At 34.8% G+C, this 144,179-nt stretch overlaps 1 long non-coding RNA gene across 1 annotated transcript; it reads left to right on the top strand.

Annotated features, from left to right (window-relative positions):
• The first annotated feature begins 37,188 nt into the window (after positions 1 to 37,188).
• On the top strand, positions 37,189 to 87,694 carry LOC119702310. The gene is made up of 4 exons (XR_005257319.1): positions 37,189 to 37,464; positions 74,191 to 74,370; positions 86,535 to 86,619; positions 87,464 to 87,694. It is a non-coding gene; the product is annotated as an uncharacterized LOC119702310 (long non-coding RNA).
• The last annotated feature ends 56,485 nt before the right edge of the window (positions 87,695 to 144,179 follow it).

The raw sequence follows: 144,179 nt of genomic DNA, 5'->3' as shown, positions 1-144,179 counted from the left end.
CTGGCCTTCTTCACCACAATTACTGCTGATACTCTGTAATTTGAGGAATGTCTGCATGGCAGCAACTGCTTGTTTTAAGGCTGTACTCTGTGAGAATGGACAAAGCACTCACTTTGCAGTCATTGTAGCACCTTCCACAAAACACACTCTTTTGAAATATGTAATGTATAGAAGGCAGCTGATAAAAAAAAGCCCCAACTATTCAAAAAGGTGCAATCTTCAAATCCCACTTGAGTTGCCAGTACAGTTGCTTCTTTGTACTCACAAACACAATAGGCTTATCTTGATAATAACCTTCTGTGACAGTCCTGGTCTGTATTGAATCTTCAGGCTTCAAGATGTTTTACACACACCCACTTTGTCCTCCCAGATGGACTTACTCTATTTAACTCCTGCTATAAATATATTCTCATTCCTCATGCTGGACACTGAGATCTGCTTTTGCACCAGGAGAGATGCATTTCCATAATTTTCCATAATTTCCTTACCTGAAGATTGGAAACAGCTAAAATCTTAGGAAAAATAGTATAAAAAATAATTCAAATTAAATATTGACTTATATTTAAAAGTTCTAGCTCTCAAGATTCCTCTGTTACTTAGAATGAAGTAACTAAGAGTTCATCTTCTATGCCAAGATGAAAAAAATCAAGTTAAATACCATGTGACCTTTTTAGTGTAACATCTATCCAGAGCTTACTTTATCTGTCATTCTGTACTCACTACCACATACTATTTGGCATTCAGGGCCAGATATCCTTAAGCTGGGCTCTTGTTTGATAAATTCAAAAGAATAAACCACGTTTTTTTAATTTGAAAAATAAAATTAAATCAGACTTCTGTTTTATTCAATTAAAATCGGTGAATTAATGTTATTTACATCATATATTTATATTCATATGTCATATAATTCATATGTTTATAAATTCACAGTAAGATTAAATTTTCTTATTAACATATATATTATTTAATTTGATTTAATATTATATGATCAGCTTTTGGTTTAAATACGTTATCCAAAATTGTGAGCATTGTACTGAAATCTCTTCAGTTTATATGACCCTCTTTTTGAAGTCTTTTAAGGAATTCCTTTCTTTTATAAGGAATTCATCACATGATATTGATTTCTTTCTTGACAACTACTTCTTTTACTACAAAGAATAAAGCCAGATTCCATAAGCAGTAAGAATATTTTAAACAAAATCAGTCTATTGCCAGTGACACAAAACCAACAACTACATTAATGACAAATACATTCAGAGAAGAAAGAGAAAAAAAGCTAACCAAATATTGTCAGAGGTGAAAGGACATGCAAGGGAAGTAGCACAGCACAGGGAAAGCAGCAAAGACTATTTCTGGAAGAAAAAGAAAGGGATTTAGAAAGCAGAAAGGCATTTTCAGTCTAAGGAGAGGGAAGGAAAGACAGTGGTATGAATCTGAATGTCAAAGCAATTGTCAGATTGATGTTTTCTTGCTGTTGGGTTTTTGTGTTTGTTTTGGTTCATTAGTTTGTTTTTGGTTTTTTTTCTTTCCATAAAGGAATAAAAAATGTACTTAAGAAAGGCATTGCATTAAGAGTTTTCTTAAATTATTTCAAATTTGCTGTGTTTTAACAGTGGGTTTATGAATTGGAAGAGGAGACAAATTTCAGTCTCATTTACTTAGACAATGAAGCAGAAGAACTGCTCATGACAAGAGACTCTGAAACTGACTGACTAGTGATCAAACATGCATATAAGGTAAAGAAACTCATGGAAATGAATTACAGAGTGTGTGACAAATTAACATTCTTCAAATTCATGAGTGGAAATGCGTGTGTAGATTCCAGGCATTCTGAAAATGTACCTTTTGGAGAAAAATTTAATACCCAAAGATGCAACATGATATAGAAGGTCAGCTGCCAATCTAAAAGAAAATTAACCACATGAATAAAAATGAGTCCTCAAAGTGTAGGAGAGATTGTCTATCAAGACTGTGAAACCAAATAAAATATTGATAAGACTTTTGGCTTGCAAATTTATTTGTAAGTCCTTAATAATTGAGGGTCCTTGACAAAATAGGGTTTGCCTCCCAGACCTCCCACTTTGCTGTCATTAGCTTGAATGACCTTCTCTTCATCACGAAGACAAAAGTGGGAAAAGTGATGTAAATATTATCCATCTTGTGCAGGGTTTGTACAACCTCTTCTTTATGACTAGTAACACACAACAACCAATGGACACTTTCTACTGAAATTTCAATTGAAAGCTATGAAAGCAGTCAGCTGTAGGCCATGAATGTGTTGATAACAAAAAAGTGCCATTATAGAGTGAGAAGATCAAGCACTGTACAAATTTAGTGTGAAACCATGTTAAGTAGATCCATATGCCTGCATTTAATGTAATTCTAAGATCTACATGGGAGTACTAAAGTAAAACAAAATGTCAATTAAAGCCAGGACATACAATTTAAGTATAATCATATTAATTCAATGATATATGAAGCATATTTCTCTTCTTTTGTTTGCAATGAAATCCTACCAAGTGAAAAATACTTTTTTTTTTCCCCTCTGATTGTGGCTGCAAGTATCCAGGTTTCCATGTTATCATAAAAATAAATTTGAAATATATGCTAGTGAATATGAAATGTATTCAACACAGCTTAGATTAGAACTATAATTTTATAGTAGAAATAATTTTGAACAAAAAAGCATATTTAGACATATATTGTAAATAAATGAAACTTTTAAATTCATTTATTCCTCATATCATTTACAATAAAATTTAATAAAACTTATGGTATGGAGCTTTTGTGGTTTCATAATAAACATTTCATATTTGGAATTCAATCTGTTTTGACTGAAAGAATAAATCATCCTTTGTGATTTAGCTGCTTGTTAAGATCAACATATATTTAGTACCAGCTTCCTAGTACAAAAATATTTAAGTATTTCAAATTTAATTTTACACTAACTATTCTAATTGCCAGAAATATACTTCCATTTTATTCAAGAACCAGCATAAAATCACAATCAAAGCAGTATTATGTAGTGAGCCTAAAAATACTTGAGAAAAAATTTTAACTCAATCCCCTGTAAATAAAAAGAAAACATTCTATTATTATAGTTCATACACAAATTCTTAGGTAATGCTTTTACTTGACTAATCAAATTCATTATTTGAATAGTTAAATTTGCTATTCATGAAGTTGTGGGTAATATTCTTATGTAGAATACACTTATGAAGAGTATCATATTTGGATATAAATATAAATGCCACACATCCATAGAAGACAATTCTCTTATTATATTAATCTGGAAATATATATTTTAAAATATTTACTGAAAGCTGCTGTAGTTATAGAAAACAAATAAGACACGTAGAAGTACAATTCCAAATCCATCCGCATGGGCTTTAACTGATGTCCATCTGGTATCTATCTCTATGGTTAGTTACAGATAACAAAAGCACATAGTTATTAAAAAAAGGCCATAAGTACAAAAGGCCATAGAATTGTGCTTTGTAGAAGCTTCTTTACTTAAGAGAGCCTCGCTGGGAGTTTGAACACAAATTATTTCTGAAGTCTGTTCTGATTATTTCATACCTCTGCTCAAAAACACAAACATCAGGGAGGTTGTGTGTATTGTACATAAAAGCAGACTCAGGAAAGCCTTCACCCTTTCATTTCTCTTCCAAAAGGAAATGGTACACTGACCCCCTCAGAAGTCAAGGCAAATATCTCTGATCTTTCTTGTTTGATTTCTACACAGCAGAAAGTTATTTAACATGCCTGAAATTGAAATGCAGAGTAGAAACAACTTTGGCTTTGACAAATAAGGGAAGATATGTTCCACACACAGGCTTATTCTCTGAATTTCTGGACCAGAAATTTATCTCCAATAAATACTGAAAGCCTTTCTGAGGATATATTCTAGATACTTCACAGGTAATGCAAACAGCTTTGGAAATCACTGTGGGTGCCCTGAAGCAATTATAAAGCTCTTGGCATCATTCGGTGCAGTGCAACTTACACTAAAGAGTCATTTCATATTAGAATTCCTTTTTACTCCATAAAATTATACCCAAGACGAAAGTGATGCAAAGCTATTGTCATTTTAGCTGTAACAGGCTCTTACTTCAGCAAAAATCTTGGTGAAATGCAACTAGGAGTCTGCTCAAGATCTGCTAGAAATGCATACTATTTAACCCTATACCTATTACTGACTTAAAAAAAAAAAGTGATGACAAGAGTATAGAGAGTAGTTTATGAATTAGGACAGACTAAAACAGTCATCTAAAACCCAGTTATACATTCCAGACAGTGTTTTCCGATGATCTTTCTCATGAGATTTTTAGCTAGTATGCCACTCATATTACGTGAAAAATACCATCATAACAAAATCAAATTTTCAGGTGGCACATAAACTTCAGCATCTGAAGGGAATTATTTTGGATCCTAAACCAAATTTTGTGTCAGTACTATGCATAAAAAGATTGTGACACCTTTTGTAATGTCTATATCATCTGGACATATAGAGTGTACGTGGGGGATATAGGTTGTAGGTGACTTTAGATGGACTCTTGACTGTCACCTTCATTGACCATTGTAAATGCCAGTCCTCTTAGCTGAATTAAAATATTGCTTCCCTGGTCATTTTGAAACAACGCATTTAACAATCCTTGCTCCGTTCAACAGGAATGTATGTTAGATTTAACTTTTTCCACCTGGTCAGCCACCACAGCTGTCCCAGTCTGTAAAAATACAAAAACCCCAACTATCCCCTACTTTAAGAAGCATGTAATTCTTTTGTTCTGTTTATATTATTTCAGACATAGAAGATTCTAGAAAATGCATGTGCTGCACTTCAGAGGTGCAATCAAACAATTCAGCAATGGCAATGTAGTAAATATAGATGTCCTGGTTCAGGGCTGCTGCTGTGTAACCAGCAGATTGACTTTGTGAAATATTCATCATTGCAAGTGATGGAAAATTTAGTACATGCAAAAACATAATGAAAATGAGCAGCCACAACCCAGCTACAGAAACGAAGTTTTCTTTTAAATATCTTTAAAAATCCACTATAACCTCAAATAGAAAGTTTTCAAGAGTTACTCAACAAGAAAAGTCATGACAGTGTACAGAGCTGGACACATCAAGATGTATTCTCTGAAATGGTTGACCAAGAGTCGGAAAGAATCATACCAGGTTTAGTTGAATCTACATTCTTGTAAATAATTCTAGGAAAAAAATCCAAAGTATGTAAGTGCAGTATAGTGGAGAGTTGAAAATATTTTGTACTGTCACTTTCCAAAACAGTTAATAGACAAATAGTTTACTTGATGTTTCTTCCACAGAAGAAAGCAAATTGAATACTTCTATTTGAGCTTTAATTTCAGTAAATTAAAGCCTCCAAAAGAATCTGCAGGAATTTGTCCACTCCTAGATCTTGAAATCCTTCCAGATGGGACTCAGCATTGCTACTGGCAGGAGGAAGTTCTGTTCTTCAGTGTTTGACCTCTTTTTCCTTTGCTTTTTTGGGCATTTTGGACAATAGTCTTTCTGTCTTCTTTACTTCCACATTGATTGTTTATATACATTGATAGGAACCCTTGAGCATGCCAATTTGGACCCAACACTCCAGATATGTCCCACCAGTGCTGAGCAGCGGGGAAGGATCACCTCCCTAGACCCAACATGTTTTCTAATGCAGCCCAACACCTCTTTGTGGCAAGGGGACACTCCTTGCTCATGGACTCCATGGTCACTGGGACTTCCTGTTTTCCATGCTGGTAACCCCAGCATGGGTTTCCATGGGGTTGTTCCCCCTTAGTGCAGAACTTGCTTAGTCTTGCTGAAATTCATGAGGTTTCTCTCTTCATTTCTCCAGTGTGAATGTAATAAAATTGTCCACAGCACACAGACAAAATAGGATTATTTTGTAAATATTTGTATTCTATGAAAGGAAAAATGGAAAAACGTATTTTTTGGTACCTAATTGTTGCCTTTACTGTTTGCACTATGCACATATGAAAATTCAATAAAAAACTTTGTCCTTAATGTGAAATGTTACAATACTGTCTTCTCTCCTTCTGAGCAACATTCACCCTGTTTTTTCATTTACTTTTCTGGCAGCTACCTTGGTTGTATAAAGTTTGCACATGCATTAACAACAACTATATGTATTGCTGGTACCCATAACTTATTTATGTTTAATCAAGTATGAAATAGTTCATACCACATAAGGTATTATTTCATGTTTAGAAAAATTTTTTTTCTTCTTTTTCACTTTTTTTTTTTTAATCAGCAGCTCCTTTAGTGGTTTTGGTTGCTGCTTGAGATCTTCAATACACGTGTTCTAGATCAAACAAGAATGAGGTCTTTACAACTCTGCAGCGTGTGGGGTACTACCTGTTTCCTTCAGGAATACTTGGGCTATAATGAAAGAAAAAGTTCACATCAGTATAAAATGAGAAGTTTCTAGCGACAGGGTACATTTAATGTTGGATGCCAGATGGCAGCCACAGTGTCTGTTATTTAGAGCCACATCTAGAACACATGCAGGCATGCAAAGGAGTTATCTAGCCTGTCAGCTTCTCAGGCAGTGTTTGAATAGTAAGACTATAGTTATTCTAAAATTATATTCAACAAAATATTTCTTTCATACATGGAAACAGAGGTCTAGATCTATCTATCGATCTATCTACCTATCCATCGATCTATCCATCGATCTATCCATCGATCTATCTAATCTAATCTCTCTACTTATTCATTATCTATCTCTCGCCACAGGACCCCAGCTGGGTAATAATTAGCATTGACTCCATGATTGCAGGGGGCTAATCAATTGCTTTATTCTACTATATCATACTATACGCTACTATACTTATTAAGAAGCTCGCAACCCCCCACAGACAGTCCGATATAGCTTTGATCTAATTGGTCAATCCATCCAAACACCATCCAGTGTCCAATTAAGAAATCACCCTTTGGTAAACAAATCTCCATAACACATTCCACATGTGCACAACAACAGGTGCAGCAAGTGGAGATAAGAATTGTTTCTCATTCTTTTCTCTGATCTTCTCACAGCCTTCCCCAGGAAAATGCCTGGGGAAGTCATCTGTTTCTCTCTGTGGCCAGCAAGCTGCTGCCACATCATCTATATTTTAGTCATGGACTGATGAAATACTGGCATAGGTCCCCCAGAGAGGCTATGGTATTTTCACCATTGGAGGTAGGATGTGACTGGGCAAGGTCATGAGCTACTTGGTCTATATAAGACCTCAGAGACCACTTCAACCATACTTTATTCTAGCACTCTTGTGTACTGTACTTCTCTCCCTTGTTGGTAGTACCAGACACTGACTGCAGGAAAATCTTAAATTAGTCTTAGCAAGTATGAATTCCGCATGTCCAAAAAGGCAACTAAATGTGTTTCACAACAATTTTCAAAATCTCCTCCTCATAATTTGAGGCTATGTGAGAACTTAATTAGAATCCAAATCCTCCAGAAAAATCTAGAGGTGAACCTTCTTCACTTAGAAAGACGTGTCATGGACAATATCCATATTTGAGCCTATCCCTCACTGAAATCACTGTTCAAGTTTTTTAACTTTCAGTGTGGCTATTGAGTGGGATGGTATGCAGTGCTGAGAGACTTGAACAGCTGTAATGAACCTATATACTTCCCAAAGGTCATTTATCTGGAATAGTGTTGAGAAGTTCTGCAAGAAAAACATACCCTTCCTAGCAGTGAACAACTGAAAAATAATTCCATGTGTTATTTGATCAAAAGTTATGAATTATTTTAGCAGTGGAGAATTCTACTTGGGTTTTTTTGGCAAAATTTGTGGAAAAAAAAAGTTAAGGAAAACTACACTCAACCTGCAAATGCTGTCATATTTTATCTTAGTCTTCCAAACAATTTGGTAGCACCAAAGTCTCTTGATTAGGTCACTCATCAAGCAGTATCTGCCACTCACTCTCAAAGCTACAGCACAATTGGAGAGGTTTTCAGATATTGTAATCTGACAACATAAAATATTCACTTGATAATTTCAAATAATATTTTCAAAGCAGTTTAATGTATCCATGTACACCGAGATTTCTTTTAATAAAAACAGTATATAAAATCAGTAGGGATTTTTATTTATTTTTTTATGGAGGAAAATATTTGCATAATAAAATTGCACCCACCTGGCAGCATACTTAAAAAGTAGAACCATGAATATGGTGTCCTGTGATTTACTGACCACTACTGACTGAACATGGGGATTTTTTATCCAATACACACAGCTAATTTGGAGAGACAAATCCACAATGTGTTCCACTAGAATCTTCACTGAAAACTTTCGAGGAAATGAGAACATGGATACTTTCATTTTTTTCTTTTCTAAAGTATCTTCTTGTTAACACTGTGACACTCATAAAGATCAACAGAAAAAAAAAAAAAGAAAAAAATATAGTTCATCTGATTTGAAAATAAACCTTTTCTAATATTTACTGAACTTGTATTTTAGTCAGTAACTATTTTGGGTGAGGTAAAATGGAGAAGCACATTGTACTGTGAAATAGAAATTCATATGCAGCAATCTGGATCATATAGATAACTTTTTTCTTTGCCTTTTAAAAATCTTTATGCATTCCATAACAAAATTTCCAAGACAAGGTACTTTTTTGGTATGTAAATGTGATAAAATACAGGGAGGACATACTGCATCTAGCTAAAGCATAGTAGGACCCTTAATATTTATATTACATTTTTCCCCATAGGCACATTCATTCTATAAATGGGTACCAACTCATTCTCATCAAGTAAGAATTGTCACAAAGATGAAGATAGTCTAACATGCATGTTTCCTCTATTTTTCTAGATGTAATCCATTGCAAAGAAATATGAAAATGTTTATTAAACTATAAGCCTGCCTGACATTGAATACATTTACTTCAATAGATACAGTATCAGAAAGATTACTGCCAAAAAAAAAATTAAATTATGATTGTCATGGTAACTACCAGCTGCTGTTGTACCAGTTCCACCAATGATACAGTTTTATTAAGGATAAACTAGAACTGTAATGCAACAAAGGAAAAGAATTCCTTGATCACGCAGTGATTAATTTTTTTATAGGCTTTTCAAAACCTGCTGTCTTTTTGAAACACTCACACTATAACACATATAATAAACTACTAATAAAAATATGTGTACACTTATAATAAAACTACTGAAGACCATTTGATTTCAGCAGCACTAGCTGCTTTGGTTTTCAACAGCCTAAGTATGGCAACTGTGCACAATCTCAGTGATAAATATGCACCAAATGACAAATTAGTATCTGCTCGCCCTTCTCAGCTACAGCTACAAATGTAATTATAATGTTTTGGACATTAGTCAGTTTTGTCTGTCTGGGGAAAGGTTGATTCAAGCAACTTATGGATCTGCTATAAAGAGGTATAAACTGCCCTCTATGTGAGGAGAGCATGAGCTGCATTGTGGACTTAAAAAAACCAAAAAATGACCTCAGAATCATGACTATTAGAAAGCAACCTATTTTATTAAGCTGCCAAATCCATTAAATTTTTTAACTATAGAGAAGACTGTTATTGCAATCCCAGTGAGACTTCTGTTTAGATAGTCTGGGAGCTTTTTTTCAACAGCTAGTGTGTACTTCCACATGTTACGTTTCCTGATTGTTTTCACTCTGCTTCAGACAGGAAATTGAGAATCTATTAGATTTTTTTTTTCTTGTGAAATATTCAGATGATTCTGTAACTCAAGAAAGTTAATAATACATATGATAACAGTGATAACAATGCATAGGACTAGAAAACATGCTCTACCATGCTATTAAGTTACCTAATTTGTGAAAATAATCAAGTAATGATAGAAATTTAAGAAATAGACTAAAAAAACTCAAAAAAAATTATAGCCAAATGGAAATTGTGTGCACATTTTATTCTGTCAAAAATATTTTAATTAGAGTGCCCTATATTTAAAGTTTTGAGCTGGCAATTTTGGCATATTTGTGTATTTAGTTAAAACCAGGGATTAAATGTTCTCTGAAGACTCAAAGATGCTTTATAGAAGCTGTCAGTCAATCCCTGACATTTTCCATTGTCTTCTAGTTCTGGTATTTTTTCTATTAACTGACTTCCTTGTTCAATTTATGAACCAGATTTCCTCTGCTTTGAAACAATCTGCCCTGAATTATTACTGTACACAATGGGAGATGCACTCTGGTAACTCTGGTGTAGAAAGGATCTTGACCTTAACTCTTGCAGAATTGAGCTAACTTGTAACCAGTATTAAGTGTGAGCTTGGATTATTTCTTGCAGACAGCTATCAGTTGTCTATAAAATTATTAGTTGTACAGTGGAGGTAAAATTTTTATTCTGAATAGAAATTGAATTTTTATTAAGTTGCAATGAACTTTAATACAGCAAAAATCTCACAGGCAATAGATCAGTTAAAAATGTTGCAGAAAGTATCTGAAATCTAAACAACTGTTGCTTATACAACAACTTTCTTTCAAACAGTAAATAAAATTATACACTGATCATCATGAAGGAATAAAAAATTTGAAAAAATAGAAGTGAAAAGGCAAAGGAAACATACCAGGATAAAAATGTGCATTCTTTTTAACCAGATAAATTAACTTTTAGATATGTGCTTGATTCAAGAAACTAATATAAAATTTTCCTAAATTTTTGGGATTTTTGCTGGAAGCAGTTCCAGTCCAGCTGGACTGGAAGCAGAGACCTGGATAAACTAAAGATTTATTCCCTTGTAATTATGGGGTTTTTTTAAATTGCAGTGAATGCACAAATCATTGTTGTTCAGTTAGGTAGAATATAATAAGACACAAAATTGGTTTCAGTGGTTCTCCTTGGGTGATACCAAAGCCTCCATTTAAAACCCCCAAATTAGCAGATGTGAACATAAATGTCATATTTAGAACAATGGAGAGGTAATGAGTTGCCACAAAAGAAGCAGACAGTAAGAATTTAACAACATAAAAAAAAAAATCAACTGAAAAAAAACTACAGAAGAAAAGACTATTATTCTGAAAAAGCAGTCAGAGTCCTCAATCTGTTCTTGATTTGAAATATACACTGCAGCTCTACTTCTGTTTTCAACTTTATCACTTGTCCTTAACACACCAAAGCTAAACAGACAAATTTGTTCACATTCAGCAAAACCCAGAAAGTGATAGTTGCAATATTCTGAAATGACTTTACCAACTGCTAATCTCATGGGCTCTCTGGATTTAAAAAAAAAAAACAACAACAACAACAACAAAAAAAAAACAAAAAAAAAAACAACAAAAAAAACCCCACCAAGAAGGAATCCTAATTAAAAAATATGAAAGAAAATGCCAATGCACTTTAGCCTTCTTCCAGCGAGATTCTTGCACAGTGTTTTCTTGTGAAACTTTCATGCTTTCAGAACACCCTGTTTCTAGAGCAAAATACCAAGTAAAATATAAATCCACATAGTGCTGTTATCCACTTATCAGCACCATGTCTAATTAAGGTTTCTGTAATTTCTGGAAGCTATGTCTATTTCTCTCTTTTTTATTAAATGAAAGACTAATAAAATACAATGAATACATTGAAAAATTAATTTGGAAACAAGTTAAAAATGGAGAGGAAACACTGTTAAATAAGGAAAGAAAAAAACCCACCACAACCCAACCAAGATCATTTTGATTTTCCCCTGCATAATGTTACAACACTAAATGACAGCAAGCTTTGAGGATTGACTCAGTCACGGCACTGGTAGAAAAATGCTCTGAAAAAGAGCTGAACAAATTTCTCTGCTTTTGCTACTGAAGACATCTATCCAAAATGACACCTGGGGAATGCCACTTTTCCACAGGCTTTATTGTGGGCCTTGAATGTCACAAAAAGAGCCTTTGACCAGCCTGACTATCAAAGCAAGTTTAGAGCATAAAATGAATGTTGTTGCTTTTTTGCCAGCTGCAATCCTGCTAAGACCTCCCTTTGACTGACCCATGAGAACGGGAAAAGGATAGATGTTTTTATTCTTGGTCCATCACCTTTATCTGCTTCTGATACAATACAAAGTCTCCAAAATCACTAGAAATACATCCAAACCAGTCTGACTGATCCCATCCCTGGTAGAGTGCTCATGTGTCCTTTCAAGATGTTTTTCAAAGTAATAACTTCATGCAAAAGGACTTTATCTCCCAAAAGATCAGTCAAAAAAGCTCTGTGTTCAAAGTGGAATCTGAAACTATCTCTGATAGAAAAAAACCAGGTACTTTCTCTGCATAATTTCTTAACAAAAACATATAAATAGCCAAAACTGTCCTCTAGAAGTTAATCTAAAATGATGTGCAGTTTTGGTTGACATTTTCCTTCATATCCAAACTCTCATTTTGTGTCACCAGTATGCACAGGAATGTCAGAATAGCTGAAGTTCTACAGTACAAATCCTCTAGACCATGACCCTGCCACAAGGAGTCCATCTGTTATTCTATTTATAGAAGGCGGGACAGGAACAACACTCAAGCTCTGGATGGTATGGTCTTCACCTGTTACAGTAGCTCACACCCCTGGTTTCATCACTTTCCCCAAGACAAGTGCAGTCATTTGTTGGCATCATCAACTTTCTGCTTTGTTGTCTACTGCTCCCCTGGTAAATTCTAATGTGCCATATTCTCTCTTGTATTCACAGTGTTGTTAAGATTTTTTTTCTGAACAGCAATAACTAATTTAGAAATCATCATTATAAGTGTGTTTCCATTTGTAGGTTGTTTGTGTTCTATCAACCTTAAATTTCATCCAGAATTTTTTCCTGGTCTTTTAGTACTGTCCAAGTCTTCTGAGACTTGTCTTGCTTTATTGAGCCATCTCCAGCAATTTGTAACAGTGCCAAACATTGTTAATTCACTATTCACATCACTTACCTGAACATTCAAATGAGGAAGCTCAGGGATGTAATTTTATCCATCATGATAACGCTTATTTTTAAATGAAATGTTTTACAGTCATTTTAGCAGCTCATAATGTCACACAGCACTTGTCGAACTGACATAACTGCTTTGAGGTCTAAGGTATAATTAGCGAGAAAGCACAGCAAATTTGGGATTGACTTGAGTGAGATTTATCAAACATTTAATTTTAAACCCAAACTTTAGCATGTTGCTGAATAGGTGTGTAAGCTGAGATATAAAATTAAAGAATTAAACAAAAAGCCTCTATAAACCCATAAATTCACACTTTTTAAGCACTGATATTTTTGTGTATCATATTCCTATTGAATAAATAAGTGTTCTAATTAGAAATAGCTCATAAAACAGCCCAAAATTATATCTGATTTTCATACTTTTAATACATTTTTTGATTGCTATTGTTGAATGTTATTATCTCTGCGGACCAAGCAAAAAAGGCTTCAGAAGCCATCAGTGCAGAACATCACTGTAAATATGAAATACAACAAGCCACAGGGTGTTCAGGAATGTTTCATTTTATGCACAAAGGCAATATGTTCTTCATTAATTGTAAAAAACTCACTTTTGTCGTTTAAAATACCTAATAATGAAGGAAGCTGCTCCTTCCTAGGGATTTTAAAAGCCCTGTATGGTTTGATGACAAGATTGTCACTGTCAGCTAATAAATCCATTCTCACTGAACAGATCTGATAATGTAAAATCACTCTCAAAATAAACCCTTTTATACTAAGAAAAAGTAATAATAAAATACATTTGGTACATTTTTCTACAGAGTTATTTTCCCACATCATAAGCAAATGCAGCCAATAACAGAACAAACTCTAGGTTAAAATTAGCAAAGTTACAAATAATTTTTTTTTCCTAAATTTTTATGGCTCATGCATTATTCAAAATGAGAACAAAGGCTAAATTATAAATCACCAGATAAATAAATTAATTATAATAATTCTGCATTCCCCACTTATAAGTATGCAAGTACGTCACAGTCTACACAGACACAATAAACCCTTTCTTCTCTAGACTTCTACAGCCTTGACCACACTACACATTATGACCCTTGAAAAGTTTAAACTTTAAATTGGGTCACTATATAGATTTTCCTATTTTGATCTTTCTGACCCTCTTGTGAAGAGGGAAACATTTGTCATTTATTTTGAGGAGATATAGAAATGGAGGCTGGGAATTAAATGGTTCATAAATTGAATTTGGAGATATTTTACAATGCCATGTGTAAAAAAATGAAATGGAATTGAATTTGTGTGATACAACTGAAGAAAAAAAAGTTATGCTTTCCTTGGAGTGATCTGTGTATAGATATATGTAGTGATCAGTCATAGAAAGTGTGTCTGGTGGATTAAAAAGGTATATTAACAAAGAAATTAAGAAAGATAGTGAAAGAGTTATTGTCCAACATGTGTGTTTCCTGTTGGCACATATGTTGAGAAATTAATTTGTCTTTTGATACATAGGAGAAAAGGAAAGATTTTTATATGATACTGTGGTCTTGAACTTCTTCCGGTGCCTCAGACTAAACACACTTGGACATATTCTGCCAGTGAATTTACTGCCAGTTAAAAATTAGTGTGCAACAAACGAAAAATCAATCTCAAAGGAAAAGCAAAGGAAAGTATTTTTCAATATGACATTCAGCAAATTCCATAATAAAGGAACAGGTCTTCGCTGATTTATTTTTCTACATGGCATAGAAGCCAAGAACAAAGCTATGAGCTCTTCAATGGCCAAATGTGAGAAATCAGACTGTCATATACTTTCCTCAAAAATTGCATATAGTGGTGAGGAGATGACTGAAAATTTGAGTAAGACAGTCACTATTCTCTCATGGCTTCTGTTAATTATTTTCACTCTTGCTCAGTATAGTGTACTTAAGCAGGCCTGCATGTATTTTTTATGTTTATTACAAAAATTTAAACCATGGAGATTAATAAACAATCTGGTTCAAGTTTAATAAATGTCTAAACATCACCTCCATGGGAAGTTGAGTACGGAGTAAGGTGCATAGTAACAGTATATCCAGGTGTTGGAAGACCAACCTGCAAGATTAAAAACAGTTCTCCCTTCTCCCTGGTCATAAATCACCTTACACTAAGAGAAGTTTACAATAGATTTTGCTAAATATATTTAAATTATTTAAAACTTTGATCAGTCTAAATAGGCTGCTTCACAGGAGATCTTACCGTTTATGTATTGGCCAAGGTAATGTGAAAGTTTTGAATCAAGCTTCTCATTAGGAGGTCTTTTCCTTTAGGAAATTTTATCTTCTTAAGATGGTCAAAGAAAATTGTTCTGAGATCCATGAGGAAAAACTGGGAAAGAGAGACTTGTTCAACCAGGAGTAGAAATGGCTTCAGGAACGCTTAAGAGGCTCTGAAAAAGGAGAACAGAGCTGTGCTTCTCACAGAGGAGCATGAACTGGGGCAAGTGGGATGAGAAAAGACAATGGACATGATCTGAAGTGCATTTTACCATGGTGAGGAAAGTCAGGCAGTGGGACAGATTTGCCTAGAGAGGTTGAGCAGTCTTCATTCCCAGAGTTTCTCATGATATGTCTCAAAAAATCCCTGAGCCGCCTGGTTTGATCTTGCAGCTGATCCTCTTTGTACACAAGTTTGGACTGAGGAGATCTCAAAGTCCCTTCACATGTGAATGATCCTGTGATCTTATGCTAATGTCAAATATCAAATTTCAACATTTAACATTTTGAAGGTTTCATCCAGCATATATTTCTGCCTATTAGTGATTGATTTTTGTATTTATAAAAAGTAGTTGAAACATCTCATGTAGGTTACCTTATATATTCCATGCAAAAGATAGTTCTAGATATTAAATTCTTGCCTTTTTTCTTTCAAAAATAACAGTCACCTTTGTACAATTTGAGCAGAATTCTAATTATATTTTTTTATATTTCTTCCTATTTTTTTAAAATCAGAACAAGAGAAAGAATTGGAAAATCACAGAAATGACAGCCAGTGGTTAGGAGTCAAAAGAAAACCCGAATCTCTGCTTTTGTTTCATAAAGTATATATTGTTTCATTTCTCAAATTTTCACAGATAAATGAAATTTTACTTTAATTTTGAATTCTAAAAATACTATTTTGTCATCATAAATACATGATTTTAAGTATATAAAAAATTCCCAAAATCCGTAATCACAGCTGTGACCCCAGTTATTATCTAGAGATATTAAGCCTCCCCAAACCAAACCAAACAAATAAAAAACCCTGTCCTCTTCCTCTTTTACTCTCCCACCAAATATTTTTTTTTTTAATCTCCAAACAGTGAGATTTATAACTGATGGAATTGCAGTGAAGGAAAATAACCTACACAACAGGTGGTTTAGGAGTTTGTAGGAGTCTTTATATGCATTTTCTTAATAACACTTCATCTGTAATTTCAAATCTCTGATGAAATATATCTTTCATTGATCATTCTGTACAATTTAAATTTATAATATTTCTGCATATTGTAAGAAAAGGCCATGTTGAAGTGGTAATCAAAAATTAACTCCAAGCAAGATGTTGACTAGTGAACCAATGTCACCCTTCATGCTATCATTTCTCACCCACTCTATGTCTGACAGTTCTTCTTAAGCCCATTTTACTTGATCTCAATAACAATCACTACCAAATTTTCTGAAGGTCAACTCATTTATCTTGTACTTAACTTCAGGTTTCCTCCTATTCTCCTTGAGCTGTGAGCAATATTGGCCTTCCAAGTCCAGTAGCAGGCAGACAGCAATGGATTAATCCTAAAGTCATATACATATGAAGAGAAAATTATCTTTCCCAAGAAGAATATCCCCCAAAAGAAGTAAAGGACCCATGTTCAGCGGCATTATCAATTTTGACAAGCAACCACATTGCAACCAGAGTTGTGTTGCTGAGCTTGCATATGTACAAGAAAATCCAGAGCATGGAGTTACTAATATATAATTAAGACAAAGTTAATTATTTCCCAAAACTCGGAGAATTTAAGGAACAACTTTGATTTAGTGTTGCCTAAGATGTCGTGAATTCTAACCTGAACAGTGGTTCTGACTGAGGCATCAATTGTACCATCAATTGCATTCTCCATGTTACAATAATTTCTTTATTACGACACATCAATGTCAGAATGATATGGCACAGTTGATAGTTTTAAGATTCTGATCAAGACTCCTGCTGAAATAGAGCAGAGAAAAGAAAATAAACTCGTATATGTCACATTGAATCACTCCTCAATGAAAAATGTAGGAGTTCAAACTTACAGGCCACATAATAGGCAGTATGTATTTTCCTTTTTTGTTTTTCATTTTGGGGTGGGTTTTTTATTTGTAAAAAGTACCCTTCCAAATATTGCATAGAAAAAAAAAAAATCCAAGGTCAGTCATGAGTTACTCGTCAATGGGGAGTGATTATGTATGCTTTTGTTAGGTACCATTCTTGAAAGCCAAGAGTAATATAGATTAAAAAGCTACAAAACTGTGGAATTAAATTCTAATATAAAAATCTTCCAAGAAAATAAAAAAGAAAAAATCCAACATGAAAACGGTTGTTTCAGTGAAATCATAGTGAAAATTAAAATGACTGTGCATCATATGTCAAACAAGGCCTCAACCAAACATGTCATCCTTATTTTATATTTAAAAAAACCCCTTGTTTCGCAAAATTTCACATTCAAGTAATGCAACATCCTTAATTTTGATAGGAAAGATAAAAATATGACCGTGGTGACTAATCATTTTCAGCAAGTAAAGCTTTTCTTTAAGTAAAAAGAACTCTGTCCCCACTTTGAACAATAATGATTATTATTATTAAGTATTCTGTTTGTCTTCTTTAAATGTTCTTTAAAGTAGGTACTGACCGTTTATAATTTGATTTAATAGGAAGGTCCTGTAAAATAATACTGAGATTCTGCTCTTGTGCTCTTATCTAGACTATTTGTTCTTCTTTGCACTTGAACAATTACTGAATAGGAGATTCTGTCATGCTCAATTGATATAGATTCCATTATTCCAGCAACTGAATTATCATCAAGCACTGTGTTGCTAAGCTTTATGGTATGCCATTCTTTCATTAGCATCAGCAGGCTTGCTTTATTTCCTAATATATAAGTTTTTTCAAACTCCCAAATGAAATTTTTATCTGGTTAAAATTATTTAATATGGATTCTACTAAGAACTGGAAAGAGTTTAAAGAACTCTCTCTCCTGGGACAATATAATGAGATGTTACTTGGAGATTAGAAAGGATTTACATTAAATTATTTTAGGATTTCTTCCAAAAAAAAGTTTAAAAAATCCATTTATTTTAATTCTTATGATCCTAGTAGGCACCAAAATACATGATATTACCTATTTTCTATTAACTAAAAAACAACTTCCCAAAAACACCTAAATTAATTGTCTTTTGGAAAAATGTCACATCATATCTGAAATGTAAGAAATATTTTTTTCTTAATGTTATGATTAGGAAAGATACTTTTACAATAAAAAAATCTTTAGAACAGAAAGCATCCAAAAAATTCAAAAGCTTTCAGCCATTCAGCATTTTATTTAATAGATCTAGATAAATATTTAAGCATATCCAAATGCTTGTTTCTCCTTTGAGTTTTAGGTGTATCATAAGTGGCATGTAATAGATTCAATTCCATGATGATCAGCCAGAATGTCCCTAAATATGGCAAAAAAATCCCCACCAAAAAACATGTGGGGGTGAAGAGGTGGAGAGAGAGAAAGAGGGAAAAAAGAGAGAGAGATTACAGTGAGACATGCTTTATTTGACATATTCTCCCTATGGAACAATTAATTTGGGGAATTTAATGGAGTTTTTCACTAACTGATAGAGCTGTGTAATGTTTCTCCATTCTTCTATTAAAATATTCTAATTAAATCAGTCATCCCAGTCCCATCTGTTATATACTGCTCTCATGTGGGGTGGCTGCTGGATTCTCTCCAGGGCAGCCACTGTATTTAGCTCTCTTCATGGCTGGTTGGATGTCAGACACAGCAGAATCTTGTTCTCAGTTAGAAATTACTGCTAAAATATATTTTGCTGTTACATCACACATGAAAGAAACCCCAGGACAATATGCCCATTAGTAAAAATTGTAGGCTGACAAGAAAAACTGAATCATATCTCCCTGTTATTTTCTGAGGTGCCAGGATGCTTTTTAGTTCTTTTGAGACAAGGAAGGACACATACATCTTGGAGAAAAAAAAAAAGTCCCTTATTAGCTATCAAAGTATACTTTGAGCATTTTTGTCCTCCATGTCAAAGACACTCCTTTATAATAATTGCTGTAGAAACTGTTTATCAAAGGAATATTAACTGAGTAGATGACAGATTATCTGTGGTGCCACAAGGGCAACCGAAATCAAACACACTCGCAAATCTTCACAAGTGCATCTCAAATCTAGACGCCACCAGACCAGTTGCTTACAACACTTTGCGCAAAATCCTGGTTCCACTGAAGTCACTGAATTTTACATTGACTTCAGCACAACCAGGATTTCTGCCTCTGATGATAATCTATATGCATCTGTCAACTAACTCAAACTAAATATGGTCCCTTCACTCCCTAGAATAAATGAGCTTTATATTTTTCAAGGTCAAATTTGTTTAAATTGGTTCAGCTCTGATTACTTTGTCATAGGAAGGAGGTACCACAACTTTAGCTAACCATATAGTTGCGGTGAAAGACATATGTTCAAGTGGAAAGATTTATCATGTTTATACATTGGGTTGATGGTTTATAGTCTGTGTCTGTAAAATTTGCAATAAATATGTAGAGTCACCTTTAAAACCAGCCAACCATCAGATGATTCACTTAATGGTTATGTTTCTCAAGATTTCATAAATTTTCTTTAAAACTTCCACACAACTTTCTGTATCTATCTGCATGAATAGAATATAAATACTTGTCAAAGGGCAAAACATAGCAACTCTGAATTCCTTTACACGAGTCATGGGGTAAGAAAAGTATTTTGCAGATTTGCACAGGTAATGTATAACCCTACAGAGTCTAGTGAAGCTTAATGGACAGCAAAAGAATTACAAACAGACTTCAGTAGAGACCATGGACAGTATTTATGAAAAGTAATGACAAATGAAGATTCAGCATGCCCAAGTACTTGCAGATAATTCTTGAATAATAATTCCTATTGAAATAATACAACTTTTCTCCTCTTTAATGTGGTCCATTAAACTCCTAGACAATTCTGTGCCAGCAGAAGTAGGATTTACCACTAAAAGAAAGGGCATACTTAGTGTGCAGATGGGCCTCACATCTACATAAACACTGTAAAGGAGTGAAAGATTTGATTCCCTGAAACAGCTTTGTGTCATTCTCATTTTTAAAAACCAAAAGAGTAACAAACTTTCATTGAAAAAATGCAGTGGCTAATAAATTGAGCATTCCTTCCTATAACTTAAAAACCAACTTATCTAATCAGAATGTAACAGACTGAAATTATCATTGAGTTATCAATTAAAAATATTATGGAAGTGGAAGTATACAATTAAGATAGTTTTGGAATTGTTAGGGAAAAAAATAACCACTTAAAATTTATACAAAACATAGAAATAAAGGAAAAGAGATATACAGAAGTTTTCTCCTGAGTTAAAAGCTCATCTGATGAGCATTTCTTTACTCAAAAATATCTATATATATTCACATTCTGAATTACATATGAAAGATCTGTTGCTACACATGTGAAGCCTAGAAGTTTTATGAAATATAACATTAGGATTACTTACCTCCAGTACTTTCCTAACTCGAAAACATGTTTCTTAATCATATGTATTTCTTAAAATGAGATTTATTTATACAAAACTTTTACTCTTTCTTCAGTAAGAAACCTCTCCCAAAATGTAAACTTATTAAAACTAGTCTCCTCCCAATATGCTATTTAAGATTTTAAAAATATAAATTTTTAATTAGTTACAATACAAGAATTTTAAAAATATATCATAACAAATCTTTATGGAAAATAGTATAGATCAAATTTTAATATATCTTTTAATTAATCATGGATCATATTGGAAGGTGTCCCTGGCTATCGCAAGGGCTTTTGAACTAGAAGATTTTTAAGGGCCCTTTCAAACTATATGAAATTCTATGTTTCTCTGAGTCTTCTGCATTATTGAATTTGAATGTTGGCTTTATTCTCTCATCTTTATGAACTCCTGTTCTTCTTTATGAACTTTGCTGTTCTTTTATCAACTATGAATATTATAATTACTGCATAAATAATGGTTAATATGTAAGTCTGCGGTAGTACTTTTATTTTTGCAGATTCTTTGGTTTTAATTGGTTTTATAGGTTCAGCGGTTTCTGTTAGAGATCAAAAGTCTTTGCCTTTTGTCAGCCAGATGGTTCAGTTTCCATGTTGAGTGGGAGGGCCACCTTCCTAAGGCCAGCTGAATTAAAAAAGAACAAGTAGCAAAGAGTAGGAAACCACATTTTTGATACAAAGCCTTCAGAAATATGAAGGTAACCACAAAAAGCAGGCGGTGAAGCAGTAGAATAGCAAAGACAGTAAAACATGTAAGATGAGTTTTGATCTTTAATATTATTTAGGTAAGACACAAGATGAGTATGACTCTACCACATGCACAGGCCATCAGCCCTCCCAACAGACTGCAAAGACCGTTTCCCCCAGTAATCACTGAAAAATGCTGTAAGATGAAGGTTATTTCATGATGCAAAATGGTTCCATTACTTAAATGACTTTTCATAGAATAAAAACGGGTAATGGAAAATGTCCAATAAATCACTGATTCATTTTACTGTTATTGAAGAATTGATCAATAATTTAGACATTCCTACCATGTACACTTAATTTGAATGTGTTCATGAGTTATCACTGATAATTTATTCCTTGGGGAAATAGAGCTTATCCTCAGTTTATTTTACCTAACATTTAGCTTTATCTAATTGTTATTCTTATTTTGAATAATTTGCTTTTACTTCCCTCTTCATCCATAATTTACTTTTCTCTTTTCTTTTGGTATCAGAAGGCCATTTCCAACAGGGTTTTTTTCCTAAGCTGTGTTTTAGTTATGAAATATTTACCTTCTTTTTTTTTCCAGAATAAAGTTTCTTGACTTCCAGAAAATCCTGATCAGGTCCAAAACTTCCCTGTTCAAATATTAGTACTGATTTCTACACTGCCCCATGTATAATCATGTATAATAACAAGACTGCAATATGTCTGTTAAAAAAAAAAAAAAAAAAAATTGAAAAGCTGGATTTTCATGATACATAAGCAAATCACTCTAACCCATAATTTACTTTGGTGTTAAACATGCATGTAAGATATTTTACTATTGTTTGTTTGTTCGTTTGTTTCAAATGTCATATAAAAATATGGCTACAATATATTCAAAAAGGTATTTTAGATTTTCCCATCTATGGGGAGTGATTTCACTGTAAAAGGAAAAAACATTTTTCAAATAGGAGCTAGTTGTTCTCACTTCTAGTCCTAGAGGACTAGAGATAATGAACTTTAATGTTGTGACATTTTTATGTACTGAAAAAGTATCTTGAATTTTACCAGATTTTTATAGTGCTCTTTGAGAGTCCTTTTCTATGAAGCTCAAAGTATTGCTATAAAGGGAAAGCATTCAGTATCATACACAAAAGTAAAAAAATTCCAGATAAATCCCTGGGTATTCTAAAGTATTAGATTTCATTTTTTCCAAGTCCCCATTTTATGAAATATTGCGCGCTGTAGGAATGTGAGTATTGTGTCTTGTTTTCTTTAGCTCTTGCATAGAGCTAGGTGTTGACTCTCCATTATCAGCTAAAATATGTCCTTTGAAAAGGGATTTTTCTCCTTCTCTTTCACAACATCCCCAAAATAGCTTTTCCAGAAAGCATTTTTGAATCCAAGCTAAGCAGGCAAAGGAAAAGAATGAAGAGCAGTCCTCCTAGCCAAACCCAGTGGAGCTTTTTGGGCCCTTTTTGCTGGTGAAGGGAACAGGCTTGATGATGAATACAGAACACAAGCCATGGTTTTGTAATAGGCAGTCAGAGAAAGCCAAACCAAAATGCTCCTAACCTAACTCTCATAAAGCAAGACCTCATTTACAGACACTGTCTCATGCTGGAGGCTTTGTGGGGCTTCCACTGCTCTTCACGGACAAGCAAATGAGTGCAAGCAATCAGGCTCTCAAGAGGTAACTAAAATTTAGGTGTATATTATATTCAAGAATTAGGTAGTCTTTATTGTGCACTTTTAGACTTCATCACACTGTCATACTCCTCACATAGTAGCAATTTTAGAAAGAAACATTCTTTCTTTCAAAATGAATTTAGGTAAAAACCAATTAAAATCACAATAAAATTGCTTGCAAAAACCACAAAAGTATTTCCATGACTAATATACAAAATATTGCTGCTACTTTTGTCACTTTTAAGCAATTTCTGCTGTTTTTCATATTTATAGGGATGTTTTACAGCTAATAATACCTACTGGAGCACATCTTTTTCTCAGCAACTAAGAACTTTGGGGGGATTTTATTTGCACTGGTAAGAACTTTTTCTGAGGGTGAAATGGCACATATCTCCTTGTCTTTTCTTCTATTGCCCATATAAGATGAGTCTAACCTTGACTTTGGCTGAGCAACAACTCTGAGCTAAAATCTAAAGGACAGGCAGCAAGTTAAGGTAAGTAATGCTTGATATTGACACATAGCATCTGCATAACACATGCGAACAATGGAGCAGTTCAAAAGCCTGTTGACAACTCATGCTGAGTTCATTAGCTAGCACAAAATAGGCAGGCAAGTATGCAGGACTTTAGTTTGCAGAGAGAGGGAAAGTGGGAAGGTTTTATTTATTTATTTATTTATGAAAGAACAAGTACTGCAGTCAGAACAAAGAAGTCAATTAGCTGGTGGGATTAAAATGTTCTTGCAATTAAATTCTAGGGAAATGAGAAGTCTTTTATCAAATGCAGAAACCAGTCCATATCTGCACAGCAGTCTTTATATTAGTTATATTGAATAAATCTTGATTATTTTAAACTAAATAAAATTGGTAAATATACCAATCTATAAGAATACATACTGCATATTACAAAAAATAAATAAAGGCTATCTTTCAATGATTTCTTGACTAAAAAACTGTCCTTTGTACCCTGAAATGTTTGGTTTTTTGGTTTTTTTTTGGTCCAAACCCAGTGAATAAAAGTTGTAGTACAGCTCTTTAGAGCCTGTGAGAAAAAAGTGACAGAAAAATGTGCAAGAAGCAGAGACAGAGGTGTTCCAGGAATGAGAAGGGAGAACATCACCCTAATCTTTCCTGAGGCTGGATCAATCATTTATTATGAACATGAAAATTTATTTGCCCTCTCAGTATAAAGGGCTTACCTACTTGTGTCTTGCTTATTAGTATTTTTCTAAAAAGTACAAAACCCAGACATCAAATTAAAAAAAAAAAAAAAAAAAGTAAATTTCCAAATTTTTGTGATTTCTTAATATGTAATTTAAATTAGAGGGCACTTCTAATTAGGGTCACAGACTTTGTAAAAAATTTGCTACACCCTTAAATGCAATTTCTTATTCATATACTTCTTACTCATATACTTCCTTCTCTGTCTTTTCCTCCCTTCCTTCAGGAGCAATTTTCAAGTGAAATATAATGTAAGTCACACTTTACCCTGATTTAACATTAACAATTTAAGTAAATGCACTCTAAGTAAATGTTGAAATTATATGAAAAAAATGTAATGGAAATAAACTTAAGGTATTCTGTGATTTTTTTACAGAATTTCCTTATAGAATATATTCTCTGTAAAAAAACCCTAACAATTAATTTGCAATGCAGTCAGCTAACATACAATTGATACATAGTAAAGTCCACAACATCACCACTTCTAAGACATGTAATATCACAATGCCAGGTATCACCAAAATGTCTGAGAAAACAGGTGTGAACCCTGAGCCTTTCAAACTCAGCATCTAAACTGCTCAGTTTGAAATGTACAATTCAGTAGGCATTGGACTATGCCTTCAGACCACTTCTTTTAATAAATGACAATGTTACATTAAAATGTCATTTAGGGAGAACTGGAAAACCTTTCAACATTCCTAAAATTTTTTTAACAAGTCCCAGTCTAGAAATGTCATGTGTAAGCACCTCAGAAGGAAAGAAGGGGGCAGGGAGGAGGAACGACAGGGGCAAAGAAAGAATGAAAGATAGGAAGGCAAGTCAGGCATAAAAATTTATTTCTGCAATCAACACTAGAAGTATGGAATGAGATTTCTGGTTATAGACTCATTTCATTCAGATGAAAGACAGAAATACTTCATAGTTTCATGCCGTGCCAAAATGGGGTGTTGTCTAACTTTGAAAATCTCCCAACTTAATTGCTTGTATTTATAATAATGATTAATAATCTTTCCAAATCCCATTTTAGTCCTAAGTATAGGCAGCTAAATAGATGACTGTTCATTCCCACAATAATACTTTGACTGTTTAGACTGGAACACAGTCTAAAATAAATGCCACATTGGGAAGAAAAAAAAGGAGAGGAGAGGAGAGGAGAGGAGAGGAGAGGAGAGGAGAGGAGAGGAGAGGAGAGGAGAGGAGAGGAGAGGAGAGGAGAGGAGAGGAGAGGAGAGGAGAGGAGAGGAGAGGAGAGGAGAGGAGAGGAGAGGAGAGGAGAGGAGAACATAGTTCAAATCTGTTCTAATTTGAATTGAGTTCTTGTATGAAGACGACTATGATGCAAAGTTTTCTAATATTTTTCCAAGATGCAGTTGTCTGCTAACTTCCACTTTTTTTAACCTAAAGAAAATTAAAAGACTGTAGGACTTCTAAAACATCTCTCCAAGAAAATTTAGATTCAGAAAGCAAATCCAAGCAGAATTTCAATGAAAGTGGAACGTGAAAAGAGCACAGAACATTGAATATGTAATAAGAATCAATAGGAGACCACCATATTAAATATGGTGTTAATATAAGAAGTAACAGGACACCTATTCAATTGTGTGCACTTTTCACATGTAAAAGCACTGACACTAGAAAAATGTTTGCAACATCTTTCCAATATGGACAAATAAAAAAGTGTCTAACCAAACAAAACCTGCAGTCAATTTTTCTCTTTATGGGGAAATGCTGGCTATGCATGTTGTAGAAATGTCACATAAATGTTTCTAAATGCTACATATCATTAAGAGCTGCTGGTTCCCAGAGACCATGGACATGTAGTATATTAAAAAGTAAACACTTTCCTGGCATAAGAATAAAAGTATAGTTTAAAAACAAACAAACAAAACCCAACAGTGAGATAAAGTAGTTCTGTTGTCCACATCTCCTTCATGATTTCTTCGCCCCTATCTTTCATTGAGTCTTCTGGGAGTTGATGTTGGATTTCAAGAAGGGTTTTAAGATTAAATTTCTTTCTGTGTTAATCCTCTAAGCTTTTCCCTTTGGAATCCTAACTTCAATGACAGACTGTTCATTCACAGTATCCAAACTCTATTTGTTTTAGTAATGAGGCAGTAATACAGCAGTGTTGCTCCATTCTCAGCTGTCTAAAGATTGGTTTTATTTTCAGAGGGGCAGATCCATCTCCTAGAGGAATACCAAAGTACTACTTAGGGGAGAGATGGGGTGGTGGGGGGTGGGGGGCGGAGTGGAGAGAGAGAGAGAGAGAGAGAGAGAGAGAGAAATGACCCTTTGCAGCTCCATGACTGTGAACAAGCTATGCAGAATATTTTCACTGTGCTTAACAATCAACAGTAGACCACAGAGTAAAACAGTAAATACAGCCCAACTGGAACTATCTAGTGATTTCTTTATTACAGTATCTAAATTACAAATATTATGATGAATACAGCAAAATCTTTCAATTAATAACTTCCATTACAATTTTGCAACTTTCTGTGGAAGAAGTATTCATCTTCAAATAGTAGTTTATATGTTTTATTTTATCATGGCACTTAACATCAAAGGTAATTTTCTTTCTTCAAATTATCTTAAAAATTATGTGAAGTATAGCACTATACTATTTCAATACAAATTCTCTATCTGTGAATTTCATCCTGTTGTGAACTCTGCAGGGATGGTAGAAACTGTCCATGTATTTTATAGGAAGAAGGATTTTGTTTCTGGATGATATTGAGCCTAAAATATTTGGAGAACTAATCTGAAATGAGATAATTCATTAGATTACACACAGTACACACAGTAGCAGTCAATTTACTGGTTTTTGTTTGTTTGGTTGGTTTTTTGGGTTTTTGTTTGTTTGTTTTTTGTTTGTTTGTTTTGTGGGTTTTTGTTTGTTTGTTTGTTTGTTTTGTGGTTTCACCCCAGCCAGCAATCAAGCTCTACACAGCTGCTCACTCATTTCCCCACCAGCATGACTGGGGAGAGTTTTGAAAGGGGAAAAGCTAGAAAACTCAAGGGTTGAGACAAGGACAGTTTAATAGGGAAAGCAACAGCCACACAAGCAAAGAAAAACCGGGAATGAATTCACTGCTTCCATGGGCAGGCAGGAGTTCAGCCATCTCCAGCAGAGCAGGGTCCCATCACATGTAATGGTGACTTGGGAAGAGGAAGACAAACACCATCACTCGAAATGTCCACCCTTCCTCCTTCTTGCTCCACTTTATACACTGAGCACGATGCCACATGGTCTGGAACATCCCTTTGGTCAGTTGGGGTCACCTGTCCTGGCTGTGTCTCCTCCCAACCTCCCCTGTGCCCCCAACTTCCTCACCAGTGTAGCAGTACGAGAAGCAGAAAAGGCCTTGTCTGCTTAAACCCCGCTCAGAAATAACAAAAACATCTCCATATTATCAACCCTGTGTTCAGCACAAATCCAAAACACACAGTCCCACACCAGCCACTCTGAAGAAACTTACTCTACCTCAGCCAAAATCAGCATAGTTTGTTACTTCTTTTAAATAAAAATTCTGCTATCAAGATATTCATTCCATCAGTTTAAAAAAAAGAGCTATGATGCATATATGTGGACCATTAAAATGAAATTCTACAGATGATGAAAAATTCTCTTTTATTTTTAATTTGTCTAAATTAATTTTTACTTTATTCTTAATCATGGCATATCCAGAGACTGACCTCCACTAAAAAAGAATTCTTTCTCTTCCCCTTCCCCTCTCTTTTCCCTTTTCTTAAGGACAAGAAGGAAGAGAAGGACAAGAAGGACAAGAAAAATGTCTGCTTTCTATTTTTGCAAGGTAGTATCATAATTTTTTAAGTTTCAAAACTTTATTTTCTGGGGGTAATTTTCTTTGATTCATAAATGGTTTTTTATTCTGTATCCCTGTCTTTGTACAAGATTTTTAAAAAGTCATAAAATTTTTAAAAAGTCATATTCTAAACGTTATACACATTAAAACAACAAATAAGTATATATTTACAACTGCACATGCTAATTCTAGTCTGCAGTACCTATCTTTCAATGCATCAGACTTTCTTCCTGACTCATAAAGTTTTCCATTTCTTGTCTTCACCTCCTTATCAAGGCAAGCAAGAGATCAAAGACAACACATCCAGTTTTTCTGACAAGACTTTTAAAATTTAATTCCTATTAAAAATATAATACTCTCTCTCTAATCTGTTAATACTGTGTGTGGAAATTGGAAGATATCATCTTCTGGAAAAAAAAAGAAAATAATATTTTTTCTTCTTTGCCATCTGAGATTAATTCCCACGAACTAATGAGACTTTCAGAAGGATCCCTATTAAGTAAAGCTGATTTTAGGAGAACTGTTTATGAATATTTAGGAACCAAAACCATCACATAAAACCTTGGAAAGTGACTCTACACAAATATTGTCTGACAGTGACCTAATTAGAGTCATTTGCATACTAATGAGACTTTGAAAGAGATAAGCAATAGCATGCTTGTAATAGATAATTAATTTGTGTTTCAAAATAAGCTATGGTTATTTAACCACAATTCGTATGACACATTGAATTAGAGGAGTTGAGCAAGTTATTTTATAACAATAAACAACTGTTACAGCTTTTCAGTTTTATTTAAACTCCCATTCAAGAAATTTCCTTCATGGCAAAAAGGTAATGCTGCTCATTAAGTTTTGGATTTTGAAGTTTGTTTTGGAGGAAAAAAAAGAGCTAGGGAATAAAGTACTTCTGCATATCATAAAAGCAGCACAACCTGTGCCATATGTTGCCCTTCATTTAGTATGTATATCAACACATCAGCCACTGCAGCTGGTATATGGCTTCTTTTCCCTCCTAATCATTTTCCTCTAGTCACATATTGTTTTATTTGTGCAAGACATGACCATACATCATAACGTCTTACAATTCTGAAGTTTCATTGTAAGAAAAGAGGAAATTAGTGGTTTAAGGCTGTTTTATAAGCTTAGAAAAGACATTGAGTTGTGTCTCTTGACATATATTTACCAATGTGCTACCATTTTCGAAACACTAAATCTCACATCTTTTCCTGTAGGAATTATGGTGAAGCCATAAGCCTAAGTTTTAGCTTATCTAAACTATATATAGTTGAAAATTAAAGTGTGTAACTGCTCCTTCAGATTAGAAAATGACATTTCTCAGAGGTTTGATGCATAAGGAAAAGCATAGACTTTTGAGAAAGCTATTAATATCTAATCAATATATTTGTCTGAAAATGCCTTTTACTGATATGTAAACCACACATTTAAGTCCTAGATCAATCTTACTTCTGCATTAAGTTGCAGAAAGGTGACCCTGTCTGCTTACAGCTCCTCTTCAAAGTCATTCTTTCTTTTGGGGCAGAATAAGACTAAGTGACTAATGTTTACAGATTATAAAAAAAAATTACTGAATAGTTATATAGAAATGTGTGAGGTGAGGATCTGTAGTGACACAGAGTTCCCAGGCAGTGCAAAGGAGAGCCACTTTATTGCAGAAACCCTGGCTTTTTAGGCAGTTAGCTGGTTATCATTACATAATTTTAAATCATAACAAATGTAATTCAACCAACCACCATCCACCACGATGTGTACACATGATGGTTATCAAACTTGTTTTTCTAACCCTAATTCAGCTGAGTCACTTTCCCATAGTCCTTTACTCAGCTGAAGTAACAGGCCTAAGCCATGATTTTACAAGGCCTCTCTTTTATAAAGCCTTACTTATCAGTAACAGAAATGCAAAACAAAAGTGAAAGATTTCAAAGTAATTCAGTCTGCAATTCCAGCCATAAAATTACAACTGGAGATACAACTTTGTTGATTGGGATGAGTCCCTGAAGACATCATTGACAAGTGGGGTCTCCTGGGGGTCTGTATTGAGACCAGTATTATTTCATACCTTCTTAATGACTTAGATGAAGGGATCAAGTGTACTGTCAACAAATTTGCAGATAACACCAAGGTGAGTGGAGCTGTTGACACACCTGAAGCAGAGGATGCAATCCAGAGAGACCTGGACAAGCCTAAGAATTGGGCTACACTGTAAAGGCTCATAAAAATGATGCAAATTTAAAATAATACTGACATTGAAAAATTCTGTGTGTTAAGTACAGACAGAGCCATCTTTACATCCAAAGACAACATATGGGGTTAATTGTACCTGTATTTCCTCTTCAACAATTAAAAACTGCATAGCATCTTTCTTCATTCTTACCCAATTATGTAAATTTTCCCATTTCCTTTAGTAAAATTAACCCAACACCTAACTTTAAGTATGTATTCATAGGCTAAGTTTGGACCTAGTCTTTTTGTGAAGATAATTTCTTTGATAAAATATGGAAACTTATTGATAGGAGTAAAATTTAGCTGTAATATTTACTTTTTTAAATGTGTGGTTTGCAAAAAACAAACAAACAAACAAAAGCAAAACCACTCCAATGTCCAACAATGAGATTTTTATTAAAAAAAAAACCCTAAATAACAAAATCATGGGATACAGGTCAAACTTCTTTTGAAAATATTCTATTAAAAACTTGAGACCTTGATGAGGTACAAGGCCCTAGTGTTTGAAGGAACTTCCTGATGGATGAGTATTTATTCTGTGTATATAAACTTCCCAGTAAACAAAAGGAAAGTAAAGCTCAGCATAAAGTTCTACTATTTTCAAGGAACATGGCGAAATATACTTGCCTGATACATGCCCAGAAGTATGAATACGTCAGAAGAAAACTGCATCAAGATGGAGTGTATCAATGTCTCTCACATTTTCATCTTTCATGATGCAAATCACAAAACAGAGAGTTCCAGCTAATTCACTGCAATTTAGTACAAAACTACAAAAGCTTTACAATGTCTTCCTCTTCAAAATCATCAATCTCCATTTCATGTAAAACTGAGATTTGCCTTTGGTTTATTTTCATAAAGTCAAGTCACTCCACAGTAAAACATTGCTGTTAACAATTACAATGGACCTCGTAATGCTAAAAATATGCACTAAAGATATAATTGTGGGCGTGCAGTTCATATAATAAAAGGACTCTACAGAAAGATTTTCAGACATTTTATTTATCTTCATGGTAACTGAAAGGTCACCAACCAAGAATGACATTAACATGTATTTACAGCAACAAACTGTCTACCTTTGTAGACACAAAGGTACCTAGATGATTAATATCACATTTGAATGGGTCCACAGAAAGCAGAAGGGAGGCTGGCTAAAGAGCAGTAATATCTAATAACAGATTTTTTTTTCATAGGTTTTCCATATGTAGGCCATTAGTTGGAGACTAATTTTGAAAAGAGTAACCAGGAGTTCTCATGTGTAGAAAAATCATTCACTTGAGTAGATATCTAAAGGTAGAGACAAAAAGTTTGCATAGAGAATTTAGGATCCTTGTGGGATTTAGATACTTCTGGGGTTTAATCCAACACAGGAGCCATACTTTTTAAAAATATGGTATTGTCATGGGAGATAATTTAGTTCCTCAAAAATTCAATCAGAAAAATGAAAGATGGAGAAATTAAACTCAATATTAATAAATTAAATTTGTTGAAATAATAATATCCTTCAAAAAACTAAAGTGATCTTATTTGTTGAATCAGAATAAAAATAAAAACATACTAGTTTAAATTATAAAGTTTTTGCATTTTTTCAGTGTTTGTTAGCATCGTTTTTCTTGATAATGCAGAAATACATAAATCAAATACAGTAATGCTGGTTTTTCTGTAAGCTTGGCAAAATGCTAAATTCTGGCATCAGTTTAAGAAATATTTTTTGCTGCAAGCTACAAGAATCAGCCTTCATACATAAAGCTGGGGAAAACTTAGAAAATAAACAGATAAAAGAGATATAAGAAACATTGTAAGAGTAGTTCCTTCTCTGATAACTCTCCTGAGAAGTCCCACTAATGGATATTATGGTACAGTTTCTGTCAAGCAATGCTAAAGATAAACATTAAATTTTGCAATGAAGATCATTAACTTCTTGATTTTTGCATTAAAAAAACATTGTATGAAGCAGTAATTTTAGTATGACTCATCATACAACTAGACAAGGTAAAATGTGGTTATTGGATGCTGTTTAATCTGATCTAACTGAAAAACACATATTGTGGTTCAGAATGATATCTTGAGGTAAGTCATGTAGAAAGCTAAGCCCTGAAGCTTCTCTACAGATAAAATCCCTGCATATCCTTGTGAGGTTGTGTATCAAATCCCATGTTTGGTTTTGGGCCCCTCACTGAGAGAGACATTAAGGTGCTGAAATGAGTCCAGAGAAGGACAGTGGAGCTGGGAAAGGTGTGCAGCATAAATCTTATGAGCAGCAGCTGAGGGAGCTGGGTGTGTTCTGCCTGGAGAAAAAGAGGTACAGGGGCGACCTTGTCACTTTCAACAACTACAAGGTGGGGGAGGATGCAGTCTCTTCTCCCAAGTAACAAGCGACAGGATGAGAGGAAATTATCACAAGTTGAACTAGGGGAGTTTTAAATTTGATATTAGGAAAACATTTCACACTGAGACAGTCACTGGACATTGGGACACATTGTCCAAGGAACTGGCTGACTTCATTGTTAGGCCATTAGATTAAGTAGACCAATCGCATGTGTGTCGTAGGTTACTTAATTGACTCATATTAAATTTTTTTTTAAGCAGGAACATGTTTCAAACGAAAACTTTGCTCTCATTATGTTATAATGCATGTTCTGGTAGATCAAAATATATATTGGCTTGGTAACAAAATGTAGAGCCTGAGGTTTGCTACTAAATTTAAGAGATGTACAAAGTATGTGAGTGAGGACTTGAGCCTCAGCTTACTATGTAGAAAAAAAATAAGCCAAAATGAAAAGAAAAAGTAGATAAATCTATGGGAAAAAAGTGCTTGGTTCCTTTGGCTGTAAGATCTATGAGGTTAGTTAGGCTTGGTGAAATGGTTTGGAAAGAAATAGCAGACAAGAATTCTGCAAATATTGAGGAATATTTTGTGTCAAGACAGATCATCTACCCAATTGCAGGGCTAATTGAACTCTGATGACTAGCTGTCCTCCCCTTCTGCAAAACCGGTGCACTTGAAGCTGATAATTTAACCCTCACATTACTCCCGTGAAGTACAGAAGAGGGGAGATTTGCTCAAGAAACTAAAATAATTACAGTGATTTGAGCAAGACTGCATCAGTTAAGAGCAATTTGATAGAGCTGGTTTCATGCATATTCTACTAGGTATGTAGACACCATTCCTCTATTAATGTAAGAGTTAAGTAATTGTGCATAGTATTTTTCCTAGATTTTGTCAGAGTATTCAATAACTTGCTCAAATCTATCAGCAGTTAGTTAGTAGAAGACATTAGTATACAATGCCTCTATGACAGTAAATCTGTTTTTCTTAATATCTGAAAGCAATTCTTATTGCTCTTTTTATTATTAATGCATTATCAAAAAAACACCCACAACAACAACAAAAACTAAAAGAGCCTTTCTTCCTAAAACTCCTGGCTTGCAACTCACCTTTCACTTCAAGTATTCAAGTATTCAAGTATTCTTGAAATGAAATTCAAATTCAAATTTCAAGTATTCAAATTGTGGAAGGTTTTTTCAGAAGTACAAACCAAAAAGTATTTTTCTGTTCTTGGGCTATGTGTTACAAGCAAATTTTCAGAGTGAATACTGAAAATTATAAAAAAAATTAATTAGAATAAAAAGGAGAGCTAATGCAGAAAATTTTCAACTTGATTTAGAAAGATTCTAAGTGTTGGGCAAACAAAAATTGTTTATAATGCCCCTATATTTAGCTGATCTAAGAAACTCTGGTACAGTTTCTTCAACCTGTTCTTTGTCACACTCCAGACATTTAGGCTGATTGCTGAAAAAGCAATAAGCAGTTTTGCACATATAATAGATTCCTAGACTGCTGTCTTTAGAGGAAAGCCAGAGACACTGCCGATTTTCCTAATACATTTCTTTTTTTCATTATCCCCAGACACCTGGATGATCAGTCAGGTCAGATATGACAGCAGGCACAGTAGAAGGTTATTGAAGAAGCACATGCCAAAAGACACCAAGATAACAATGGTCTTTTTATACCCAGCCTTGTATCAGATGTGAGTAAAGTTCTGTACCATAAAAGAAGAGACTTTGGATAATTGATATTTTTGGGGGCATGCTAACATACAGCAGTTTCTCTCTATCCACAATCTAATAGAAATCAAAATAATCTTTTTCCCAGGTCCCTTTCTCTCCAGCACTCAACATCTCAGTTTTTAACTTCCTGGCAGCAAAATTAAACTTTGTTTGTATTCTTACAGGTTCTGAGCTTACAGCACCAGCTAAGTTTAGCTTAAACTTAAAACTTAGCTTTTGCTTGCCCACTAATGACAAAATTTATAAGTAATGAATCTAGTAGTGACAGAACAGAAATCCCTTCTACAACTAATTCAAAAGATCATTAAATTTGATATTTTCAGGACAGAAATTAAAACAAATTAAATAAACTTATCATCTCTTTTACAGTAAACTTTGATGTTATTCTCATTTCAGATGCTTTTTTTTGTTTTTCCTCTCTAAAATTCCACTAGTTCTGTGATAATTACAGTACACTTCTACTTCTTTTTCCATGTTATGGAAATTTTTATTTCCCACTTGCTTTCCTAAAATTTGTTTCTTCTGCATGGTTAAGAACAGTTGCAGTGGCCTAAGTCACTGTTACACAGTTTATAGGAGTTCATTGTAAACATGTGGAGCCATAGTTTTCCCTCTGGGATCTCCTTTCCTCTTTCATTCTTAGTGCAATTGTCTAAGCTTTCAGTTCTGGTTTTCCTTCAATTTCTACTGCTAATTAAATACTTGCAAACTAACAAAGGGAGCAACAAACAAAAGTACAGAAAAGGTGGTTAGCAGCAGCCATTGTGCTTCCTCAGTTTCCCCATATGTCCCCATGTAAATTATTTTGGAATCTTCTGATGGAAAAAAAAAAGTATGGCTTAACATACTCTCGGCTTTTGTTGTTTATTTTCTCCTCCCACACCCACCCTGTCATAATGACTCAATAAGCTGTTTCCTACTATCATGTTCACAATTAGTCTCTCAAAATACCTCCATATTGTCTCTTGATAAATCCAAAGGGGAGTGTCTGGTAATGAGGTGAAGGATTAGAGGGAATCAGTAAAGAAAATTGGTGGGGGATTCCAGTGAAATGAGAAACTTCTTTACTTGAGGTCTCTAAATCCACACTTATTTATTTGCCGCACCAAAACATTATTCTATTAATAACATGCCTCAACTAACCTGGAACTTATAATATTAACTATATTATAACTATTATAACTATAATATTATAGCACAGTGAAAATGCTTCTTCATATGACAACATAAATATAAAACTCTAATGTTTTGGAACTAGAAGAAAAGATTAATAAAAAATTATAAGACAGCTAACCCATACAGGATGATATTATTTTATGACTACTTTTTTTTTTGCATTATGTCCAAGTAAAATGCATAAACTTCAGGTCTATCTTCTATTTCTAAAGTGCTATACACAGCCACAAGAGTAGACATATAACAAAAAAAAACAACCAACCAAAAAAAACCAACCAACCAAAAAAAAAAAAAAAAAAAACCAAAACCACAAAAAAACCCCAAACCAAAAATGAACAAAAAAACAGCCCACAGCCATTACCTGGTTTCTTCAGCTTTTATACATTTATCAAAGCAGCACATAAACTTGGCTAAATCTATATCTGAATCAAAACTTCAGACTCTACTGAACTGCAAATTCTCAGATGATGAATCCTGATTCCTGACCTAAATCAGCCCTCAGACTTTCCAGTTGAGCTACCACTAGGTTTTATTAGCTCACATTTCACTTTTCATCCTGAGTGCAGAAATAAGAGAGAAAAGTGATTCTGCTAACCAGATTCCCATATACCACAAGTTCTGTTATAGAAGATCCCTCATTTTTCAGCCTTAAGTTAAAAACAAATGTATGTTGCCTCCCTGACAGGTGAGAAAATACTGCCTCAGTATTGAGGAATATTGTAAGGAGCTACTCTTTTCAGAGCATAACCAAACTCTCTGTGGAACTGCATTAAAAGTCACCTTGGCGATGTGCGATAGAAGCTGGAGCACATCACAAAAATGGCATTTTCTTAAAAAGAAAGGTCATCTGTTCTGTTGACTCCAGGTAAAAATAGCAGAGTCTGCCAGCACTGCTCTTGTGCAGCTTTTTCATGTCCTCATAGCCCAGAGAAGCCAACTGCAGAATTCAAAATTCAAGTTCTGAATTAATCCCATTTCCCAAACAGACATGCTGTTACTTTAAAATCTGTGGTTCTCCACATTAACATTTCTCTTGTATAACATATGACAGTGGATTTTCTGGGCCACTGAACAAGTGTGCAATGTGACAACTGAGAGAAGAACAAAGGTTGAGAACATGGGTGGCTCAGTTATCATAAATGTAAGTAAGCAGTATGTACAAAGACAAAAAAAAATCCTTTTCATAGTATAGAACAGCACTTGAAGGGAAATGTAAACACATCGGCACTTTATACCTTGTGCATTAGCCAAAACAAAAATACCACAAAATTCTCTGAGAGACTCAGAAAAGGGGCATAATTAACCACCATTACATTCACTTAGGCTTCGGGAGCTGCAGACTTTGACCTCTTTACTGACATGATTCTACATTGGTCAGGTACATACTAATTTTTTACAGGGCAGTGCAGTTAAATTAAGAATAGATCTCTTTACCACTCAAATAGTCACACTGCATTTTTTACTTACTTTAACTGTTGTGCTTCTCTTTTCTGACTTTTCAGTTTATAATTTACACCGTGTCAGGTTTCTAGTGGCAATTTCATTGTAATACATAAAAGGGTGTAAACAGATTTTTAACAAGGTGTGAGCCTAACAGTCAATTCTGGCATGAGTCAATTGGGCTGATGTCAGTAGAATCAGAGTTACAGTGGTATTACTGAAAGAAAAATTTCATCCAAATGAATTTTTAAATGCATTGCCAATAACCATAAAAAAGAATCATAGAATCATTAAAGTTGGAAAAGACTTCAAGATCATCAAGTTCAACCTTTGACTGAACAACAGCTTAAACTGAACCATACAGTAAGTGCCACATCTAGTTGTTTCTTAAACATTTCTGAGGATGGTGAGTCCATCATTTTTCTGGGCAGTCTGTTCCCATGTCCAACCTGAACCTTCCCTGAAACAGCTTGACCCCATGTCCTCCTGTCTTTGTCTGGGAGAAGAAGCCAAATCTTTATTTAAATGTACTATCTTTAAATGACAATTTTACTCTTAGTTTGATCCAGAATTATTTTTTTGCATAATGTGTGAAAGTCTTAGAACCACTGTTTTTTAACTGTTCTATAAACTGAAAAGAACAAATTGAGCTCTTCATTTATCTCTTGGCAGCACTAGTTTTCCAGCACAAAGGATGAGTATGTCCACAGTGATCTGAAACCCTTTCAAATAAGCTGACTATACTGAAATACAGGTCCTTCAGCTGGTACCTATGAAACTGCAGGCCACTATAGCTATACCCCACTGTGTATTTTTAATGTCTAGAAACCATTGGAAACTTGCATTATGACCTCTCTGTTACACAATACAATTTAGTTTCTGAATTGTAAAAAATTCTGAATATACTGAATTTTGTGTGAATGCATGTTTAACCTGGCTGAGTGTTTTTCTAAGGTAATTTTGAAAAGTCAGCATGGATGCCATTGGTGCCATTTCATGTGGAAGTCATCTTGAACAGAGAAATATTAAGTGTTTTCAGAGAATGCAGTCACTAGTCACTCAATGCATTAGAGTTAGAATACAAGGCATCTTATGCAGCTACTTGAATACAGATTTACATTAGTCAATTACACAAAGCCACCTGGCATGATCTTTTCCAAAACAAGAATCAGACCTGCATTTGACCAGCCATTTGTATATTGGATTATAAACTGATCTCAAGCAAATTACTTCCCTGCACTAAAAGGCAAATTACAATATGCAAAGTTGAATTCTTGATGTTTTCTTGCTTCTTAAATTTCTTTGACATATCTGGCCCAAAAGTGGTGTGTAGAAGTGGTGATAATAATGTCCACTCCTGTGTAATCCATGTTGTCATAGATTCAATTTTGATTTTATTATCCATGGTTCACAGTAATCTAATCTGAATGATGTTGCAGGTAACAGTAAGAAAAACATACACAAACAGACATCACTTCTTGTATTTTCTGCAATTACTATCCTAAAAAAATCCCCCATTTACTCACCTATTGTTCCTTGTATGTATCACTTGAACAGATATAGAAATTTCCTTTCCTTTTCTTTCCTTTCCTTTCCTTTCCTTTCCTTTCCTTCCTTTCCTTTCCTTTCCTTTCCTTTCCTTTCCTTTCCTTTCCTTTCCTTTCCTTTCCTTTCCTTCCTTTCCTTTCCTTTCCTTTCCTTTCCTTTCCTTTCCTTTCCTTTCCTTTCCTTTCCTTTCCTTTCCTTTCCTTTCCTTTCCTTTCCTTTCCTTTCCTTTCCTTTCCTTTCCTTTCCTTTCCTTTCCTTTCCTTTCCTTTCCTTTCCTTTCCTTTCCTTTCCTTGAAATTTCCTTGAAATTTCCTTGAAATTTCCTTGAAATTTCCTTGAAATTTCCTTTCCTTGAAATTTCCTTGAAATTTCCTTTCCTTGAAATTTCCTTGAAATTTCCTTTCCTTTCCTTGAAATTTCCTTTTTTCCTTTTCCTTTTCCTTTCCTTTTCCCCTTCCCCCTCCCCTCCCCCTTCCCTGGAAAATCATGCTACTGTGATTCATCTTTCCTCCAGAAACTTTTTACATATTGGGAAACAATTTTTATAGTATTTTTAATTCTGAAAAAAATTGCTTTTAGGAACAATTATGGGAATATGCCTACAAATTGGGATATATCAAAAAGAAATGTTGTATCACTAGGATGATGTTTAGTTATTCAAGGCCATGCTGAGTTCCCTGCTTTAGATTATAATATTAATAAAAGTATCTGTGAAATGGTATTGCCGTTTTTCAGTTGCACCTCTTGTCTTAAAAAAAATCCCAAAACTCCTCTTATTTTTCAGCAAAGTAATCAGCTTCATTCTTTTGATTTACTATTGTTCTTAGGGTTTTAATTTATTTTAATGCTACTTGTTAGTTTCTCTTCTGGGAAAAAGTACACACCCAAAATACTTTGCTTTTAGTTTCTGTACTGGTACTTTGTTGGGTAGAAAACTTGATAGACTATGTAAGGAATTAATGAATTCACATTTTTTATTTTTAAAGATGACAAATTGTTGACTTAAAGAGGTAGAGTCAACCAATAGCTACTGAAACCAGATGTGCACACCACGTGATTATAGCAAGAATGTTATAGGCAGTACAGAGACCATGGAGCACTACATTAATCATTATCACACCTCTATCTACAGGTGGTCAAGGTTTCTATAAACTTTTAAAGAGATTTCAAAGAAGAAATAAAGAATAAAGAAATGTTTTTCCACACATGATGGAAAATGTAATGGTGAAAAATTTAACAAGCATGCATTTAAGCAGGTCAGCTGATGGGAGACTGTTGTGAATTAATGTGGTTTTTGCAAATGTGAAATAATCAGTAGAGCTGGCACATTTTAATATTTTTTTCTACTTGCCTTTTGTTTTGTCTTGTGGAGTAAACTATATTTGCCTTTTCATAAACTTTTTCTTTTCTTGTCTTTAAATCAGTCCCTAGGCATTTGTGTTACTGATGGAGGTAAATTTCCAAATCCCCAGGCTTCTGCTACAACTAGGTCTTTTACTTTGATCCTCAAATTATTTTGTCTAAGCCCAACTAGAATCTAGACTCCTCTGGGCAAGAATTCTGTACAAAACACACAGTTGAGACTCAGGAAATACTAGCATCTTTTGTAAAATAACTCTTATAGCCCAAATATAAAAAATATTAACAGCTCGGATATAACATATGAGCTAATTTCTCAACCAACATATTGAAAAAGTGGAATTTAGCAATGTAGGAAAAATCCTGGTAGATTTTTTTTAATTAAAAAAACACTCAAAGAAACAAACAAAAAGCACCTCCTAAATAAAATCATATTTTTGGAAAAAAGATAAAGGAAATTGAGAAGTCATTAGTTTCCATCTTATTGTCTTCCCATGCCAAGATTTTTGCTTTCCCTGGTAAAGATCTTGCTAAGTCATTCCTAATTATAACATTTGTGTTAAATTCCATATCTAACAATATTAATAACAATATTAACAATATTAATTTGATGATTTTTGGCTCCTGCCCCAGAATCTTTTATTCTTTTCTATCCCCTGGACAAAATCTCATCTGCTGTCCTGTTTCTCATTATTACAAGTTCTCTTCCTGCCTATGTGAAGAATTGGACAACTTACTTCCCATTTGAAATCTTGCAGACCTGGTTAGGGAAATTCAGTTATACAGTGTGAACCCTCAGCCCACACACTGCAGCTAAGATTTCATCTGCTGAGATTTGTCAGGTGAGATTTCAGGAACCTAAACAGAGGCAGGTAATTCCATCAGACACATCCAAGCATCTGAGACATCTGCACTAGGTTGACATATGATGTAAAACCTTGAGGGAAGTTTTGCTGTCCTAGACTAGCAGCTGGAAGTCGCAAAATTTCCTGGAGCTCCTAAGATGATACTATACAACCTGCTCTACCTATGCATGCATGCTCACAAGGTGAGAACCAAAGATCATTGTCATATTAAGGGCAACAAGAGGCAAAGTTGCATTTAAAATGTGGATCTAAAGGTCTTTTTTTATAATTTGAAGGTAAGAACTACAACTGTGTGAGATAGATTTATCTACACTATTCTAAAGAAATTAGAAATAAGAATCAGTATGTTGTAATCTCTTTAAAGCAGAGGATGATGAACTTTTTTATTTGATTTTTTTAAAACTTAAATTAGTCAATCAATCTTTATTTTGCTATGCATTTTTTCATCAATTTACTTATTTTTCAAAAGTCTCCAATTTGCATTTCAGCCAGGAGAGTGTTATTTTCTCACCTCTTTTACTAAACTCAAGCCCAAAATATTTTTGCACCCATTTTACTCTAAACACAGGAGTTCAAATGATAGTAATTGTGCAAGTGCATAAACACATGTAAACATCTTTCTAGAATCAGAACTTATTTTACAGGTTATGAACTGAGAGAGAACTAGGTAAAGGAAAAAAACAGTTCTGCAGAATAATGATTTGATGATTTATTTCCTTTTTACACTAGATACTTAGACATGTCTATGAAAATACAGATTTGTTTTGTTGTTAAATAAACCTTTTCTGATCTTTAACTAGCAAGTTTTGCCTGTGGTCTGGAAATGGCTTAAATTTTGCTCTAGAGTAATAAATGTACAGTAAAGCATAATTTAGTTAGAAATACAAAATAGTTTCAGTGATTTATAAGGAATAATCAAATATATCAACTTATGTTGTTTACTATATTTTATAAGAAGATAACTCCAGTGGAATTGTAGTCTTGTTTTGGCAAAAGATTAATTAATCAACCTTAACTTTAAGAGTCCTTTAGCAGCTTGGCATCCAACCTTGATGTATTTCAGTTACTGCTTGGACACCCCAAACCCAATTATTTTAGACATGAGTTAAATTAACAAACACTATTTTGTCAGCATGTTTGCTCCACAATTATAGCAGAATGGCCAAGTGAAAACAGAAATTTAGCTGTGGAAAGTGGAGTGACCAACACACAACATTTCTGGCAAAAACATAAGTCAAAGTTAGCAGTACTCAGTCTACTCCAGGAAGATCATTTTTCTACACCCAAATCAATTTAGACTTGAGTCTGCTTCTGTACCGTGGTGAATTTACAGTAATTATTCTGAAGTCAGGTGTAAAAATAATATGTAAAAGAGATAATGACTCAAAGTATATGATACATTTAAATCTCTTTACTTAATTATCTTGAGGTCAGATTAAGCTTAATTTTCTAGGGTGAGCAGTAATAGAAGGGCAAGAGATAGGTCTACTTTTCCAGACTTAGCTTCTCTTAATACTACCCATTGGAGCAGTTAGAAATCCCAACCTATATGGTGATGCACAGCTGTATGGCGTTAGACTAATCAAGCTGCAAATGAGCACAGACCAATTATCTAGTTCCTCATTCTTGACCTAGGGTGAAAACAATTAAAACCATCTAAGGAGATCTCGTAAATTTATGCAAAATGAATGCCACAGAAAGGCACATCTCATGCTTGGTTATCTCCCTAATTGCTGCTGTGATCCCACCCTACATGCATAGAAATTGATTTCTCAACTTAAGTACAAATAAGCTTGTTTCTTCTCAATGTTTTTTTTGGTTTTTGGTTGGTTTGGCTTTGGAGGTTTTTGGGGTTGTGCTGGGTCTTTTTTCTTTTTCGTTTGTTTGGTTGGATTTTTTGTGATGAAAGTTTATTTAATAAGTAATTTATCTCTAATCTATATGCATTTTTCATGGGTTTCTCTCACTTGAACTACATATCTGACTTGTATCATAAACTTCACAGTACTAAATTTGCTGAAAGCATTTTGTATCCCCTGCAAATTAGATGTGTTTTAAATCTCAGCAACTGCTGTGCATTAGCAATGTTTTCACATTTTAGTAAAAGTCAGCAAAAATATCTGCTGTCTTGTTCTGTTACTGTGGTAACGAATTCTTAGTACTATAATCAAACTTGTAAAATAGAGAGTTTTCAAAGAGGAAAACCAGCTTTTAATCCAGAAACATAAAGTTTCAAAGTGGCAAAGCCTTTATTGGCAATTTTTCTTTTTTATTTTTTTCTGAATGCATATAATCTGGCAATTTTTAATACTGTAATCTAACAAAGCTTTCTTTCTGTTTTACATATGTATAGAAACTGCTTCCTTCTTTTGTGACTGACCAATAACTCCCCAAAAAATGCACGAAAGGTCAAGAGAAGTAGGCAAATATGGACATATGGACATATGAAATGGACATTAGGAATGGACATATGTGAACCACGGACTCACAGAATCATAGAATTCCCTAGTTGGAAAAAGAGCTTTGAATCCATTGAGTCCAACCTATGACCTAATACCACTTATTTATCAAATAAACCACGGCACTGAGTGCTGTGTGCAGTCTTTCTTTAAACCCATCCAGGGATGGTGACTCCACCACCTACCTGGCCAGCCAATTGCTATTTCTGTGAAGAATTAGGCTGATGTTCAGCCTAAACTACTTCTGGCATAGCTTAAGACTGTGTCCTTTTATCCTGTCACTGGTTGCCTGGGAATTCGATGGGCCCTCCATGGGATGGTCCCATGAATGCTGAAGGAGCTTACAGATGTCATTGCCAGGCCATTTTCAGTAATCTTTGATTGATCCTAGCAACAGGAAGAAGTGCTCAAAGACTGGAGGAAAGCAACTCGTATTTTAGAGGAGGACAAGAACAAGGCCCCAGGGAATCACCTGTCAATCAGTCTCACCTGGTGATGGAGAGAGTTGGGACTGCTCAGCCTAGAGAAGAAAAGGCTCAAAGGGGATTTAACTAATGAACATAAATTACTGAAAGGAAGTTGCAGAGAGGACAGAGCAAATTCTTTTCACTGATGTCCAGTAAGAGGACATGAAACAATGGGCACGAAGTGAAATACAGAAGCTTTGTCCTGAACACCGGGAAACATTTTTGTAAGGTGACTAAGCACTGGCACAAGTTGCCCACAGAAATTATGACTTCTCCATCCTTAGAGATATTCAGAAGCTACCTGGGCATGGTCCTGGACACTTGCCTCTAGGTTTCTATGCTCAAGCAGGGGCTCAGACCAGATGACCTCCAGAGAACCCTTCCAGTTTCAAACATTCTGTGAATTACGTGTTGAGATTGAACTGTATATTGCAATTACTGCATTTTATAAAGTGCAACTTAAATTTATATTGTATTTGCATATTTGGTATCACTCTGCTAAATCAAAGATCTCATGTAATACAAAATATCTTAAATTAGTGCAGTTCATATTAAATTTCATTCCTGTCCTGTATGAAATATCTAAAATAACCTCATTGAAGAGTATTAGAATCTGATATCTTGTCACAAACATCACTAACAATACTTTATACAAGCAGAAACCATTAATTTTACTGTAAATATGAGGCACACAAAAAGTTAATTCCATATGGAAGAATTAAATATTCACAGACTATTTGAAAAAAAATATTTGTTCATAATGGATTTTATCATCTTATGCTGGGTCTGATATGTACTTTAATCCTCTATTGTACTTCAATACTAAGAGAGGGTTTTTGAAGAAGAAACTCTAGAATTTTTGCTCTTTTGATCACATTTGATTTTTTTAAATGACAGACAGCTTGACTGGTCTATGTTTTTATTTCCTATCTAAACTCTCAAAAATACTGAAACTGTAGGCTTATAATAACTAATTTCAACTTCTGAATAGGTAATAATTTCAGAAATCAACTCACTTTTATCTCCTACTTTATGTCTTTACTAGAAGCCTAATGTCACCCACAGTTCTTGCCAGGAGGGACTAAACTGTGGGGAAAACTTATAGTGGTATGACCCTTTTTCTTCTTTAATTTACCTCAAATTTCCCAACATTATTAGCTTTAAAATATATGTGGCATATTTATTTTAAAGAGAAATGGAACTTTTGTCAAAACCTATCCTACTGTTTAGTTTCCAACAACCACAGGGAGGATCATCTACTAGGAGTAAGCTAGGGTCCTTGGATGTTCAACGCATGAAAGATTTTAGTTTTTTACCTTTTTTTTGAAGCAGCATATTACCTCTTTTTTTCTTTTTTTTTTTTCCCCCAGAGCAATAACAGCACATTTTTCATTTCTTTTTTTCCATGCAATGATATGGCATTTAATATATCCAGTTAATTTGTATTGATGAATACCTAGTTAAGGTAAATCTATTTTTCAAAGGAAAGTAGGGGCATAAACATTGAAAACTATTTCATTAAGTCAGTGACCTTTATAAAATGAATTCCTGTTGATAAAACTGGATACCACCTAAAGGTAGAAAGAAGGGAAATAGAATTTATATGTGTATTGGTTTTTAAGATTGATATCCAGGAAGAAAACTAGAGGGACAGCTGACATCAAAAGCATAAGAAAATATCTACAACAGTTATTCTAGCTCTGAGCACTGCAAAATAAACATTTATACTTAATTTTAATTTGAAATAATAGCAAGTTCCCAGTGTCTGGTTGATTTTAATTTAATACCTAGTAATACTGGAGTTTAACACTGAAATTTTATCTAAAAATTTTTGCATTTATGCAAGCATTAAACTAATGCACTTCCAAAACTCTTCCTTTCAATGTAAGGGAAAATATATATTAGAGTAAACCACAGAAAGCAGCAAACATGTCAACTATTTTCTCTTTTTGCTCCATAATCGGATAGCTTAATTGCCCAATGAATCTGCAGATACTAAGCAGGCTTCTAGCAGTTGTCCTCCAGATTATCATCAGAGCCTCCAGGGAAAATAATCATTGCAGTAATGACAACTTTTAAGGTAAACAGTGTTTCTATTAAATCAAAACATCAGCATTTGGGTAGACTAGAATCTCATTTATTTACATCAATTAAATATGCACCTTAGGACATGCTGGGTCACAGTTGAGTAATGTATTGCATTTTCTAGTGTTTTTAGAAAGAATGAATAATGTCAGTGGAAAGGCTTGGATTCATTAAAGAAAAACAAATTTTGGAGCTGTGCAGGTCTTTATTTAGAAGGAGCTTGTGATATGAGCTGACAGTTGCTTTGTTTAGACAAGTGTCATAACTTTAGTTCACTGACCAAATTTGCTGAAATCAAATAGGACAATATTTCTGCACACACACTAAGTAAATGATAGCATCGTTAGGATAACTGTTTCAAACTGATTTGGAGCAAAACTCTAAAGTAAATAATCTTCTTCTGAAAGGAATGGCATCATTTGACTTAATCTAAACTTCTGTCAAAGATGAGCTGCAAAGAGGAGGACTGAAAATTAGTCACCAAATCTCTGGGTTTCCTCTTAAATTATGGTTTTATTCTCTAGCCCTTTCTTGTGCTCCAAATCCTATTTATTCTTGTACTGGGTTTGCACGGCCAGGTTTTGGTAGCCAGGGGCTACAGAGGTGGTTTCTGTGAGAAGCTGTCAGAAACTTCCTCCATATCCAGCAGAGCCATGTCCAGCGTCAGCCATCTCCAAGACAGATGTGCTGCTGGCTGAGGCTGGGTTAATTAAAAATTGTTGTTATTCCTCTGTGATGACATGTTTAAGAAAAAAAAAAAAAAATCCATTTTGAGGACCTGTTTCTGGCCAGAGAAGAGAGGGATGAGAATGTGAGGTGACCAGCTCTGCAGACACAAGGACAGTGGTGAAGGAGAGGGAGGCGGTGCTCCAGGTGCCCGAGCTGAGGTCCCTTGACAGTACATGGTGAAGAGCATGGTGAAGAAATTTGTTCCCCTGCAGCCCATAGGAAATCACAGGGACACAGAAATCCACCTGCAGCCTCTGGAGGAGACCCAGACTGGAGCAGGTGAAACCCATGGGAAATCCACAGTGGAGCAAGGTCCTGGCAGAGACCTGCGATCTGTGAGGACAAGAATTCACACTGGAGCTGGTTTCCTGGTAGGTCTTCCAACCTTCTGTGGGACCACAGAGGAGCAGCCTGTTCTTGAGGGAGTGCACCGCATGGAAGAGTGCCCCATGTTGGAGCAGGGAAGGACTCCTCTCCCTGAGCAATGGCAAAAACATGTGATGAACTGATCATAACCCCTATTCCCCATCTCCTGCACCATTGAGGGCAGGGAGGTAGAGCTGGGAAGGAGGGAAGGGTGAGGCTAAGGTGTTTTTGAAGACTTATTTTACTTCTTAATAGCCTATGATTTTTTAGTAATAAATTTAATTAATATCTCTAATTTGAGTCTGTTTTTCCTGTGGCAGTATTTGGTGAATGATCTCTCTCTGTCCTTACTTCAACTCACGAACCCTTCATAACATATTCTCTTCTCTGTCCAGCTGCGGAGTAGAATGATAGAGAGGCTTTGCTGGATTTCTGGCATCCAGCCACAGTCAATCCTACAGTTCTCAAAATCATATTACTGATTTCCTAGGCATTCAATGACCTATGCTGTGATACCTAATGCAATCTGTCTGTCCTCTCCTTCCTTTTTCTATAGACAGTGTTTATTGCTATTCATTGGAGGTCAAACCTGACTCCCAGTGTATAATTTTTCCTTTTTACAAATCAGTGTCTTCCTGAAACAGATAATAAATAAAGCATTATGGAAAGGGCAGAGACTGAGAATGGGATTTTAGGAGTAGGAACAGAACAAAATTAAATGAAATGACAAGCTATCTCAATATAAGATTTGTTTGGGAATTTTTAGGAAAAAATGGTAGAGATTTAGAAAACAGAATTAAGCCTGCTGTCTTTCCCTGGTAAGAAAGTATGCTGCAAAAGTTAGTTGTGATTCTTGCTTCCCCAATGCTTCAAATAATTCAAAGTCGTCCAATGCTACCAATGTTCTCAAGTGGAGTTTTTCACCAATAAATAAATTATTTTTTTACAATGTCAGCACTGTCTTCTACTTAGCACAGTAATTTTCCTTCCTGCTTCTTTATGCAGAGGATATATTTGTAGGGAGTAGCTGTATTCTGTCTCAGGCATCACTGGGCTTTTCTAGCCAAGCCACCGTCTTTCATGACTCGTTTATTCTGTGTCTTGCTGTATGCATCAGAGAACAAAGATTTGTGTCAAAAGTTTTACTTTGGAATAGGGAGTGCTATGACTTTTTGTGCTATGCCAGATTAAGAATAGGGAGTGTGATGACTTTTTGTGCTATGCCAGATTAAAAAGCAGGATTGATCACCTCTGGCAGTCTGCCATACTCCCAGGACGCCTAGATTATCCATGAAGGTCTATGATGCTGGTCTGGGCAACAAAACACTAGAACTTCATTTCTGTTATTCTACCTTGAATAATATGATACTTTAACTTAAGACTTTTCCATTCTTATTTTTTATAATTCCGCTATTACTGGAAGTATTTTATCTGCAGACTTTGAATCAACACACCTGGTTCACAACTGTTCTGCTATAAACAGTCAATGCAGATTTTTTTCCCTCTAAGCTGCTTGGAATGCAGTTTCTTGCAGGCAAAATTGCTAAAAGTCATTTATGTAACTTAAATATTGGTTTATTTTAAAATTTGAAAACATATCATAAATACGTCACAATATTCATGCCACATTCCCCTGTTCAACACACTGTATTCATAACTTATATTTGAACATGATTTTATTTACACTGCAGAAAAAAAAAAAAAAACAGAAACAAATAATAGTTATTCTCTGTAATTTTCCACTGATTTCTGTTTAGTTTAAGATGCACATTGTTGTTTATTTTCTTTTAATATTTATTATGTCTGTTTACAAAATCATAAAATTATGTTTCCCAGGTAGCAAAATCTCAGTAATCTTTTATCATAAAAAGTTGTCCTTTTTTCAATAAAGTCTTATGGTTTCTTCCTCTGAATAGGAAGACCTCAGACAAATATGTTGGCTATTCATCCACAAGATTGGAAAAAATAAGTAAGACAAAAAATAAAGGAGCTAAGATTAAAGATGGCTTCATCTATATTCTTAGTTTCTTCCTCTGCTTTCTTATACTGTTTTCAAATCTTTCATATCAAAGATAGCAGCCAAAATAATCTTTTCTTTTGCTAGTTCAAAAATCTTCTCTTTCTCTGGAGGGCATTCTGCTCCTATTCACAGCAATACAGCATAACAGTTATGTTGGTTCCGCTGCCCTCAAAACCATGACTATTTGCTGTTTGTTTTTATCTTCCTTGTGTACTCAAGCTTTAGTGTTCTTCTTACATTGTCAAGCTGGCCACCACTGCCTCTTTTTCCAATTCTACAGATTACTTTCCTGCTCTTTGAGTGCTTTCCCTTAATGGCTATGTGGGCATACTCTTTCCTCAAACCTTTGTACATGAGCATCCTAAAAGCCCTACATATGTACTTTCATCTCTAGCAACTGAATGGCAGATAATTAAACTTTAATTAGAAAGAAATCGAGCCATCAAAGTGTTTATATATCTTGCTTAATGCTAGAAGGGAACCACTGGAATGGTAAATTCTTGGAACAGGCTTAAAGAGGAATTGCCCGCGTTTGTTTGCTTTTACTCTAATCTGATTCAAGAGAGATCAAAAAACTACAGTGTCTCATACGCTAGACCAAACATTTCTCTGAAATATCCTCCCAGAAGTTATCATAAGATAAAGAAAACAAATGTACTTTCCTGTGTCTTCCAAAAGAGACCACCTGAAAGTAGCACCTGTTAGGTCATTCTGGTCAGTAAACTAGATGTGTTTTAAAAAAAATTCCTTTGCAGAAATTTGAAAAAAAAAAAAATGCAATGAGCAGCAGTGTCAGCTCAGTGATCCCATATGCTTTCTCTTGTCTCCGTGAGTTGACGATCCTGGTTAGACTACATTTTGTGCTCCACTGCACTCATCTGAGTCAATCCTACCCTGAAAAGATGAGCTAGTGAATTGTGACATAATAAGCACATAAAGAGCACTTCTGGCATCATGGGATGCTGATGTAAAGATCAAGATTCTAATGTCTCAATATTTTATAATATTTTAGTTTTTATGTCTGATAATCTCTTATAATTTTTCTTGTTATTAAATTAACAAAAAAATATTTTCCATAGTTATTTTCTTTAATGAACCTTAGCCCTCTACAGCCAGACTGTATTTATACAGGCCCTTATTTCCTTCCTACATGGTGTCTGTCTGAGACTCTTGCCAAGATTCTGCCTACAGAGATTCCTCCACATTATGTCTCTAAATCAAGCAAGTCTTAACCTGGCAGAAAACGTATAAAGTATAGCTCTTGAGCTTGAACTGAGCCTTAAAATCAAATTTGTCTGTACCAACCCAGAAACAGCTGTGCAAGAAACTGGTTTAAACATGCCTACTGCTGTAACTGCTTTATCTGACATTGCATCCTCCATCTGCAGTATAAATCCGCTCTCCCTACACATGGTATTGTAAAATCTTTGTCTCTAAAACTATATAAGCAAGGAAATATGTCCAAGTATTTATTATCTAGACAGAAGCATACCTGTGAAAGCTTTCTTCAATAGATCACATGACAATATTGAAGAACAATTTAGACCAATAAAATTTTGATGAAAGTACAAATGTCTTCTCCTAGCAAGTTCTGCTTGATAACACAATATTTGTTATGAAAACCTTTAAGGTGTGTGATTATATGCAAATAGGACAAAAAGTAATGTCTTTATCCTTCCATGAAAATTCAAGATGAAAGAAAAATAAAATTATAAATTTTACTCAGTTTGATGCCTAAAGATTTTTAGCTTTTTATATATTTTTCATATACTTGCAGCTTTGTAGACTGTTAATACATAGTTACAACTTGTAGTACTTTTCCTACCTTTTCCCGTATTTTAACAAACCCTAATCAGTTCCTGAAACTCTGTTCAGTCTTGCCTTTAGTCTACCCAGGAAATTTTGTTTTGCAGTATACATTGTAAACAGAATAAAGCATAGGACTAAGAGATGAGAGGGGAGGGCTCCAATAGGGCAGAAATCAGGGGAAAATCACATAACCAACTGCTCATCTATGTGGACAATATTTGATAGATATATTGATTACCTAACTTTTAAAATATTGTAGAAATACGGTAAATCACGTGTGCACATCACCATATTGTGCACATTACCATACTGTGCACCTTCAAGGCTTTCAGTTAAAGATTTCCTTTTATATTATGATTTTAACATTGTTTGGAAAAATTTTGTGTTTTAATCTAGGCAACAAGCTAACTAAGTTTGCCAAATCATTTTTTTAAAGTGAGCAGCTTTTAAAAATTTCATTTCCTTCCAAATCTATAAAAAGGGATTATTTTCATTTTTAATGGAATTGGAAATTAAAAAAAAATCTTACAAATATTTGTAGATTATTTTGTCTATCCTTTTAGATTTCCTGAAAATTCATCATAAGAGATTAATTAAAATAAATCATAGCCTCAACAATTCAGAATAATAGATTAGCTCTAGAAATTAGAAATTGAGCTCTACTCAGGCCAAATTCATCTCTTATAAAGTCTTTTTGCCACAAAAAAACAAACAAACAAAAAAACAACAAAACCAAACCAAACAAACAAATTTAAAAAAACAAACAGAAAAAAACCACCACCCAACCAAACAAGAAAAAATCCATGCATTGATTTTTAAAATTCCTGAAATCTTTCACAGATGAAAGCTAGAATTCCAGAATGTAGCAAATCACTATTGTTGCATTACATATTTGATATATCATGGCTTAAAAGGCTTGATTTAATAAACAGCAGCTACTACTGCTGACAACTTGAAAAAAATTTCTCAGATGTTTCTAAAGTCAATTAAATTTTTTTTTTTAAACCTCACCATTTAGTGTGCCAATTCAGGAAAACTTTGTAAGTAAAACAAATAAATAAGCAAGATTAATTAATTAATCCTTGGCTGCAACAAAAGGAGCAGAGCTAGGAGGTCAATGGAGGGGATTCTGCCCTTCAGCTCTGTTCCTGTGAGACCCTGCCTGGGACACTGCATTCAGCAAAAAATCCTCATCACAGAAAGGATATTGACCTGTTGGACACTGTATGGAGCAGGGCTACAGTAATGATCAGGGAAATGGAACACCTCTCCCATGAAGGCAGGTTGAGACAGTTGGGGTTCTTCAAACTGGAGAAGAGTTTCAGGGAGATTTTATAGCAGCCTTCCAGTATTTGGAATGGTTCTATAGGAAAGTAGAATTATTCTCCTTTATCTACAGTTGTGATTGAACGTCTTGAAGATTCATTATAGAGATTCCTTCTAGTATCTAAAGGGAGTCTTCAAGAAAGATGGACACAAACTTTTTAGCAGGACCTGTTGCAACAGAACAGGAAGTAATGGCTTTAAACTTAAAGAGAGTCAATTTAGATTAGGAAGGAAGATGTAAGGAAGACAGGGGTTTTTTTTGCAATGAGGGTGGTGAAAAGTGAAACAGGTTGCCCAGACAAGTGGTAGATTCACAGTCCTTGGAAACTTCCAAAGTCAGATTGGGTGAGGCTCTGCACAACCTGATCTAATGGAAGATGTCCCTGCTTATTGCATACGGGTTGGACTAGATGGCCTTTAAAGGTCCCTTTCCACCCAAACCTTTCTATGATTCTATGTGTTCATTAGATAGACATGTATGTGTCTGCATACTATAATTAAAACTTAGGATAATATGTGATTAGGTATTTTTCCCAAAAATATATTCAGATAATGACCTGGATTGTATAGGAACTTGTGACAACTTTTAATGGATTTATTTTATGGCATCTCAAGCACTTGTTTTCAGTTTTAGGAAAGAAATACTAATAAGTTTGATTTGATATATTTTTGTGTGTTTTCACAAAGCTGTATTTGCAGTTTCCTATTCTAGCCTCAACTGTTTGACACTTTCAATATTGCATGACAAGGAGCTGATCAATTACATTTTAAATTTAACAAAATTAATACAGAATTTTATGTTATTTCACATTTTGTGAAATATTTTTCAAAACAAAAAAATTAAGACAATTACTATTTCATTTATTTATATTATCAAGGAAGTGTAATGCAATTGAATGTGACATTGTGAAAATTTTAAACCTCTGCCAAAGAGATATTAAAAAAATTGGTGAGTTAGTAAATAGGAAGAGGAAGGCAAGTGAATACAAGCTCATAGTTGCAAAATCAGGTATATGACAAAATCTTTGAAAATTTAAGACAAAAAACAGAAGATATGTCTTTAGACTGTAATACTAATTTTTTAATTCACTTTTAAAATTCTAATTTTTATCAGCAAGAGAGTTGATAGTAGATCTTCAGTATAAATAATCCTATTAAAATCACAGATGAATTTTCAACATATTGTGGGCAATATTGATCGCTGTTAAGTAATAATTTTAAAATATTCAGAAAACAATACAGATAGCTCATGTTATATCTCTATTTAGAAGCCTAAAAATTTGATTTCATTAACCATTATAGGGTACTCCAGATTTTCAGCTCCCATTTCATTCTCTTAGAATATCCTTGGTATGCTTTGCATTTTCTTTCCTGCAGGACAGAGAGACTTACAGCATCTAAAACTTAGTTAATACATTCACAGCATGTCTACAGCTGTGCTTCCACATTGTGGTCCATCCTATGGGACAACTCCAAGACCATCCCTAATCTATACATACAATTAGGGAGTTTTTTGTCCAGAAAGAAAGATCAGCTCAGCTGCTACAAAGCCCACAGCACTATGCATTGGGGTTTCTTTTTGGTTTTTTGTTTGGTTGTTTGATTGGGGTTTTTTGAGTTTGTTTGTTTTTTTGGGTTTTTTTTTTTTATTAATTGGGTACTGTTGGTTTTACTTTGTTTTATTTTTTCTCTTTCAGTTTTAACCTTACTAGCATTTCCTGAACTAAATCAGTCCACTTTAAATAGCTTAGCTCACGTGTTACTCATAATTAAATAGAGCTTTACACATCACTGCAATATAATGAACTAAGAATAGGAGGTACTTTGCATCCTATTTTGTTCTGCCTTACACATTGAAAGCCATGTTATTTTGAGGTTAAGACTGTCTTCCAGAATAGGCACTGGTATTACATTGTGTATTTGGCATTTACAGAAACAAGGAATATTAAAAAGCCTTCTTTGTGCTTCAAAAATATTCACTGAACTCTAAAAATACCGCCAGCCAGAAAGATGACATTCACAGGGATGCTGGGGTTGGAAAATATGCCCAGGGCATCATTTTAGGGCACCAACACCATTTAAATCTAGAACACCCATGGAGACTGGGAATTTAACCGCAACACCAAGATCCCATTAGGGTTAGAGTTAGGGTTCAGCTAGCCACAGAGCCCACAGCTGCAGGAACACCGGCACTAGAAAAGGCATGCCACGAGAATCACAGCAAGGGCACCAACAGTGCTGCATCCATATTTTTCCATTCTATGCCACTCACTGTTATGGGGACCTCACCCACACTGTCATAATTCCATTATGGTTAAGGTTAGTAAGGGTTTAGAGGGTCAATGAGCCTTCATCTGTGGCAACAGTAAGGCTGGAATACACATGCAGAAAACGAGTGAAAGGACACCAACACTGCTGCATCCACACCTTCTGGAGCCCCTCTGGTGGTAGGCAACTTGGAACAGAACCTAGACTTATTTATGGTTAGGGTTATGGTTTTGACAGCCATAAATTCCACAATCCCAAGGAAACTGGGTCTGGAAAATGTATGCCCAGTTTGTCATTTCACGGCACTAACATTGTTGCCTTCACGCCTTTCAAATTTAGGACACCCATGGAGATTGGGAGCTCAACAGTGTCTTGTTAGGGTTAGGCTGCGGTTCAGGCAGCCATGGGGCCTACAGCACCTGGGATACTGCTACTGGAAAAGACATGCCAAGAGGATCACAGCAGGACATCTACATGGCTGACTCAACGCTTATCTGATCTGGGCCACCCAAAGTGATGGGGACCTCAGGTGTAGTGCTGAGATTCTATTCTGTTTAGGGTTAGGGTTCAGAGAACTAGAGAGCCTGCAGCTTTTTCTGCTCCAAGCCCATCCAGCCACCTCAAACTTTTGTCCTTGGCTTCTGTATCTCACTATGGCATTCCAGGTTAATTCCACCTGTTTCACACTGCTTGATATTTACATGTACAAGAAGGGACTCCCTTCTCATGTATGTAAATATCTGGAAAACTCATAATCACAATCATGTAGGTCTTGTCCACTCAGTTTTGACATCCCACCATACCCCTCTTGCCAGCATAAGTGAGCAAATTAAACCATAGCTGATTCCTAAGTATCATACTCCCAACTGACTTAATGAATATCAGCACATTCATCCATTCATCACCTAATCTATAAAATTAAATAATTAGGACATGATGAATTGAAAGTAGCCCAATCAATGAAGTCAAAAAAGAAGGGACACTATCTTTTTAATGTCTTTCTTAAACTGCTGAGAGCAGAAAAGTCTCTGTTGTGAAATGTGGCTGCTCTCTGTTTACTACTTCAGATGCCTGGTTTTGGGTCAAATAACCACCAGAATGCATGCAAAAGCAATTATTGGCCTGTTGGCCAAAGTCACCTGAAATTAAACTTGAATAGGGTTAATAACATGCTTTTATCACAGATCTAAAAGGCAAATGTTGTTACCAGTGCCTCACTGCCCAATTTACTTAGGAGTGAAACTTTTTCACGCTGCTGAAACCTCTTGTACTGTCTTGACTGGCAAGTATACATCTACATATGTAAATTGGATCAAAATACAGGGAAAGGATAACTGGAGAATCCCATTCAGCCCACTGCAATTTTAAGTGAAAAAAGGGTAGATATTTGATCCAAATGGGTTGACAGAATATTGAAGTCATGTGCTACCACATACCACAGCCAAACAAAGCATAGCATCTCTGGGGTAATCTACCCAAGATTTGAGCCTCAGTTATTTTGTACATACGGTGTTTTGACTTACAAAGACAGTCCTTGCCTAATCCTCTTTTCCTGTGTGTTAATTCTAAAGCCTACCTTAGGCCTTGCTTCAAAGTCTAAGGAGTCTCTAAAATTGTGGAAAGAGTGAACAAAGAAAATCATCTCAAGATCAATCCATCTATCCTCCATGCTGATCAGTGTAAAGACAGGAGGTATGAGAGTGAGAGGAAAGTGGCCTGAAAAGAGGTCCCATGTGGTCTATCTCCCAGTCTTTTTGAGAAGCGTATGAATTCTTCAATTGGAAACCGGAGAAGGATTAATTTAATAGAAGTAGTGTTGCATAGTACCTGTTCTGAAATTCTGTCTCATATTACCAATTTATTTTCCAATGTTGACATTGATGATCCTGGCACCAGACTCCTCTGCAGCCATATGATTCAACAGAATCAGTACAAACCTGGAACTGTAATTATTGGATTGATGCCTCTTATGAAATAATTAAACAATGAAAAATTGAGTAATTGACTGTCTTCAAAATGTAAAGACCCAATTGAATGAAAAGATTCTGTTCTTATAATATTTATCTGATCCTCTTTAACTTATCTCAGCAGCTCAGTGGTGATCTGTTTGGTTATTATACTCACATATTGAAGCACATAAATATTTGCCATTTCAGATTTCTAAGGCAAAACTGACTAACATTTTTCATTGGGCTAATCAGAACTTTAAACCATCCCTAACCAATTTAATAGTAAGAACCAAAACTTCACATTAAATGCAAACGTTAATCAATTTTACGGTAATAATGTCTTAACAGTAAATTGGCACTTAAGGTTTTTATTTCATTTACTCTGTCTGTGATTATATTGTGTATATTCAGACTATGGAGATATCAAGTAAACCTATGAATTCCTAATCATATGAATAAAGGTTTGTGCATTAGTATACCATATCAGTATTCAAAGCCAACCACAAAATGTCTCATTATGCTGTCTAAAGATCTTGAAACTCCACTTCCCCTATAATGCAATTACAGAAAATCACACATACTCAGAAGAAAGCAAATACTAAGATCCAGACTCCAAAAGGCACTTAAGTATCTGACTTCAAGCAAATTAAGCAGATATTAGGTATTTGCTTATATTCGTGGATCTAGGACTAAACTGCTTTCAATTTTATTCTGCCAATGAAATGAGAAGTAACAGTGAATTCTGAACCCTGTACCATAATCACAGCTATTGTCACAAGAAAAAATTTCTTCCTGAAAGTAGATGCTGAATTTTACCAATGGGATCAGTCTTGAAGAGAGAGAAAAAAGAGCAAGATCAGAAGGCAACTATTGAACCATCTGATGAAATTGGCAGGAGGGTGAGAAGGGAGAGGAACAGGATGAAAGTACCACCACTTTGTTACTCTCAGCACCCAGAGGAAACCTGTTGTACTTGGCTGCAGCAAATATGGCTCGGCCCACCCTGGTTTGCTAGCTCCCCTTCCTACTCAGAAACCTGCCTGGCACTGCAGGAGAGCTGCTGAAGGAAAACCAGAAAGAAGCAGTGGTTTTGCAGGATGGCTGAAAAGACAAAACTGCTTCCACAACAGTCAAGGCTTTTCTGGGAAAGAAGGATATGCTGCTGCTTGTACAGCTAGGTAGACTCTGCTGGAAATAAAGGAGTGTCTGTTCTCATTGAAAGTCATGTTCTAACCTGGGCAAGACACCCAGTTCCTCAACCCAGCCACTCCATCCCATAGAAGTATTACAAACTGCCACAGGAAGGACAAATGGAAAAGGCGTTACCATGCACGCATATATTTGTGATGAACTCAGAATTGATTTTCAGTTAGAAAGAGACAGAAGGCTATGGAAGACAAAAGTTAACAAATCAAATTTCCATTAGCACAATACAGCACAGACTTGAAAGTTCTGACTGTGCTAGTCAAACATTTTATATACAGTGGTGAACTGCAAACAAGGCAGTGTCATGCTGCTGCACCTCCATTTAGAGCTCCCAGCTTTAAAGAGACTTTATATCTGCTTACCTACATTGGTAATTTGGTGCATTTTTCACTAAAATACTCTTCCTTGATAAATGAAATAAAATGTTAAATTTGAGCTTGGCATCTTGGGGTTCTAAAGACATCAACTATCACGTTCTTTTGTTCCATGCTGACCTGGTGAATTACCTGGAAATCTAATTTTTTCAAACACTTAAACCACAAGGAGAAAATCTATCCTCATCATCAATGAAGGGAGATAATGGTGACAAATTAGTCTACGTAACAAGTACAAGACTCTTTCTGAGAATCATTCAATTTTTTGCTTATTTCTAGCACAAAGCTATTATGTTCCAATCTACAACTCCATTGAAGACTATTACAAAAAACACCCTCATGTAGCTCATCATAATGTAACAACTTCAGTGCCTTAGATATCCTGTTTCTAAAGGTTCTGTTGTTGGATTGTGCCCTGCATGAACTTTGAAAATATGAGTAATAATTATCAGCATTTCAAGCATTTTATATTATTAACCTTGAGGGTGTCCCTCAAATCAAAAAAACAAAACAAAACAAAAAAAAAAAAACCAAACCCAGACACCTACATTTAGCTTGACTTTTGGATGTGCAGCTTATGAGTATTCTTCCATTCATGAAAAGAAACAAGTAAATAAAAATAAACCCTCCCCAACTTTCTGAACTCAGTGTTCCATCCTATTAGTGTGGAAATGTGCTAGCTCTGTAATTCACCAATGCTGCTTATTTCCTGTGATCTCATGAATTCAAGCAAATATATGCATTGTCATTTTCACGATTCTTCCCTCAAACACACAGGTTTTGAGGAACTTTGATATTTTAGCCTCAGGCCTTATGCAGTATGTCATTGACAATAAAATTCTATCTACACATTTTGACAGGTTAGGCAGTATTGGCACAGTATTATGGAGGGAAAAAAGTTAATGTTACAGTTGAAAAATAAAAATTCAGGATGTGTAACTGTAGCAGCTTTAATATGTTACGTAACCACCTGATAACCACTACAAACCTGAGCAGATATAATTTTAAACATTTCTAAAGTCATTTACACTTATTTAAATAAATAATATATTATACTTATTTAACCTTTTATAATAAAACTCCTCTTCATTGGAATCTATTATGCCAGATAATTACAAACAATTATATTCTTGTTTATAAAGACTTAAAAATATTTACTCTTGCTATTATTTAAAATTACATAGGTATCTCAAAACAAATTAACATATACAACATGACAGATCAGTTTAGTGATGTTTGTCAACCACACAGTGATGTTGGATTTATTCATACAAAAGTTGGCTTTTATTATTGTCAACACTTACTTCAGGACATGCCTTCTCCAGTAATTCTATTACATAATATTAATTTTAAAATTAAATCGAGCATTTGTTGTTGCGCTCTTGTATATCTCCAAGCTTAATAATGTTTCTATCTGTGGAGACCCTGCGGGGGCATTCCCTGGTCTAGGGAGACACAAGAAGCTTCCCACAAAAAGCTGATAGACCCCATTGGCTCCTTCCCCTGTTCCTACGCCTGTTTCTGTGCCCCTGAGCCACTCCTCCCTATTCCCTGATTGGCCCTCATCTTCGTACTGCCCCAAGACTAGGGTCAGCCCCCAGGCCCCTGGGGACAAAAAGCTGGACCCTCCACGTGTGTGTGTGTGTCTGGGACTTGAACATGTCGCCGCACAGCTGAATAGAGCTTCTGTGGGTATTAAGCAAAAGTCCTTTTTGCTTTCTTACCATGGACTATGCTAGCAGCCATTCAGCTTGCTACATCTATCTAGAAATATGAGGAACATTCAAGGTTGTATTAAATAATTATATAAATTTTTCATAAAGTCTATAATCCACATTGTTATGCAAACATCAGGGAGAATATTTCTTAAAGCTTGTCAAGAGTACAGTACAATATTCAACCACATTCAGAGGACTTACAATATAAAAACTTGAAGAAAAACTAATTGTTTTAAATGATATGAACTTCTGTAGACAGAAAATTAGATGGACTATTATTTAAGTGTTATTTTTTTAAGTATCTGAGATCTTAGGTTCAGACAATTTAAAACAAATTTAAAAATCAAGTCTGAATTCTCTTTGTAAATGTTTTCAGGGAGAGAGATTTTTATCCCAGTGAGAGCCGTCATGGATGCGGATACACTAATACTATTCAAATAAAACTCCTGAGAATACACACAATGGCCTCCTGCTAATAAGTGCAGCACAATTGCATTTGTTTTGAAGTTCTTTTGTGTTAATTATTATAACATTATGAAACTGAGCCCAGGGAATGATAATTCAGGCATTTTTATCACTGACAGCTGGATGCTGACATTGATTATTTTATACTGCCCAATTGTATTTCAACAAATTAAGCTACAACTGTGTCCACATTTTCAATATCTTTATAAAATAGTTGTCTTTTTCATTACCTTTTTTTTTTTTAATGTTGCCCAGCCACAAGTATTACCATATTCTTAAGGAAGCTGCAGCATAAATAAGACAATGAAAGTGCAAAAATTTTGGCCAAACTGACTTTCATTGTATGCACCAGGTATAGAAGAACAGTTAACTTTCACATCATTATCCATCTGTAAAACATGCATTAATTTGCACTCAACATTTTTATACCCTGAAATGACAACAAATACTTAAAAGCAAATCTTACTGACTTGATCCTGTAAATATTTATGTGATTAACTAAGGAGAATGGAGTTAAAAGTCATTATAAGGTATATTGCTCAGATCATTACAGTTTTTATTCTGAAGAAGTGGAATTTAGTTTTCTATAGATCTTTTATGACTTTTTTGAAAGCATAATTTTCACTAAACCTTTTCACACTGGAGAAGAGGCTGTATTTTCTATATTACAACAGAAGAGCAGACTTCATTGGAGATCAAATATCCACAAATTTACGCAGTTCTCCATCTATGAATTTTAACATAACCTTGTTTGCATTTGTTAAGGTCACTCAGCTTTCACAGTATTATTTTTCATTCTTCCTTTCTTTCTTCAAAAAATAGCAAGTCATTATATTTTTCTGCTGGCAGATTGTGATACATTGAGTGTAATCCAGAATTATATCAACTAGAACATTCTTTTGTGAAGAAATCTTAGAGGTGACTGCCATGTTATTTGGCAAAAAAAAAAGAAAGAACTCTGTTGTTTCAGCTCACAGATTTCCATCAAACATTACTTTATGGCTTGCTTCTGACAGACCAGGAGATTACAAACCTATGTAAAACCAAGAAAATTATGAGCCTTGGGACCACTCACCAGTTTCCATGAATATATACACTAGATTCATAGGTGGTAAAGAAATTGAGTATTCTGCTGGCTTCCCAGATCACCAGAGGCATCTCCAAAACTGAGGTAGAGTTGTTCTGACTCACTGGGAACCCACCATAGGCAATGTCACTTATGGACTTCTGGATCCTCCACCAGAATCTGCCTAATTTCTCCTTCTGGTGCAGCTTTGAGGAATGGCAATAAAAGAATAAAGAATGGTGAAAGAGAAAGCAGTCCCATGCTTAAGTTTTGCAGCAAGTTGTATGAACCTGCTACAGGAAGGATTAATATTCAGAAGTCCTAGCTGTACCTTAATTCTCTTTCAACATGCCTTCTTTGTTTGGACAAACTGTGCATGGCAAACTACATGAGTGATGTAGATTTGAGGGATATTTAAGATCATCTTTCTCAGAGAAGCACATCTGTATTCTCTCCTGGAATTCCTCTGTGTCTACATGTATGTCCAAGCCTTGTTTAGACAATCCTTTCAAAACCCAATAGTTTTCTTCTTTTAAGACAATGTTAAAAGTTATGATATTATTAATTATGTTGTTGCACCTAAGGCTGGACAGTAACACATCTACTGAATTTTAATAAATAAAATATATTAATGAAGCAAACGAAAAACCCCACAAAATCCACAATTTTAAAACAGTTAACACTTGTTCTTGTTTTCTTTTTTTTTTTAATTGTAAAATATAACATATTCATTACTGTATTAAGACTAAAACCTTGATCAGTAAGTCTTTTGCACCAAAATTAGATTTCTACCATTATATTATGCAGTCTTTACTTGGGAAAAATTAGCAGAAAATATGAACTGGAATAGTCTGATGCCTACTCTTTGACACAGCTTCACAGCCTGAAGATGCATAAGTGTCTTTTCTGTTTGTAAAGAATTCTCTAAATGTTTTTAATTTCCAATGGAAACTCTGATAAATAATTTATCATCACAAAATTATGGACATTATCAATATTGTTACTTAGATGTAAGTACTAAAAGGGTTTCAATGCTTAATGAGAAATAAGATATAAAAAACAAAATTCTAACTGCAAACTAAGAACTTCTTCTGAATTAATCATTTGTTGCTGTCACACAAAACTGTAAAATCTGAACATAGTTGTGAGGTACCACATAAGCACAAATTTATGAGACACTATACTCATAACAAGTGCCACAAGAGAAGTGATAGAAAATTCATGTTTCCAAAATGTCAATCTAAATCATAAAATGTAGAGAGGAGGGAAAAGAACATTCATGTGCATCTATGATCAGTAAATAAGACAGACGATAATGCAGAGAAATGCCGTTTCATGAGCTTTAATAATTTTTCCAGTATGTTTTCTTTGTAAGTTGTCTTTTGGTTTTGTTTGGTTGTGATTTTAGTTAGAAAATAAAAAGAATAATTCCAAAGGAAATATTTTCAAAATTGTAAATGTGTTTGTATTTGCTAGAAAAAAAGAATTTTTATCATCTTTTCCCTTCCCTTGCCCTTCGTAACTTTATTTTGTCAGAGAAAGCCTCCCATAAGACTTCACTTAAATTACAATTATTTTCATTCTCATTTCATCTGGAAGTCTCAGTGCAACCTCAAAACGGTTATGAGATTGACTGTGTTATATAGCATTTCTTATTATTTGACATTCTCCAAAGAATTTCCATGTGTAAATGGTCATAACAGAAACAGCACCCTTTATATATCTATATAATTTTTCTTTTTAGACCACGGAATTATTCAAAATATTATCCTAAATCATTATATTTATGATGGAAAATTTTATTTGGAGATTATATGAAGGATCCATCAGTGAGCTGTTGCTGTTTTGCATCTCTCTGACACAATGAAGCAGCTGTAAGTTCTCTGCTCTAGTTGGATTTGCAGCTGCTTTTTGCTGCCATCATGACACAAAGCAGCAAGACCGTCCTGGTAAATCTGGTCTGTAGCTGATATCCCTTAGATTAGTTATATGTCTTTACACAGCACTGCTCAGGACTTTGGAAATATAGTTTACAGACCATACGACATAATGAGAAGAACAGGACAGACAGACTGACAAGCTGGCTGGCTAGCTTTGCTAAGGAGTGATACAGATGCAGTTCAAAGCCTTTAGACCAGGCATTCCTCACGGATCTCTCAAGGATTTATTTACTGTATCTACAGCATTGGAGAGACATATGATATCTCATTGCCATGCTAAATCCTTGACTGCCAGAACTTTAGATTAGTCAAGAAAACTTGACTAAATTAACAGCACATTCTACTTTTTTTTTTCTGTGAGTAATACTGTTTTGTGGGTTTTTTTCTTTTACAACCAGAACTGGGTTTTGCTATGTGGATCAGTTTCCATCTTAGTTTTATTTATTCCATCTGTTAAAAATGATAGCTTCCTCTGAATAAATCTAATCTGAGTACTCACATTTTCATCTATGTTGCTGTGTTGAATTCAGAAATATCAGCTTGCCCTAAGCATTTCAGAGCTTGGGAAAGGAAGGTAACCTGGTTCAGGCATTCACAGAATGATTCAAAACCCACCAATCCTCTTTGACTGCTTCCAGCCATACCTCGAGTCCTGCTTGAAGCACTTCTGGGCTCTGTCAGGAAGAAGAGGTTATCCTTGTATGTCTCCAGAGTAAGCTGTACTACTCTCTCTAAGACAGAAGAGCAAGTGGTTTCCATGGTATGTGGGTCAAACAACTCAGTGTAAAAGTCTGTCCATTTCTTTTTCTCAGAATTAATCAGAAGTCTTTTTAGTGGAGCCAGGCAAAATATGAGATAACACCTATTTTAGTTCTTTAGCTGGTTTTTTTCTTGTACTTAATTTTTCAGAAATATCAACATGATGAGTCTCATTCTGGCCTACTAAATATAGAAATTAAGTATTCCAGACAAAACTATTATAGGTATACAAATACAACTAATATTTTAAACCAGATAATACTTCTATATAATTACTTCATTTTTTTTTGCTTGTACTTTGAACAGTAGAACTGATTAATGCAGCAATGAAAATAGAAAAAAAAAACCAACAACTAAAACACTAACTCATTCTAGCTCTACAATATCAGATTTATTTTATTTTATTTTATTTTATTTTATTTTATTTTATTTTATTTTATTTTATTTTTCAAGGAATGGAGGACTTTTCTGTTCTTTTAAAATGGAAAGATCCATTCCCATGGTAGCTATGAGTGTCTGGGCAACCACTGTATTTAGCATAGTGAAGCTACAAGATGGCCTTTGTTTGTTATGGATTGATTATTATGCAAAATACTCTCTCCGGTGAAGGTGGGGATAATGGTGTTGTTTAGAGGCACTATATATTTTTTTCATGTGAAAGTTAACCAGTGATGTAAAGTCAGGGTTCTATGACTGGAAAATTACATTTTTTTGAGTCTGCATAGGTTTTTCTGTATGGAATCAACCAAATTATGTGTATATATACATGTAGATAGACATAGAAAAACTAACCTCCACCTCCCCGCCCCACTTTTTTTTTTTTTTTTTTTTTTTTTTTTTTTTTTTTGAGGACCTATTCTCATGTTTTGACTCTCTTAGGGATTAGTCCTTCCAATTTCACAAAAAGCCACTTGCAGATTCCTTATTCACTTGAAAGCTTAGCCTGGGTCAATTTATTCCTATGGTCAATTATAACAGCTGAAAATGGAAATGGCTTAGGGAATAATCTTTCCATGAGGAAAGAAAAGTTTATTTTTAACATATGCAAGAATTTGATTTTATTTTGTTCTGTCAGCATTGTAACATTTAACAAAATTCACTGAGTTACTTCCTTTCCTTGTTAGGGGTTTTTAATTTTACCAGTGGGTTTTTTTGGGGGCAAAGGGGGAATTGAGCTGGTGGGATATGTGACCAATGATTGAGAAAAATCACCACAGTAGGAGCAATCAGGATTTTAGTTTAGTTCTGTGAGATCTCTGGGTAAGAGTATTGCTATCAGCAGTATTTCTCATATATATTATGTCCTCATGTTTCCAAGGTCAGCATCAGTAATAATTCAAATCAGAATTAATTCTCTTCTCTGGGAAGAGAATACACGTCTATTCCACTGATGGAATTCTGACCCTTCTAAATCACAGGGAAAATGCCTGTGTCTGAGCCAGTCATACAAGTTTGCCTTAACAGTCAGGGAACAAAGGACATGCTTAGAGGATAGTTCATCAGAACTAATTTGGAGAAGAACTTCACACACTCTTGATTTTTTTTTCTTATTTTCCTTCTCATCTGTGCATTATAAATTTATAGAGCTGAGGATATCTATTTTGGGTATGTACATCTAAATCTAGATAGACAAATCCTTCCCCTTGGTCTCTATCTGCTGATGAGCTTACACAGGTTGCTTAATCATAAGGTTCTTCCTGATAAGAGAAGTTAAATGAAAAATAAGAAAATAACAGTCCTGTGTCTCTGAAAGCACACTCTGAAGACAAACATGGGTGTGTAAGATACTAACCCAGTTACCAGCAGCAGAGACCAGAAGGCTACTTGGTCCTACAGAAGTGCTGGTCTAGAATGAAGTCAGTGCTCAAACCCTGCAGCGTGAAGAGTAATGTTTAAAGAGCTACACATATACCATAAGCACCTTACGAATTTCTAGCACAACCTGTTCAGCTGCTAGTAGTAATTAACCCTGATCACCTCCCACATGATGAAAACATTACTACTTGACAAATTAAAATGCAGCCCTTTGCTGAATCTCTAAAGAGGCACATCCTGTTGGGGTTAATTGAAGTTATGAAAAATGGCAGTTTAACTGCTTTGCACTGTCAGAAGAAGGCTTTGGCAGAAAAAAATTAGGTCTGAAACACAGCCCTGCTTCTCAAACCATATATTTCATATATCTCATACCTCGTTTTGCCCTGTCACTGGAGTTCTTGACAAGATCTCAGGACATCAGTTTTGATGTGACTGAACTTGTTAGAAGAAAGTGTTGTTAGTTTACTGAATGGGATTTTTACAGAGCAATTAGACATTGAAGGCAAATTGAAAATTAAGATTTTGCAAAATAAACTGAGATGTTTTCATTGCTAATGACCTCGCAGATTAAAAAAAAAAAAAAAAAAAGAAAGAAAAAAGAAAAATTGCAGCTTGATAATTGCAAGTTCAGGCAGTTAACTTAGATGCTGCATTTAGCAGACCTCAGTGAAAACTGCCCAGCCTGCAGTTTTGTGGAGAACCAAAAATAATTATGTGTTCTGCAACAGTTACCATGTAATTACATGAAACTAGAGAATGTATTTGACATTTATGTTCCATAATTTAAAAGCATTGACATTAACACTAGTGACTGAATAAAACAATCCCGCATAGCCGTGGAAACCTGTTCTAACATGTAGCAGTTTAGGAAGATAATACTGTAGGAAAGAAGAAGGCACAGGTTTCTTCTTTTCTATCTGTCTCTCTTTTTGCTGTTTTTATATTTTTTTTAAGAGGGTACTTGCTGTTAAAAACATATTTCCTTTCCTCATTAAAAAGCAGAAAATTCTGTAAAACAATACCAGGACAGAGACACTTCCTCCTGACTGGACATGTTACATGTGAAGCAAAATATAGCTTATCATTGAAGCAAGATAGTTGTCAAGTGTCTTTTGAGCAGCATGTGGCTCTTAAGCAGTTCCAGTGCCTCCCCATGCTGAGAGAGCACCATGTGTCCAGCAGGAAGGCTGCTGAAAAATCTCAGTTTCCAGCTGTGGGAGGAAGCAAGTCAGCCAAATATGCAGAGGTTGGGGTTGCCCCATCACCCCAGGCTGTAAATGCTTGCTTGTCCAGATGCACCTCACATTGCACTGAGGACGTTTTGAGTACCAAAACCAGGGCTCATCACCTGAGCTTTCCTTTGACATCTCTTTCCAAACTGAATATCTGGGGATATTCAGTATATCTGGGGATTGTCAGCCTAATGACCATAAGGAAATCTGAAATGCACTGGAATTATAAAATAAAACAAAACTGTTCTTGAGTGATTTTGCATCATACTAATGAGAATAATTTCTTTTCTAATTAAGTCTGAATGTAGCAAGAGCGCTAACATTACACCACAGGGCTCTTTCTGTATTGTTAAGACAGCTTTCCTTGAAAAGAGACTAAGGGACTTATTTTCCTAATTTCTCAAGTTAGTCAGAAAGTATCTGCTCATGCTTGCGACACAAAAAACTTTGAGAAAATATCATGGATATTTTCCTCTGATGTTTTATATGTAAATTTAAGAGCACGAATTCCTAAAATCTTTTGTTTAGGTTTATAGTAAATGACTAGTACTGCTGTAATTAAAAAAAAAAATTGGTTTCATGGAGCAAGACTGTTTGTCTTTGACTTCTAAAAGGAATGAATACATTAAATATTTTACGAGGCTTTTAAATGCCTGATGATAGAGGTTCAACATGGTCTATTCTCATGCTGGATGGCCAGGAACAAGAGGCCTCTTTTATTGTTCCCTGTAAAACCAATGAAATGGAACCAATTGAAATATTGTGCACAGAGTCACAGGCAGAGGATAATAGCGCTTTTCTGAATGGTAAGAACACAACAAAGTGCATCTCAAGAGCTTTGTTTTTGTCGAGCAGACCTCTCCTCAGAATGGACTGTCTGAAGAGGCTTTGCTTAATGCACTGTTTAATAGCAGGGCTCTTCAAGGTCTCCCCACTCCATTATGACATGTGCACTGCTGCTCCTTGGATATGAGAACAGAAGCAAAACAACAGGGGGAAAAGGCTGAGTTTACTTAACCCAAATGACTTCCACTCATTTTCCAAATTGCACAAGTATCTAACAATGGAAAATATTAAATCCAACATTCACAACATATGGATTTATAATTATAGGGGAAAGGAGACCTTCTACACATTAAAGTCTTGTTTATGTGGTGGAACTGGTAATATTTTCACTGTAAATTGAAATCACAGAAGTCTTGTGATGGTGAAGATGAGTGAAGTACAAATTTCAATGTAATGTCAATACTTCTGCTACAACTCTGCAGTCAGAATGTATAAATAAGGCAGAAATTTGATATAAAAATCCGTCTTACAGCAATTTGTTTGACTTACAGCTTTTGTTTGACTGAACTGTGTTCTTAAATGCCTTTGCAGAACTTGAGAGTGTAAATTCCTATAATAATCATATGTGGGCACTGCTTATGCAAGCACACCTTTTAGTTACCTTTACAAATAATATGGTATATTGACATGGTAAGCACTACTAATTACCTAAAAATGCTTATCATCTATGAAGTACTGGTTTGTTTTCAATAAAGAATGACCAGGTCATGGGGTGAAGAAGATTACATTGCTGTAAGAGAGAACTGTGTTTTGCTTAAAACAGTCAGTCCATTTTCAGAAATAAATCAGATTGTATTAGGGCATATGCATGTGAATTCTTTATGATGTCTGCTATGTAAATGCATTGAATCCTGAAGGCTTAATGTAAGTTATTGCAAGAGAACACTGGGATCCCAGTCAAATCCTAATGGAGATACTGCAGCAACTAGTCAATTGCTTCCTCTTTCTAACAGAAAGAGCAGCTGAAAAACAAAAGACAAAAGATTAAAGACAAAAGAGAACATATTGTACTAGTGCCATCTGACTAAATGGAATCGAGTGCTAAGTTTAACTGATCAGAAAGTTGAAATTGTGGAGCAGTGTAATATACTGCTTTTCAATATACTCAAGACTAGAAGTGCACTTTTATCTTCCAGTGCAAAAGACCACTAGCATTCCTAATTAAATAATTACTCCCTAGCATCTGTATTCAGAGTATATTGAAGAAAAAACTGCTGAACGTATTTGATGTAAAAGTCTTCCAAAGAGATGACTTACTTATTATGTAAAGGATTTTACTGTCTCCTCCCATGATTATTTCTCATTTGAATAATGAAGAATGTATATTCTAAAATAATAAATTAAAAAAAAAACAGTATCCATTTTTCCTGCATGAGTGGATTTCATACCATTCCTTGGCTATGATTAACAGGCTGTGTATCACTGCTCTGAATTCTGAGGTATGCATTGCTCATCATTTCCCAACAGTTGGCAGGGAGGAGTAGCTGACATCTCCCATGAGGCAGCAGTAGGTTCAGTAAGTGTCTGCTTCACTTGATGAAACCTTCACTGGTGGTAGAGGGATCTGACACATTCTGGTCAATTGGTTCTTTTTCTTTCTAGTTGCTTTTTACTTTTTTTTCTCACGTCTCCATCCCACATGGAGATTTCTTGCCTTCACACTTATAACTGCTCAACTTCTTTTCTTCTGGATGTTTATAATCTCTGCTTTCTGTTTTTGTGTCCTTTCTCCCACATGCTCTTCCTTATGATACCTCTAGCTCAACATAATCTTAGTCCTCTATGCTACATCTTCACATACTATCTCTACAGCAGCAGAGTTTCATTTCAAGTGAAAAGGTTTTGACCTGTCGGTTTTTCAGACTGACATTTCTCTTTTTCATATCAAAATTTCCTTCAAGTGAATTGATAGGGAAAATGTTTGTGTGTGCAAAATTATTTACATTTATTTATGCAGCAATCTTAGAAGCACACAAAATCCTTTTTTATAAAAGAAATTAGAACGGAACATAATACAAAGATAAAACCTAACAGTATCCCTCCCTGAACAGAGATACACTTTATCCTTGGGTATAACATCACAATACAGAAAATTGAGAGCTGAGTTTGAGAAGCCTGAAGAATGGAAGCTTAAAACAGACACTAATATTTTTTCCTTTGACTTTCTGTAACAGATATTTTTATTTCTAAGCCATGTTTTTGCATGTCTCCATTTATTAATTTTTGGGTTTTTTTAAAGAATGCTTCACACATGAGCTTTTTTTTATACAACCTTGTGCAGTAAAAAATGTCATTGACATTTTAAAGAAAATATTCAATTCCCCATAAATGTGTGCTGTTTCCATTGCACTTGCACATGCATGGGCACAAACAGATTTTTGGAGCCCACATTTAGTAAGGTAAATATAGTTAACATCTATTAGTTACTCAAAGAATGAAGTTTTTTTTTAAAAAGTGCTATGCAGAAACTGTTTTTAACTTTAAATTGATTACAAAGAATGCTGAAGATGACATTTATGAATACAAAAGAAGCTTGAGACCTGAAAGAGACATATAATAGCTGCTGTCCAAATTTTTACACAGCTCAACTAAAGCCTCTACTTATGTTTTGTCAACAGACCAAAAATAAGGACTCGGTATAGATCAGGAAAATGAACTGCAGTATTTTAATTGCAAAGAAATTATTTTTCCTTCCATATATATTCAGAGTTTTGTTTGTTTTTCAATTTAAAATTTGTAGTTTACTTATGATTGGCTTTACAGCACAACCCAGGGTTTAAAACTGTAACAAATCAAGGGTTTAAAACTGTAACAAATCAAGGACTTCTGAAAACTGAGCTGTCTTTCTTGCTGTTGTTCTGTATCCCTGGGTCGTGTATTCTCTGTGTCTTTCCATTCCCAAACTAGTTCTGCCACTCTTCCTCTGGCTCCTTTTTTGGCCAAAGATGCTAACTTCAAAAGAAAATAATTATAAACCGATTTTCACTATTCTTTTTTAATCCAAGATTAGCAGGCTGAATTGACAATTAAGAGCTATTAGTATTCTTTCTCTTCTAATCTGTGGGTATTCTCCTGTTGGGTCTATTATATTCGTGGCCTTTGTTTTACTACTTGATACTGTTAGCAAATGTCAGTGTTCATCAGTATCACAGTTTGTTTTACTGCAGGAAATGCTTTCAGTTGAATAGAAATGAAAGGTGAGATGCCATTAGAGAAACAGTGTTAAGCACTGATACTCAATTCTTCAGAATGATGTTTTTATTATTATTTTATGGCTCCAGAACACTACTCTTTCCTGAGAGACAGAAAAAGTGAAAATCTTAATACACTGTCATGATTCATCTCCCCAGTACCTGCTTCACTACAGGAGAGAGAAAACATGTTGAAAAAATCAAATAAACAAAACAACAATATCCACATAATACATGTAATCACCAAGAGACAAATTTTCTGCTTCTTTTATTTGGAAGAAATTCTACAGCAAACATAAGGGTAAGAATAACACCTTGCCAATTGTGTAGGGTGCACTGTACCACTCATCCTGATCTGAACAATGTAATGGGAAATGGGAAGAAAGGAAGGGAAAGGGGAAGAGAAAGTGAAAGTGGAAAGGGAAATACTTGAATGTGTGTCTCTCAGTCAGTCAGGTAATATGACCAAACTTATATATATATAACTTAAATATGTTTATAAATATATTCACTTCATGGGTCTAGCTGGGTTGGAGTTAATTTTCTTCATAGTAGCCAGTATTGTACTCTGTTTTGGATTTCTCACTAAAGCACTGTTGATTAAAACAGTGTTGTGACTATTTCTAATCATTTCTTGAACAACACTAAGATTGTGGGTTTTGGGGTTTTTGGTTCATTTCTTTTTTCTCCGATCTGGTCCCTGCAATGAGTATGCTGAGGATACTTTCGCTGAGGATTCAAAAGAAGTTGGGAGGTGACGCAGCCTTAGCAGTTGACCCAAACTGATCAAAAGGATATTCGAAGTAACATAACATAATTTATGTTTCTCATTAAAATCTGTGGGGAGACAGTCATTGCTCAGAGAATAGCTGGGTGTACTTGCGGGAAACGGTGAGGGATTGCCTTTGTATCACTTGCTTGTTTGGGTTTTTTCTCCTCATTCCTCCACCCTTTAAATTGTATTCATCTAGACCCAGGAATTTTTTAGATTTACTCTTCTTGCTCATGGTCCAGTAGGGGCAGAGGGGAAGAAGCAGCAGGCCATATGACTTTCAGGTGGGATCAACCCACCACCACATAGAAAACAGAGGTTTTCAGGTTTGTGAAAAGAAATCATTTCTTTGCTTAGCAAGAATAAAGGGAAGGGTAACAGTTCAAGTGGTGGCAAAGAGATCTGGTGAAAGGGATAGTATAATTTACAGAATGGTCATATGTCCTGTGAAGGTGATCTTAATTTTGTGTGGTGTGTATAAGCATGAGTACTGAACATGTAAATACTCATTGGGGAGATATAGAGGAGGAAATGAGGCATTATTCAGTATTACAGTAGCATACTTAGGAAAAGACAAATACCAGTGTTAGCTACTTCTATCAATATTTTTTCTCTAGTTATTCAGATAATATGAGAAAATTCTGTCCTCTAACAATGTGGGTACTGGTGGTTGATGAGCACCTTCAACAGTGACATAACTTAGTGTCTCCTAATTTTTCCTGTTAAAAATTAGTCCAAGACCAAATTTTAGTCACATTTTATTTGATTGTTGAGTGTTAAATATAGCTAATTGAGATAGCAAATTTATATTCACATCTGTAAAAAACAGTTCCTCCCTTATAGCTGGAGGTTGAGTTCCACTCTATTTAAGTCATGTGACTTAAATCACAGTCTTTTCATAAGTTTACACTACAACTGTTAGTATTTACCTGTATGGTTATTTTGTGAATTGTATTCAATAAGTCATTTTCCCTATCCATAGTACATGAAAAGGAGAAGTTACCCTTCATAAATTTTATGTGGAGTAAATATAGACTTGGAATAGCATAAATTTTATGTGGATTAAATATAGACTTGGAATAGTAAAAAAAAGAATTTTGAAAAGCTGAAGGAAAGGTTCTCAACTAAAAGAACTTTAGAAAAAATATTATTTCTACTTAAAATATTAGTCAATTATTATGAATTATATTTAACACTTTAGTATTCAAAATAAAAATAGTAGATAACAAAAAGTAAAGATGAATAGCTTACAACAAATATGAACAGCTTTAAATGCTGCAGCTATTTCACAGGAAACATTTCTTCCTCACCTTGTACTGAAGTGGTAGTTAATCACAACCTTTTTTCCTAGCTTGTAACCTTTCTCTGTTGCTTTCTTCTCTCCACTGCCTCAATCTCCATTAAAACAGGCTGCTCAAAAGGCAAAGCTGGCTAAAAGCACTCATGGGAGGGCCAGCATGTAAAGTCCATGTAACAGTTCATTATTTTCAAGAGTTTGTAAAGGAAGCGTTGTGAGAATATTTTAAATAAGTAGTGAATAAACAATACAAACTAACCCATACTGGTCTTAATGTATCTGAAAGGATTTTTATTTGTCATTGCTATTTTAGTATTTTGGCTGACTTGATTGATTTTTTTTTTCTTATGTGAACCTTTATAATCTGATTTCTAACAGAAAGCAAGAGGGAAAATGATAGAAAAAAAAATCAAGAAATAAGTATCTGGAATCATATTGTGCACACAGAACGTGCACCATTCCTGTCAAAGTGGATAAATTAAACCAGTTAATGGACTAGAATTACTGTGTATCATGCTTTCGATTGTTTGGGGTTTTTTTTGGTATTTTGGAGGTGGGTTTTCATGAGGTTTTGGGAAGGTTAGTTAGTTTTGTTTTGTTTTTGTTTTTCTCAAAAAGGTCACTTGCCCATTTAATGGTATCTACTGATGAGAATTACCATTTGAATTCAAAACCTCCTTTTGACCTGATACATTTAGACCTATCTTTTCACACTTATACTTAGGTATTTTCTCTGTCAAAAAGTTCTGTGAGTAAATAAATAAAATTCTTCTGAAAATTCTACCCAGACATTTTATCTGCTAGTTTAATTAAGGTTATGTAATGTAATATTAAGAGATAAAGGGAAATGTAATCCCAAGCATCACCAGAGTTTTACAATTTCCTAGTCTGAAAGGTAGGTGTAGACATTGCCAGATTTATATCAAAAAAGGATTCCCATTTCATTTGTGCATACTGCGGAAGAAGATTCATGGCTCTGAGAGTAAAGAAACGTGTTAGCAAGATAACCCAAATTAATGAGGAATAAAACACATAGATAACATAAAAGTAAAAAGTAAGAAGTGAAATTGAGATAGATAAGGGTTGAGGAAAAAAAGTGAAAAACAAGTTAGAGTTTTCTCATATCTAAAAAAACCTGTATTCATTTTTGTCCACAGTTAGAATTGTCTTACGGTCTTAGATGACAACTTTCAATCAACCTCCCATTAAAGTGACCTTCAGTGACCATGGCACAGGCATTCCAAATCATCAGTGCAAAAAGCAAGCACAGAAGTTTCTATATGATGTTGCTTATTTCAGGGTCTGAGAGACCCCGGTGAATTGGTGCATGAGAAAAGGTAAGCTGATTCCCAGCTTGGGGTGGGTAGGCACACTGTGAGCTGGGAATTAATAAAATGTTCCTGATAGTGAACATGACAGAGAATAAAAATTTCAAATTCAGTGCTGAACTGAGCTTATGAAGTTGAATTATTGTAATTTTTTTTCCTTTACATTAGTTGTTCCAGAACTCTTTTGTCACAAATGGTTGAAGATGATTATATGTTTTACTCAGCACAGGTATTTTAGGAGATTTTCCTTGGTCTGCACACTTCTAGGAGTTTCCCTTCCTACTTTGAAAAAGACCTTTGTCCCTTTCTTATTCTACTGAAATATTTTTACATGCTTACTCTAAAATTGTGATGAACAACAAATTCAATGATAAAGAACCTATTAGGCTCAGCATAAAAGCAAGGACCATAATATAGGCATCATCTTTGAATCAGTATGCTCTCCAGAGCCTCATAGCCCAGCTACATCTAATTTTTGTTGATTCATTCTGCATAATAGCTATAAGATACCATAATCCTCTCTGTCTGTGCAGTTAAATCTCTCCCAAGATCCTCATCATCTCATATCTTGCTTATAGGAAAGTCTTTCTTTTCAGCTTTGACAGATGATCTTGCCTCAGTCAAATCTATTCAGAATGCTACCATAAGGAATATTTTCCTAGCTCACTTCTCTTCCCTTTATGCCCTTCCACTGATTTTTCTATCTCATCAAATATACACTATTTTTCTTTATTAACAGGTACCCTAATGGCCAATCGTCACACTACATACCTAGTTTCTGTTTTCTATGAGCCCAAGCCTGCATACCTTCATCACTCTTGCTACATTTTGCAGCAAGCAATTTCAGGCTTATACTCAATCTCATACTTGCTTTCATGCCTGGGAGGGTCTCCTTTGAAAGACCCCTAGAGCTATCTTGTAATCCACCATCAATTCTCTTCCTAAAGCTGTTATTGGCTATGATGCATAAAAGAAACCAAACCCCTAAGCAATTGGTGCAGTAAAACATAGTCCATATTGCTAAGCAGTGTTTGTCTCATGGTCTCTTTGCAGTGCTCTGTTTTCATCCTGCATTCAGTACAAAGACTGTCACCTCAACTGGAACAAGAAAATACTTAAGCTCTACCTCACACCAAATAGCTGAGAAGGATCATAACTCATTATTTGGATTCCCAAGCATTACCTAACTACAGACAGCAGCAGATGATGATATTCTAGGATTTTTAGTGCTCTAGTGTTCTCTGTGAGTGCATGGTAATTTCTTACCAGAATTTTACTTTTTTTTCAATGCGTATTAAAAAGAAAAACCCGACCAAATAAAACACATTAAATTATACATTGAAACAACTAACTAAATTGGAATCGACCAATCTGCAAAAAGCCTACATTTTTTTAAATGCAAAATAGTTATTGGATAAGAATTGGACAATAATAATTGGATAAGAATTTGACAATATTTTTTAGATAAGTAGGTCTCCTTTGTTTATGTTATAAACTTCACTATCTAACCTGACTTCTACATGCAGACCAGGAAGGGAAAACTTCATGGTGTTATATGCCTGTTGGTATCTCCTGCTAGTAAAAGAATCCCAGTGTGAAAGGCTCTAATGTCAACAGGCATTTAAACTACAGTTAAATTAATTTCTACCTATCTTTTGTCCTTAAACTTTGTACCAAACACAACAAATAAGGTCGCTGGCAGAAAAGTATCAATTTTAAAGTAAATATTAAAATGTATTTATGACAAACCTACCTGCAAGGATTAAGATCATTGAATAAGGATATCATAGGAGCCAAGACTTTGTCTAAATCTGTCCAGATCCCTTTCCTGGATTTTCTTTCTCTAGGTATGGGGAAGACGATGTTCTACATCAAGACCTTGCTCCTCTGTAGAGGCAGGGCAGAAGCAGCCATGAATTTATGTCTGGTAACTGGGAAGACCTTCTAGGTTGCCTAAAGAAATGAAATCTCTTCAATCTATAAAACTCCTTCAATATAATGTCAAAAAAAAACCCACAAAAACAAATAAAAAAAAACCTTCAAGAGAAATTCTATATGAAAATAAGTAAATCAAAAGCAATAAACAGTGAAAACTGAATATTCTGCTTAAGTCCTAGTTTCAAACTTGGCAATACAACTACCTCTTTTCACAGTAGCAGAAGATGTTTCAGTCATAGATAAAAGGCTTTGTATGTCTGTCGTATCAATTCAGTGTGAAAACATAAAAATGCTCAAAACATTGTTAGCATAGCAAACATTTTAAAATTTGAAAAAGAGAGATTCTCCTAAATAAATTTCTAAAGGTATTTTAGTAGCCTGGTATTATATAATTAATATGTATACCATGCTAAGAAAAACAGAAAATAAGGATGATCTTACTATTACTATTAAGATACATAAGGTTTATACTTTTTGCTATATTCATTGTAGATATATTTTTAAGGACTGTCCAAAGCAGAGAGTACATGCTACTTCTAGTATAAAAGTCCGAAAAGTAAGCCTTCTGTGATAGAAGAATGGACAAAGTTTTCACTTACATTACCTGAAAAAATGTGCCCAGGCCATTATTGCCTCTGTCACAGATGAAGAAACTACCGTTATGCATCATTTATCCATTTAATGGTTTACAGCTCCAATTGTTCCAGGGAGGTCACAAATTCACCAGCTATCAGAAAGAACTAGATTCTGTGCTTTGAACTATGATTTAGTGTGGAAGAATTCATGTCTGTGTAGCCAGGCATCTGGTTAGACATCTGAGGTACCTCAATTGTGTAGATAATGTTGCCTTAGTTTGTTTGAAGCTTATGCTCTGTAAAAAAATTAAAGATTCACCTTTTTCATGTGACAGTGTAGCTATTCCACGAGTCTAAGAAGCGAGCTTGCCTATGCTAGTAGGATTTAAAGGATGTGATGTTTTTGACTGGTATCTATCTACCGTAGAAAGAATTAAGGAGATCACTGAAATTCCTTCTCTACAGCTATGGTAGACAGGCAGATTGCAGGAAGGTGGCAATTATAAATTCGGTTTTGAAAATAACCCTAAATAATTTCGTATATCAGACCTGAATACAGTTTAGTGCTATTAAGGCAAGCTGAGTAATTCTAGCCTTACTAACTTACTAGAATCTGATGGAGGGGTTTCCTTCTATCCCCAATATATTATTTGTGGAAACTAACTTCCTACAGGGCCTATAAATGAAATTTTCCCAATGAGAAGGTCAGATTAATAAAGTGTTGCTTGAAGGCTGCCTATTTTCAACTCACCTGAGACCACCCATCTGGCAACAATTACAATTAGACTCCTTGACAAGAAATTATAAAAGTAAAACCATTTTCTATTCAACATAAAGAAAACCCTCCATCTAAATAGCAATACTTATGTGGATTAACAAACTCATATTTCCAACTGCAACACATTTCTTGTTTCCAGTACCTGATACATGATGCTCATTATTCTTTAAATTAAATAAATATGCAGCCAGTTCTCAGGTGTTTGTTCTTTTTTTTAAAAAAAAAAATTACAAAAAAATTACAAAAAAAATTACAAAAAAAGAAACTAAACCAAAAAAGCACCATGAAACTACTGCATTCATTTTCTTCTGATACTTCCTATAAGGACCACATAATTATATTGCTGCTTAGTTAGTCAAAACTTCCAAAAGCACTTTGTTATCCAAGGCAATTATCACAAAAGCCTTCAATGCTTAACTTTTTTTTTGTCAAATTGCAATTTTTAGTGCCAGGGTAGCATCCTCTAACTGACTTAGTGGCTGCACCGTTGATAATCAGTGGGGAAAAGGACAGAATGACCCAATTTTTATGCCCTACCAAGCAGAAAAGTTTGGTTTTGCCTTCTGTATGAAATGATCAATAAAAATAAAAAAATAACCCCTTGAAAAGTCTTTAACATTACCTTAAAAAGAGGAAATTAAATAATCCCAAAATAATTTTAACATCCCAGCTGTTAATAAGATGACTACAGAACTGAAACTGACAACACGAAATATGATAAACTTGAAATTGTATTGAACTGATGACTAAAGTAAATGAAATTTTTATAAAGCCATATCCAGAAGAAGAATGAGACATAAGTTACATATGGTTGTAACATATATACATATGAGGTTGCCCTCATACTGTGTATTTCCAGGTGTTTGAATTTTTCTCTATGTGCCTGCATTTTCCTTGCCAAACTCTCTCAGGTATAGAAGATCCATATTCACTTCCTTTACAAGGAATGAACAACACAGAGTAAGCACTTGAGGTAACATAATTTTCAAAGGGTGCACAGCAAGCTCCAGGTGTTTTGATGCTCCAAAACTGCAGCTGGAATTACTTTAAAATATACTTTAAAAATAGACAAAAGAGATGATTTAGCTATGATACAGAGACTGAATAATTAAAGCAAACTATATTTTAGTTAATCCCTAGTCCAAGGACACAATCACTGGACTTCAGACTATGCAAAAGTATACACATGACTTACCTGAGATGGGGAAACTCCACAAAAATAAAATCAACAGCTATGAGTGCAAAGAGCAAGTAGAAAAGAAGCTGTACTCTCTATTCAAGGGACATCTTCTAAGGCAATTTTGTGAATTCAATTAACTCTACTTTAAGGACTCTTTTCTTAAGCTTGTGTTTATATAATGTAAAACTTATGATGTTGGGGCAAGATTTGCCTAAATTTGCCAGTGGTTTGCACCATTTGAAGGACCGATCTCTGCCTTGTCCCCCTGACTCAAGGGTAGATTCATCTGATGATATCAGATGTATAGGTATTATTTAAAATGCTATCATTTTCCCATACTAAGCAGATATTAAACACAGACAAAGGGAACTGGAGGAAGACAATATTGTGTAAACTTAGAATAGTTACATTCAGATCTAAAAGCAAATTAAATTAAAAATAGGTGACATTTTATTCTGCCGTATTTACTATTAATAAGTTAGTATGGGTTAAAAAAAATACAGTGTGAATACACTTTAAAAGCCAGAGAAGTGACACATTTACTATCCTACATAGAGTACTGTCACTTTTTAACCCCAATCAGCCGCTGAGCTACACAGAACTTCTCACTTACTCCCCACTGCTAGGATGGGAAGAGAATCAGAAGTGTACAAGTGAGAAAACTCATGGGTTGAAATAGAATTAAATAGGTAAAGCAAAAGCTGCTTTTGCAGACAGCTACAAGCAAAGCAAAAAAGGGAATTCCTTTGACACTTCCTATGGACATAAAGGTTCAGCCACCTCCAGGAAATCAGGGATCCACTACATGCAGTGGTTACTTTGGAAGACAAATGTCATCACTCCAAATATCCCCCTTTACCTCTTCTTTCCTCTGTATTACGTGCTGAGCATGACACCACGTGGCATGGGACAAAGAACAACATCCTTTGGCCATTTGGTGTTGGCTGTCCCAGCTGTGCCCCTTCCCAACTCCTTGGGCACCCCCAGCCTGCTAACTGGTGGGGTGGAGTGAGAGGCAGAAAAGCAGAAAAGCTCTTGACTTTGTAGTAATGCCACTCAGCACATCTAAAACATCCCTGTGTTATCAACACTCTTTTCATCACAAATTCAAAACATAGACATACAAGTTCCTGGCAAAAAAATTAACCCTATCCCAGCCAAAATCAGTACAAGTGCATTAGATTATAAACACGTGTTGCAATCCTTATGTTGCAAAACTGAAAAGTAAAATATCTGATTATTTCAGAGCAATCCAGATACAAATATCCTTGAACTCCAGACTATACTTCTGTTTTGGTTTGGTTGCACATTGAACTGTGAGAGAATGTGCCCCATATGGATCATTGCCAAGTTAGCTGGACATTTTTTTGAGCCAAAACTGACCTCAGAATTCAACGAAGTCAAATGGCCATCAATACATATATCCTTATATACAAACATCATTTTGCTCACTATAAATACCTCCTTTCTATTTAATGGGCAGCTGTTGTCTGTCACTTATATCCTTAGCATGAATTTAAGGTGTCCTTCTACTTGTGCTGTGTTCCACCATTATAGTAATAAAATTTTGAGTCACCAGAGTAGGACTCTGCTCAGAGAGGAAATCACACAAGCTCTTTACCAGATGCAGGTGGAGCAAGAAGGCTTAGTACTATTGCACTGTTTGATCATCTAGAAAAAACTGCAAATCTAATCAGATCCCTATGTTGAGTACTTCATGAACAAAAACCAGGCACATACACTCAAAGCAGAGGAGATGATATAACCCCATCCAAAGCCTCCTGTTGCTTTCCACATCCCACACTAATCATTTAAATCTGAATTGTACGAGACTTGGCCAGCTTGCTCTCATCTGTGCCTGAGACTTACCCAGACACAGAAAAACATTTGACAGCTTTTTATTTGTGGTGAGAGAGGCACAAAACTCCATGTCATGATCATGCTGAAACCATCATATCTATATTTTCATTTTATTCAGTAGAGCAATAGGGGTTTTGTGTCAAATTTGATTAAATTTTACAGAATATCTATAGCAGTTGTTATATATATCTTTAATCATCTTTATTATTAGAGAAGAGAGAGAGGTTGCCAGTGCTATCAGTATAAAACTACTGCAATACTTTCTCTGGTGAGGCACTTAAAGTATTAATTAATAGATGATATGCAAGATTAAAAGATTAAGCATATTTTTATTATGAAAATATTGCTAATGCTAGTTTTACTTTCATAAAACTGCAACTTTAACAGCAGCTTTGATGTCATTGTTCTGAGTATGTGACAGTAGTGCAAAAGTTATGAGCCAGCAGTGCCCTGGCAGCCAGGAGAGCCAAGCGTGTCCTAGGGTGCATCAGACACAGCATCTCCAGCCAGGCAAAGGAAGGGATTGTCCTGCTCTGCTTTGCCCTGGGGCAGCCTCACCTTGAATATTGTGTTCAGTTTTGGGGGTAACAATATCAGAAAGCTATTAGAGAGAGTGTCCAGAGGAGGGCAATGAAGATGGTGAAGTACCTTGAGGGTGAGCTGTATGAGGAGCAGCTGAGGTCACTTAGTCTGCTCATCCTGGAGGAGACTGAGGGGAGACCTCACTGCAGTCTGCAACTTCCTTGAAAGAGGCACAGGAGGGACAGGCACTGATCTCTTCTCCATGGTGACCAGTGACAGGACCAGTGAGAGAATGTCCTGAAGTTGTGTCAGGGGAATTAACTTTAGATATTAGGAAAAGGTTCTTCACCCTTCTGTGCACTGGAAGAGGCTTCCCAGAGAAGTGGTCACAGCACAGCCTGACAGAGCTCAAGAAACATTTGGACAATGTTCTCGGGTGTGTGGTGTGAATCTTGGGGCTGTTCTGAGCTGGGCCAGGGGTTGGACTCAATGATCCTTGTGGGTCCCTTCCAACTCACCTAATTCTGTGATTCTGTGACAACTGTTCTAGGAGGTATGCCTCTCAAGGAAGTTAAATAGGACAAATGAAATTAAAATTAGGGACATGGTTCAGTGCTGAACTTGGCAATGTAATGTTTACACTTGGACTTGATTATCTTAAGGATCTTTTCCAATTTGTGGTTGTGTGATTCTCTGAAAAGGCCCATGCATTGCTGAAGTCAATGTCACAAAATTAGAGGCAACAACATAATAAAGAGAAGGAAAGCCAGTTGGTACACAATGACAGCAATTTTTAATAAAGCTTTGTACCTCATTGTCCAGATCTGAGAGGGATCAATTGTTTCCACCCCTACAGTAAAAATATAATCCTGAAATACAGTACCTATCTGCATTTCCACTCCCCACTGGATAACTGATTTAGAAAAACTATTAGATGATCAAAATAACTACAAAAATGTACAGAAGAAAAGATAAAGGATAACAAGTGTTTACCAAAACTCACACTTTTTTTAAACAGCAAACAAAATTTCTTTAAAAGAACAATCTAAGTATCTGATCAACCGAGAGAAGAAGGTACTTTCCTGAGACAATATTTTTTTCTATCATTTCTTTTAAAGTGAATACAGGGATTTGTTGATCAAAACTATCTCAGTTAAATCAGTCAAGCAGTAGAATCTTAATTCCACCCATGTTTTTGTCCATCTTCCCCTTTTAGCCAAAACATAAATAACCAGAAAATATCTACTAATGGAGGTCTGAATTTCTGATAGTCAAGAGAAAGGTAAAAGGAAATTTTGCTTCTTTCTTCTTAGTCTGAACATGCAGTACAACTTTCTCTCCAAGGACATATACCATGTGCTTTGGAAGCAAATAATAGCAGCAATAACTATTATCATTTGTACAGAGTTTTACATTTACCAATCTCTGTGAAGACGGTAATTACTTTACTGAAACAAAGGTTCTGTCATTTACATTTCTCCAGGACATACACACTGTTATGTGTGAACAGACTGAGAACATATTGTAGGTATATATTCTATCATCAATTAAGACTCCTTTTTAAACAAAGGGCAATCACTCTCAGAAAGACAAATAAGGACCTGTAAGCTCAAACTTTGCTATTAGACCATCAAAATTCTGTAAAAAGAAAGAAAAAAAGAAGGCAAACTGGAAAACCTAGGGGAGTTTTCACAACCTCCGTCAGTGAACATCGGAGAATATTTTTTTTTAAATAATTTTAGGTATCATGGCAGTGCTAAACTGACCTTTGCTAATTATGAGCAGGCTTCTACCCAGTGGTGGTTCTCCATGGCCATAAATATAACATGTGTACTAATACAAAAAAAGGATGAGGGTGCCTTTTCTCTGGTCCTGAAGGCAATGTCTCTTCTCCCCTCAGAGTGGGATGGTCTGGCCCACACAGGCTGTGATGGACAATGCCAGACCTTGCTTTCTCCCATACTGTGCCCAGTTAGCACAGTCCAAAACAGGAAGAAAAAAAAAAGCAAGGAGGAATTAAGTAGTAGAGAAGTTCATGGACCAGTGTTCTTACCCTGAGTAATGAGAAACATAGCTTCAAGCTTCAAGAGTAATACTAAAGTCAGATGTCAATTAGTGAAAGCAAAAATTAAAGAATATAATGGCATTGGAAAGGATGTGTGCATATGTTACTTATATGTGTTTTTTCCTTCAAGTATGTTACTTTTTTCTATATCATTCAAATAGCTTTTTACCAGGACCTATAATTGTGGAAATATTTTATTTTTGTTAACTGATGTTGAGGAAATCTTCATTAGAAAAACTCAGTCACAATTTATCTCCTTTAAAATTAACAGAGTTACCCCGGGAGTCAATTTGATCCAATCTTTTCAGCTGTGTCCTAACATGGATTGGAGTAAAGAACCTTTTCACAAGTGACAATACTAGAATAAAAATTAATAAAGGAGTGGAATCAAACTGTTGGGAAAATCAAAAGAAAAACAATCCTTTTTCAAAAATGTAACTGCACTGTAACATTGACCACGATCTTGCCTTCCTATGGCTTCTTTGCAATTACAGCTGTAGGCTTCCAGACCAACATGGCTTACTCAGTGTAATAGCACTGGCATGACATCAGAAAAAATATATATTAAATGGAGATCACATCACGTGGGACATTGATCCTGATCTACAGTAAGAATATTCTGTAGTCAAGTACCAAACATGCTCTCTGACTATCCTTCAGCAAATGAGACCCTCTTTTTTGTTCCATTGCCTGTCATATCTGTATTTTTTCTAACTATAGCAGCTGTTTTGGTTTAAAAAAGAAAAAGGAATATGACACTTATTTCAAATATTTGTCCTCAGTTATTTAAGGCAAAAGTTAGCAGTATTCTACACATTACTTTAAAAAAATTTTACCAATATTGCCTTCCAAATCTCTCCCCACTTATCTTCTTTGTTGCCTTTCATACAAGACAAAATTTTAGCAGAAGTCTTCAGATCAAATTTCTGAAAAGAAACACTGAATAATTTTGGTCTAGCCATCCAGAAAAGAGAGGCTCTGAATATAAATGAATGTATAATTCAAAAAGATATTTTGCTTCCTTGGAGGGAAAACAAACAAACAAAACCTCCCAAACTGACAACCAGACTGAAGGTACTGACCAAAAAACCACACAATACTATATAGTTAAATAAACAGTGACATTTAAATGTCTTGAAGTATGCCATTGCCTACACGACTCAACACAAAAGTAATTTCAGTAGTCTTCTTCAAATTCTCTATTTTATTATTTTTCTTCATTATAGTTTGGAAAGATTCCTTTACATAACTTGTTTCTAATGTTACCTACCAAGGCAAAATGAAGATGTGTTTCACTTGGTGTTACCATTCTAGAGATTAATGCATTTTAGCCTGGATTTTTGTTAGCAGCTATTCCCATTATGCCTTCACATTTATTCTTTAAAATTAATCCAGAATAGTAAATAAAGATAACTTAATTATATAGTGCATGATGAAAGAAAAGCAAAAGTATTGGAAGTATTGGACGTGAAGTCTAACTGAGACTTTTCCTTCTTTTTTTCCTCTTTTTTTTCCTTTTTTCCCCTGGTTTTAAAATGTTGTTGCTGCTTTTCATGGACCTGACAATAAAAAGAGACACTTATTCAGCAGGGCATAATCAATCCACTGCTGGGAGAGGAATTTTGGCACAACTAGAGGAGACTGTCTCTTGAAAATCTATTCAGAACTTACAGATCCTTCCAGGTTTCAACTCTGACCTAAATTCTTTGTGTCTGAATTCTTGTGTTTAAAAGTCATAAACTAAAACTTTGAGGTGACTTATGAATAAGAGTTCTGGAAAAAAACTGATTGTAAATTGATTGTTGTAAAATTGTTACAAAATTATTAACCCAAGGCATAAAATCAACTGTGTGACAATATCTCTTAATACATGGATTTTTTAATACTGTTAAATGCACTTGCTATTTATAGTTATGTAAAATCTGAAAAAAAAATGTAGCAAAATATGTTATAATATTTGTCCTTAAATATGTTTCCAAGAGAATTCTTTGCCCATTTCTGTAAAAGTAGTGGGAAGATAATGCTTACAAAACAAAATAAAATGAACTGAAACAAATTGCCTTGTCTTCCAGGAAAAAGGAATTGGGGGAAAAAAAAAAAAACCAAAAACCAAAACATGAACACTGGGCTTTTTCCTAAATTACATTGCTTTGGTGAAATATCTCTACTAATGAAAATGCATTTTCATTTACATTTAACTAATAATTCAATATCTGGTAAAATGCTAATACTACTTCTTCATTCCAGCTAATAGTTTTGTCATCTCCCTGACAATCAAAATGCAAAGTATAGAAAATAAAAAGGAGCACATTAGATAAACCTAGCTAGTAAAGAAAAGACAGAGCCCATTTATAGTTATTTCAGCTTTTAGATCCCAACACCCATTAGTTTTATTTCTCTTTAACTGCTTAATATGTAAAAAGAATTCCAAATTGGTTCTGCAACAGATGTCTGTCCAGTTAGGTCTGACTCCATATCCTCTTATTAGTGAATGAAATTACTGAGCTAAATCTCCAGCGGTGTCTGAGCACCCTAAATATTGAAAGGCAAAATCTTAATGGAAGTCTGATTTTTACAGTACAACATGCTTCTGAACCCAAATTGTTTAATCCTTCCTTTTGAGACTATTGCCAAGGACAACAATGTTCTGCAATGTAATTGACTGATGGAAAAGGTCCAATATGTTAAGGAACTAAGAAGGGAAAGGAGGGGTAGGAAGGTGGTGTATCTGTTCTTTTTCAGTGTCCTTTGGCAATCTGATGATCTCTGAGAATTTGTCAAACTTAAACTGACCATGCCCAGACAGAATTGTTCCTTTTCTCTTTCTTGGAGCAGCTTTGATGGCAAATGGGACATTATTTCTATCTTTCTGTCAGACAGTTATAACATACTGTGTTTATAAATCCACTACCAGTCTGATTTTCTCTAAATGGTCTTTCAAAATCTCCTTACCTCCTTGAATAAGCAGTACTGCCTAAAATGTCATGAGGTGCCAATATATATTAAGTTGAAAGTTCCCTTGATGTTTTACTTTTTCCAGAACCACTAGCTACTCTATAGTATTTCTGAGAAGCATATTTTCTTTAAGGTCATAGATGCCAAGACTAACAAGTATATTTTTATGGATGCAAGAAAATAGTATGGTTCTAATTTAGAAGTGTATGTTCTCTTACAGAAAATGCACCTGTGGTAAAGTTTTTGTGAAAAGATATTGTAGTATTTTTTCTTTATTAGTGGAATGTTATCTCTCTATAGGGTACTCCCCTCCTCCTCTCACAGACTTAACCTGCAATTACTGCAATAAAATACTGTAGGAGTCCCAGAAATATAATTCTAAAAGGTAAGCACTTCTTGAAAAGCTGCAATATTAATGCATTAGCATTTTGAAAATTACATTCTTTGAAATGAACCAGTGTTGGAGACAGTAGTAATTCTGAAAGATTCAGAGGCAAATACACTGTTGCACTGGAAGATAAAACTAGTTTGGACTTTTCCAAAACACTAAATTTGAAATGATAACATCAACTATTAGAGTCAAACCATGTTTCAGATTCCAGAAAGGAACTGTAACATGATAAGCTGTGGTGAATCCAGAGAATTTCTGGCTTGTTTTTTGAGCTCCATAGAAAAGGAGTTTTAGAAATCTTTGGTTGAAACTATCAGCAAGTCTAACCTGAAAATGTAATGCAATTAATGGCACATGAATTTTTCTTTTTTTTAGCATTAAATATGAATTTATAACTCAGCTTAATTTTTATTCATAGACATGAGTCTAATTTTCTGGTAAACGCCTTTCAAATTGAGTTTGTTTAGAAATGTTACAGGTTTATTTTGACTAACTGTGATGTCTATGCAGGTTTTTTTTCCATATCTATCAATTTAAAAGATATGGCAAAATCAAACCTATTTTGCATGCACACATTCATATATTCCATAAATACACATTCATACGCATACCCACTATGTACAAAGTGCATGCATCTGTATTTATACATCAAAGTGATTATGAAATTAGTCTGAGAAGGAAAGTTTGAACAAAAAAATAGAAAATGATGAGTCGATCTTAAGTATTTTTGTAAGCATACCAGAGGCAGTTAAGGCTGAAATTGTGTAGAAAAAAGAGTATTTTACATATACTTTTCTGATTTCTTTCTGATTTTTTTAATTTTTTTTTTTTTTTTTAGAAATTAAAAATAATATGCATAAAAATCTGAACAGGATAAGAACAGACATTCTTTTTTAGAACAAGGACCAAGCCCAGATCCATGACAACGGGGGGCCATGCAAGCATCTTATCTCTGATGTTAATGATCAGTAAAAGAGACTTAAGGCAAGAATTACAAAAGGAGAAGAGAAGAGAAGAGAAGAGAAGAGAAGAGAAGAGAAGAGAAGAGAAGAGAAGAGAAGAGAAGAGAGAGAGAAGAGAAGAGAAGAGAAGAGAAGAGAAGAGAAGAGAAGAGAAGAGAAGAGAAGAGAAGAGAAGAGAAGAGAAGAGAAGAGAAGAGAAGAGAAGAGAAGAGAAGAGAAGAACCCCCAAATACCAAACAATCAAGCAAACAATTAAGAAAGAAAGAAAAACAGAGAGGGAAATTATAGAATGACTAACCCTTTCAGTCCCTGGTAGGTAGCATATTTGGATATTTTACTGAACATTGAATATGAATCACACCATTTTAATGTGCAGACAAGTGACTCTCTCTACTCGTACTGCATTGCCCACACCTGCTGATACTTAACACCCCTTGTGTCACTTAGTGCCAACGAGTTCCTGATTTCAGTTCTTCACCAAATTAACAATGTCTGGAGTATTGTTTTTTAAATAAACTAATAATGCCTTGCTTCCTTCCCTCAGATGTTCTTTTCTAAACAAAAAGTTTTAATCTATTTATCCATCCCTGAAATATCTGATCATACTTGCCATTCTTCTGTCATTTCTACAAGGTCTTTTTCTGATCATTGCTGACAGTTTCAGAGATCTGAAATGACTTGTACAACTTCTTTGCAATTAGAAGTAATTTAGAGTCTCCTATTCTAACAATATATGAATTGTTAGTATTATTTTTATTTATTACTTCATGTGAAAGTAATTTCATTTACAAATTTTTCCCCTTTTCATTTGATGACCTCCTTATTTAATGCTGTTTGATCTTTGCACAAGCATTTACAACCACATTTAGATTTAACTATTCTCAATAATTTTCTGTCATTAAGCAGGCTTTGCTACCTGTTTCCACAAGTTAGAATTAAAGCTTTGCAGTCAAATAAAAGGTGAGATTTTTTTTTTTTTTTTGCAATGTTCTGTCCAAACTGATAAATAAAAAATTCTTTCTTTTAAAGTATCTGAGCAATCTTATCATGAGCAAGTTCCTGTGGTGGGGTTGGGAAAGGAAGAGAGGAAAAAGCTGAGAGAAATAAAATTGAAAAAATCCAGCAATTTTCTTCAACTGGCTTCCAGTTTTCTGGACAACCTTTTTATTCTTTTATTGATACATGATAAAATCTATTAACACCTTTTTTCTCAATCTCATATTCTGTGCTTTGGCAAAGTTGTTAGTTAGTCCATAAAGTCATGCCTTCCACTTACTACAAATAAAATAATATTTAATAAAATTTAATGTAGCCAGTGGGACTTCTTTCTACCTTTGCATGAACATTGTGGGGTTTCCTTGATAAATAGGATTGACCTTGTACCACTGATACCAGGTGCTTCACTGAGGAAACAGAAATGTGATCATGCTAGTAACAGTGGCTGAACTTCTGTGTGGAAACTGGAGATGGCATCTGGGTTTCCCACAGTCACTTCTGTGTCTTGTAAAATCATTAGATTCTTAAATGTCCCCACCTATATGTGAAATTATATGTCTATGGAAACTTACAGCTTAACCTTGAAGAAAGAATGCTATGCTTTTTTTTTTTTTTTTCTTTTTTTTCCTGCATCACAAGAAAAACCAGGGGCCCTATTCAGCCCTCAGGGCTGCATCCATATTTTTAGTTAAAAAAATGCAGTCTCCATTCTGCAGAAATCTTATGCTGATAATGACTTGATGAAATATAAGGATGAAATAAATCCATAGATGGAGAAGAGAGGTTTAAGGTGACAGCAACAGAAGTATATCTTTGCATGGACAAAGAGAACACGCTGCAGCTTGGACCTGTTGTTCCTGATTGATTGCAGTTCATACAGAATCTCATGGAGATGGTAATCCCATGTCGTCATTTTATGCCCTTGCTAAATCAATGTATCCTACATGTTGTTGCCATAGACATTTCAAGTAGAAACTGCAGGTATTGGTCTCTTAGTTCCATTAGTTCTTATGTTATTGAAGCTCACTGAGATAAAAGCTTTTCATCTTTTCTTGAATTTTTGTTGGATTTTTTTCTTTAAAGATGCAGCAAAGCACCTTTTTTTTGCCTACTTTTTGCTTCTTAAATAATTTCTCAACCAATAGACAACAGAAAATACTTCCAATTTTGAATTATCCTCTGGATTTGAAGGCACAGTAATATAATGACTGACAAAGATATTTTCATAAAATTCTCAGAGGAGGTAATCAGAGCCCAGAAGATATCTTCAGGAAAGATATTACCATTTTAGCTGCATTAACTTTCCTTAAGCAATGCATTGTATTGTTAATCCCAGATCTTCCTTACCCTTGGCTGGCTTTTCTCAACATCCATGAACCATGAATATTCAAATCAACCTGCTATTTAGAAATGAGGAATCAATGGTTTTATAAAGGTGCTTATAATGGTGAGCCTAAAGGAGGAGCAAGAGTAATATGAGATAATAATATCAATGTGGGTGCCTTAATTAGGTTCTTTATTTATAGCTTCCAGAGTTTGATTTCTAACCTTTAGATACTCCAAACCTCTCTAGGAAAACTCCACTGACTATATAAACAACATAGGTTTCCAAATTCAGAAATTTCTGTTAAGTGTTTAAATTATTTCCTCCTCCCGACCTTTTTGTGTTCTTTTTTCCTCTAAACATTTTCATCTCTTTCAGCTGTGAATATTTAAAATAAAAAATACTTAAAATAAAAAAAAAAAATCAGTGCAATAAAATATTTCCAGAGAATAGCAAATTGACACATCCATCTTATGGGGCTCTGAGCTGTAAAACTCCTTTCTCATGGGCCCATGATTCCAGCAAGAAGCTTTCTTTGTGGTAGTTCCTCATTGCACCCTTCTCTGTATGGCTTGTTTGTTCAAATAATACCCACACATATTTAATAGATATGCAAACAGAATATAAATAACTAGAAGATTGTATTCTCATTTTTAAAGATTACTTTTCATAAATGCAGCTCTTTTTCAAACACAGTCATGGACTTGGCTCACTTGGCAAAAGCCATCACTAGAATATAACAGCCTCCATCAAGCAGGTTTCTACCCTTTTGTCTGCTTCATTAAATATCTCAGATCTCCAGTGTCAGTACTGGGTTGTGGTCATCTGAAAATCCATATCAAATGAATTAGTTAATTTCCTGAACTCTTTGGATAAACAAGTTCATTTATTCTGATAAGTGAAAGCACTTGGAAAAGCATATGCTGCTGGTCTGAGAAAAAGACTGACTCACTGACTTCATAGATAGCTAAGATTTCTTATGCAGGTGGCCTAATTTCAGATTTACAATGTGGGCCTGGAAATCTACTTTGATGTCTGTTTTTACTATACTACTGGAGTTATAACAAAGCTGAGAATTAAGTAACACATTTTCCAGCATGTACCTCACAGTTTCTTCCATGTTAGTCTTCCATTCCTGCAAAATCATAACCCTTTGCAGTTATGGATATCTAATTTGGACAAAGGTCTCATTGGGAAGTCAGTTAGGGTCTGCAGGAAGTTCCACTAAATTAGTACTTAAAAAATTGGGAAAAAACCCTTAAGTTTGGATAAAAATAATAAACTTGCTATATATTTTGTTCTAAGATATTCCTTCTGCAGTGACTTTTAGATTTTTATAATCCAATAATTATTAGATGGCAAATTGTTAATAAGGAAGTTTCCTCCAAAGTGGTGTGTGTGCGCCCAATGGAGTGCACAAGACAATCCACTGAGGTGCAGGAGGAACTTTTCTTTTGTATCATTATTAAATATTATATATTTTTAAAAGAGCAGAGTTCATCTTTGTCTCATTATTTTTAATATCTCATTTTATGTATGCTTTATATTGACTATAATGCACTAGTGTAGTAGGACATGTATACAAATTCTACAGAAAACACAAATGGGCATATATTGGCAATGTATGCTCATAATTTTTTTTATATGGTTGCACAGTCAAAAAATTTAGATTTTTCACTGCAGTGAAGAATTTAATTTAATTCTTCACTGCAGTGAAGAATTAGAGGCATTTACAAAACCTTTTTAAAAATACAAAAAGTTTAATGTACAGGAACCCCTTGTCTAAATTTTGTGAGCAAAATTAAAATTGCACTATAAAGCACTAATCAAAATCTAGATAGTGCATTAAAAATCTGTGAACAGTTCCATAAATAAACACTCTTCATAATCAAAGCAGCTTGTAAAAAACCATCTTCCTATCTGATATGAGTGGCATTTAAATTCTTCCCTGTTCCTTAACAATTTCCCTATTAGGAAAAAGGTCAGAGATAAAAAGAGTTACAGATGAATACACTTTAATGCAGCATGGAAAAGAAAAGCCTCTTTTGTAAAGAAGACTCATCTCTTGCTAAATCTAGCTAAAATAAACTAAAAATATATATTTCCTGCTCAGCTATAAAATATAAGCAGTTACATACATGGGACAACTATTTCTTATTATTTTTTTGCCAGTCCTTGACAGAAAAATTATGCTTGGGAATTTGAAACTCTTATATACCATTCACATGTACCTAATAAATAATGACAGAGAACTGGGTAAGCCTAGTGGCTTACATGTCTGAATAATATTTACTTAACCAGGACATTAATGCATCACTTTTTTTTGTTTTGTTTTGTTTTCCCTGAGCTGAACGGTTCAGCTAACACAATTGCCACAGTCATTCTCTCAGCAGCACTGAAATCTACATTTAAGTGCCATCTGTGAGGCAGTCAAAAACTGGCTGATTCTGTGCCTTTGTTGTCCTGTATGATGTTATGCCTTAGTTAATAACTGAGAATTCAAGCACAGAGAAAGATGAATCTCTCTGATGTCATTCCCTTCATTGTATCTGAAGATCTGTGCCCCACCACCTACTAAGCTTTCCCTGACTGACCCGTGTTTACCTTCTGTTGGTGCCACTTCCCACTGTGTTATTGATGTGCTTTTCTGCCCAGGAAGCCGTCCTTCTCAATGCACTTTGTTAAGCTCAGGCCACGGGCACACACTGTTCTTTGTTGTACTGTATATGAGGAATGTTTTTTGGAGGGGAACACTGATGGTATCAACGATTTGGAGTTAAAGTGTCTCTGAAGCCACAGATGCAACACGCTGCATTGCCAACACACTGTATTGCAGGGATTAAAGTTAAAAGCTATTCAATTATGAGGTTTTCTCCTCATACCTAAGTGCCTTTCATTTACATAACAGAAAGCTATGTGCTTCTAAATACACAGACTAGGCATTTATTATTTTCTCTTATTGTTTAGGTTTTCTTCATTTAGCATTGTTGAAAGCTGTGCAGAATGGCAGTCAACATTTAAGATCAGCAATACTATTAAAGGAACAGTGTGCCTGTTGATTAACCTCCAAAGAAACCACATGTGGAGGCAAGGAATTTGCTGTTCTGATTTGATCTTTTTTTTTTTGTCTTATATTTAAAGGTGTTTCCCAAAATATGGAGTATGCTCTCAATCATGAGTTAGGGCAAGAAAAGAGAAAAAAGGTAGGTAAAAACTCTGGATGGCAGCAGGACAATTAATGAGGTAATAGTTTGGTCAATACATGCCAGAGCCAGATCATGATCATTTTGGGTTTAATTTCCCAAAAGAGCAGAAAGTTCACCTCTAAAAATAGTGGGAAATGCCTCTCCTGGACTTTTTTTTTTCTTCCTCTTCATGGTACTGGTGGTGTTTTCACTAACTAATACCTGCTTATATTTCCTGAGTAACTGTACTGGTAAACCAACTTACTCTCTTTTTCATTCTTGTCATTATTCAGAAAGAAATCCATTAAAAGGTGGCTGTTCACTTAGGAATAAAAAATCCTGCAAAACTATACTCTGAATGAGGTCTTTCCTTCCCTCTGTGCAGTTTGTCTTCTAAACTTAATCGATTCTGACTTTGTCTCTGCAAGAAATGTGAATTGCGCATTCTGATCTCAGTTAACCCACCTAGGGAGAAAAAAGTGTTTCAAAATACATGTGGAACAAGAGGCTTGATGAAGCAAAACGATGCAATGATGACTAAGTCTAACGAACACTGTGACTTAAAGCATCTAGCCTTTGGAAAAAAAATAATATCTAGAGAGTTTTTTTCCCTGACTCTTGCCTCAAGTGAGTTGATATTAGGTCTGTGACAGCACTACTAATTTTCTTCTCTCTCCTAGAAGTGCAATGGTCCATACTATCTTATTAGTTATGCTCTTCATTGCATAAATACTGTGTCTTTCTTAGCAGAAATAAAGTATTAATGAACTTGTGGTGACATCAAGGGGACCAACTGGATTAATGGATGATAGACATGTTAGACGGGGGCACGAAACACATTGTCAGAGCCTGTTTAATGTGAATGAGAGAATCCGTGATGCTCCTGAAACTGGAGGCATAAACCAAAAATTTGTTTTCTACCTTTACTTACAACATTAATAGTGGTAGTAATTAAACATTTATTCTTGCAGGAAAAATCAACATACTGATTTGATACATGAACTCCTTAGTTTCTTTTAAAGTGGATCTTCAGATATTCAGAAAGAAAAGCAAGCAAAACAAACAAAAGACAAACCTGGACTTAACATGATTTTAACATATCTACCACCTTTGCTTCATTCTAAAATAATAAAATCAACTAGCATTAATAACATATTTTGATAGCATCTAATATGATGGTCACACTTATTTAAAACAATTAAAAACATTTTCCTCAGGAATCTTTTTATTGTATTTCTTCCCTCTATATATCATATGCTTGTACAAAAGGTGAAGGGGCTTTTTCAAAATATAGGTATCTTTTTTCAGTTGTTGAATAAACAGAAAAAAAAGCAAAATTAAGCAGTGAAAATCTGAAGCAGCCACTTTCTAAAGTATACTATCTGAATTCTGTGGGAGGAATATAAAAAAAAAAAGCCCAAGAGAACTCCCTGCTGGTTTTAGAGGTGAGTTTTCTGCTCCTGTGGGAAATGAAACCCCAAAAGAGGAGGTAGTGAGCACCACTTCTCTGGTATTTATTACAAACCCATTAATCATTAATGTTCTATTTTGCTAGTCAATCAGTAGTAACACAGTTTCATAGAGCCTTTGTTGTAATTTGGCATGTCTCAACGTCATTTTTACATAGCTAATCAATGCCTTGTATTCAAATTCAAGAGTTTAAGGATTGAAGAAATAGGTTTGATATTTCCCTAACTGAAAGGTCTAAAGAAAAGTAATATTTCACATTTGACACTGCCTTTTTCTTTATTGATCACTCAGTAGAGCTGGAAAAGATCACTGATGTCACTACTGCTTCCCTGCTTCTTGTTTTATTAACAATGATATATTGCTCTCTTTGGAAGTAAATACACTGGAAGCAATATACTATAAGAACAGACAAAAGTGCCATATCAGTTCTAGTCATTTGTTTAATCTCCTTATAGACTAGTTATGGGTGAAATGCTACAAGGACACCTATTAATTCATGTTCTGTTTGCAGTTGAAAATATAGACTAATTCAAAGCCAAGTGCTTTAAGACAGAAAGAGTTTAGGCATTCTCAAAATAAAAATACTTTCTTTTAGACAAACTGTTTAACAACCTATGGATCAGGGGCAGATAACTTTTTCCACTGGATAAACAGTAATTTATGGTTTTTCAGGTTTTAGTTTTTTTGTTTTAATTAGTAACAATGTTTTAATTTAATTTGAAAAGGAATTAAAGAAGGAAAACAGGACTACTAAGGGATTTGCAGCTAGCTATACATAATGACTTATTTTTTACATGCCAATAAAGACAATTTTACATCTAATGAGCAATTTCAGTAATTATTTGTAACATGAATAAGCATGGCATTCACAAATATAATGATGCACTGTGTATCATCATATCTCTTAAGACAGTTCATAAAAACACATGGCCTTTGTTCATCAAAATCAACGACAAATAAACAGTTGCATCCTATATATTGTTTGTAGAAAAAAATATTCATAAACATTTCTCTTCGTCCATTTCTCAGCTGCAATGTGCTATAGACAGATCTTTTAAATGCCAGCAGTGCATTATAGAAGATATGACTAATCTAGAGAATTTCCATTTGAAAGAGAAATGAGTAATAATTGATTGGCCTAGATCCAAAGTCACAGTGGGGTTCAAAAAGCTTGTAAGTGCCCTCATAAAAATAGAAGCTGTATCAACCAATTGAATTTAATTATATGTGAAGGTGATGAGGGAGCTAAACAGCCTGTAATTGGAGTCCAATTACTCAGCTGGTCTTCCATAAAATTAATTCATCTGAAAGTTTGCCATTGTCCCATGCTCGAGGCCTGCTGCTGGTTTAATTAGTTAATACTGAGGAATCTTGAAACATTACATTATTTTGTCTTTATTGCCAATTATGGGTTAAGGAAAATTGTGTATAAAATATTAACATCTGCTTCCAGCACAACTTGGAGAGGGCAAAGGGAAAATATCTCAGGCTTAATCATGTTAAGAGAAGGAAAATATCTTTAAACACAGAAAAATCTTCCTGCTAGTCAAGGCTTATCAAATTAAAAATCAAGGTGCAAAAGATCATTTGAATGAGATGTAATAAAAATATAAAGTATAAGAGTTTATATAGCAGCTTCGTGGAGCAACAGTTTAAGTCTCTTATAGAGTTGAAGTATCACTTGTATCCAGAGGAAAACCAGAGAGAAAAATAGTTTGGATCACTATCCTTTTCCTCAGTGGTAGTATCCATATTGTTCCTAACAACTATGGGAGTAAGTGCAGTAACATTCCCCAACTTCCTTCACTATTAGCAATACACCATTCACATCTAAACATTAACATTAAATAGCAATATTTTATTCTGGAGTGTTTTTGTTAAAGGCTTACTCACTCAAAAGCCAAAAGCTGCTGAATATTGTTCCAGCAATTTCTGTTTCTCTTTTTCATATAAAACCTGTGTAGACAACTTGAAATTAAAGGGAAAGGAGACAGGAAGTACCTGTACTTAAATTAAACTCTAAAAGACAAAAACATTCATTCCTGCTTTGTTTCAAAACTGTCTGCAGAAACTGCAAGATTTTCTACTGTTTTCACAGATTTTAGATCAGTCTACTGACTGGGTTGAAACCCTTTTTTCTTATTGGAGTCTCGGAAATGACAATCATTGAAAACAAAAGTACTATGTGGTCAGAAGTAGGCACTATGTGGTACATGATTCCAAAACACTTTTTGAACTTGAAATGGTGAAGGAGAAAACATATACTTTATGAGTTCCAAGAATGGTATGCATTTATTTCCCCAAAGACTCATTCATATCTACACAGAGCTAATTGCAGTATGAAAGCTATAAAAAGTTCCATTTTGGAAGTCTGGGGAAGAGTATATCAGCAACAGGCTTTTTTTCTTTTTTTTAAGAATAAAAAGTTAAAATTTAAAGAGAACATTTTGTGGACAGTGCACATTGGATTACAGTAGCTTTTTAAAGACTTATACACACTACCGTATTTTCTCAGACACAATAAACAATTTTATCATAGCTCCACTGAACATATGCAATACAAATTCCCATTGTGGTTTTCTATACCTCTTCCAGGGGTAGAACTATTGAAGTGAGTTGGTTTTTAAGCTCATTTTATTCAATTGAAAATGTGGAGATAAATCTCTACTTACTGGAGTAATATTAAAGTCAGATTTTTAAAACAAAATATACTGTATACTTCAGAAACTGTGAGGAAGAGGCTACTCTCCTAAGGACTAGATTTCATGATGACTTAGGAAGGTAAAAAACAAACAGAAAACCCTCTTTGAAAAAAGAGTCAGAAATGGAAGAATTTCATCTAACTTTTAAAGAAAAATAAATACAAGGCTTCATTTCCCAAACTTAAGATGGAAAGTGCTGGAGCCTTAAACATTCTTTTAAGCCATAGAGATGCATTAAGTTTCTTTGATTAATCTGAACTATTTCTATGCTCTGCCAGCTCTGTAAAACATGAAGAAATGAAGCAAAAGAAACATGTTGAACAGTACAGTCAGGAAGGCAAGGAAATTATACTGGCAAAACCTAAGGGCTTCCTGACGAGGGAGGGTCTACCATAAAAAACTATTGGAAACTATCCAAAACAGATAGATTTTAACTAGAATTCACTATATGTAATTAACATGTAGGATTAGTCCATCATGGGTAATAATAGACTAATCAGTGGATGATTTCTAAAGTTCAGTTTCTGTGCTTTTCCTTCTGCTCATGGGAAGAGGGCAGAGAGCAGCCCAGCACACAGGAAGTGAGCAGCTGCTGTGGGCTGCTGGTACTCCAGAAGTACTGAAGTGCTCCCTGTTGAACAGAGATGGCAGGACACTGCCACTAAAAATGTCAGCCTTCACTAAGGGAGTAAACACGTGTGTTTGTCTCGAACCTTTCATACTAATTTGAGCGCCTACCAGTCAGATAAGTAAATTCATTTGCCATACAAAAAATCCGAGTGTTTCCTGTTTAGAATAACAGTCAGAGTTTATGCAGAGTCGAAGTGATGCATCCTACCAAAAAATATATCTCCTGTCTCCTCTCTCCTTCTATACTCCTTAAAAAGCAGCTTCAAATTATAACCACAAACTGAGAAAAAATATTTCCTCTACTTGGGATGGAAATACTAGAGTAAAAAAATAACATTGATTTTAATTGTATATAGACAGTGAACTTTATCCCTCTCATCATATTTATGGACTGTATATACCCTGTTTCTCATTCATAGCAGAATAAATCTATGACACTTTCACAAATTTTTATTTACAGATGACAGTAAGCAAGAAAATTTCATCCCTGTATGTCTACCAAACCTATATAAAACAAATGGTTGTGTTGGCCCTGTAAATACTGAAATTGGAGGTGTATGAAGGAGTATTATGGGTCTCTATTTTATTTATGAGACATTTTACTTAGATCATGGGCATTGAACTGAGATTTTTTTATAATCTGTACAGCCACAATTAACATCAAATCATGACAGGTTCAGCAAGGAATATAACAAAATTCCTCCCATCTTCCTTAAATAAATATTTTGTTGAAAAAAAAAGAGTCAATATTGAAATATTTATATCACTATATTTCATTTCACACTGACAACAAGAGTAGAGATATAAATGATCTGGTACAGTGTCCTCTGTCTGCATCCATGCACTCATCAGAAAGAAACTATTCTTCTCTCTCGAGGAGTTCTTCATGTGTCTTTCTCTTCATGGAGAAGCTTTACCCAAGTAAGTCGCATAACTTGACAGTTTCACTCATGAGCAGAAAAAGTCAGTCTTACACTTCTGTTAAAGAAAGTAAATGATTGCTTTGACTGAAAAAAAAAATCATTTCCACAGCAAAAGCAGGATATATGTATTGACATTTTCACATTGTTGAAATCTATAATCTTGCAAGAAGTCAGCAAACAAGCTGTACTTAAACAAAATTGCCTGCCTACATGAAGCTATTTGAGAGACTGGGACATAAAGGAGCAGCAATCCATAAAGACAAATTTATTTTTATTTCACTTTAATGACCTTTAATATTTGCAGAACACTTTAGAAATGAAAAATGATCTATCTAATTTCTACATCAGATGTGTGTGCTTCATCTCATCAATATTCCACCTGTATGTTCATCATTCAAATGGCTGTTCAAGGGCTGGTGACTGACTCTAAAAAAGTACTGCCAGTGAGAGCCAAAAAGTGAGCTGCAAAAAAAAAAGACTGCTGGTGTTCTTTGGGGTTAAAGAGCCAAGCCCAAAGATTGCTCTATATAGATATCTAATTAGATGTGTATGTGGGTCTATACTACATGACATGTGACTGCAAACCTTGCTTTCCTCAGGAAAAAGGAAGACCAAGGGGCTTTGTCATTCCCTTAATAAATTCATGGTCTGTATAGCCCCTATTGTACTCTTTGTGGCAGTGGTGGTCTCATAGGTAAGTGTGTCTTTCTGAAATAGAAAGGCTGTTTTTACATATAGGGGAAGATGGCTTAGTCTTAAATGGAACTTTTCATACAAAATTTTCATACAAAAAATGTTGCCAAAGGGACACAATGCTTTTACCCCTCCTTTTTAAACTGAAGGACAGTCTCCATGACAGAACAAAAAATATAACTTTGTATCATTTATACCTTTTCTTGTTTAACTCGATTAATTATTTTCACTGTCTTAGGAGAGAATAGTATTTTTAAATTTGGTTTATTTGGAGGAAGGAAGGTCTGCAACAAAGTTTTTTTTTAAAATGTGTATATTTGTGTATGTCAGTATGTGTGTAATAGCAGGTGTTTTATACTCCACAGAAAGATTTCCATTTTCACAGGAATTAGGGATGTAACATGAGCAACTTACATTTGATAGTTTTGTTTTGGTGAAACCATAAGCCAAAGAAGGGGTTTTTTCCTATTTCACTGGCAATTACAAGTTTTTATTGTCTTATTTTTCATTCATATTCAGCCATATACTCTCACATTATCACACTTGTAAAATGCTGTTTTAAAATTATGCTGAATGGCATTTAGAAGTAATGCCAGCAATGGGCCACTCATAATAAGCATGACCCTCTGTCTATTCCTTAATCAGATGTTACTGAGGATACAGATTTGAAGAATTTTTACTTGCATAAATATCTGGCAAATAGAACATTAATAAAAAAACTTTCTATAAAGTGTGATAGTTATAAGAATTCTTTTTTGAAAGATAAATTATTTGATGGAAAAGGGAAAAAAAATTCTCATTTAAAGCTGTGCAACCATGTCATGAGTTCAATATTTTCTTATAAATTACAACAGGAAAAAGGCATAGCTGTTGTCACCACATAAGTATTGAGATAAAATAAAGAGCATTGAATGATTTTTCATCTAATTCTATAAAAACTTTAATATTTGAAGGACTATTTCTGTGTGACATTCCATGTGATAGTTAGTTTCCACAAATAAGCTATTATGCAAAGAAAAAATATATTTTTACCTTACTTCCCATTTTCTGTTAACACAGGAAATAGTCTTCCATCCCACACACATCACAAAGCTATACCTTTTGCTCCAGTTTCCACAACCCAAGCACAACCATGGCTTTTAAAAGTGTATCTCTTTCCCTGCCCTATAGTAAATGACAGAACTTGGAATAGAATTAAAACATATGAAAAAAAAATTGAGAAGCAAAAAAGCCAATAACTTAGCAAAGAAAACTAGTATCCTTTGTCATTATATAGTCCATAACAGTCATGTTTATAACAGTAACTCTTTGACTTTAAATAAACTAGAAATCTTTCCTATCCTAAAATGCTGGAATGCTTGAGGCCTACCCTGAACTTTTCAACTCCTGTATATGCCTCTTGGATATGGCTCCGTGTTGGCTGCTGAACTCCAGCAAGATCATCTCTGCCCTTCTGACATTCAGCCAGCTCAAGCACATCTGACTGGGAATTGCTTCCAACCAGTATCATTTGCAAATTATTTTTTTTGATAATCAGCTGTTTTTCCCTATAAATACTGCTTCATGCATTGCATGTGGAAATTCTCTACTAATGCTCACACACATATATGTTTAAGACTTGGACATTTTATGATAAAGAGCAGGATTTTTTTATTTGCATAGATTTTAGGTGCTTTAGAAAAAAAAAGAAAAAAAAGAAAGAAAAAGAAAGAAAAAACCCAACCACCAACCTTAAAAAAATCAACCAATCCAATCCAAAACCAAACAAAAGCAAACCCACAACAAAACAAACAAACAAACAACAAACAAGTAGAATGGAATGATTTCGACAATGACAAGAAAATAATTTTTTCCAAACATAAGCTGTGTCTGTAAAGACAAGAGACAAGCACAGATGACATATAAAAATAGGTTTCACCTGCACAAGTTTCACTTACTAATGCTAAAATGTTCCTCTCTCTTGTTGCTCTTAGTACTTAAGAAATCTCTTCAATGCTGTCTTTCAAATCTTTTTTTCACATGAGTACTCAAGGAAATCCTATAATCTGTATTATGCATCAAACATATTTTTAGTGGTTGTAGAGTGAATCCATAGAGGCTAATAATTATAAGATGTAATAAAAAATGAATATTTCCTTTTAGTAGTACCATAGGCATAAAAGTATTCCTCCTAACTCATTTTTTCTTCATTTAAGTATTCTCTGGAAATATATTTTACTAATTTAAGCCTCTCCTACATAACTCTTCTTTACAGAAGAAGACTTGCATCTAAATAACTCTCTCTATAAACTGATATGAAAGCAAGGTCTATCTAATTAAATCTATTACAGTAAGATAAATTTGATCTAGGAAACACACACATGTCTGTACTCAAGTAAATAGCTCATTTGCCTGCAAATTTGTATCATAAATATTGTGTTATTTGACATTAAATAAATACCACTAATTTGAGCAATACATTTGCAATTTCTAAGAGCTGAAAATTATTTTGTTAAGAAAAATAAGAATAGAGCATAAAAATGTGGAATTTTACAATAAAATCTGAAATCCACTGTTAATTGGATTTATAACAGCCAAAGAAGCAGTGTACAGATTTTCAGAACCATAACAGCGCAACATAGACAAGAGCAGCCGTGGTTTATTCCTTCACTGAAGCCACAAACAAAGTTTCACACTGAACTACCCCATAACATCCCATTCCATTCTTCCATTAAGATGTTTAATTTCATGGGCATTTCATAAAAGCAGATGGTAAATCAAGGAGTATTTTATGACAGTGGCTTTCAAGTAAGTGGTGGTCTTTAGTCTTACAGGTGTCCCACACAACTACTGCTGTCACAACAGTGACACATCTGTCATTTGGTAAGCAGTGACACTTTGGGTTTGTTGTAGCTTGAGACTGGTTTAGAGTTTCCAGCATATTTTGCAACCCTCTGCAGTAGAAGAAACAATACTAAACAAAGCACAACAACAAAAACAACAACAAAATCACATTTCTGTACAGCTGCTGTGTATAGTTTTTGAGTACATCTAACCATTATCGAGCTCACTAACATGCTAAGTAAGAAAGGTGAAATAACAGCTCTAGCAAAATTGTGATCTTCACCATGAACTGAAGAGATTTGAAATGAGAAAACTTGAAGAAATAGAACTTTTTAAAATAATCTTAAATGTCCTATTATAGAATACAACATCTGATTTTAAAAGCTTTAATTCCTAGAACTATAAAAGATGTCTCTATCTAGAAAGGAAAAAGCAAAAATGTACTTGGGGAAAAAAAACCCCTGAATTCCATGCAAATTTAAACAAAATTACTGCTCTTGTTGCATTAAGACAAAGTTATTTTCATCTTGTTTTCTTGAGATTGATTGTCTAACTTGTAACCAATTTACATTGGAGACATGACAGGAAAAGTATGGAATTGACACAATGAAATATGAAAAAAACCCTACAGTTTTATGATGAAATTATGTATTTTATCTTCTATAAGTCATAAGCAGAATGTACAATGTAAAATTAAACTTTCAAAGAGAAAACAAAACAAAATACAAAAAGAGAAGAGGGAAGAAAAATACCTTTGGGATCATTTGGAATTCCCCAGAAAATTCTAAAATGATTTGGCTTCTTGTTACAAAGATCTGCATATATAATTTAATTGGTCTTTCATGAGTAGTTGCACAAAATTACGCAAAACCTTCTAAATCATTTAGGTATTATGCCTATTTATTTTGACATCTTCACTTTTGCTGCTTATTCTTTTTAGATTAGAAAAAGAAAAAAGACGGAATAAATTAATTGAAATAAAAAAATATGTTCAGAAACAGATTAAAATTTACTGTGAATAAATACAATTTCTGCCATTTATTTTTATCTCTCTCTCTCTCCTCTCCTCTCCTCTCTATATTCTTATTTTTTCTTCTGCAATAGGAGCTTTAAAATTTTGCTGGAAATGCATGTGTTGTGTTTGTAGCTGCAAAACATTTTAATATCATTTCATTAAACATAAAAGATTGCATTTTTAAATCGTATCTCTGTTTATGATCTAGTTACATTTCCTATTACATTAAATGGAAGCTGATAGTGTCTAATATCCAATTTTGTTTCCCATGGCTTCTAACAAACAAAATCACTACTGTATTCACATTAAAAATAAATCAAACACATTATTTTCAGTATTGCAGCATTATGAATTGCCACACTCCCCTGGTGGTCTTCAAACAATGTTAAAAACACAGCATTCAAATAATAAAGCAAAAGGAAGAAAGTTAAATAGTATTTTATAGCCCAGTATAATATGTTTTATACATCATCTTTTCATACTTTCTTCAGCAATGCTGTCAAACGGTGAGTTCACTAAAGGTCTCTAGCTGACAATGTAAACTCAGGAAAATTGTTACATAAACACTCTAAAAGATGATAATGCACCTATATAATACTGAGCTTTTTAATACTAGCAGGGCTGATGCAGTGTCTAGTAGAAACACTATATATTTCCTACATTTTGCTTTTGCAAGTCTACATAGTCATAATGATATTGTAATTTTTTTAATACAACTGCATCTGAGAATTTGCGCTCTGATGCAAATTGATTTCCTTAAAATAGTCAGAGTATGCATTATCAGTTTCTTCATATACAAAAGAAAATCCACAAAAGACAATGAATATTTTTCTTTCAATTCATAAAGGCTCAAAACCCCCAAAGTCTATTCAAGATTCTGTAGGAAATCAAGGAAAAATCTACACACTGTTTTTGGGGTTTTTTTGGTTGTTTTTTTTTTTTTTTGTAAATGTGTTCCAAGCAGAAATGTGTTCTGTTTAATTGCATTTCTATTTGCATTGAAGTATTTAATTTTTTTCTTTTTTATGAGGCATTTAGTATTATTTCGGGAAGAAGCAGTCCATCCTTGTCAGTTAGGGTATGGTACAACGTAAAGGCTAACACTGCTCCAATGTCATTTTCATTTAGCTTTCAGTTGTGATTTTCTGATGTTCAGATTTTGAAAGCTTAATGATTGTTTACTTGAACCCAGGAAGCTGGAGGAGCAGACAGACTTTATGCAGCTCAAAGAGGATTTGGAGCACGCAACCGCTTGTGCTGTGGCTTCTTTATCTTCTTCTCCCTCTTGTGGCCTCCCATAGTAAGAGCAAATAAGGCATTTTGGCATCCAGCACGGCTGTTGCTTCTGTAATAACTGGGGAGAAAACCAGACTTTAGGAGAAAGTGCCGTGGCATCCAGATGCTACTGCAGCACTGGAGGGGCTTCTGTGCAGTATGATGGCCTCCACCTGAGAGGGACACGGGGATAATGATGATGGCAGGGTGGGGAGTAAAGCCACCTTTGCCATACTTGCCCTTGGGGACCCTGTGACACAGTGGAGAACTGGTCAACTGTCCCCAGCACTGCAACAAAATTAAGTCCTGTGCTTTTCAACCAAGATTTTCAGGAATAAGGTAATGAGAAGAGAGAATTCCCCTTCGTATGAGCTGGTAGGACTACATTTCTTAAAAGCATCTTGATCCTGTTGCAGGACTGACCTAAAGGTTAAAAATTAAATGGAATTCCTAGTGCAAGATAGGAATAAATTAAGGTAGTAGAGGTTCCCAGACTAATTTACAGCCAGGTTTACAACCAGCTTTGCTCTCTTCACCAAGGCTGCAAGATCACTGAGGCAATTTCAAGGCATAGTTGCCCACTTCAGTTGCACAAACCAGTTCTTTCATGGGCTCTCAATAGTAATGACAACAAAAATAAACAGCATTAAAGTGCCTCTTTGCAGCCATATGAAATAAACAGTTTAATATTCTGACTTTAAGGCCGCAAATTGGTGGCTATAAATATTGTACTGCATTCAAAGTTCTGTATATGCCATCTGGTGACCATGTGATTAGTGTATCTATGGGGCAAAAGGAGAAGGGGGGGGGGGTCTTGTCATGCCCTTATTTATTTTCTGTGCTCAACTATGCACTCACTTAAAACCCAGCCATATGCTAGAGCATCTGTTATAGGTGGAGGGTTTTTTTGTAAATTTTCTTTTTTAAAATTGAGTCGATTTTGCCCTTTAGGAGCCTATGCTCTGAACAGTACTACAGAATGACATTTACTGCAGACCAAATTATTATTTTATTAGGAATTACTGTGTGTAGTTTGAACAAACAGCAAAATTCCAGTTTGGAAATAAAGTAGTACCTTAAAATGTATAGTACTAAGCCAGCCAAATCATTCCTTTTTGCATGCACCCACCAAGGAATATATGATTAATTTAAACTCTGTTTGTGTGCATATTCATACACAGAGATTTTCAAGCTGATTTTTATTTTCTTCAGCATGTTAATATAAAAACATGCTTATTTGCCTTAACAGAAAGAGATGCCACACAGCAGTCATAAAAGTGAATAGCAAATTCTGTGCTTTATTGGCCCAGTGCTCATGCACGCATAATCATCATTTAGTTTACAGAATACTGCTCAAGGCAGTCTTGTGAAAGTAGTATGCCAGTATGCCGTTGGGAACAAAACCAAGAACACAACAGTTTTTGCGGCTTTCCATCATGCCTCAAAAAGAGAAGGTTAAGCTAAAATTGGCTCTGCAAGAATAATAGAAGTATACTAAAAATACCCTCATTTTTAGTCATACTATCGGTTAAAAAAAAAAAAAAAAAGGGTTATTTCTGCAGCAGTCTATATTTGCTTAAAATATCCACTGAAGGGAGTTTCATTTATTGATATCACAGGACCAGCTTCCAGTTTCACTGCTCCAACTTTTTCAGCAGAATTTCTATTATTTTGCTAACTGAAGTAAGTGCAAACTGTAATGTCAGGCTGAGAAGAGGAATGTAGAAGCTCATTTTTGAGAGCATATCAATCATTTTTAAACATGATAATAGCCTACTCCTGCTACTCTTCTCTGCCCCAAACAGCTTATGTGGGAACACTTTATTTCCTTTTGCAATACTCAGTGAGGTAGTGCTGTCTTACTGAACTTTTCCCCTCTTCCAGAACTCCAGGATTATCCAGACCGACACATCCATGTCACTGTCACTCTGTTATCCTACTTTCCAGCATTAATTTCATGCACCAGATCCCATGACGAACCTGCCCTGTGCCACTTCTCAATATTTATGCTAGGTCAAGGTGGTAGAATTTAATCTTGCAGAGCAAGCTCAAAAAGGCCATACCAGCTGCCATGTCTTAGTAAATCAGATAACAGCAATAGATCTAAAGAGCGAATGAGACAGAAGTAAGTGAGATTATTGCATCTGTTTAAATCCTATGTCCCTTACATCCATTTTGAAAGCAGATATTTTTAAGTGACTGAACAATAATAATGTTAAAACATAATTAAAAACAGCCTAGAATGTCTTTTTTTTATTATTTTAATTGTGGTTTTAAAGAAAGAATCATCAGAGACCTAAGAGCAGCTGGTAAGAAGTTCAGATGCAGGTCAGCATACAGCCTAACTGAGCTAAGATTTCTGCATCTTTAACCTAAATTAAAAGAACATTAAAGATCAATGTACTGTGATTTGAAATGGCAGTTCTGAGCCTGGTACACAAACAATGTGTAGAAACGAGGACAGGGTGTTGTCTTAGAGTGCTGATGCATTCTGAAAGCACTGACAAAAGCTTGGGAAAATGAAAGCAAGAAAAGAGGTCTATTTTTTTTTTTTTTAACTTAAAGAAACAGAATAGAGATATTGTATGAGAACTGGAGAATGCCTCAATCTGAGCTGTTCTCATGATTTATGATAGTTTACTTATGTTCAAAGGGCATCCAGGCTGGCAACTAGTAGAATTCATAAAAATCTAGATACAAACATTCATTCTTAGGAATGACAGGCCTTGGTTATTAATGATTCTTGTACTGGCTGGTTCTTATACATGGCACCATGGATTGCATCATTGCCTTGGTGGCTTGAAGAGTGTTCTGCAGTAGATATAGCCTGGTGGACATATATAATGCCCTAGCACCTATCACCTGTCAATATCCATAAATAAGTAAACTTTGATACCTTACCAAGATGCTTAAGTGATACAAGCAAGAAGGGATAACATTATGAGAAGAGAGAACCTACATTCTTATGAGCTGGTAGGACTATATTTCTTAAAGCATTTTAATCCTGCTCCAGAACTGACCTAGAAGGTTAAAAATCAAATGGAATCCCTAGTGCAGGATAGGAATAAATTTAAAATGGGAATAAATATTATTATTTTCCATTGACTTTATTATCTGGCAGAAAATTAGATCTCAAACTTTTTTTTTATTTGAAAAGTATCTGTTTCCTTCTGAAATATAAATAATAATAAAAAAATACACTGTATATGATACTGCTGTGTTTCTTTTTATTTATAATTTGACTAAAGCATCTTTTTTCTCAGAGGATCAATCAGCAGTAGCATACCAAAGAAATCACTGCATTTTCCATACTGCACTGTGTTCTCTTATTTGAAGATGGCATTCCGTGGTTGGTTTCCTGTCTGAGTAACAAAGACTGAGAATCTCTAAAATGTTCTTTCTCAAGTCAAAAATATATTATTTACGATTTGAAATTCTTCAGTAAAACAAACAAACAAACAAAAACAAACAAAAACAAAACAAAAAAAAACCACACACACAAAAAACACAAAAAAACCAAAAAAAAAAAACCAAAAAAAACCCCAAAAAAAACCACTCAAACCAGCCAACCAATTAACCAACCAACGAACTAATCAACCAACAAACCAACCAATCAATCAGCCAACCAACCTACAAACTATCCTTGGAAAAACAGATATTCTGGTACGACTATGAAGCATTCATAGCATTCCTAATAACTGAATGAGTGCCTATGACAGGCTATAATGCAGTAACAATTAGAATATTTTTCAGCTTGGAGACAGATATTCAGTTTCTCAGTCTCTATTCTCTGTGACTCTCTCACATATCCAAGAAATATCTGGTCCATTACCATTCTGTCAGATGAACAGGAAGGGTTGAAGCTGTGAAGCACTCTGCTCCCAGTATGAGAAAAGGAAGACTTTTTTTGAAAAAAAATTGATTTATTTTCATCAGGGTGTTTCTTTGGCACAGTGTTGACACAATATCAGTATTAGCTATAAAATCTACATTTAATACATTTACATCCATGAGTGCTGAGACAGCTTGGGACAACACAAGGAAAGGACAAACTCCTGACTCTCAAAATTGAATGTAAAATGATGTGTCGAATCAACCAGGGTGAAAGCAAGACATGAGGCCAAAGAACTTAATAGTCTAAACCACACTTCTAACATTAAGAATAAGGGACAGAAGTGATAGACAGCTTTAGAGGTCAAAGCAGGGACAAAAGCTGGCTTCTGAAACCTGGTTTAGCTTTTCACCTTGTCTGATTGGGGATTGGTCATAGTTTGATGATGAGTTTGGTGGGAAGGGCAGAGTGAGGAAACCTGTGGTTCAATTTACTTCATCCTCACAGAAACACACTTATGCCAGTGAGAAAATGACAGACATCAAAACTGGAGAACAGTGGCATTCTGCAGGGGAGAGCAGAAAGCACAGAACATCACATCAAAGCTAGTTTTCCACCCTACACTCAGGCAGAAGAACTTCAGCTGGGAAAAGGCTCAGCTATTAAATTATTTTTTAATATTTCAGTAATTGAACTGTCATACCATTTTTTTTTCATGATGTCATCAATTCCATCACAAAACTGGTGGTAAATCATCAATTATGGCTTTTGTCATCACCCTGCAGAAACATGTATTACCTCCAACACTGCATCATACCAGGGGAGGATGTCAGGGGCACAGTTAAAAGAACAGACACAGCTACCCAACAGCAAGATTCGTCCTGACACAAAACTGAACAAATTACCAAACACAACCACCTCCTGAATCCAGTCAACCTTGCTTTTCTCCTGAGAAATTGTCATTTCTTAGGTTTCTAGCATAGAGTAGTGTATGCTGCACAGTCCTCAGAGGATCATTTAAGCTTATTGACATGAAAAAGCCTCTAAAAAATATCAGGTATTAAGTTACAATCTAGGAAACTCTTTACAGTGAAAGTGTTGACCATCATTTGGAACAGCAACAGGAGCAGCAGCAGGAATACCCTTAGAACTGGGGAATTTTTAGGTGCTTGGCTGTATCCAATTTAAGGTAAACTGGCATGAAGACAGCAGAAAAAAACTGGTCCAAATATAATAAAATAGAAAATGTATTTTTCCACATTTTAGATAACATTGATTCCATGTTTCTTATCATTCCTAAAGTATTTTCAAAAGGTTGGCCTTTTTTCCACATCCCTTCCCTCTTCTTTGACTGGGGTGGGGAGTGGCAGCGAAAAAACAGAGAGCATATTCATCTTCTATGGCACAAAGCCCAAGATCAAGTATTTTTTGCTTAACATTATCTGTATTGAAGTGTGATTTTTTTTTTTTTAAACATCATTTGTATTTCTTGAATTTCAGGCTCAAGATCATGCCAGGACTGACAGACAGCACCTGGCTAAAAATGATGTGATTCTTTCAGTGCTGTAATTTCCCATGTATTCAGCTTTGTATTCAGACAGAGAAAAAAAATATTCACAAGCCAAGACACTTTTGTGAGGCTGCTGATTAGGCCATGGTTTAAAAATGGAGAGTAAGGAAAAATGCGCTCGTTCTCCTTCACGGTTGTGCACCGAAGCATCGACTGTGGAGGGCCTTGAGACTGGTTTCAGTGCAATCAAAGGGGCTACACCTGTCTGTGCCTCACTCTCCTGGAGCTAGGAAAGGAAGGTAGCTTTTAACACAGTAGTTCCCCAGTGCAAAAGAGAAAAAATAATTTGCAGTATTAGATCATGGCTCGCCTTGGCTATGTGCCAGAAAGAGAAAAGCTTTCATTGGTGCTGCAGTCCCAGAGATGCTAAGAGTGAACAAGCCTCAAAGAACAATTCAGACATGTCTTTATGGAACTAACAGAGAACACAGCTTTCATAAAACACAGGCCATTTTAACTTCAGACACTGATAATTCAAAGGGAAAGCCTTTTAATTGTGTTATTTTATCAATGAGAGGACAAACAAGGTTAAATGGTGATAGATGCTGAATTAACAAGCTATTTGCCAGCAGCATTTTTTTTGCTGGGAAGAAAAAAATGCTGTAATTATTCTTCAGCTTTATATAGGGAAACTTTCTTCCTACTTTTCACTGTCAGGCTCTTCCAATTGATTTTATCATAATTCAAATACATGGCAAAATGCTTCTGAGCACAAAAGCAGAGGGCTAAGCCTTACTTTCTTTTATTACACCAGAGAGCCACTAAATAGCAAAGGATTTTGATTTAGATTCCTGCATTAAAATTAAATCACACATCCTAAGGAAAAATGATCCGTAATAATGGAAGTCACACACATGGGGATTGAAAGTGCTATTGAATAATGAAGAAAACTATAGTAGCAATGAATGTAAGGGACCACTATACTTTAATGAAGAGATATTTCCGAAACGAATGTCTCCCTTCAGTGTTTTCTGTTGATAGTCTGAATATTATAAAACAAATTATGTAAAATATGAATATCACAAAGTTCAAATGAATTACTTACTGCCTCTTGATTTGAGCTGCAACATTTTTATATCTCTGCTGTAGGAAAGAGTTACAGGTAACCACAGGTGGTTTTTAGCGCAACCTGCAAGTCAGTATGGATACACTGTTTTCAGTGCCCAAGGCTGCAAATGTACTTCCATTTTGCAAACTCCTACACAGTGACACTGGCCACTGGTTGGTGAAATTATGTACAGTTCCAATATTTACATCTTTCTTTTGCCTTCAGGCCCCCTTTACTGATTTTATAAAATAAAATATTTTTCCCAGTAGCAAGTTGCTAATCTCCCTGTTTTAACTGCGTCTGATTTTCCATTGCAGGCTCTATAATTTCAGTTTGATCAAGTACTTTTTAAAGCGAACCGTGGTAGTAACTAATTTTTAGCACAAAGCTTTAGTCTTGCAATGTCCGGGGCAGATTTCTTGGGAAAAAATCATGACACTTGGCAGCATGAAAAGTTCTTATTTGACTGGCCACAAACAGTGATTAAATGAAAATTACACAAAGCAGGTTCATGTCTGATTTGAGCACAGAGTTCTTAACTCGCATTGTTTTGTGACCTTTCAGTATTACTAACAAAATGATAAACAGCATAACATTGATCCTATTGTTCTATTCTTTCTTTTGAAAGAAACCTCATATCTCTGTGCAGCCTAAAACCCCACAAAAATAATTTCTTATTATCACTTTGTCAAATTAGAACAATTCACATGAAAAGGAAAATCAGTAGGAGCACAAAAAAATCACGAGTCATGATTTTTTTCTTAGAAGTACAGTTACTACAATCACTATGATATAAAATCACTTGAGATATTGTTTTTCATCTGGTATCAGTCTTTAGTGAGAAAGATAAAGATTCTGAGGTGGGGAAGAGGCTGGCGATGGAAGCTTATAACTCTAAAGCATAGAGAAAGAAAGCACTTCTCAGTTATATACTGATTAGGTCCATCCAGCCTTCAAAAATGTTCCAGAATTCTTAATTTTTTTTGTCATTGTATACAACAAGGAACAAAATTCACTTTTAAAATGGAAAGTTATATCTAAAAAAGAGACCAAAGTACACTCTACAGTATTAATCTAACAGGAGATGCAACTCATTAACCTGGAGTTTGAAAATGCGACTGAGACATGGGAATTCTGCTTCCAAAATTATCTTTCCACATGGGGGAAGAGGATTTTTTAAAAAATTTTATTGTTATTTTTATTGTTATTTATTGTTGGTGGTTTTGTATTTGTTCTTATCATTAATACATTCAATTAACTTATTAATTTTAAATACATAAATGAAGTTTGTCACACGTGAAAAATTAAGAACTCTGCTTCTTCCCCATTAACCTAGTACAATGATAATTTTTGCATGCTGGTCTTCCTGAATCTTTGCTGGGACAACTTTAAACCATAAAAAGAGAGCAAGATACAGCCCTTCTAGAAAACATGTAACATATACTTTTCCACAGCTGAAGCCTCCTCTTCTGGAAGGGCAGAATTCCAGTTGAATGATGGAGACAAATTAATGCTGTTATCCCTGGTTTTGGTGAGTTCTCTAACTATTATGATCTCATTAAAAATCTATGGTTATAATAGGGTTTCGTATAAAATGTTTATATGCATATATATAACCTGTGCTTAAGAAATACCTGTGTGATTGAGCTCTAGGGAAAAAAAAAATTGAGTCCCAACTTCACCTGGCATTGAGAAATTTTTTTACTTTTTTTTTTTTTTTTACTTTTTTTTTTTTTTTTGTGATCTGCCATGCCATCTTGTTTTGTGAAGGAAATTTCAGGGTCCTAAACCACCAAAGAGGTGGAGGTGTTTTCATAATACTTCTTGCTATTTCTTCAAACCTCAGGATATCCAGCAGTTGTTAAAGAACTCTCCATCTTGGACTCACCATTCCATAAATATCTACCATGGGGACTGTTGTTCAATTTCCTTGCCACTATTTGTAATACCTAAAAGAGGTTTTTGTCCATGTATGTTGCTGCAAAGATAACACAGGCTGAAATTGAAGAGACAGGAAATAACATGACAGAAACATAAGTGAGAAAAAATGCGCAACTGGTTCTTATAAGCCCTGAATATTTACTTTTGGATACTGAATAAGTTTACCCATGTCAGTATCAGGGAGCACACCTTGTTACCTCTGTTATGTCACTCCCCAGAAATGTTAACTTTCCAACTGTATGAGATTTTAGATGCAGATCTTACTTATTTCAGCAGAACAGATGGGTACGTTTGCTATTCAATAAACACACTAAGAACTCCTTTCACACCTCTAAGAGTCACAGCTTTGCACACCCATGTGCTGTACATCTGTGGATTATTGGCAGTGAATTTGGCTGCACAGTAGGAGTATCTCAGGTTTAAAAATCTCCCTGTGTCTATTCCTTCCTTGTGACTCCTTTAAATGTCTGTCTTCTCCTTTTGTGCATCTGTTCACAGCTTTGACCACAAAAAAGACTTGCAACCTTTGCAAGAAATTTGAGTCTGGCAGCCTCCATGTAAGAGTGTAAGAGTGTTTATAAATGGGATATGGAACAAAGTGCCTTTTTTCCTCTTTTTTTGTCCTTTTCCTTCAATTTTTTTAACAGATCAGTTTTTCTTCTGCAAAGAGTAGGTGCAAAGCTGTAAGCTTATTTTTAATTGTGAGGAAGAGGAAATGCAGAGATGGGAGAGGGTTGTATAAAACAAGGAAAGAGTAGGGTTAGTTATTTTCCAGTAGTGTTAGTTATCCCAAACATGATGTTGTATAAATGTAGCTAGATTTCTTCCTGCTTTGGGGCTGTTTCATTCAGCTGTGATCCCAGAATTTCAGTATGGTTCTGCACTGAGAGATGTCAACAAAACTATTAAGGACCCTCAGTCGGTGTGTGTGACATCGTTATGGCCTGTCCTCCTTTTGATGTGGTTCAATTTCCCTCGCTTCTAGGCAGAGACAAACTTTCTGTTTTCTCCTCATCTGGGAACAGGTCACAAGTGTTTATTCCCATATTGGGATATCAGTATACCAATAACTTATCCTCTCAATTTCTCCATTTCACTTTTCCTTCCTCACAGCCATCTTCTTTTCCTGTTTGTTTGGTTTTTTTTCCCTAACCTGTTCTTTCCTTTGACAATGAGAGGCATTTTTACCATTTTCATCTCCTTCAGCTCTACTAAATATTGACTTTTTAAAAAAATTAATATTGGCAGACCAGCTGAGTCCATGGTGGTGATGCAATATCCAATAATAGCAGTGTGCACTTTTCTGCCTAGTAAAGCAATAGGTACATCTCATTTTAAGTCCTTCTATGTACTGATCCCTGAACTTTGATACAGTCGTGTTAGTTACTTTACACAGTGAACTAATTTCTATAGGTTGTTACCAACTATACCATGAGACAAAATGTAGTTAGTAACAGTGTTACAATACTATTAATATTAATACAATTTTTGCTCTTTAAAATGTACTATAACACTTTCCTTTTTTTTTTTTTTTTATTTTACTACCCTCAAGAGAGGACAGACAAGAACAGTACTAAAAATTCCACCTAGCCTTTTTTTTAAACCTCATATTGTATCAACAATATGTATATGTTATAACTCTTACAAATGTATGTTGCTATTTGATGTTTTCACCAAGCATGTTTGAAAGATCAGAACAACAACAATTTCAAGTTTGTCTCACCAAATATTTAGCAAACTGATAACTGTTCATTAAAAGGAACAGACATAAATACATTAAATTACTTAGCTTCTTTTTTTTATGTCCTGCTTGCAACTTTCTCTCAGATATATTTCAATATAGACAAGATTGACAGATAAAGATTGAGAGCAGCAGAACAAGAATTGTAGTGAAATTCAGGTGCTTTACACCATGTAAAATGTTTGAAGGAACTTTCACAATGTTCCAGTGTGTACAGCTGGTTATGACACTGTCCCCAAAAACCTTCAAACTTAACATGACTAAATTAGACAGGAAGATCTTTATTGTGTGGGCGAGTGACTGTGCACTGGAACAGATTGCCCAGAGAGGTTTTGGAGAGTACCTCTCACTGGACACTTTCAAGAGCTATCTGGATACAATCCTGTGCATTGTGCTCTGGGATGACCATGCTGGAGCAGAGAGGCTGAGCCATAAGACCTCCTGTGGTCCCGTCCAACCTCACCCATGCTGTGATCCTGTGATGGCTGTAAATAAGAACAACTAGGCAATAACTTTATAATCAAGCAGAATATTTTTTACATTTTGAATCAAAATATGTTATCAAATGTCAAATAGATACAGTTTGTGTGTTAAATGTATATATTGATGCATTTTTGAAATATTATTCTCCTTTCCTATAGAGGGTTGGTACTCATATTCAGCAGCAATAGCAAAACTTTAGGAGTACATAAAATCTATACAAAGTAATATTACTTGTAAACATCTTCCTTTGAAGTTCCTCATGAGAATATAGATGAGCAATAATTGTCAATTTGTTTTTGCTTATCGTCAAAATAGAAAAAAGGAGAATATCAGAGAGGCAATTCACAGAGTTGACTCAGATGTCTTTATCAAAAGTTTTTCTCTTTGATGGCTACTTCACACAATACAAGGTCCAACTACTGTACGAGTCTTATAAAACAGGTAAGGAAAGGTAAATAAAACAAGTAAAGGGAGAAATCTAATTAGAACTTTCCTTTTGGGGTGGAATTTTACTAACCAGACATACTTCTCTTTAAAATAGTTTCAGATATATTTTATGTATGACAGATGAAATTGACAAAGGAACTACATTAGAGTTGGAGTCAGTAGTCAAGTTAATAAAATTTCCTGGGGTGATCCATTCAATCATTAAGTGTACATTGATGAAAATGCTTAGCTACAATGATATGTTGCTTTTAGACCAAGAAAATTAAATTAACTTCAGAGTGTATCTTATTAGACTTTAAAAAAGGGTCATTAAGTTACTTCTGGCCTTTGAATGGGGGAATGAATTAACAGAAGAATGAGAAGTTGCCAAATCTTACTATCAAAATTTTAAATCTATCAAAGATAATAATCTTGTATTTAATTAAAAATAATAATTAGGAGTCATTAAGCAAGGATTTACTGCATTGAGTAACTATTCAAAATGTTATTTATGTAATGCATGAAAATTTCATGATTATTTAAAACCTTTACATATATTACTTACTGATTTAAAGAAGGGGTAAGATACATGAGAGAGGGGTAAGATACAAAAATTTTTGTTTGAAATGCTAAGGAATTAATATATAGGAAACTTTTTCAGTGACGTAACTGAAGCACTTGGTCATTCCAACAAGATTAAAACTACTTTACAACCCTTATTCATGCTGTGAATAGCATTCACTCAGGCAATTCTATTAATTCAGTGATACTTCTTCAGTGTTAAGTACCAGCATAGATTGCAGTTTCGTGCCTTAAATGAAAAACTGAAGTGAGTTGTCATTCATTTATTCATTTGAAATACAATCCAGTGCACTGTACATTCTGTAGCTAAATGAAATTTGATTTTGATAGACTGGTTTTGATATGTTAGGCTTTCTGTGTTGTTTTTGGTGGGGTTTTTGGCTAATTTTTTTTTTTTTTTTTTTTTTAAGGAGGGAGTGTGGTAACTGTGTGGCTGAGATAATAAAAGAAAAATAAATTTTTCAGGCAGTTCAACACACATTTTTCTGGTCATTGCTTCCTTTTAAGCTCTCTGTTCCTCTGTTCACCTAAAACAGAGACTCACACCCTAAGTTCAAATGTGCTAAGAGCTTTAATGTACTTCACTCAAGTAAAAGGAAATTATTATCTCTATTGCAAGGGCAAGCAATCTTGAACATCCATGGAAGCCCTGGGTCACAGAAAGATTTAAGCACCTTTAGTAAGTTGAGTCTTTTAACCAGATCCTCTAGATGTGCTCTTTTATAACTACAGAAGTAATTATGGACATTTTATATACTTCACTTTTTGTCAATGGTAGAATGAACAGCAATTTTTTTGTATTATTTCTCTGTACAAATATGCGTGCATAATCCTCTGATGCTTTTTGGTTTGTACCACCCAATTTACCAGATGCAAAATGTACATGAACCAATATTTAGATTCAAGGTTACTTTAATCTTTTTACTACTAAGGCCATAAGTATTGATAAAACACAATCCCTCCACTCCACAGGCTATGAATCTGCTTGTATTCTCTCTTACATACATTCTTCATGTATGACCACCTTCTACTTCCTATATGTGGACAAAAAAAAGGAACGAACATCCAAAACCTGCACCAGTAACTGCAGATGGAAATGGCAGACTCAGAAAATCTCATCAGAGACGTTGTCCAGAACTGTGCCAGGCACAATGGTAGGGAAGTAAATTCAAATATGATAAATATAGAATAAATACTTCCAAATCATCATATTCAAGTATTATAGGGAATAATGTAAGATGGTGTTCATGCTCCGTGTACCTTTCTACAAGTTTTATGTCTACTTCAGGACTTGGTCAGGGAATTAGTTCTTTCTTTTCTGCATGCTGAAAAACCCTCATTTACTGAAGTCTTGTTAAAATCAATTATCATCAGTTAGTGGAGCAAAACTTCAAACAAAATTTTAAGGCTTTAATACATTATTATGAAAAAGTCTTATTATTTAATGATTTGCTAAAGGATATATATCAAATCAGAATTCTGATGTTCATCCCAAGAATGTAATAAATAGACCTAAAATGCTGTTGAAAATCACAGTGGCAACTAATTGAGTCTTTTTGTTTTGATTAGGGTGTGGCTAACAGACCAGTACTAATATTATTTGATAGTGTGTCTCATTCCTACAATTAACTTGCAACTGACCAAACAAGTCACATGACTGTTTAGCCCAAAGCAGACTGAAATATATCTGATGCATTTATTGGCAGAATGTCTCCGATTATTATTTTCTTTATCACTCCTTTAGCTACTCAAATTTACATGCTACCAGACTATCTATTTTCTTGTGAAGACTTACTTAAAAACAACTTCCTCCATTATAGTACTCAGGATCTGTAGGGATTCCAGAAGTCTGCTTTTTCCTCCTTTTCACAGAGAGGTAATGGACTCCAAGAAAGTATGCCTCAAAGTGCATCGAGTTTTGTTTCTGCAACACTAGAATTCTGTTCTCTTTCTCTTATGCTTTTTTCACAAGAAAAAAAGTAACGAAGATTGAGAGGAACTATCAGTAATTAAGCTACTATTATCCTTTTTTTCTGGGGTGTGCATTTGGCGGGGGGGGTGTTTCTGTGTTTGTTTTACTTTAGGTATCATCATCTAAAGCAGCTATAATGTGGGGAACTGTCTTGGTACCAGCTAGGAGAAAAGAGAAATACAAGTTGTCAGGATCTTACTGCATTTTTCTACTGTCTCAGTTTCTTATTTTTGACTCTGACAAGGAAAACAACTGACTGTTTCAATTTAACATAAATTTCACAAATAGTTCTTCTTTTACTTTACTCTGGGTTACAAAGACATCGAATACAATCAAGAGGAGCCATTCTAGAGCAACTTGTGTTTGCATTCTCAGTGACCTCTGCAGGGTGTGTTTTTTCTGTTTGTATAAGCCTGACTGCTTCTAAACATGAGCTGATACAAGTCTGTTTTGCAATAATCTGACATTTGAAAATCCAAATAAATTTATGTCTGTGAGCAACAAACCACAAGTTCTTTGGGAGTTTTCTTTTCAAATGACAGGAGAAAATTTTTAAAAAGGTAGTAATTTACTTTGCCTCTATGTATAAAATATATTTCAAAGTAAGATGGGGTTATATTTTCAAGAAATTTATAAAACCCATGTAATTTTACTCACTTTGTGCAAGCAAATAGTACTATTCAGTTATGTTATTTCTCTTAAAAAAAGGTGAATCAGGACAATGGGAGAAAGAAGAAAAAGGTAAAGTATCTCAAATTATATTCATTAAAATAGAGATAGTGATGTCAGTGATGTCAAAGTCCTCTCTGACACATGAAAGCCTAAAAAGAAATACTTTTTAAAAAAATTTATATTACCTATGTATCATATACCTATGGATTAGTTTACAACTGCTCTTCTTTGATATACATACAGATTTTTTACCTGTCAGCATCCACGTACCTACAACTTCATTTGTTCTCTAATTTTGATTGCTTGTACTTTTCTCCTGTGTTCACCTATCAAATTTGAAATCTCTGTATCTAATTAATTTTTAACCACAATGACAGTTGCATTTTTGTAATCCTACTTGCTCATTCCTTTACCTAGATTTTTTTGTTAGGGTGATTCTCCATCAGTACTAGTTATTTGAATGGGACGATTCACTTAGCAGCCATTGATTTGCACATCTAATTTTGCATGTGTTCAGAATACTCTATAAGAAGACAGAACCATTCAGTGTTGTCATATGAATGTCAACTAATCTTCCAACCCTTCCAGCTTATTAAAAGGAAAAAAAAAAGCCACAACAAAAAAAGCATACCAAAACTGTTCTAACAGACCTACCAATATATCCTTTACTTTTTTCAGTCATTTCTTTTGCCTTCTTTTGTAAATTGAACTAGTTAGATCCCGAGATAATAAAAGAAATAGGAAAAAATTATTTTTTATCTGTCAGAACAGATAAAGTCAGTACCACCAGGTGGAAGCAACTCTGTATAAGTATACATTCGAAATTCTATGCCAAAAATAATATATCCCATTTTGCAAATTAAATTAATCTTATTTCCCTCCAATTCACATTTTTTATTCTAATGCATATATCCCTTCTTATAAACATTCATTATCGAAACATTTAATTTTAAAAAATACCAAGGACAAATGAGTTACTGTTAAAAGCTTCCTATACCTTACACATTTTAAACAATATTAAATAAAAATGGCTAGAAGTCTGGGCTTTGTTTTGTTTTGTTTGTTTTTGTTTCATGTAGCTTTGTTTTGGTTTTGTTTTTCTGTGAGTTGTGTTTGTCTGGTTTTTTTTAAGTCTTTTACATTTCTCAAGTTTGTTGTTTTACCAGTGGACCAGCTCCAGACTGTCTATCCAGCACTATCCACTATCCACTTCAGCAAAGCCTCTATTGCTTTAAAATTATCAGATTATGAAAACTGTGTGGGCTGCTGTGTTGTTGTGCAGCTGTTTCACAGCCAGAAATTATGACGTGGATGGAGGCCCAGCCAGCTGAAGGGCTATCCAGCTTTTCCCAGATCCTATGGGAGAACAAGCTACCCCTGGCAGGACGGCTGTAGAGCTAAGGCAGCTGCCAGGATATCCTGGTCCAGAGAGCAGTGATCTCTCAGCTGTGTATCTCACAGTGTGGCAATGCTCATGGCTCCTCTGCCACCTCTCCTGAACAGCTCCAGCTCTTTCTCTGACAACCTAAAGAAATTAGTTTGCATATTCCCTTTGCATATTCCCATATGCCCTTTGGTTTTCATATTCCTTGGGGACCTGATATTCCTGGAAAAAAATAAGAGGGCATGATTTAGTTAAGGGTAGGAATGCCACGGAGGAGATAAACATTTAACTTGTCGGACAGGGTGTGAAGCAAAAAGTCAGACGGACAGAAATGTAACAATTTATAACCAAAAATATTTAGTTAAAAAAAGTTAATTGATTCATTGATACACCTGTGATACTATAGAAATCACGTTTCCTGGTAAGTTACTCTTCTTTATTGCTGACTCTGGTAAAAGTTCTCTACTCTGGGGTGGAAAGACAAATACAGGGCAATCTTATTCAAATTACCATTTAGGTTACAAGCACTATCATTATCAGACAGGTCAGAAAGAGTCTATAAAATGGATTGTCATGAGATTAATTTAGGAAGATGGGTAAAGGAATGAACTGGAGAAGTAGTACTATAAGACTGGGACTGAGTTATGGAGCAACAGAGAGATGTGCCAGATTTCTCCCACAGAGAGTATAGTACAAGGCTGCCAAAAAGTGTGTGGAAGCCAGTGGCTTCCTGCTGACTTCAAAGGCTTTAGATCAAATTCTGGACTCCATTCAAAGCTACTTTGGTTTTGTCTCACAGTCCTGCTTCTGAACAATTATTACATTAAATTTTCTCATTATCAAATATTTAGTCAATTATTTTTTCCTCATTATTTATTATTAATTCATTTTTGTCAGTGTTTAGAAAATTCTTGCTCATTCATTTTCATAGAGATGTATACATATCAATCATTGTCTCTTGAAAATTCTGTATTCTATTTCCTTTCTTATTTTTAGGCATGCTGCTGACATATTTCATTCATTCACAACTCTTCCACAGCCCAAGGTCAAATTCTGTTCTTGAACTAATTACAAACTAGTTCATATTTAGAACCAGTGCAAATAATATTGTCAGCAACACTTGATGACTTATTGTCATCATAAAAACCATGACGACAAACAGCAGAAGCGGAGGGTTTTTTTGCTTATAAATTCAAAGACAGTTTTGGTGTCAAAACCTGTTCTGTCTCCTTTTTCCAGGATTTTTAAGTTATTTAATAATATTATTGTGATATTTGGCAATTCAAAACAGACTTTATTTTCTATGGAAACATTGACATTAGCAGTTCAGCCTGCTCCAGGAGTGCATGCCAGAAGAAAGTGTTCCACATATTACACAGAGCAAGGAGCACAGTGGAATAGGAGCTATTCTATGAAGTGAAATAGGTTGCTGAGGACCCAACACAGTACAAAGTGACCTTAAAATAGCTCTAGTCTCTTCTGAAGTTGCTATCTGTAAGTTGCTATCTGTAGCTAACTTTTCAATTTAGTTTCATCTAAAAGGATACAATTTCTGCTTTCCAAGATTTGCCTGCGATAAGAAGCAAGGAGTAATGAGGGGAAAAAAGCTGGGGAATATTTTTGCAAATTTTTACCTGATCTGAAGGAAGATGTAGGTGTAATCTGTTGGGTTTTCATTCACATTATGGTGTGGTCTTAGAGTATATTACCTGGAGGCCTTTCAAGAGCAAATCTTCTGCAAAGTGTAATTTGGGACCTTGCCTAGCATGCTCAAATCAGTCACTGAAGGAAATTTTGACCATCAGCCCAGAAATATTCTGAAGTAAAGAAAACCCTCAACACATATAGATAGGGAGTTGTCAGGTCCTCAGAACTGCTTATTTCTCTCTAGAGATCAACAAGTAATTCCCTGTGCTACCTGCTGATATAGGCATAGACTGCAGCACTGCAGCAAGCCATATCCCTTACCATTTTATCTGTGATATCTCTCTCTCCCCTCATTTTATATTTACTCTTGGATTTTATTTACTTACTTTACTCTTATCCAAATATTTTCCCGTTACCCACATCGTACATCCTTCTCTCTAAACTGGAGAGAGAAGGATTTGATGAGGGGACTGTTAGATGGATAAGAAAGTGTCTGGATGGCCATACCCAGAGAGTAATGGTCAATGGCTCGGAGTCCTGATGGACATCAGTGACAAGTAGTGTCCCTCAGGGGCCTGTATTGGGACCAGTATTATTTGTTGCCTTCATTAATTATGTAGATGAAGGGATATAGTTGGCCCTAAGCAAATTTGCAGATGACACCAAACTGAGTGGTACAGTTGACAGGATGCCATCCAGAGGGACCTGGACAAGCTCAAGGAGTGGGCCCTTGTGAATCCCATGAGATTTAACAAGACTAAGTATAAGGTGCTCTACCTGGGTTGGGGCTTTCCCCTGTAGCAAGATTGGGGATTAACAGATCAGAGCACTCCCGCCAAGAAGGACTTGGGCGTGGTGATGGGTGAGAGGCTGGACATGAGACAGCTATGGGCACTCACAGCCCAGAAAGCCAAACGTGTCCTGGGCTGCATCCAAAGCAGCGTGAGCAGCAGGGTGAGGCAGGGGATTCTGCCCCTTCTGCTCTGCTGTGCTGAGACCCCACCTGCAGTGCTGCATCCAGCTCTGGGGTCCCCAGCACAGGAATGACATCGACCTGTTGGAGAAAGTCCAGAGGAGGGCCACCAAGAGGAGTAGAGGACTGGAGCACCTCTCCTGTGAGGAGAGGCTCTGAAAATTATGTTTTTTTCAGCCTGTAGAGGAGAAGGCTCTGGAGTGACCTAACAGCAGCTTTCCAGTACCTGATGGGAGCCTATGAGAAACATGCAGTAGCACTTCTTAGACAAGCATGCAGCTCTTTGAGGAAAGGAATACCTCTGTATCTATAGGAACATATAGGACTGCACAAGCATATATTTCTTGCAATACAAGGGGGATGTGTGTGTATGCATACATAATTTTATTTTTTTCTGTATTTGTATTAAGTGACCCTGAGTGTGCTCATCAATATCTAATAAGAGTACTGAGGGCAGATAAGTAGAAGACAAGAGCACTAGATTTGTCAGAGCTCTGTCTCCCAAATATATTCTTGTATTTATCTTGGGAGTAAAACAAGGAAGATACAACCTCTACCATAAGGATCTAACCCCCTTCATTTCTAACCATCAGTTTTGGTGGATGCTTTTTATAGCAGGGAAAACTCTTTATCCATCTCTCCAGCACAAAATGCGGAGTGCAAAACAGTCACAGTACAGACTCTAAATAATTTTCACTCTAAGAACATTTTGTGTTCTAGCATCTAAGTCCCCAAAGAAGACTAAATTACATATATCAAAATAATGAACATTTTCTTCAAATGATAAAGTTATATGTAGTCTGTGCATGAAATGAAGATAACTTTTGTATTCTGTTCCTTTTGAGTTAAAGCATCTCCCAAACAAGATACTGAGATGTTACACAAAAGAATGTGGTTGAAATACACAGTGATAATTTGAAGCAAGTTATAAAGTGGATATAATTTCAGAAAAGTTAACAATATCTTCTGCATTCACTAGTTTTTACTGGACAACATAGGCCACACAAGTGAATAATGAATATTTCAAAGACATTTAAAGCCCCATGAAAGTGTTCAATGATTATTGCATTGAGACACAGCAAAATATGAGAAGGGTTCTAATGGTGTGCTCAGAAACTGCCATTCCATGTAAATCCCTGAGTGGCCTATATAACTCTTCTGACCTGCTTCCAATAACATCTTCCTAAGTTACTGAGGAACTTAAATGTATGTATCACACTTAGGAACATGAATATTCTGTGGTTTATTTTATTTACTTTAAAAAAATCATTATTAATCTTAAATTCACGGTACAAAGTCTCTTCTGTAGAGAAAAAGAGATTTTTAAAAATTTTTATTCATACAAAATAAAGCTTCAGGCCTATGATTCCTGATACATGAAAATTTTAGTTGCTCTTTATTAGACTTTTAGGTTTCTGTTATCCAATGAATGTTGTTAACTTCACTCTCTCTACATAGTAACTCAAATATCAATAAGTTCAGATTTTACTCAGCAGTCAGCCTGACCATACCTTGATTTACTCTAAGCTTTTTCTGCAAAATAAGTTTTGCAGGACTCGAATCTGAAAGAAAAAGGATCAAAGACACTGGAGGTTCAATCTCAAGATATTTTTTCTTAATATTGCTTCACTGATAAAGAAAGTTTTAAACTTAACTAAAAAAATCCAACAACAAACTAAATGGATAGTAATTTCAAATGTGATTGTCAATATTCCTCTATGCATAAATATACATATATATGTATTATACTTTATAATCAGTTATGCATTATCTATTCTGTATTATGTAAACCCTGAAGCAGACAAATAAATTACAAATGTAGGTATCATGTCAGGAAACATACCCACAGTAAGTGCATCTATCTCTTTTTTCAAAATATTTGGGTATTGGCCTTTACCTTCTAAATATAGGAAAGAGATTTTAATTTGTTTTTATAATCACTTTTAATGAGATTAGGTCAAATGCTATGTTTCAGCTGATTCAAAATATATCACAGCTGTTTAAAGTCTTCTAAATAGGAGAAATAATAAGATATTGAAAATAATCTCACTGGTAAAAAGGAAGCACATTCCAATTTCTTCTTTTTCTATCATAATATTTTATAGAAAATGTGAGGTTTTCAATAGCACTTGAGAATTGTGTTATCTCACAATAATTAATAAAAGTTGTCCTGAAGACTGTGGTGTGAGAACACTGTGTCAGCTCCACACTCTCCTACAGTCTCACAAGACTGTTTATAACGATCCCTATGACTTGGGGCTGTCAAGTGAGTTCTTCTAACAGCCTGATATTGTATCAACAAGCAGACCAAATACTGTGAAAATGTCTACAGTGGTCCTGAAAAACAACAGGTACCTCGAGGCACATTTGTCCTCTACAGTGGAGAACAGAGGTACTTAACACTTAGACTAACACAGAGTAAAGTCTTACTCATTCTAAGAAGGCCACACAGAAATCCAAGCTAGGAAGCACTGTACTTTTCAGCCTTTCCAGGTCAGGTCTGATGTCAGGGTAATCAGCACAAAGTCCATGCAAAATTGCTGCAAGAGGTGGCTGCATTGTTGTTTGTCATCACTGGCTACCTGTCTTTAAGCTCTGTTTTCTGTTCATTCCTTTCCTAGCTCAGCATGAGATGAGCTAGTTGAGGTGGCTCTGTGTTATTGTGTGCTTTAGCCAGGCTGAAAGATGTAACGCCATGAATTTTGCAAATATCCACCTTGGTCTGCCAGCTGGAAGAGAGAAAAAAAAACATCTTGCCAGCCAAAATTTGATCCAAATAGCTGAAATTTTGGTGCTCCTAAAATTGGTTTCTGTGTGGCCTGTTTGATATCAAAAGACTCATAAACTCCATAGAATAAGAGGTAGGCTCCATAAAATATAAACCGCTATAATGTGACTATTACGGCAAGGCAAGGCACCAAGCGATTCTAAAGCAAAGTCAACATCTTTATACATTTCTGTGAACAAGAACCATTAAGACAAAACATTTTAGATTACAGTCTGTCATCACATGTCTACAGGTGGGTGTGAGTTTTTACCACTGCTTACCACTTTTTTGCTTTTCCTCGATCTCAAAAGGACTCTTTTGGACCCTGCAAGCCTCTCTCTGAGGCTAATGGTCTCTCCCACTGGATCAACTGCACAGCCCGGTCAAACATGAGAAAGCTTTGTCACAAAAAGATTTTGGTAATATAAAACACAACAAAAACTTGGTTACTTTGTTTAATTTTCCTCATATTAATGCCTTAGTTTGTGATTCTTTTGTCACATACTAATTTTGCATGCAACACTTAATAATTGAAACTTTGCTAATAGTGTTTACTTCGTCTTCGCTATCTTACTGTCAGCCACCTGCAACTAATATGTCTGTTGTATTCTCCAATTTTGTATGGGTAATTATATGCCACTTTTCTTCAGTTTCTTTTCTCTGAGTTGTAAATTGTATTTTTAAAAGAATAATTTCTATTATTTCAGTCTGCCACCAGGAACAACTAGTAACCAAAATTGAAAGAAAAAGAAAGTTAAGGTCTCCCAAAACCCCTATTCCCCTATTTAAACACATGCGAGCACATTGTTTCTGTGGGAGTGATGAGGAAATGTTCCTTTTCATTTGGACAATGTACATATCATTAGTGATTTTGTGATTTCACAATTTTACAGCACTTTAGGAACTTCTAAAAGTATAAAGCAAGAAGCTATTTGCCTTCCTCATGGTGGCCAAAAGTACATGCAGCTGTAACCACTACCATGTTGACACTTGCCCTGGAAAAGCAATTAGACAAATTTACCCTGTAACATACTAGTGCAGGACTAATTACTATATAAAAGCAAATCCTAAATTCTGCTACCCAACAGATGCCTTACCTGTCTGGAGAATGAATATGTTTTCCATGTGCTCCCATCTCACTTTCCACAGTACATGAGTTCATGCACTGAACACAATTTCAGCAGCAGCAACCTTCCTGGGGACTCCAAACTCCCATACTGACACACCATCCCCAGACCCCAGGGACAGGCACCAGTGCTGCCTGATTCTGCAGCAACCAACGCAGGACCCTGGTGGTCTCCACTGAGAGCTGACTTGAGCGGTCCAATGTGTCAGATGGTCTTTGGGAAGGGAGGATTATAAAGCCTATATTGTCTCTGTCAACATTGTACTGTCACTGATTTTCATGCAAAAGTGTTATTACTTGCATTTTAAACACAATAACATTTACCAATTAATTTCTCACGTTTTTTAGAAATTTGCTATTTTAACATGGAGTTCCATAAACTCTCCTTTCTAACCATGGCACATTTTATGCTAACAGAAAGGATGGGGAAAAAAGGTGTAAAATGTACTGCTCTGCAGTGTCCTCAGGATTTATGATATGCAGATGCAGGTCTAATTTTTCAACAACTTTGCATCTTACAGAAAAGTTGAGTTTCCATTTCTACACAGCCTCGGTCTTCATTCAGCATAAAGCTCATGACATTCCTAGTAGTTACTGAACCACTATGGTTATCAGCAATGCAAATAAAGGTATTTTCTTCTTAAGTTTCATGAATCCTTATATATTTTTCTATATCCAAAAACCACATATTGTCATGTAGCTATGCAGTGGATTATAGCTTTGAATTTGCTACTCACCCCTATGGAAGAGATTTTATTTCCAGTAATGAAAATATTTTGTTTTATCTGATCTTGGCAATGTTGTTTTGCTCAGGGGATATCTCTCTATATATCCTTTCCAGTTTGCTTAGCATGCAGTGATGTTTGTAGAACGAACATTTCTGTAGCTTTACATACAATTTATCAATATTAGAAAATCAGAGACAGCAATTAACATGCAATAAAAATATCTTGTTCTGGTCTGTTTCAAAAAGAAAATATTTTCATACACTAGTAATGCCCTCTAATGTTACTTGTAATGTTCCCTAAACTATTTTTATTTGTCTAAAATTAATCTGAGAAAAAAATCCTCCTGGGAGTTTCATCAAACCACACAACTTCCATTAAGTGGTTTTATGGTACCTTAAATAAAACAAACATAAAATCTGAGACATTTTGGAAACCAAATTTAGCTTATGATATATTTACCATTGTACTTTGATGACTTTGTTGTAACCGTCAGTGATTTCTTCCACAGTTCATATAATAATCTATTGGATAATTTTGGTCTACTTTTCTGTAAAACTGTCTCTAGAACTTTGGGCTAGTGGCTAATCCATGGTTATCAATATGTGAATTATTAAAACAAATAATAATATCTTCAGGGATTTATTAATGTATTTGCCATGGCTTAATTATATGTAGTGTGATTCATCAGACATGGAAAGAATTTAGAAATTTTCTGCTCAGAAAGACTCAGGTGTATGCTTCAGCAATTTGCTACTGACCTCCATGGGATTCTTCTTATTTACACCTTTTGAAATTTAGCTCTTTGTTCTCTCATGTCACTCATTAATGCAGGTATTCATGCACACATTCATTCAAGGAAAACCAAAGTGTCAGCTCATGGAAAGCTGTAAACCACTGCACTGCTGTATTCAAAAGGAGAAAAAAAAATTCTAGTCCCTGCATAGATACATATCAGTTAGTTTTTCTGTTTCTACACTTGTTTGGTAGATTTGCACTAAACAAAGATGTACCAAAAACTATGTGAAGTTGGTCATGTTAAAAATAAAGCTGTTTGGATGTGTTACCCTTATTTCAACAAGTAATTTTCCATCCAGGGAAGAAAATTGCTCTCAGTCTTAAACTACATCACTAAACATTTTAGAACACTTATTCAGATGTACTAAATATAATTTGGGAAACTGTGTGAGAGGGATACAGAGGTATAAACAATGATAGTATAATATATCTATATATAATTACACAGATATATAGAGATATATACAGAGATCTATAGAGAGCTGGTTTCTACTTTCCCCCTTAGGTGACAGGTACAATGCCAGAGAGATCTTTTCATTGCCTTTCATTCATTGAACCATTCCACTGAGATTTACCATTTGTTAAATACATAGGAGAACCTCCTAGGACCAACAGAAGCAAAGGAAAAAAAGAAAGAAAAGAAAAAGAAGTCCACCAAAGAAATCCAACAAAAAAACCCAACCCACCTTATCTTCTCTGCTGCTGCATTAAAGAACAGAGTACCAGTAATTATTAACTACTGTCCTTTCCACATAGCTTTCCCTTTAAGAAGCAGCTGCTTGAGAAAATCTTTTCTGTTCTATTGGATTGATTTACTCTTTTTTCTTTTTTCAGATCATTAACAATACTTTCTGCCTTCTGAGGCTGGGATATCGATATTTGCAACTTTTTGACACTTTATTAGTAAAATACAACTAGTTTCTTTCTCACACTACTCTTGGAGCTGCACATTTTATTGCCATTAAACGAGAGTTAAGACAACAATTTCATTCTGCTACTGCCTTCCCAAAAGGAGCAGCACGGGTAGGTGATGGAACTTCCATCCTCCTTGTTGAACCCAAGTGAGATGAGACTTGCATGTACTGCTTTGTGAACACTGGCAGCTGTGCCTTCCCAGTCTGCACTAAGAGAATGACTACTGTCAGTGCTGGAAGATGTTAAGTATTAATACTGACATGGCCTTCAATGTGCATAAGATAAAGCCAAAACTAATTAAGAAAAATCAATAGAATAAAAGTTTACAACCTGAAATAGAACCAAAATGAAAGCTGAGCTCAGCTTATTGAATAGATTTCTAATAGGCCATCTTCTAGATTTTCTCAAAACTCTCTTCAGCAAAGAGGACGTAAGTCAAAACATTGATGAAACACACACTTTGCGGTGGTGTTTCAAATCTTAGGACAAGTTTAATTTTAGCGTCAATAGAGGCTCCTTCTGAGGCTCATTACAACGAAAAGTTTAGGTGCTGTAAATCTTTTATTGGCCATAGAAGGAACCTAGTAGATTAGCCCACATCAGGTAATATTAACCCTTAATCTAGTGAAAGCTTAACCTTTTTATCTATTTTGCATGAACAAACGCTTTTGGTTTAACAAGCATTTTAAAAACCTTTTTGGTATTTTAATCACAATGATTCCATATGAAAACATGCTTAGTTAAATGTATCCTAGCATTATAGAGATCAAATCTGTACTATCATTCTAGTGTCTGTCGGCACAGAATTCCACACTGCACTGTGGCTTTAGGAGAATTAAATACAGCAGGCAAACAATTGGCTGTTTTTGCACTTTCTTTTCAGTCCCTATCACATATCTAGAGATTGTGCTCACCTTTTAAACTGACTTTTCTGAGAAGACATTTATTGCAAATAAATTGGTTTTTGTTGACAATAGCATTCCAAAGGCCTCAAAATACACAGCCAGATTAAAAAAAAAAAAAAAGGAGAAAAATATGATTCTTTGCTGCAGCACCCATATCTTTTTGCAGTTCAAAACTACCATATTTCTTAACTAATTTTCCTGATAAATATCACCCAGAAACTATTTTAACAGTTTCAGTCCTCAAATTTCTGCAGCTACAGTAAACATATGACCTGTAGTTTTTCCTCTCCTAGAATCCAGATGTCTATTTTCAGAAATTAATCACTAAATCCTCAAAAAAGTGCTATGATAAAGCCATTTTATTGTTTAAATTTCCTCCTGGAAGGGAGATACTACATATAAAAGTGGTCTGTTTTGCTACTAGATGCAATAAAAAGGGAAATACTGCTTTCAAACATGACCAGTTCGCCCACAGTCATGGATAACTGGATGTGTTAAGTAAACACTTGTCTGAACATAGCTGGATTACAAGTACAGGTGTGCTGTCAACAGAAGTATGTGATGTCACCAATTAATACTCAATTCCTGTGTATTACAAAAAGGAGGAGACCCTCTCTTCTGTTCTCTCATATTAATGTGACAAATCCTTCCTATGAATGCTATCTAAGACGAAAGTGATGTATAATTTTAATGGTTCATTCATTGTGTTCACAGTGGCTGTGATAGGACATGGAACTGATATTTTTCTGATATTCTTGATAGGTACATGAGTAATTTGAGAGACAGGGTAAGAAGGAGGGAAGAAAAGGGAAACAAAAATGTTGCTCAGGCATCTAACGTCAGAGACAAGCTCTCAGATCTGTTTAGTGAAATAGAGGCAGAAATTTGTCACATCCTAATGAAGTTTCATGCATGATATGCAATGAGTTTTGTACATAGAATATCAGATCATTTTTGTTCCAGTTTCTTCTATGATGCAGACTTAGACCCCATGAGCATGATATCATAGAATCATAGAATGGTTCGGGCTGAAATTTGTACCATTTAGACATACAAAGCAATTTTTTATTCATTAATATATACAATAGCCAGGACAAATGGTATGCTAAGTTAAACATTACATGTTCCCTATACCTGATGAAGACCCATAACTTTTTAAGTCTTTGCAAGCCAACCACTTTCCAGTCTTGTGGGGACAGATCAGCCCCCACTGATCCTTGGAGTATCTGACCCTTGAGATTTCTGATTTACCATCTTCTTCATAACTTTGCAATGCAGAGCTTTTCCTCTTCTATCTTTGGGTCAGCTTTCCCTCAACAGGTGTGCTTCTTTTTGGGTTCTTACCTTTCTTGCATTGCTTTACCTCACATTTTTTCTCAAAAAATTATAATATCCTCAGTGAAACTGAGCCAAGCGTGAACAGCCCAGATGAACCTTGTGCCTGACCCTGAGGGTTCCATGGGACCTCTCTGTCCTTGCCCACATCCTCAGTGTTCTCCATACCCCAAGCATCCTGTGAGAGATCTAGAATTGCTCATTGGATGATATGGTCCCACAAGAAGCAAGCCAAAATACTTCCATTACCTTAAATTATGATGAGTTCTTCATTGCCTGTGGGATGACTTCCTAAACCTTTAAATGTCAGACACAAGACGGTGTATGGTAAATGAGGGCATTCCTCAGAAACATTTTTCTCTAGGAGACGAGAAGCATCGAAAGCCCTGAGACAAAGAAGCATTTAAGTAGTGTAATAAATACACTAAGAGAAATCAATACCAAATGAAAACAATGATGCCTCATGGTTAAAAGGAAAGAGCAAAATAATACACAAACAAATGCCAGCTGTCCCAAAATGGTAGGAGTACAAATGTATAAACATTTTGCTTATGATAAAATTGATGCTATTTCTTTCTCTTGCCTATAGTTTTATGACTCTGACTTAGCGTATAAGGAAGATGAAACTGTTCTGACTGTGCACTGCACACAGCTCAGGCTCATCCTTACATCCCATTGGCACGGACACAAAAGGGTAAATAAAAGTTTTTATCAACACAACAAGCAAAAAAATTTGGAACAACCTCCTATTCTATATTTTAAAGCTTATTATTTTTGAGAAGGGTTAGAACTTTGATTCAACAGCTTATGGGAGGTTTCATTGCTTTTTACTTTAAAAAGCATATTTTTATAAGGCAGAATATTAAAAAATAAGAGAGAAAAATAAAGTATTTGTTCCTGCCAGTGTGAAAATCAAAATTAAATTAAATTAAATTAAATCAAATTAGTAAAAAGCTTTCCTGAATTTTCAACTCATCTATTGACAAAAAAAGTCCATTATTCTCTTGGCTCTAATTAAAACCACATTTATATTTATGTCAGCATGTTTCCTGCTGGCTTGAACTCAATGTTGCTCTTTGGTTTTAGAAAATGTTAAATGGACAAGGTAAGTGAGATCATGGCCCTGATGAAGGCAGAGGAAGCTCTAATAGTTACTTTGATCAAGTCAGGACTTCAATTTATGGGGATTCTTTTTTTACCTTTTCTACCCATAATTTTTCTATAAAATGTTCCCATTCTCATCTTCCTTCAAAACTCATTAGTCCTTCAGAACATTACCTCATTTTCGCATCTGTAGCCCACAAATCTTTGCAACCCTGAAGTAAGACAAAGAGCAAATCACAGATTGCAATAACATTAAACGATACTGGAAGGGATAAGGATAGGAATTGGACAGTGACAATGGAAAAAAAGAATTTAGAATATATAATTAGTGTATATTATATATATATATAATATATATATACTGTGATAACGTGAGAAGCAAATGAAATCCATGAAGTACAACCAACAAAGTGTTTTAAACTTAATGGAGTGGGAAAGCAGTAACTGCTTCACATGACCTGAGTTGTATACACTGCACTGGCTGAAAATTATTGCAGGAAGCTATAGGATGAGGCCGCCTCTCTACTTGACTTTCCATTTCACTCAGAAATCCTAACCAAAATAGTATTAGTGAAACAAATAATGCAAAATTACATCCGATTTTGACATCCATACTTTAGCAGAACTGCAATAATCAGAAAAAAAAAAACAGGCTCAAAAATAGCTACAAAATGCAGTAAAATTCATAGAACAGTCCAGGTAGCTACATTTGTTTTCATGAATTAAACTTGACACCTAACACAGAATGGATTTGGTCTTTATGTTTAAAGTTTTCCAGTCCAAAATTGAATGTCTTAGTGAAGGACAGTGTGACTGTTGGGAATGGTACCAGGTTCATGCAAATTTTCAAATTATACAAGGGTATTAATTTGGAGCTTGATAATTAAAAAAAATGGTAGAATCATATTTGAAACATATTTAACAAATAAAATTGCAAACAGGTGAGTTCCAGTTCCTAATGACATTTTATCACGCTCATGAATACACATGTAGCTAACAAAGCCTAAAGCGCTTTAACTCGTAAGACTTGAGGTAACTTGTTCAAGATCCATAGAAGAAGCTTTAAGAATAGCTTTTTGCATAAATAGAAAACAAAATTTCAATTTCTTACCAAAAAAAATTTCAATAGTCATAGTTAAATTGGAACACTGTTTGCCTATAAGAGATGTGGGGATTGTTTCAGTTTCAATTCTACACTGGCCTACTAAAATTTATAAACTTTTCTTAAAATATCAGACTACTAAAGTTCTGGACTAATAAAAATATTTCTAGAAGAAGGGCAGCACTCTATATTACAGTGATAAATAATTTTATTTTAAAAGAACCCAAAACAATGCAATAACAATGCTTCCTAAACTCACATACTTTGAAGAAACCAGTTCACCATATTTTCTTCCACAACCTTTCCCTTCCCCTAGGTGAGAAACCCACTGATTTTCACTATGCCATTCCAATTTGTCTGCTATTTCAAATCTGCTACAACATGAAACATTAAATATTTTTTTAAAAGAAACATTTATTAGTTACATATAAGTATGTATCCCTGAAATTCAGTATCTTTACGGAAAAAAATTGAAGGTTGCCTTTTTTTTTTTTAAATAACTATCTCTGCTTTTCATCTAATTAAAAATTCTCTAGTATGAATGGATCTTCCAGTATTATAGTATTATGAACACTGAGTAATGATTCACTTTAGAAAACATTCATATTACAGTAAAATCAAGTTTGATTTTACTTTCTGCATATCATCTAGGTGCCAAAATAATTTTTTCCATTAGCAATTGCAGAGGGTATTTATTTCGGTAATATTCTGGAATCATTTTCTCTGATCTGCCCTAAAGTTATAATTCCTAAAATTCTTAAATAGGAAAGTACAGAACAGCGGAAAGAACAAGCAAGACTAAGAAATCCACAATATCTAAAATATATGTAGCAACTTCTAAATCCTTTTATTTTCACAGTTGATGACATTGGCCTCTGTTTAAATAACATAATATATTCTTTATGGAAAAAACAGAGAAGAAATAAAAAGATCAGTAAAACTGTCAGATTAACAGTACTGGACTGGCAGGTGGCAAAAGCATGTCAGAATTTCTAGCAGCACAAAAGCTTCACTGCACATTACAATGATTTTTGTGTCAAGATGGAGGTGAGTCAAGACCAGAGATGCAGCAAATTAGTGTTAAAACAAAATAAAGGTAGGTTTATAAATAATATGAACTGTAAATGCATATTCACATAAAAGTGTGAATGCATATTCATATTAAAGTATTCAATATACAGTAGATAATCATCTCAGTTAATTTATTATCTGGTTGGCTTCTCAATTGCTGATGCAATTCAAATAAACAGGTCATAACAGAAGCCCATTCTGAATTAGCTAGGTTATTTTTTTTGATAAATAATTCTTATGTACTGTGGTAAAACACAGTCAGTTCTTATTTATATGTCAATTACTATTGAATTGAAGAGACAAGAAACACAAATAGGCTAATAATTAAATCAGCAGGAAATAAGATTTTTTTTTTCCAGGTCTACATCCTCATCAGAGTCAGTTTGATCTTATGGAAAAAAAGGGTCAGAATTTGCACATGTCAGCTTGTCCTACCATCACATTCAGGAAACAAGTATAGTTGCTTGGTGTATGAATGAATTTTATTATTTTGCCAAAAAAATTGCAATTCTTGATATATCATTTAATAAACACAAATTGTCAAAAATAACTTAATCTGGCTACTGGTGCATAAGACTATTAAAAATGTTTCTGTAAATACATTAGCAACAAAAGGATGACTAAGAACAATCTCCATCCTTTACTGGATACAGAGGGGAAACATAGTGACTAAAAATGAGGAAAAGGCTGAGGTACTGAAAGCTGTCTTTATCTCCATTTTCCGGAATAAGATCATGATCTTCAGGTTCTCAGACCTCTGAGCTGGAAGACAGGGACAAAGAGAAGAATAAACCCCCTGTAATCCAAGGGGAAATGGTTAGCATTGTGCTAAACCACTTAGTCCTCCCATTTTTACAGATTCAAAATAAAAAATGCTGGCTACTAAAAGCCAATGCTTTTCTAGATGACATCACAATGTTTTAAATTGAAAGATAAATTCAAAGACAAATATGATTTTCCTAATGTTACCTTCTTTGTTAAAAAACACACTTTATCTTAGAAGAAAAAAACACCTTATATCAATTATAGTCAACCTCAAATCAAAAATTTTCACAGAAAAATTAATTTGATTTATTGCAATATATGACTACAGTGGTATGGTTTTTTTTTCTGAGGAAGAAAGATAAAGAAGATATAAGAATACATAGGCTTATTTTTTGCAACAACAGTAGCAGTGTGTCACTTTGCAAACCTCTATACAAATAACCTAACATCTGCAAAATAAGTAGAAGAGGAGAAAACATTGGCCATTGTTCGTGTTCTCAGGGTCCTGCTGTGTCGGGCTGGGCTCTGTGGGTGAGCAATTTTACATGTAAATCACCCCCTCTTTGTACACTTTTGTTATTTATATTGTTGCTGTTACTGTTCATTTTCTTATCTCATGACTGTTTCCAGAAAACTGTTCTTATCTCAACCTGCAATTTTCACCTTTTTGTTCCTTCAGTTCTCAACTCCATTCCCAGAATCAGAAGGGGGGGAGTAATCAGGGTCTGGTTTAGGACTGCCACAGGGGGAAAGGGAGAGGGGCAGGAGAAAGGAGAGGAGCTTGCTAAATTCAAGGTATTAAATTGCCATTCCTAAACCACGGGCAAGGACATTTTGGTACCAGAACATGAGTGGTCTCTACATAATAATGTCACACAAAACGTAAATTAAAAATTGATTTCATTGCAAAATATTTAGTAATCAAAGTATCTCATTTCAAAAATATAGTGCCCCATTGACACAGGAGAAGTAAGGATTAATAAAGTTTTGAATAAAAGTAGTCAAAAATATAGTGTCCTTCACCCCAAAAGGTATATGCAACTTGTTCTGACACAGAAGTAGCTGTCATAAAGTTGATTGTACAAAGCTGTCATTTATTGATTATAGCAATATTGACAACCTTCTCTACAAAGAGAATGAAAAATGCATTTCGGGTCTCGCAGTTCAGCTTCAAGCTCTTATTTTGGTTATTTCTGTGGTTTAAAGGGATTGTCTGTAGGTTCATTTCAGATGATTCAAAGACAGGTTTTAGCTCCAGGCTGAAACATCATGGGTCCTAACACAGTTAAAGGGAGCAACACACATAAACACATTTACTTCAAACAGTAAAACCCCCTGAGATAATTAGATATTCAATAGAATTTTCATCTTCTATACAACAACAAAATTTTTTCAAATCCCAGAGTTAATACTTGCTGGTTTTTTTCTTTTTTAGCATTACTTATTACTTACATAGACTTGTTAAATTCTGCTGAAAATATGGCTAGCATGTATTAGGCTAGACTGTCTTTTTTCCCCATATGTAGGAAAAAAACCTAAACAGACTATGAACCTAAATAGAAAGAAAAAAAAAAAAAGAAAAATCTTAGATATCAGAACTGAGATGCAAGGTCTTTTTTTTTTTCTGTAGAATTTATTTTGTGAATGTTTGTTTACTAATCTCAATGGACAGAAGCTGCCATCCCATTACTAGAACAGTCGTCATAATAGTTACATAGCTATAGCTGTAGTGTTTCTATAGTCATATATGTATTAAGACTTGGATATGGAAAGATGGAATCTGAAATAATTTTTAAACTTATTATTTGAAAATTACTGGATATATAAAATCTGAAGAGTGAAATCTCTCTTATGAAAGTTAATTGTTCAATGAAAGACTTTTTCCCATGCCCTTTACTCACTTTATTCTACTATAACTCCACCAAAGCATCAGTTTTGATGATAATGGGTAGTAGCTTAAAAATAATATTTTACATTAAAACCAAAGACAATTGATAGCACTGAAATCATCCTTTGGAGGCCTTTTTTTTCAATGTAACATGTCTTATGATCAAAGTTCCTAAAGTATTCTTCAGCTTATGATCTAAGCTAAAATATTCTTCTTAATTGTCAGTTAAGCTTTTTTTTTTTTTTTTGGCAAAATAAAAATATTTGCCCTTAAATTACATATTTGTAAGGACCCCTGTCCTTCAGCCTGGACAAAATTAACTTTCCAGATTATAATAAACTTTTTAATGGTAGAAAGTATGTTTTTCCCATCACTGAAAATATAAAAAGTCAGATGGGGTGGGCATTGAATAACCTGATGTAGTAAAATGTGTCTTTGCCCATGACAGGGGGTTTGGAGTAGATGATCTTTAAAGAAAGGTTCCTTCCAGCACAAACCATTCTATGATCTTATTAATTCAGTGAATCATCAAGGCATAGGCTTTATGTTGTTGAACTATATTATTTGATACTTACATAATTCATTATAATCACAGAGTCATTCCAATAAAGTTCCATTTGGGAAAGCATTCAAAATAGTTTTTAAACTTTTTTTCAGAAAATATAGGAGTTAATTATTCATTGCTTCTTGGTTATTCTTCATTTTCTCATTTATAAACATTTCCTGCAAATAGAAGCACAAACTTGTGATAAGTTTTTACCTAGTTTTGGGTTTGTGTCTCTTTCCCATTGCTTTTAATATTTTTTGACAAAAAAGCACTGGCAAGTTAAAAGTAGAAAAAACACAGAGTCATGAAATGTGGTTGGGAGGAACTTTAAAGATCACCTAATACAACCACTCTGTCTGACAGGGGACAGGGAGAGATCACTAGATCTGTCTGGACTTTCACTAGATCTGGACTTTCTAATTTTGACGAGAACAAGTTTTCAAAGCCCCATCCAACCTGTCTCTGAACACTTCCAGGAACGGGCATCCACAGCTTCTCTGGGCAATCTGTTCTGATGTTCAGTCTAGCTGCATAGGAGAGATGTTCCAGCCATCTGACCATTTTCATGGCCCTGCTCTGGACACACTTGAACAGACCCATGTCCTTCTTGCACTGGGCATCCCAGAGCTGGGCACAGTTCTCTTCATGGTCTCATGAAATCACAGTGGAGGGGCAGAATCACCTCTCTTGATGTGCTGGCCATGCTTTTTCTATGCAACCTAAGATACAATTGACTTTCTCAGCTGCAAGTGCACAACTTTTTCTCCTCTATGAAGAAAAATTAAATACTGAACATAGAATATAATTACTTAAAAAGTAAAGCTTTTAGGCACCACAACTAATTTTTTGAAAGGCTTTCTTTATGAATATGATACTCTCACACTTTTAACACAAGTGTTACACATTCATTACAAATATTTCATAGTATGATCCATGTGATTATTTGTCTTAATAAACAAATAAATAAGTACTTTTAAAATAATCTCTTGGATATTTTTTTTTCCTTCAAATTTCTTACTCTTGAACAAGTTCAGTGTCTGCTATGGGCATAAGCAGGATGTTTGATCAAATTTGAAAGGAAATCCACTTATATTATTACATTCAACCAAAAAGGCATATTCTTATATTTTATGACAAAAATTGTTTTAATAATAATCTTTATATACTGTGAGCCTCTTCTATCCAATTTCTTCTTTCAGCCACATTTGTGGTAAGTTTTTTTGGTACCTGAGATTCTGAAAGCAATTAGCATGCCCTTCTACACTGACACAAATCATGATAGTTTAAATTTATTTTCCACAGCACAGCAGACAAATAAATTTAAATATTTCTATTTTAACAACTCAGCATTCATTTATTTACATAAGTACTGAGTTTGTCATACTCATCTTGCATGTCAAAAGCCCATCTATTTAAAACATTTCAGTCTGTCATTTGCTCATATTTCAGCTCTTTAGGATATCTGTTTGAGGATAATGTGCTAAGTTTAGCAGGTCAAAGACTAGCTCTGTGTAAAAACATTGAAGACATTTAGGATTTTTTTTTTCAGTCAAGATACTGGGGAAAATAAATTGAAAAGCATCCAGTTACTTGATTTAATTTCATAGTTTCTATCAGGAGCAGTCCAACAAACTCCTAATAACTCCCATTTTTCACAAAATGACATGTCTTCCCTTCTAAACAAAACTAATGGGCAGTGGAAACATTCATGCATGGACCAAAATTTAAATGAATAATGTCATTATAAAAAATGTTGAAATGCTGAGTCCATAAATACCTATTATGAAATTAATGGTGGACGCTATATTTACTTAATTTTAATAATCAGCATAACTCCTTAAAGATATTATTTCTCTTTCATTATACAGTGGAATTTGCATCTGATTCTAATCATAAATACATATTCTAGCCCTACATAATTGTACTACTTTGTTGCTTGTCATGCTTCACCTACATTTTTCATATATTCCTCTAATTATAGTATCAATTTATTTAAGTGAATGTTCAGATTTTTGTGTTATATTAAAAATGATGCAAAGGGCTGCCCATACAGTGAAAAAATATATTCAACCATTATCCATCCAGCCAAAAATTTCAGAGCTTCAGAAAGTAGGTCATACCATAATAGTGACATTGAACTTTTCAACTGGGAGTAATTAGGTTTTATTTTCAGTGCTCAGTGACCTACTCTGAAAAATAAGATAATACAAGAAGGATTCAGTTTTTTCTTTTCTTTTTTTTTTTTTTTTTGTTAGTTAGTGCCTTGCTTTGTTATTTCTTTCTACTGTATGTACCTTAAGAATCCATAATTGTTACCTATCCAGAAAATAGCAGTTGACAGCTGTGTAGGGTACTTCTGCTGTTTAATATGTCATAAAGAATCTGTTGCAAGCAATGATGTTATCATTAGGGAATAAGGATAGTGTCTATTATTTCAGAAGCGAATAATTCAGCATTAAATCATTTCAACTGCAGTGTCACTTGCAGGGAAGAGAAAGCAGAAAAGTTACTGTGTATGAAACAAGCTTTACAGTAGTACTTACAGCACAGAGGGCATTTGAAGCACACTTCCATGTGTATTCCCTCTAGGGCACTTTAGAAAGCTTTGCTTTTATTTAATGGCTGCTTCCTAATGCAAAGAGACATAATAAAACGCACTTGCATCTGTTAGCTCAGATAACAAGACACATTTTCCCTTTTCGGGGCTGGGGTGTTCTGAGAGCCTTTTGACACAATTCAGGCTACTGTGTTGCAACACGAACTTAATACTTCCCAAGAGTTTTAAATTTTTTATTTGTTACTAATGTCATTACAAGAAGAAATACCCTCCCAGCCCTCTGGTCATGAATTTGTCCTATGTATCAGTGTGTGCAGTGGCCTGTTGCATCATGCCAATGTGTAGTGTAATGCAACAAGAAGTGTAACTTTGATAGGGTGTGTCAGATGCTAAACAACATGAAAAGGCATGCATGAAACTTTCACAGACAAGGGACTGTGCTTATTTAGAAGCAGACTGTTTCTCTGCCACTTGCATAGCTGTGAACTGGGAGTGGGAAGTCTACAATGCCTCTATCCTGTTACATGGAGCATACAAAGGACACGTTTTTAACATAATAAACCTGTTTCAGGCAGTGTTCCCTATTTTACCAAATATGACTCCCCAGTGGATACAGAGATTACCAAGTGTAGTAGTAGATGTTCACCAAAGAGGAACAGAGTATTAGGCACACAAGAACTACAGATTTTTTTTTTCAGTCATTATGTTTTTTTCAGAGAGAAAAGTAATTTTTAATGGTATTTTAAAACATCATCTCATTGAAATTCACAACACAGGAAAGTTCTCAGTGGCAGAGTTTAGACTTGACCATTTTGTCTCTGACTGTTTCCTGAATTTTTTTCCAGAAGCCCAGATTTCATCTTTTTTTTCTATATATAAACATGAAAATAGTTCAAACTTTGACAATTACATAAGAGCACCTTCAGCTTCATATTCACTTAAGAATCTAGTTTAAAACATATATTAAATAAAAAATTCTCTGCTGTTTGGTTACTGATGAAATTATAACAAAAAAAATTATATACAGTACCTTCATGCTCTGATAATATTTGTGACAAAACAGAAAAAGTCTCTTCAATGAACAAACAGGCAGCAGCAGCTCAAATATCACCTCAATAATCTTCAATAAATCAGGGTCTGTATTCAGAAAAATAAGCTTTTGTATTTTTACAGGACTTCAGAAAATTCAGAGGCAACCAACTGATTTTTATAATGTTGATACTTCTTCACCAATATTTTTAAATAGATTAATTGTGAGTTGTGCTTCTGTGGGGGAGGTGGGGGGAATATGATGAAAACATTCCAATTGCTTCTTGAACCCTAGGTCATGTTTCCCTAAATATTTTCAGTTCTATTGAATTGGGTGGAAAATAGATATGCTATTGGGTGGAAAAAGATATTACTGGTCGTTTTGTCTAATTGCTACACCTATTGTCCTACTCTATTAGACAGAAGAGTGGTAAGTTTATTGCTTTAATTTTGTTGATATATCAAGAGAAACACACATTTCAAATCAAAACCAACCAGCAGGTCATTAGAGTTTTGAGGCAGTAGGAGGGCCTCTCCCTTACACTTCACTAATTCCACATGCATTTGAGTTTATACCCATTCAGCAGAGTAAAATATGCTATTAAGTACTCCAATGACTAATGATCTACAAGAACATACATAAAACAACATTTGGAAAAATCCTATGTGTTCAAATACAATGCTTAGGAATTTTTTTTTGCAAGAAATCTGGTGAGTTTCTGTATTCCGGTCTAGCAATTTTTGTGGAAATGCCTGGGATACCTACTGTGAATAATATTCTACAATAGCAGGTATTTTTTTTTTCATTTTAAGGCAGGTACAAGAAAATTCTACCATTTTTATTTCAGTTCTGGCCAAAGATACAATTAACTCTGAAGGAGGAATTGTGTACAAGCTCCAGAAGAAACTGTTTTAGGGAAGAAAACAGAGACCAAACCAACAGATGATATTTCACAATGGAGGTTTCTTTTTGTTTCTATGAGAGTGAACGTATGCAGAATCTAGCAAGTGTCAAAGTTTTTATTTTGAAGAACAGCAGTACATGGAGTGTATAATATTTTCTACTTAATTTGCAAGACCATAGTAATTATGGTGTGTCCACAAAAGTCTGAGAGAAAAATTAGATATGAAAAGAATGTTAGAGTCAGGCTAAACTAAAACATGCTGTGAATTAAAAACATTTTTTTTTTGACATTTAAAAATTATACAAAATTTCCTTTAAAATATTTCTGATTTAGGGTTCAAAGACATCAGATAGTTATTTTCCGTTATAAAAAGAAATTCTTTCACTTTTAAACAGGGAAATATTTTTTATGCTGAGTTTAGTAGCAGTTCACAGTATTCACTAGCAATTACACAGGTGGTGAAGTAAGAGTCCTCAACACTGTCTGATACACTTTACAGAGAAGTATGAATTTCAGTTTTAATGTACTTTAAAAGCATCTGTTAATCAAAGAACAAGATATAAACAGACACCAAAGAGAGAATGAACACCACAGCTTGTATCTTACTGATACGAATCAAGAGTCTTTGGTCTTTGAGCTGAATAAAACAGAATTTCACACCACAAAAGACACTGTCAGTTTAAATGCCTATTAAAACATATCCTTATACTGCACAACACTTTTCACACTTAAACAATTTTTTGCAGCCATGCCCTGAATAATATTTACTTGTCTGAAACCCTTACTGGTATCAGCAGGACTAAGGATCAGGTAAGATATTGTGCAGTGTAGGAAGCGAAGAAACAGTACACATGATTTGAAGATGAAAAGCACTTAAACAAGACAAATTATGGTGAGTTAGAAGTGTCCCCAGTAAAAATTTTCTTAATAATCACTCTTTTTAAAAACTGAAGTTGGGCTTTCTTGGGAAAGTATTAAGTTTACACTGCATAACGATGGAACATAACACATCATTTATTCACTATGTATTCTATTTTGAACGACTGGAGGAAAGCACAATTATTATAGACTGATCTGACATAGTAACAGCAAAATACCTCAATACCAAATGTGAATACCACAGATTTTAGAGGAGTTGCTTTGGAAACAAGGCTGTATCAGGGACATGATTCATGGTACAAACTCCATTCCCAGTATTTGCATCCTTGTTATTACTCCTTGCAGTAAGCGATGAACAGCTGTCATCAGTATATCTAACAAGTATTTGCAAATTAACATATTATGGTTGTATCTCTGACTAAAGGTCATGCATGTACTCACAGAAACGTATAAAATTTTGAGAAAACACATTTTAAAATACATCATTCCTAACCAATCCATTCAAAGGACACCAGTAAAAGACATAGCAGTGATTTATCTCAGTCAGTAACTTCCTTTTAGCTGAGCTGAACTTGGAAAAGAGGAGTTTAAATATTGAGTGAAAAGCCAACTAACTGCACTTCCCATCCATTTGCTTTCAGTTTTTCAGAGATACTTTTCTGTACACTGTCCTGTGTCAAGCTGGAATTGAATTGTATCAAATAACATTTACTCTGCCCTCTGTGGCTTGTCTCAGACAAAACCCTTTCTAGTTCTTTGGAGCTTAAATCTGTTCTGTCCACTGCTGTTTCAGAGGTTTGGGGTTTGTCTGGATAACAAATTGCCCTTGTTTCTAGGGCAATTTTAATTACATTTTTTTAATTTCTT

The sequence above is a fragment of the Motacilla alba genome, chromosome 1 (genome assembly GCF_015832195.1).
Source record: "Motacilla alba alba isolate MOTALB_02 chromosome 1, Motacilla_alba_V1.0_pri, whole genome shotgun sequence".
Taxonomy (NCBI): Eukaryota; Metazoa; Chordata; class Aves; order Passeriformes; family Motacillidae; genus Motacilla; species Motacilla alba.
Note: the sequence above shows the minus strand (reverse complement) of the source record. Positions and strands in the feature narration are given on the sequence as shown.